Source organism: Caretta caretta, chromosome 18 (assembly GCF_965140235.1).
Source record: "Caretta caretta isolate rCarCar2 chromosome 18, rCarCar1.hap1, whole genome shotgun sequence".
Taxonomy (NCBI): domain Eukaryota; kingdom Metazoa; phylum Chordata; order Testudines; family Cheloniidae; genus Caretta; species Caretta caretta.
In genome coordinates, this window is record NC_134223.1 from 9411527 (window position 1) to 9551734 (window position 140208).

The 140208-nt window shown below is 47.0% G+C and overlaps 7 protein-coding genes and 1 long non-coding RNA gene across 17 annotated transcripts; 4 read left to right on the plus strand and 4 right to left on the minus strand.

Moving 5' to 3' along the window:
* The first annotated feature begins 12847 nt into the window (after positions 1–12847).
* Positions 12848–30708, plus strand: CDA (cytidine deaminase). Of its 6 annotated transcripts, XM_048825150.2 has the most exons (6): positions 12852–12987; positions 13708–13794; positions 18875–19112; positions 24054–24165; positions 26917–26974; positions 29263–30708. In XM_048825150.2, the coding sequence occupies exons 3-6, from the start codon at positions 18917–18919 to the stop codon at positions 29374–29376; spliced, it is 480 nt and encodes a 159-aa protein (XP_048681107.1). In that variant the 5' UTR covers positions 12852–12987; positions 13708–13794; positions 18875–18916; the 3' UTR covers positions 29377–30708. The 6 variants fall into 6 exon arrangements, with proteins under 6 accessions (XP_048681111.1, XP_048681107.1, XP_048681104.1 ...); XM_048825154.2 differs by lacking the exon at positions 18875–19112 and having other exon boundaries at positions 12848–12987; XM_048825147.2 differs by lacking the exon at positions 13708–13794.
* LOC142069559 (uncharacterized) lies at positions 30452–33367 on the minus strand. The gene is made up of 2 exons (XR_012665448.1): positions 33244–33367; positions 30452–31996 (listed from the first exon to the last, which is right to left on the minus strand). It is a non-coding gene; the product is annotated as an uncharacterized LOC142069559 (long non-coding RNA).
* PINK1 (PTEN induced kinase 1) lies at positions 33304–52065 on the plus strand. The gene is made up of 8 exons (XM_048825137.2): positions 33304–33639; positions 38949–39260; positions 40693–40796; positions 43130–43312; positions 44466–44629; positions 47955–48082; positions 49791–50027; positions 50489–52065. The coding sequence occupies exons 1-8, from the start codon at positions 33334–33336 to the stop codon at positions 50747–50749; spliced, it is 1695 nt and encodes a 564-aa protein (XP_048681094.2). The 5' UTR covers positions 33304–33333; the 3' UTR covers positions 50750–52065.
* A 4926-nt stretch (positions 52066–56991) lies between these two features.
* On the plus strand, positions 56992–71315 carry AGMAT (agmatinase (putative)). Its single transcript, XM_048825141.2, has 7 exons — positions 56992–57548; positions 60090–60292; positions 60912–60960; positions 64729–64924; positions 65580–65759; positions 67863–67947; positions 70984–71315. Exons 1-7 carry the CDS (start codon positions 57136–57138, stop codon positions 71055–71057), a joined length of 1200 nt encoding a protein of 399 aa, XP_048681098.1. The 5' UTR covers positions 56992–57135; the 3' UTR covers positions 71058–71315.
* Positions 71316–71982: 667 nt separating this feature from the next.
* On the minus strand, positions 71983–89244 carry DNAJC16 (DnaJ heat shock protein family (Hsp40) member C16). Of its 5 annotated transcripts, none has more exons than XM_048825134.2 (15): positions 89140–89244; positions 87311–87496; positions 85338–85404; positions 84480–84813; positions 83109–83293; positions 81825–81929; positions 81011–81169; positions 80035–80165; positions 79118–79301; positions 77919–78101; positions 77548–77624; positions 76932–77012; positions 76743–76838; positions 75927–76097; positions 71983–75387 (listed from the first exon to the last, which is right to left on the minus strand). In XM_048825134.2, exons 2-15 carry the CDS (start codon positions 87475–87477, stop codon positions 74988–74990), a joined length of 2340 nt encoding a protein of 779 aa, XP_048681091.2. In that variant the 5' UTR covers positions 87478–87496; positions 89140–89244; the 3' UTR covers positions 71983–74987. The 5 variants fall into 5 exon arrangements, with proteins under 5 accessions (XP_048681091.2, XP_048681092.2, XP_074977259.1 ...); XM_048825135.2 differs by lacking the exon at positions 89140–89244 and adding an exon at positions 88299–88817; XM_075121158.1 differs by lacking the exon at positions 87311–87496 and having other exon boundaries at positions 89140–89195.
* A 1883-nt stretch (positions 89245–91127) lies between these two features.
* Positions 91128–105086, plus strand: CASP9 (caspase 9). The gene is made up of 10 exons (XM_048825139.2): positions 91128–91351; positions 92414–92627; positions 94230–94319; positions 95507–95544; positions 97419–97595; positions 98859–98948; positions 100990–101137; positions 101645–101824; positions 102449–102558; positions 104464–105086. Exons 1-10 carry the CDS (start codon positions 91220–91222, stop codon positions 104554–104556), a joined length of 1272 nt encoding a protein of 423 aa, XP_048681096.1. The 5' UTR covers positions 91128–91219; the 3' UTR covers positions 104557–105086.
* A 1763-nt stretch (positions 105087–106849) lies between these two features.
* LOC125624449 (chymotrypsin-like elastase family member 2A) lies at positions 106850–117337 on the minus strand. The gene is made up of 8 exons (XM_048825145.2): positions 117295–117337; positions 116928–117016; positions 115006–115103; positions 112841–112969; positions 109079–109215; positions 108184–108329; positions 107652–107804; positions 106850–106938 (listed from the first exon to the last, which is right to left on the minus strand). The coding sequence occupies exons 1-8, from the start codon at positions 117335–117337 to the stop codon at positions 106921–106923; spliced, it is 813 nt and encodes a 270-aa protein (XP_048681102.1). The 3' UTR covers positions 106850–106920.
* An 8581-nt stretch (positions 117338–125918) lies between these two features.
* LOC142069558 (chymotrypsin-like elastase family member 2A) lies at positions 125919–135033 on the minus strand. The gene is made up of 8 exons (XM_075121159.1): positions 134991–135033; positions 134624–134712; positions 132703–132800; positions 131243–131371; positions 128151–128287; positions 127257–127402; positions 126667–126819; positions 125919–125950 (listed from the first exon to the last, which is right to left on the minus strand). Exons 1-8 carry the CDS (start codon positions 135031–135033, stop codon positions 125933–125935), a joined length of 813 nt encoding a protein of 270 aa, XP_074977260.1. The 3' UTR covers positions 125919–125932.
* Between the last annotated feature and the right edge of the window lie 5175 nt (positions 135034–140208).

Sequence of the window (140208 nt, forward strand, 5' to 3'; positions counted from 1 at the left end):
TGAACCATAGGCCTGTGACCCTTCGTTTGATAAAACAGCCCCAAAGTTATCCTAGATTTGGGGTAATCGCTTGCTTAAGACAGGAGTTGGTACATAACAAGACTAGCCAACCACAGGACTTTTGAACTGATACTAGGCTTGGATAGTTTTGCTTTAGCAACCGTTGATGTGTATGGTAATGAGCTAAAAGGCAATATGTTAACCTGTAGGATAAAGGCATCCCAATATTATGAGGGTGAGGAAGTTAGATATGGACATGGGAGGCTGGGTATCTGAATGAGTATTCATGATAGTCCTCAGGCTCTGTAACAGACCAGGCCACCATGTAAGCAGATGGTGAGCTATCCTCATCGACCCTTCAGTTCTTCATTGTCATCATCTACCACCAACCTTCGGGCATTTGGGTCTGGACCGCTGGACTCATTTGGCATGCCAGGGATGGGGCTGGTCCTTTGTCTCTCACCACCAGATCCCCAAGGAAGGTTGTGAGTATATGAGCACATGTAAGGAATGATACCAAAGATACTGCTGCTATTTGTTTATGTGGTTTGCAGCTTTCTTGTCTTTACTGGTCATGTTACTAAAAGTGGCTAAGGCTTTGCTTAGCCCTCAGTGTGACATGCTTTGCCATGCACCCTGGGTTCCAACAAGATATTGAACTGGTTAGTTTTAATTCTGTTGTATCTGATTCTGGTCCTAGAGTCCTATTAAATTACTATTCATTGGCGACCAATACAATTATAGAATCAGGCTACATCACACACAAAAGGACAACCATCTGTTTCCACTGGCACCCACCAGGGACTTCCAGAAACTAACACCTGTCTTCTCCCATCTCAGCGCAACTCCACTTCTGCAATTGCCTACAGGTCTTTTATAGACTCTCCCGCATCAGCAGCAGGTTCTGTACCTCCCACGGGGCCACCCTTCCTTCTGGCCCATGTATTATCCTACATGATGGCTGTGAGACAGTCACTTCCCCCTTAAACAAATTTGTGCTCTGGAAAGCATGGGGCTGAGCTGTCTGTATTTAGGTCAGCCAGAAATACTCTTCGGGGGCCTTCCTTTGAGCTGAGGAAATGTCTGCAGAGTTGCTCCAATTTTGCAATGTATGAAAGTGGTCTGATGAATTTTTGAGTAGACAGTTTCTCTTTTTTCACTATGTGGATGTTAGGGATCACTAGACAGAACGAATCTATGCACACACGTGCAACTACACATAAATACATGTGCATAGCCATGGATCCTGGAGCGTGGCCCAATACAAAGAGCACAAGTCAGGGGTGAGTGAGTGAAGGTGTCTTATTGCACTCTTTTGATCTCTGTGATGCTCTGTGCAGGGCTGGTCTCTCAGTACCATGTCAGGGCAGCCCGAGGGTTGCTCTAATTTATGTCAGGCTGCGGTGGACACAGAGAGCTGAAAAGAGAGCCCCGGACCAACAGGAAGTAGAGAGATTCTGGCATCATGCACTTTCCTCCAGCCACACCAGCAGCAGGGAAGATGACTCTGCTGTAGCTGGTTAAATTGACTTAATGATCAGAGGGCTCCAGCTCTGTGACACAAAGCAGCTGTGCTGAAGCAGAGGATCTGGACAATATACACAACTACTAGGACCCAGAGAAATGCTCACCATGGTCCACTCAGTCTTATAACACGTGTGTGGCTGTGGAATAAAGATCGGTATCAGGGGATACTTATTGCCAGAGTCAGGCTGCTGGATTTAGGGGGTTGAGCTCCATCATAGGATTCTTCCTTTGAGTTGGAGCTAAGGGGGTGCTTGCTCAGGCCACCCCAGGCCCTTGAAGAATCAGAATCATAAAAATATAGGGCTGGAAGAGACCTCAAGAAGTCATCAAGTCCAGCCCCCTGCATTGAGGCAAGACCAAGTAAACCTAGAACATCCCTGACAGGTGTTTGTCCAACCTGTTCTTAACCTCCAGTGATGGGGATTCCACAACCTCCATTGGAAACTTATTCCATAGCTTAATTATCCTTATAGTTACAAAGATTTTCTTAATATCTAACCTAAATCTCACTTGCGGCAAGCAAAGCCCGTTACTTCTTGCCCTTCCTTCAGTGGACATGGGGAACAATTGATCATTGTCCTTTTTGTAACAGCCCTTCATGAATTTGAAGACTGTTATCAAGTCTCCGCCTCAATCTTCTTTTCTCAAGACTAAACATGCCCAGTTTTTAACCTTTCCTCATCAGTCAGGTTTTCTAAACCCTTTATCATTTTTATTGCTCCCCTTTGGACTCTTTCCAGTTTGTCTACGTCTTTTCTAAAGTGTGGTGCTCACAAACTGGACACAGCGTTCTAGCTCTGGCCTTACCAGTGCTGAGTATAGCGGGATAATTGCCTCCAGTGTCTTTCATATGACACTCCTGTGAATACACCCCACAATGGCATTAGCCTTTTTCTCAGCTGCATCACACTCTCGACACTCGTTCCATTTTTCATCCACTGTAACCCCAGATCCTTTTCAGCACGACTGTCACTTAGCCAGTTCTTCCCCATTTTGTAGCTGTGCATTTGATTTTTCCTTCCTAAGTGCAGTGTTTATCTTCATTTAATTTCATGTTGTTGATTTCAGACCAAGTCTCTGATTTTTCAAGGTCATTTTGAATTCTAATCCTGTCCTCCAAAGGGATTGCAAACCCCTCCCAGCTTGGTGTCCTCTGCAAATTTTCTCAGCATGCTCTCCACTCCATTATCCAAACCATTAATGAAAAGATAGAATAACAGACTCAGCCTTTTCAACGGCAGCTACTTAACTTGAAAAAGGGGAGAGGGACAGAGGTACCTAGGATAAAATGGAAGGCGAAAACCCACAAGCATTACCAAGACAGCTGAGCCACTATCCAGTGGGGTTTGTGATCCCTTCGAAAAAGGGAAGGGGACTAGGAGGCAAGCCTGTGAGAAAACAGCAGCTTTCTACCTTAGTGGCTCCAAGGCAACAGACATCAAAACCAAGAAGCAAAATGATCAGATTCAACCTTGAGAGTGCCCGTGCTTTACTATTCCCCTCACTGCAAGCTGGACTGAAATGCTAAAAAGTCCTGACAAGCAGCCCCCAGCCCCTCCCAGCTCTGTGTGTCTCTGGCTTCAGGTTAATTTAGAAAAAGCTTTTTTATGGCTCTACATTTAAAAAAAAAATCTCAAAGTCACTCAATCAATAATCCTCTCCTTGGCTAAACAAACATGGGGATATCAGTTAGCAGGAGAACTCTGGGTTGTTCAGCGGCCCCTCGTTACAACAGGGGCGATCGATACAAGAGGCACGTAAGTAGTCGCTCCTTTTTATTATTCATACTGGCATTGATTGGCGAGGAGAAAGATGGAATAATTCCCTGGGCAGCGTAGCCCCTCTCACAGGCTGTGCCCGTGACGCACTGCTGAGTGTGAGTTACCGGTCCCCTCTCTGTGCCCAATCCATACAGGATGAGTCCACGGCAGCCCAGCTAGGGAACCTGAGATTTTCAGCTCAAGCTGTAGCAGCTTATGCTTTTAGATCCAGAGGTCCCCAATTCAATTTCTGGTGCGTCAGCCAAGATAGCAGAGGTTACACACCCTTGTCAAATATTTCATGTTCCCATGAGGGATGGAGGAAGCCGTTCAAATCAAACCAGAATCCACCCAAGACTTGGACCACAGCAGCTGATATCCGGCAATGTCGGGAATCTCACAAAAGAGAGACTGTTCCCAGGAGTTTCCCCGCCCGGCCTGTTAGCCAAGGGTCTGTCTGGAGAAACGTCCTCACAGTGGCATCTTCATCTGAACCACTGGCGGTAGTTGGAGGTTCATTCATGGCTCATTCGGGGAGGCAGAGGGGGGAGTGAGTGGCCTGAGCAGAAGTTGGGCCCAAAGCTGCAGTGCACTTTTCAGTCCCTTGCTTGTAATTTCTGATCCCACAGGAGCACGTCCGTGCGAGCTCAGCCAGGGCTTGGGGGAAGTGGAGGCTCCTGCCTGTCAGTCGCGAGGCAATGGCGTTTTCACTGTGGCTTAGTCCTGACCCGAGGCGAGTCTCTGGAGCTGATGCCTCCAGCTCTGGAGCTGACACTACGTTCTCCCCTGGGTAACGCCAGTCAGGAGTACGCACTGTGTTTTGAATGCACCGGGTGAGTTGCTTTTGCATTTCCCTGGATGAGAGGGTGCTCAGGGCAAGCCATGCAGGCATCTCTGAGAGAACAAAGAAGGTCACCTACAAAGCACTCTACCCACGCAGAGGGCTCTCACTCTGGGAGTGTGACAGCTGCCATCTTTGCAGACACTGGGAACTCAACTGGGGATGGCCGAAGCTAAAAGCATGAGCTAATGAGCCAGGCTCTCTAGTTCAGAGCTGAACAGACTCTTCTGTGGATCAGGCTCAGAGGGGGACACGTAACCCACACTGACCAGTGGGTTACGTTCACCCTGGCTGGGAGAGCACCATTCTAGCATGTCACACAGGAGCACCCAGTCCCCTCCCTGCTATATAATACGCAGCAGTCGGCTGGCACTCTCTGAATTCCTCTGCAAGCTCCCTAAAAGGAGTTTCTTTCTGCAGGAAATGTGCCGAGACACAAAGGACAAGCCCATCTCAAAGCAAGGCCGCCGGTCCACTAGCATCCTTTCCTCATCAGGCATTGCAGTGCATTGAATCTCCACCAAGCCCTGTTGCTGCCTGTGAGCTGAGCCACCGGAGGGAGAAGGGAGGAAACTATGAACAAATGGCACAATCAGAACACCAGCAGAAGGTGGCAGCAGGATGGGCGTTCATGACACAGTGAGCAAAGATACTCCAAGAAGGTAAATTCTACAGGGAAACGATACATTGTTCCTTCTAGTGCTAGAAGGTGCTCTCGCATCTCAACTGTATATCAGTAGGCATCGATGTTGGCCAGTGCGAACACTTCTACCGCAGGCTAAGGGGCTCTCCGCATGTAACCCTGTTGCTGCGAAGGGCTGCAGCCCTGGAGCAGAGCATTCCTAGGGAATGCGGGCACAGCTGCAGAAGAAAGGCATCGGATAGGAACACGCCAGTTTTGCCTGGTGGCTACAAAGGGTGAAGTCTGCACTGCAGACCCCCCTGGGGTTCAGAACTGAAGAGAAGAAAGGCGTGGCCAGGTATGGTCATGAAAATGTTAGGGGAGAAGATGTGGGCGCCCAGGGAGGAGTGTGGGGATGAGTCTCGGGGTCCTCGGGGAGAAGAGAACCACCCTCTGAAGACAGGCACTTCTAAAATAGATAATGCTGTTGAAACACCAAGCAGCCTCCCAGTGGTGCAGTATCAGCTTCCTCCTGTGCAGTGACACAGGCTGCTCAGAGACAACAGGGTGTACCTTGGATTCACAACAGGCCTCCTCCCTCAGCCACACGAGCACACCTGGGCTGTCTCACCTTTCAAGTCTGTGACAGTGAGGGAGGTAACCGGTATCTTGTATGCCCCCCTCAGCCACTCACCTGTACACAGGGCCTGTACTGTGTCCAGGTATCCCTCAGCAGGGCAATGAACCCCAGAGGACTGTTTGCTGAGTCACCGGGTGTCATGGAGTTGAGTCTCTCTGGCGGAGGGGACAGAACAATTCTTTGTTAACTGCCTCCCGGGCTGGGAGCCACAGTCCTAGATCCATGAAGGCAGCATCCCCGCGTCCCGTCCCAGGCCTCTACTGTGTGTTCTGTTCAACCACCAGGGAAATCGCAAAAGAAACCCATCTGCCAGAGGAGGGGTCTTAGAGACCCCAGGTGGGTTAGGTCATAGGTTGTATTGGACCCACTTCTGTTGGTGATAGAGACAAGCTGGATCCAATAAAAGATAGGACCTCACCCACCTGGTCTCTCTAATATCCTGGGACCAACAGGGCTATAACAGCGCTGCACATGGGAATTGCTAAGGCAGTTATGGATCCTATTGCCACTTGGACACCGATTCGTAGCTTGGCTCTGTCAATCATGGCTGACAATCCTCCTCTGATAGCCGTTTGTGAAACCAGTTTGGCCTCTCCACCTAGTCCCGACCTGACAAGTATCCACAGGGTCATGGCCCCTTGTTGGCAGCACAGCTGAGAAACCCATGGCTGAATGCACCATGCTGAGGACTGGCCTACTCTCCAAGGTAGGGTGCTGGATTCATCAATACCCTGCATCACAGGCTCCCAGGCTTCCATTGCCCGCATTCCTTCAACCTTTCTGTGTTAAAATGAAAAGCTGACTTTAATGCAACCAGTCCTTAGCCGAAAGGCTTCAGATACCAAGAGGGATCCATGAGCAGCACACAGGATTGACTCTGCTTCCCTCTCATGCCTTGAGGGCGACCCCTCCATGGCAGGGTGGAGGTATGTAAGTGGGGTACAGTGGGAGGAGCTGGTATATGCCAATAATTGTTCCGTGGAGAGAGGTTTCAGACTCCAGGGCTGTCAAGCCAACCTTTCCTGAGTGCTTAAAAAAAGAGGAGGGTCAAGAAGCAATGACCTGCGTCTCTTCTTGGTGTTTTCATTGAATGCTCTTTTCACCACCACTTTTCCAAAGAGTTTATAGCAGTTGGACACAGCTGCCAGTGCCAACACTTACACCCTGATAATGAAGATGGGCCCGTGATTCTCCTTTGGATCCGGAGACGGGCGTCTAGTGCCCCAAAAATCTGGGAATGTTCCGCTCGGACCCGAGGTTTTCATTCAGCCCATTATGACATCTCAGGCACCATTTGCAAATTCTGATTGGACTGGGGAGCAAAGTTTGAGGGTGCTAAAATCTCGGGGTTTGGGTCAGGCCCAGGTCAGCCTGGAAGGCTAGTGAGCCTCTCCTGGGCAATTCAGTAATTCCCCCTAAGGAAGAAAGCAAAAATATAGAAGGAAAGCAAGCTGGACTCAACTATCAGATATATCAAGGAAGTGGGACAGTCGCCAGCATCTGGAAAACGATCTCTTAATTAACAGTGAATTAGACTCCTGCAGTAAGATAAAAGGAAGACAATGTGGCATAATTAAAGAACAAGGAGAGCAATTTGCTTCCCATGCCCCTGTGCACCCCTCCCCAGCAGGGTCCTGCTGCAAATCAGAATCGTTTGCTCCCACTGTCACTTCCATTTGATCCCGGATGTCCTCATGTATCCTGGTCTGCCTGTCACCCACAGGGGCTCTCTGATGCCTGCCCCACCGCCCTGTACTGGGTCAGTCCTTAGCATGCAGCTCCCACCTCCCTCGGCTGCCTGATTTTAGTCATTACATATGATGCTTGACTCTGAGATTAAGGAAACAATCCCCCTGCAACTTTCCTCCTCCTCCTCTGCAATTTGTGTGTCCCGCCCTTTGGAGGCTTCTGTGGCACATTTTAACAAAAAAGCATCCAACATTCGGACCACAGACAGTTAACAAAAAATCTAGACATGGCTTAGCCACATGCCAGACTGAAACTCCCTAGCATGGCTTTCATCTGTAGATCAAAAATCATGGAATCCAAAATACAGTCCCTTAAAAGTTACTCCAGTGCACCATCTAGTGGTTCACTGGGGCTCCTACAGATTCATACCTCATGTATTCCTCTGAATCAGTGTTTCACAACCTTTTTGATACCAGGGACCGGCTTGCTGCCTTCCTAAACTGTGTCAGGGAGATCTCAGGGACTGGCGCCGATCCACAGACCGGTTGTTGAGAAACACTGCTCTAGGCAATAATACGGTGCAGTAGATCCAAAGAACTTAGTGCACTTTCCCAGCCTCACAACACACCTTTTGTGAAGTAGGTAAGTTATTATTATTTATTATTTACTTATTTTTTGTATTGGGATAGCCTCTAGGAGCACCCCACTCCTGGATCAGTGCTAGGCACTGTGAAAACACAGAACAAAACACAGACCCTGCCCCAAGGAGCTTACAATTTTTAACTTTCATGCAATTTTGTCTTATTAACTTCATTTCACAGATGGATGAGAAGCGAGGTTGAGAAACTTGCCCAGGATCTCCCCGTGAGTCACTGGCAGAGCCAGGAATAGAATCCGGAAGCCTTGTCTCCCAGAGCTGTGCCCTGACCACTAGACAACGCTGCCGTCTGCATTAACTGGAATTAATTCATTTAGCCATTTGTATTAACTGGAAATCTTTGGGTATGGTGGCATTCTAGCTTTCAGTATCTTGTGATCAGTGTATTTACATCTGAAAAATTACAAGAAAGCAGAGATATACGTTTTCTAACACAGGTGACCTAAATAGAATATGAAAGTCTAATTACCACGCACCTTTTTTACATTAAATCTATGTGCATTTTAAATTGATGGTGACAGATACTCAGTTCAAAGTAGTTTCCAAAGAGAAAGGGGCTTGTTCTAATTCTGCATGGTATTTTATAGCCCCATGTAGATCCATTCAATATTTTCTACTTATGCAAGATCTCCAGGATGAAATTACCCTAACATATCATCTGTGAGTTCTTACAGATGCTAAGGACCAGACCCTCAGCTGCTGTAAATATGCATAGGCAATTGATTTACACCTCCTGAGGATCTAGTTGTGTGAGTATGAATTATCTGCAGATGTCATTCTTAATAAATAATCTGTGCAATTCATTCTGTGATTTTCAGGCTGGGCAGAATTTTGTGATACTAGATGTTGAGTCTCTGAGTGCATTCCAGACAGGACCTGGCTCTTGAATGTTTAACTGATTCGCAGTTTTGACCCTTGGAATGGGACCTGGATTATTGCATCATAAATTGAGCCAGATTAAAGGATGGTGGGTGTGCAACCTCTAGGTTAGGTGACTCTAGGCTCCAGTTTTGTAAACTACCTTTAAAAAATTCCCCTTTCCTTTTTTTTTCTTTCGCTTGCTGCACAAGAACACAGACAGGATCCTTCCTAGGAGTTTAGAATGCGACATCGCTTCACTGTGGTCCCGTGCTCGCAATGCCACACGTCGCCTGGGGAAGCGCATCAGCTGCCGCTGGGAGTGGTGCAAGGAGCGCCAGGAGCAGGGAGTCCTGGTGCCGCAGATCAGGTCCAACGACAACACCATCGTCGTCCCGCGTGCCAGGGGCATGCTGGAGAGGACCCTGAAGGCAGCCATCCAGTCACTGTACATGGAAACCCTGAAGCGTAAACCGGGCCAGGGTAAAGCCTTCAAACTGACCAGCAAGTGGGACGCCAGCAACCACTTGCCCCCCAGGGGTGGCTTCACCCGTTTTGCCATCTGGCGGTTCATCCACTGTGCCCGGCTCAACTGCGTCCGGCTCAATGGAGCCGTCCGCCACGGGAACTGAGACACGCGTTGCAGGAAGTGCGGCTACTCCAACGAGACCCTGCCCCACGTCCTGTGGAGCTACAAGCCCCACTCCAGAGCCTGGGAGCTGTGCCACAAAGCCATCCAGAACCGCCTGGTGAAAGCCATCGCACTGCACCTGCGGGAGGTCGCTGTGAACTGCGCCATCCCCGGTACTGACAGCCAGCTGCGACCTGATGTGGTAGTCACCGACGAGGCCCAGAAAAAGATCATCCTCGTCGACGTCACAGTCTCCTTTGAGAACAGGACCCCGGCCTTCCACGAAGCCCGAGTTCGTAAGCTGGAAAAATACGCCCCCCCTGGCCGACACCCCGAGAGCGAAGGGCTACGAGGTGCAGATGGACGCCTTGATCGTCGGAGCCCTGGGCGCTTGGGACCCCTGCAACGAGCGTATGCTGCGGACCTGTGGGATCGGTTGACGCTACGCATGGCTCATGCGGCACCTCATGGTCTTGGACACCATCCAATGGTCCAGGGACATCTACATCGAACACATCACCGGCCACCAACAGCACCAGGAGGTGTGAGCCGGTATGACATTGTGCATCAACTACAAGAAAGGGACTGAGAGACTTTTCCCATTGGACCATATGAACTGGAACCATAAACTCACTGAACATTAAATCTCACCAAATGAGGGTAAATCCATCCTCATCATCGTATCCACTCATTATACCCCACACCTGAACATAGCCATTATATGGACAACATACCCCCATATCTCAGTGTCTGTACTTTGACCCGTTAACATTTTACCCCAAATCAGGGATATTGCAGATTATGTATTCCTTACACCACCCAATCCTAAACCAAACTTCGCATCCCTCGATAATCTGTACCTTATTCCCTGATAACCAGAAACTTCTATGCTTAAATTCTGTACCGTTTTCTTTTTATTTTAACATCATCTTAATAAAATTATTAAATCTGCTGCGGAGATGTGCAGCGGCAACATACAGCCCACCAAGGCATGGAACAGAATGGGAGTATATCAGGAAGGTCGGGGGCGTCAATGTTCTCCTATAATCTCTCCTGAAATGACTGAAATGGGGAAGATAAGGTTTTAACCGTTCTCTTCCTCGGCTAATTCCAGCTCTCATGGGCTAAGAAAGTTGGTGATAAAACGTGACTTGAATTTCAGCAGGAAATTAGCTTTTAAAAAGGGGCTTCAGCCGTGGGAAGTGCTGAGCAGCATCCACTGCCTTGGGCAGGAGTGCTCAGGATGTCACAGGACAAGCTCTGCAGTATCAGGCCAGAAACACAACATGGGACTGTATCCCTGAAAGGAGATCTGACCATGCCTCTTGGTGACCCTAGGTCACAGGGTCCTGGTCAGGAGCGGCAGCAGCTCCCTAAAAGTGGGTGGGGGCCACTGGCCCCGCCCCCTTCTGCCTCTTCCCCTGAGGCCCCACTCCTACACCGCTGCTTCGCCCCCAAGACTCTGTTCGCTCCTCTCTGCCTCCTCTCTCCTGTCGCTCGCCTTTTCAGCTGGTGAAAAGTGGGAGAGCTTGGCACCCTGGCCCTCCCTCTTCCAGCACCCCTGGTCCTGGTTCTTCCTTCTCGTGTTTCTCCCGCCCTCTCTCACACACATGCAGAAAGGATCCTGTGGAGCAGGGTATAGTGTGATCCTGGTAGCTCGAAGCAGAACGTCCCAACCTGAGACAAGACACAGTTCGTTGTCATGCAGCAGCAGCTGTGCATGCCCCCCCCCCTCCCCGGGCACTAGGAAGGACAGCAGGATCCACTCCTGTATGAGTAAGAGCATCTTGACACATGTTTTCCTCAGACCATGATTTGTAGTCCTCTTTGGACTATGCCATTCCTCACCGGGAGACTGAATGTGAAGAAATGTCCCACCGGCAATAGGAACACTGGATAGATTTGGCCTAACAGATCCAGCCAGTGACCCACCTAGTCCAGTATCTACCCCTTGGCAGTGACCAATCCCGAAATGCTCCAGAAGGAGGTGAACTGGAAACTTTCCTACAATGCAGTTAGCCCACGGGACCCTCCTGCCCGGCCCCTGAGCTCCTGGCTGGGGAGGCTAGCCCCAGCCCCCGCCCCCCGCTTTTCTCCGGCCGAACCCAGTCTCTGTGCCCCGCGGTGCGTGGCTGGCTCCGGCCAGGCGGCACAGCTGCAGTGCCTCCAGCCACCGGTGCTCCAGGCAGCGCGGTAAGGGGGCAGGGGGGTTGGATAGAGGGCAGGGGAGTACGGGGGGTGGTCAGTGGCTGGGGCTGTGGATAGCGGTTGGGACGGTCAAAGGGCAGAGAACAGGGGGGTTGAATGGGGGCAGGGGTTCCGGGGGCGGTTAGGGAGAAGGGGTGGTTGGATGGGGTAGGGGTCCGGGGGGGCATTCAGGAAGGAGGTGGGGTTGGATGGGGTGGCGGGGGGTAGGGGGACAGGGGGCGGTCAGGGGACAGAGAGCAGGAGGGGTGGATGGGGCAGGAGTCCCTGGTGGGGGGCCCATCAGGGAACAGAGGGGTTGGATGGGGCAGGGGTCCCAGGGGGACTGTCGGGGGGGTTGGATAGGGGGTGGGGGCCGGGGCATGCCTAGCTGTTTGGGGAGGCACAGCCTCCCCTAACCGGCCCTCCACACAATTTCTGAAACCTGATGTGGCCCTCAGGCCAAAAAGTTTGCCCACCCGAGTTAGCCAGTGGTACAATGCTGTGGCTAGAGGGGGAAACGCCTTTCCTGACCCTCAGGTAATCAGCAGAAGCCTTGAAACATGAGATCTGATTCCGTGAGACAGGAATATCTCACCGTCCATGAAAGCAAATGTTATCAATGGCTGTGAAATTATCCAGCCACAGCGTTTGACTTGCTGTGGCATGGAACAGGGTCTATAACTGGCAGTGGGTGACGACAAGTTTCTCCAGCCGTGGGCAATAGCTGGTTAACTGAATGCTCCCAGGAGATGTGTGTCAGCCAAGGCAGGTTGGACACAGCTTCCCGCAGCGTGTGGCAAACCAGTCAGATAGCAGTGTGATGATGGGTGTGCACATCACCCAGGCTCTAAAAGGGTTAATGTGGGAAGCCAGCTGACATACTGGGAGAGGCAGGCTTAACTGAGGGTGAAATTCAGCAGAGAAGGGGCTGGCAGAGGACTATAAACTGAGGAAGTTGACAGCAGAAGAGGGCTGCAGGCAAGGAGAGAGTCTGCAGTCACTCTCCAGGATGAGAGAAAGTCAATAGACCAGCTGGGATCCCAGCCGGAGTAGAGAAGGCTGGCAAGCAACCAAGGGAGACCTAGGGCAGTCACTGGGAGTGAAGCGCGCTGCAGGGGCAAGCCCTGATAAACGGACACAATCCAGACTTCCAGGAGAAAGCCCTGGGCGGTGTTCAGTGGAGGAACAGCAAAAGGGATTCAAGAGGCATGAAAGGCCAAGCTCAAGGAGGGCAGAAGTTGGCCTGGGTTTATTAGGAAATTCCAGGGGAAGTCCCGGAGGGGCTTTTTCACGGAGGGAGGAGGAACTTACTCTGCTCTCATCTGACACACCTGTTCATTTTACCTGTCACTTGGGTTACCCATAATGCTCTTGATCCTGTTGGTTAATTATTACAGGCACTGAGCCCTCAGCTCAGCCCCCTCTACCTGAGCCTGCGTCAGAGTCCGAGCAGTGACTTTCCCATGGTGAAGGACCCTGGTGTTGCACGCAGGGCTCCACGGCCACAGAAGAGCATGTGACAAGGGAGTAAACCCCTGGCATGAGCAGATCTGAAAGAATGCCTAAGGGATCAGGTGAGAGTGAGTTTCTATCAGGGTCGGTCCTGCCGGCTGCAGGACGGAGCCCCTAGTATCCTATAGAGACAAGGTGGGGGAGGTAATATCTTCCATTGGACCAGCTTCTGTTGGCGAGAGACAAGCATTTGAGCTTACAATGTGCATACCCATGTGCACACACCCTTGCGTACAGAGCCTGGTGTTCAGTTGGATTCACTTGCCTGTCCTCCCCAGTCACGGCTCTGACAGGTATGTGCCAGGCACCAGTGGAAACAGAGAGTGCCCCCTGGCCATCTTTCACACCCATGCCGCACCTCTGAGGTACCTGCTTGTCTATTTCTATGTGCTCTCCAGGTACCATGATCCTGAGCCCTGGGCTTCCTAAGTAGCTGCATTTTAAACTGAAAGTGAAGTCTTCATTACAAAGCAGCCCCCCACCATAGGCTGCAGCCAAGATCGGAGCCCTCTTGTGCACAAACACCCAGCAAGGGATTAGAGCTGGTTGGGGAAAAAATTCTGCAGAGAATTTCAATTAAAACAGAAAAAAAAATTGCTTTCATCAAAGCTTTCAGTGGAAAATTTTGACTTTTAATAAAAAATAAAACAATCAGACATTGTTCAGTGTTTGGCCAGGAAATTTTCAATTGTCTGATGAAAAATTTTAAAAAAAATTCTAGGAAAACTGATACTTAGAGTGTAAATTTCTTTTCATCTAAAACTGTAACTCTATCTCCGAAGAGGCAATGTTCTCCCATGGGTACCGCACAACGGTGGGAGCCAGGCTGCTAATCTTGGTGCTGTCTCCGCCTTGCTGCACGACCTTGAGTAAGTCACATCCACACTCTGTTCCATGGTTTTCCCCTCCCACCCCCACCTTTTCTCTCTCTTGTCTATTTAAATGGTACAGTTCTAAGGGCAGAGAGTGTTTTGTTATAGGGCTAGTCGAACATTTTCCATCGAACCCCTTTTCAGTGGAAAATTGGGTTGGGGGTTTGGGCAGCGCCTAGCACCAAGAGGGCTCTGATCCCAGCTGCAGCTGGTAGGCAGCACGGCAATACAACAGATCATAATAACAGCAATAACTGGTTAAAGCTGCATTTTGGAGCTAACTTGCCTTTCCTGGGTTGAGCCTGGGCAAAATGCTATCATTAAAAGTAACCATCCGCTAAATGCCAAGCAGGAGCAGAATGACTGCCTGCTTTCTACGGAACCTTTCAGAGATAACGAGTGCATTTATCATCATGAATCAGAAGTCTCCATGCTTTAATGGGGGGTGGGGGAGGAGAGTAATGTTTAATGGAATAAACAGCAGCTGAAATAGTATGATCAGTACAGTAGCCCTTGTATTAGTTATTTAGATATTCAACTTTGCCTGTAAATCACCGAGGTGGCCTTATTGAGGGACAGTCTAATGAGAGAGAGTTGTTTCCTCATACACAGGGTAAGCTGGCAGAATGATTCAGCAGGAAAACAGCTGCAGTCAGCAAGGTGTCTTCCTCCGGGGTTAGTGTTTATAACCACAAAGTACACAGAAAATTCCCCAGCCTGAGGTTCAACCCAGTCCTATGACCCGACCTTCCCACACTGCCTCCCAAACAGTCAAATTATTCCCCTTCCCCTCACCCTCTATGCACCTTGTCTAGCCACTTATATCAGAGTAGCGAGCACAATGGGATGTCAAATGCCGCCATGCTTGTTCGTAGGGGCCCAGGTAGAGCCCCTGCCCGGCCCCGAGGAATTCATTGAATTGTCAGGGTTATTCATTCGAGGGAGAAGAACCCAAGGTCAGGTCTGTTGCAAAATCTGGTCTGTGGGAGGGAGTCCTTTAAGGTCACAGAAATATTTAACCATAGCATCTTTCAGGGCATGCCTGGCTGAGCACTGCAGTTTTACCAGAAAGCTACACCCATACACTCACTGGTGGCTGCACCAACACTTACCGCCTAAAATACGTAATTAACTTTAGGAAGGACAATTATATATGCACCGATTCACATCCAAATCATTGTAATGTATATTTGTAGGCTTTTCTGGCAGATTCAATAACAAAAATAATGCTGATTTCCCCTTCAGTGCCCCCCCCCCTCACACATCCAGGGCTTAGTAATTCCTGGGGCTTGCTATGAAAAGTGATATTTGTATATTTGTTAATATCAGAGCACACTTAGTAGCTACCTGGCTACTTTTTCACATCATTTTTCACATCATTTTTCACTTTTTCACATCATTTTTCACATCATTTTCACAGATAGCTAGTAAGTCTGCTGTGAAATATTTGCATGTTTGTTAATATCACTTTTCTCAGCAAGCCCCCAGGACCCATTGAGCCCTGGATGGGGGGGGCTGAAGGGAGAGGCAGCAGGGGCCAGAGGCGATGGTGGGATGGATGCGGGGCCAGGGGAGGCAGTGGTGGCCCAGGACAATGGCGGGGATGGATGCAAGGCCAAGACGGCAGCAGGGTTCTGGTGGGGAGGGTGTGTTGGATATAGCTGACAGTTGCTGTGGGAGGCAGCGGGGACCTGGATGGACACAGGGGCAACGGGGATGGGTGATGAGCCCCACTGTTGCATGGCCAGAGCCAGGTGTCTGCTGCCCTGTGGCCAGGGCTGGGGCTCAGTGCCCGCAGCCAGAACCCGGAGCTGGATGCTGGAGCCCAGGAGTGCGTGGCTGGAGTCAGGAGTCAGCGCTCGCCACTGCTGTGTGGCTGGAGTCGGCACTCGCTGCTGCGTGGCCAGGGGTTGGCATCCAGGGTCAGCTCCTGCCATCGCGTGGCAAGAGCCCTGGAACAGAGCAGTCGGTCGGTGCCTGCCACTGCATGGCCGGAACTGGGGACCAGAGGCCGACTAAGCTCTGTGGCCGGAGCCGGGGATCAGCACCTGCTGCCCCGTGGCCAGAGCCAGGGATTGGCACCCAAAGCCTTGTGGTTGGAGCCTGCGGCCGGGGCTGGCGTCGGCGTCTGTGGCCAATGCCTGCCACTGCGCGGCAGGAGCCCGGGACTGGAGCCAGGAGCCAGCACCTGCTGCCACGCAGCCAGAACCAGGGGCTGGAGTCTGAAGCCCTGCAGCTGGAGGCCAGGGCCGCGTGGCCAGAGCCGGGGGGGAGTCAGTACCTGCTGCCCCGCAGCTGGAGCCCGGGGCCGCACAGCCAGGATCCTGAAGTCCCACCACTGCAGCCTGCTGCCCAAACCCCGTCCCCCCAGGGTGCGTCAAGAACTCACCTTGCTCCTGCAACGTTGTGCCCCCCCTCTCTCCAGAGGCAGTGCAGGGGCGCCTCATCCAGGAGCAACAAGGAGGGAGGTGGAGGGGCCAATACTTCGTCCACGCTGGCCACACGTGAGACACGTTGGCCTAGAGTCACAGAGCTGCCGAGCACTCCCTGTGCTTTCAGTAGGAGTTGTGGGTGCTCGGGACGTGTGATAACTGGGCCCTACCAGCCAATTTTTGAGAGCTCGGTGCAGGTAGGGTGACCAGATGTTCCATTTTTAAAGGGATAGTCCTGGTTTTTGGGACTTTTTCTTATATAGGCACCTATTACCCCCCACCCCCTGTTCTTTCACAGTTGCAATCTGGTCACCCTAAGCAGGGGTACATGCTGGCTCCTGAGCACTCTTGAAAACCTTGCCTCAGTTTGGGTACCGAACTCTTGGCAAACGTGCCCTGTCTCTAGGCTTGGCAGAATTTGATTTTTATTTTTTTATCATTTTGATGGATAATATCGAGTATTTTTAAGCATTTTTTTTCCAATTTAAATTTTCACAGTTGTGGGAAATCATGGGGGGGGGAGGGATGTGTCAGATAATAGGGGAGATCAGATATTAATTATTTAATGACCGTAGACCCCGAGATTCAAAAAGTTAAACCTTTATAACCGTTAGACACAATCAGCCAATGTCACGTGTCAAAATATACACATTAAATATGCTGAAATCAAACCCTAATGCGTTCTCAAGCAGCGTTTTTCTTACTTTGCCTATCTGTACATTTTAGATGATTATTGCTGGAAATATTATTTCATTGGTTTGTGTTTTTATGGGGAAATTGACATTTTGACCCAAATGATTAGGGGTCTGGAACACATGAGTTATGAGGAGAGGCTGAGGGAGCTGGGATTGTTTAGCCTGCAGAAGAGAAGAATGAGGGGGGATTTGATAGCTGCTTTCAACTACCTGAAAGGGGGTTCCAAAGAGGATGGCTCTAGACTGTTCTCAATGGTATCAGATGACAGAACGAGGAGTAATGGTCTCAAGTTGCAGTGGGGGAGGTTTAGATTGGATATTAGGAAAAACTTTTTCACTAAGAGGGTGGTGAAACACTGGAATGCGTTACCTAGGGAGGTGGTAGAATCTCCTTCCTTAGAGGTTTTTAAGGTCAGGCTTGACAAAGCCCTGGCTGGGATGATTTAACTGGGAATTGGTCCTGCTTCGAGCAGGGGGTTGGACTAGATGACCTTCTGGGGTCCCTTCCAACCCTGAGATTCTATGATTCTATGATTTACTGACAGATATTGATAAAAATGTAATCTTTCCAAGTCTTCATAGGTGCTGGAACTAGGGGTGCTGCTGCACCCCCTGGCTTGAAGTGGTTTCCATTATATACAGGGTTTACAGTTCGGTTCAATGGCTCTCAGCACCCCCACTATAAAAACTGTTCCAGCCTCCCTGGCCTACCTATCTCTCACCTTCAGCTCGGGTTTGTCACTGAGTGTCTGTAGTCCTTTTTCAGAGGGGTAGCCGTGTTAGTCTGTATCAGCACAAACAACGCAGAATCCTTCTGGCACCTTAGAGACTAACAAATGTATTTGGGCATAAGCTTTCGTGGGCTAAAACCCACCTCATCAAAGTGGATTATAGCCCACAAAAGTTTATGCCCAAATACATTTGTTAGTCTCTAAGGTGCCAGAAGGACTCCGCGTTGTTGTTTCTGTAGTCCTGGTATTTCCTGCAGATTTTCCGCTGCGCCCCCTGAATTTCCTCCCAATGCCAATTCACCTCCTGGCAAAATGCCCCAGGCTGATGCACTGAAAGGAGGGGGGGGGCTGCAGAGCTGGGCATAAAGAGGGCGGCGCTCTCTGACAGCTCTCCAGCGGTTCCACTGGCCGAAAGGCACTTTGAGAACCAGCTCGGACCTCAGAGGGTGGAAGCTGCTTTTGCTCATGCAGAGCCAATCAGAACCAGGCGGCCAGGGCATTGCGGGCTTTAGCCAATCGTGTGGGAAGCCTGTCGCTGTGAGGATGAATGCAGAGCCCTCCAAGCTGGAGCTTGTTGCTTCTTTGTTGCTGCATTGTCATGGGACGGCTCCTTCCCTGAAAGCTCCTTTTCAAGCAGAGAGTCCTACCAAGGGTACATGCTCATCCTCAGCCCCAGCTTGCTCCCACAGAGGTACAGCAGTGGGGAGACAGACTGTCCGGGGTGGAGAAGGACAGCTCCATTGCAGAGAGAGGAGGGAGATCAGGTGCACTGATTTGCTCTGGACCCACCTCATGGAGACAGCGCGCGCACCAGTGCAGAGATACTGGTGAGACCGTAGAGCACGCCTCACAAGCTGCCCATGACTCCACCCTGTCCTCCACACTCTGAGAGGGAGAGTGCAGCCAGGCCTGGGAACGCACCCTCGCACTTAGTGAGAGCTGAGCTGACCGTTAGACTCCTGAGCTAGAGGGATACGCAACACAGGAAAATCACAGAGCCACTGACAGAGGATGAGAGTGAGAGAGTAGAACTGCAACACACACACTCAGGAGGAAGACACATGCAAATCCTCCACTCACTGGCACTCAGAGACACATCCACCACATCCACACTATGAGTCAGTTTGTCACACACACACAGTTACACACATACTTTCTTCAGGAGTGGAGACTGGCACTTCCTCTTGCTCAAACCTGTTTTTCCCCTCACTGGCTGCAGTTGCAAAAAGGAGAAGTCCTGCAGATACCCGTGAGCGTAACCATGGCCCAGGTGCAGTACGACTGTTCCAGGGGGAATCATCCTAACGTCTCCAATTCAACAGCCTCCCCCGTGGGACATGAGCAAATTCAACTCCTGTTGAACGTCTGCAAGGAAGCAAAGAAATCTGCTTACTGTCCATATAGTCACTTCCCAGTGGGAGCAGCGCTACTGACTTGCGATGGGAAGATCTTCTCTGGTAAGTAAGGACCGCGCTTCCCCATACGGTAACACCTCAGCTCCTGAAGAGCTGGGCCCGATGCTCTCCCAGAGATTCAGGTGTCTCTGAAGACGCAGAGGCAGAGGCAGTGGAGTCAGGGCTCCCTGAAAAGGCAGAGACTGTTTGATAGCAGCGTCTGGTTTGTGCCACGAGCAAAATGCTGTACAGCAAACTTGCCCTGTATTCTTCATGTGGTCCTCCTTTGCTTCCCCAAGATGTGGTGCTGGCCTTGTGCAGCTGTAAGCTGGTTTGGATTTGGGCCGTCCTTTCCAAACTGGGTCACAGTTTATAATCCGTCTCTGGTTCTGCTTTCTGTCAATGGCCTGCCTTCCTCCTCCAGCCCTGGACTAGCAAGAGAAACTAAACCGGGAAGCCCCTTGCTTCCATCTTGTTTGTGCCCCTGCCGGGGCCCACAGGCTATGGAAATTACGGCATACTCACCAGCGTTGCCAGCCCTTGAGCTTCTCTTACAAGTCTCACGATGTTTCCAACAGCCCAGCTCCTCAAGACATGAGAGAACCTCAGCTTTCATTTTTGTAATAGTACATTTCTAGCCTTCACGGCTGGAGACAAAAGTTTTTGGAAAAATTGACCCCCAAAGGCTCAAAAACACAGGAAGCAAAGAAAAAGACCCCACATCTACTACTGCTAGAATCTTATGATTTTCAAGCCAATCTGGGGGGCCTGACTCATTATTTTTGTCTGAGTTTCCTGGGACTTTCCCATCTGTCTATATCTGCCCATTTCTTGTCTTATGGAACGTAAGCTTTCAGGAAGGAACCATCTTTTCATTCTGTGTTTGAGCAGCACTTAGTGCGGTGGGGTCCTGGCCTATAACTGGGGCTCCTAACTGCTATTGCAATGCAAAGAGTCATGAGTCTTGAAAGGCTGAGGCTGGCAATCCTGCATATGTCAGGGGTCAGAGCAGATCGCACTGACTATGCCATTCTGCCCTGCCTGCCTGTGCCATATTGCTCTCCCTTGCTGAGCAACAAGAGGCTACTGTCTGATCTCCTGGACTGCATTCAAATCTTTGCTGCAAAACAAGTCAGGGCTGGGAGAGCCTACTGGAGTCACAGCTCCTCTGTGATGCTGGCTAAGCCTGGGCTAGGTTTCCTCTGTGCCTGGGCAAAGTTGAGACATCTGGGCAGGATGGGGATTTCCTCTTAGGATAGTGAACTATGAGGCATCTCTTTGTCATAGTGACAAAAGAGACAATGCTGTGGGGCTGGGAGACATGCCTGATCTTGCCTTGGATGGGGATGGCCCTTGGGGGTTCTTCCCAGGTCCCTGTGCAATCAGAAACTGGGGCCTGTTGAAGGAAAGGGTCAAAAAGAGGTGGGTTTGGAGACTCCAGCACTATCACTTCACTCCCGGGAGAACGAAAAAGAGGGGAGCCAGGAGACTTCACCTCCCTTTCTGACAGGAGCCAGCAGGGCCCAGGGGCAGACCTACCTACTTTTCTGAAGGTTTCATGGTTAGAGCTAAGTGAATAATGAAAAATATGTGTAACACATACACCTTCTGGGTGTGGCGTTTGTCTCACCTCGTGGCACTGAGTCCACTCCGAGTGAGTTCAATGAGTCTGCTCTGCAGCCTTAGCTAAGAGTCAGGTGGCTTTTAGCTCATGCAGTAGAGGCTCATGAACTCAGCTCCAGAGGTCCCAGGTTCGATCCCGCTCATGAACTCAGCTCCAGAGGTCCCAGGTTCGATCCCGCTCATGAACTCAGCTCCAGAGGTCCCATGTTCGATCCCCCCCGTCGACAACCGGGATCTGTTGGCAGTACAGGTGTATTTGCAAATAATTATCCAATGGGAAAAAGTCTGGATATTGTGCCTTCAGTATCCTTTTTCTTCCTGTCATCAGCAAACCTGCAGTGCCTTTACAGCTTACTTTTCAGAGGTGCTAAGCACCTGCGGGGCTCATTGATTTCAGCTGAAGTCGCAGGTGCTCAGCACTTATGCAAATCAAGGGCTCAAGATCGTGCAAACTTTTATGCACATACTGAACTTTACTTGCTTTCTTAAGATTAGGCACGTGCTTAAGTGCTTTGCTGTCTCAGGACCATTTAGTACTTAAAATAACAAACCCTGTATAAAATACCTTGCACCTGCATCCCCATAACAAAGCAGTCATCCAAGGAGGCAATTAAAGAACAGGTTTAATAATTTTATTGAGGTAATGTTGAAATAAGGAACGGTACAGAGTTCAAGCATAGAAGTTTCTGGTTGTCAGGGGATAAGGTTCAGATTATCAAGGGGTGCAAAATTCGATTTAGGAGCAGGTGGAGCAAGGATCACATAATAATCTGCAATCTCCCCGACTGGGGGAAAAGTTTAACCGGTCAGAGTACAGACATCGAGATATGGGGTAAGTTATCCACACAACAGCTATGTTCAGTATGCTGGGTATAGTGAGTGAATACAGGGGTGGGGATGGATCTGCCCTCATTTGGTGGGGTTTAATGTTCAGCGGGTTTACGGTTCCAGTTCATACGGTCTGATGGGGAAGGCCTCTCAGTCTCTTTACTAAAGAAAGACAAAGGCTGAATGGCCAAAACTACTGAAATGCACTTTAACTTTGGGACTCTGGTGAGCTAACCCCATTGAATGCCATTGAAGGGAGGATTCTGCTGATTGCATGAAGAGAGGGAGCTGCTATCACAATTCTGAGTGCTGTTAAAAGTGGTGCTGGTAATTCAGTGGGTGAATTCTTCTGTCTGGGTCAGTCCTATACCCGCCCCCTGTTGTGTTGGTAGCGGAATCCCAGTGCCGGAAGGGCTGTCTTCTGAAGGTCAGAATTCGCTGCAAGCTTAAAGAGCATGACTCCATTGACTTCAATGGAGTTGTGCCAGCTAACACCAATGCTGAATTTGGCCTATAGCCTTAAAAGGTCCTGTCATAAATATAAAGGGAAGGGTAAACACTTTTAAATCCCTCCTGGCCAGAGGAAAAACCCTTTCACCTTTAAAGGGTTAAGAAGCTAACATAACCTCGCTGGCATCTGACCAAAAGGACCAATGAGGAGACAAGATACTTTCAAAGCTGGGGGGAACAAAGGGCTCTCTCTGTCTGTGTTGTCTTTTGCCGGGACCAGAGCAGGAATGCAGGTCAGAACTCCTGTAAAGGGTTAATAAGCAATCTAGTTAGATATGCATTAGATTCTGTTTTGTTTAAATGGCTGATAAAATAAGTTGTGCTGAATAGAATGTATTTTCCTGTTTTTGTAACTTAAGGTTTTGCCTAGAGGGATTCTCTATGTTTTGAATCTGATTACCCTGTAAGGTATTTACCACCCTGATTTTACAGAGGTGATTCTTTTACTTTTTCTTTAATTAAAATTCTTCTTTTAAGAACCTGATTGCTTTTTCATTGTTCTTAAGATCCAAGGGTTTGGGTCTGTGTTCACCTATGCAAATTGGTGAGGATTATTATCAAGCCTTCCCCAGGAAAGGGGGTGTAGGGCTTGGGGGGATTTTGGGGGGGAAGACATTTCCGAGTGGGCTCTTTCCCTGTTATATTTGTTAGACGCTTGGTGGTGGCAGCAATATGGTCCAGGGACAAAAGGTAAAATAGTTTGTACCTTGGGGAAGTTTTAACCTAAGCTGGTAAAAATAAGCTTAGGGGGTTTTTCATGCAGGGCCCCACATCTGTACCCTAGAGTTCAGAGTGGGGAAGGAAACTTGACAGGTCCCATGTCATTAATTATTATTTATTTTAAATATTGATTTATGTTATACTGGTGCAGGGCTGAGCAAACTTTTTGGCTAGAGGGCCACATCTAGGTATGGAAATCGTATGGTGGGCCATGAATGCTCACAAAATTGGGGGTTGAGATGCAGAATGGGGTGAGGGCTCCAGCTGGGGCTGCGGGCTCTGGGATGGGGCCAGAAATTAGGAGTTCAGGCTGTGGGAGGGTGCTCCAGGCTGGGGCAGGAGTGCAGCTGGGGGGTGAGGGCTTTGGCTGAGGGTTTGGGCTCATGGGTGCAGGAGGGTGGGACCGAGGGGTTTGGAGGGCAGGAGGGGGATCAGGGATGGAGCAAGGGGTTGGGGCGCAGGAGGGGGTTGGAGTCAAGGCTCCGGGTGGCGCTTACCTCAAGCAGTTCCCGGGAGCAGCGGCATGTCCCCCATCCAGCTCCTATGCAGAGGCATGGCCAGGCGACTCTGTGCGCTGTCCTATCTGCAGGTGCCGCCCCTGCAGCTCCCATTGGCCCTGTTTGCTGGCCAATGGGAACTGCAGGGGCAGCGCCTGGGGCAGAGGCAGTGCGTGGAGCCCCCTGGCTGCCCATACGCATAGGAGCCGAAGTGGTGACGTGCTACTGCTTCTGGGAGCCATGCAGAGCAAGCCCCCGACCCCACTCCCCAGCAGGAGCTCGAGAGCCAGATTAAAACGTCTGAAGGCCGGATGTGGCCCCTGGGCTGTAGTTTGCCTACCCCTGTACTAGTGCATTTTAAGAGCTAATATAAAAAGCTGCACAAAAGAAGCCATTTGCAGTGTGCTACAAAAAGTATTCTTGGTCCTACAAAACTCAACAATTCGGCTATGTATTTTTGAGGGCCATCTACCGGCACTGTATCCCTTAACTCTGTGTTTACATGTATTCAGATACACAGTGCTCTCATAGCTGGGCATAATTAGGCGGTTTAGCCCATAGGGGTCTGGCCGTTTTGCAGTGGGAGTAATTACATTCTGCCTCCCTAAATCCCATCTGCAATTTCAGCTGGGCACCATGCTCTCCACTTCCCCTCACACTGCTGTGTCATGCGGCTGTGCATATGCCACCCCAGTGCTGGGTGCAGTGATTCCTGTCCGTGACCTTGTAGAGCACTCCTGGATGAAGGGCACTGCATCGGTAGCCGAGATTGTATTTATTGTCAGACAAGTCTGAAAAGTAACAACGTGCTCTGTATTTCCTTTAGGCTGCAATGTAGAAAACGCCTGCTACCCCCTGGGGATATGTGCTGAACGCACCGCCATTCAGAAAGCCGTATCAGAAGGGTACGTGAATTTCAGAGCCATGGCCATTGCTAGGTAAGTCACAGCTCTGAATCATATCCCTTTGAATCATTTCAGAATGTGCTTGGACAGGAAACCTGCTCAACACTTTTCTTCCTCTAATTCTCTACTTCGTGCGCTCTAAACACACAGGCACGTACAGCTCTCGGTGGTGGCAAGAGGTAATTGCCATCCTTTCAAAATGAGCTTTCCCTTTTACCTAATTTTTGCAGCATCAACTTTGAAGACTGGGAGAAAAAAGTGATTAGAGAGTTTTGTTTTGCGAGATTATCATTAAACTACATTGCAACCGCTTTTAAGACTGAGGTCCGGGTCCTGCCAGCCCTTACTCATGCAAAGAGTCCCACAGAAGTGAGTAGGACCATTTGAGGGACCCTGATCCCGCAAACTGATCTGTGCAGGACCTCACAGGACTCAGCGGGGCACAGAGGTCCAGTTTGCACAATCCAGGCCCAAGTGAGCACCCAAGGGAGATGCAAAAATCAGCTGTGGGCCTTTAACTAAAGATTGAATGCAACCATCCCAGAAATCTAGTTGAGACTTTCAAATTGGTCACCTAAAACTGGAGGCTGCTATTTAGTTAGTCCTTACTGTGAGCTTATGTTCTATGATGTGTCTATCGGCTCCTAATTATTGGCTTGATACAGAGCAAGTGAGGAGTTGTTGAGAACATTTTGTCCTAATAGACTAAAAGCAGAAGAGATGTCAAATTATACTACTTGGGAACAATCCATGTCAGTAACCAGAGCCAAGGAATTAATTTTATTCAGAACAAAGGGGCCACATTCATGAAAAAGGATAATGAAGAGAGAGAAATTGTAGGTTTGAATTTTAACAATCACCCAACATCCTCTCTTTGTTTTAGTCTCTCCTTTCAAATGTTCATGAATATTTCTAGGGATAATGAGCAGGTTTCTATATTTATATTAACCTGGTGCTTGCTAAGGAGCAGATCCCTTGTCTACACACAATGATCATCAACACTAGAAATGAGTAAAAGCTATATGGTTATGTAGTTCATCCCGTGCAGAGTTGTTAGCTACGAGGTACTCCTGAGTGCTTTGTCCAGGCTTGTTTTTTAAATGCCTTCCAACACCTCCTTCAAGAGGGTATTTCACATCCTAACAGACTTTGTGGTTAAAAAGCTGATCCTAATATTAATTTGAAATGCACCATTCTTTCACTTCACCCCGTTACTCCTAGTAATATAATCTTATGTCCCCCCATCACCAAATGATTCTTATGCCTTCCTTGATCTTCACACCTTTCAGATACTTGGAGATAGATACACAGGTGTCAGAATCCTAGTAAAGTCCAAACTGATGGGCCAGTGTTTTCCCTATGGGGTTCTCCCAGTAAGGGATGAAAACGGAATAAATACCAGCACAGAATGGCCAGTGTATGCAGAAGAGGATGAGATGCACATAAATAGCAACATCCCCTCTTTCCACGGAAACCTCTGGGGGTTTTGGGAAGACATGACAAGGTCATGGCCAGGGAGAAAGTTGCTGCCCATGTGGTATCAACCCTCCCACCCTCACCCCTCCAAACACACAAATCTGTGGGGATTTACTGCAGGTCCAGTTAGTAAAAGCCTGGAGTGGATTTTCCCAGCCTTGTAATGTTCCCTGCATCTGAACCCTGTGCAGTGTGGAGCCCAGCTCCATAGAACCTCCCTGTGTGCTGTTGTGTAGGGGACTGTATCCTGGAAAGCAGTGATTCTGAAAAGGAGTCATAGTGGACAAGCAACTCAACATGAGTCCCCAGTGTGATGCTGTGACAAAAAGGGCAAATACCATCCTCAGATGTATAACCCGGGGAGTACTGAGTGGGAGGAGAGAGGTGAATGTATCTGAACACGCCATTGGTGAGACCAATACTGGCATACACCATCCAGTTCTGGTGGCCACATTTTAAAAAAATGTTGAAAAATTGGAGAGGGTGCAGAAGAGAGCCACAAAAATTATTTGAGGGCTGGAGAGAATGCCTTACAGAGTGAGCACATTTATTCTTAAGGTAAAAGCACCACAGAGAAACCATAATAAAAACAATAAAACACACACCAAATATAACAGGAGTCACTCATCAGTCTTCTGAGACCCTAGTAAGCCCAAGTATTTCCAACCCTTCCGCCTGGGTGGGGCCCCCTTTTGTCCTGTATATTTGCTGGATCAGTAGGCAAGCACTGTATCAGTTCAAGGGCATCCCTTTATACCAAAAAGTCCTTTCTTTGTATGCTAATCTTTGGAAAACCCAGTTTGAATCAGTATGTGCAAACCACTCCAGGGAGTGGTACCTCACTGATGTTAAAGAACTTCTAGAGAGGGACTTGCCTTAATCACCCCCCCCACACACACACATCCCATCACCAGCACGGTCTTTAGTTCCTGTAGGTGCTCTGATAGCCCTCCCCCATAGAGTACAACACAATCATACATAAACCATTCATAGATCTAATACAATCTGGTCCGCAATGTGTGGGGCTGCATTATCTGTCACAGCTACTGCCCTGGGAGACGTTGGGCAAGTCACTTCACCTCTCTTTTCCTCAGTTTCCCCGTCTGTCACATAGGGACAATGATCTTGACCCTCCTTTGCAAAACACGTTGGGATTTATGGGTAGAAAGAGCAATCAAAGTGCTATTTACTAACGACTGTTTGTTATTATTTGATGCATTAACTACATTATTTATCTGATGCATTAACTGTAGACAGTTTTTCCATCATGAGCTAGACTGACCTCTGCATTCTATTCTCCTTCGATAGCAACACTGAAGATGACTTTATTGTGCCCTGTGGGGCCTGCAGACAAGTAATGAGAGAGGTAAACAACTTTTGCTTTCTTTTTCAACAGCTGAAACTAAACTGCTTTAATTCCCACCCACCTGCCTGGGTGAGAACATTTGTTTCTTTCAGACCCCACAATGCTCACTCTGAAATGTCAGGGGACATAGCTCAAAAGTTTGCAGAGTAAGGAAACATTCTGAGATGTGCAAAATTGTGAGCGTCCCACTTCCTGCACCCCACAGCACCAAACTGGGAATGTAGAGAATGACAAAAGGAGAGGGAAACTCTTGGGTCAGTAAACAAGGGCTTCCAAGTTTGGAAACAATATTAATCCCTTGAGTGCTGACCACAGTGTGTTTTCAAGGGCAGAAACAGAAGGAAAGTTCAGCTCTGGTGTAAGTAGGTGTGGCTTCAATGCAGCTTACACTAGAGCCAGATTTGACCCTACAGCTCACAACTGCATTATTCCAGGACCAAAGCATGAAAAGGGAGCCAAGCTGGAGTGCAAGGGCTCTGTTCAGGTAAAAATGCACGGAAACATGACAGAGATGAGGCAAAGAATCCTTGGCCCCAGCATATACTTTGGGGTTTTCTAGGCACTCAGCTTGTGGATACTGGGGGAAGTATCAGATAAGGACTGGTGCTCCCCTCAAACACAGGGTCTGGGGCATTGCAGAAATCTATTAGCTATGTCACCAAAGCATCCATTCCCTCCACCCCCCTCTGGTTGAGGCCACGTGAACTGCAGAGATGCAGGAGGGGTTCAGAGTTCAGCCTGGGGGCTCCCTGTGTTACATAGTCTGCCAATGCAGCAAGGATGCAACATTTCCATTGCATTTGGGCCCTGTCCATCTGCAGAAGTCAGCTCGAGATTCAGCCTGCAGCATTTAGGGCCATTATTGTAGAATGCTATAGTATTTTGAAACACAGGGCTCTTAGGAGCTCCACAGAGTTCATTTTCTTCATGAAGCTGCTTTTAATGTTTTCAGCATGACTTCAATGGCTAATGTTTAACTGATGGCAGATTCCCTACATGGATAAGCAGCATTATTTCAAAGGTAAAGTTCCCTGAGGGCCTGATCCCGTGTACTTTATGCATCTGAAATTCCCTTTGGAGGTTTAAGCCAGTTTTGGCTCTCCAAGAAATGAAGTATCAGGCTCTAATCTAGCAACTGGTAGAGGCTTTAAAAGGTTGCTCAGAGTTTCATTAATGTGCTTATATTATAAAGGCCTCCAAACTTTGCACCAAGGAAGAGGTTGCTTTAAGAACTTGCCAAGAGCCTAAAGTGGGACAAGTGGTCAGATGTGACCTTCAGGCAGGGAGCTGGAAGGAGGGTTAAGGAGCTCTTGGTGTAAAACACGGCAGAAGGCTCAGGATAGGAACAGGGAGAGAAAGGGGTCTGAATAGGCAAAGTTAATGTTAGGAAAATACAAAAGCATTAAGCAAACAAACAAACCCCAGCAAGAATAAACAAAAAGAAAAAAGGAAGATGGTGAAACAAACCAAACACAAGCCAAATAGCCAAGTGTTAACATGCCGAACAATGGCAAAATCTAATGGGCAATGGGCCAGGTGCCGGCTGCAGTAAAAAAAAAGTTAACAGAATACTCATTTTGATGAAGTGAGCTGTAGCTCACGAAAGCTTATGCTCAAATAAATTGGTTAGTCTCTAAGGTGCCACAGGTACTCCTTTTCTTTTTACTTTAACTGTGTTCACCCCCCACTTTCTGCAAATATTCTAGCAAATGACTCTGTGCAAGACTAGCTATAGGAGTGTGACTCTTTTTATGACTGCATTTTTAGCTTCTGCTCCTGAAGTTCTGGGTGGGTAGATTCCTGAGCCTGTGCAAAGCGGACTCCCCGTAGGTGCAGGGATCAACCCATAAGGAATAATTTGCATGATCATGGCCTTCAACAGTAAGCTCTTCATGGCAGTGACTTTGTGTTATTGCATATCTGTAAAGCGCTGGGCATGCTTTGGCATTGATCCTGCATTTGGATCTACCTGGGCACAAGACACATTTGATCACAGGATCAGGGCCTGTGTGCACTATAAAAATAATATAATAAAAAGATCAGTAATTGCTTCACCCACCCGTGAAATGCAGCCACCTCTGGGTTGAAGTGCAGGACCATCATATGGGACAATGAAACATAAAAAGAATGACCAGCCACTTTGACAGATACCACATTTTTTTAAAACACACATATTGTTTCTTCTTATGGTTTATTTAACTAGTTTTCACTATTGGGTAAATACCAATGAACAATTCACAGTTCTGCACAAGTGTGATTCACAGACAGTTCTCTGACTCTTTTTCTAGTTCAGTAGAGACTGGGACATTTACATGACAAAGCCAGATGGGACCTATATAGTCAAGACTCTTCAAGAGCTCCTGCCCCTGTCATTTGGACCAGAAGATCTGAAGAAGTTCTGAAGAGATCTGCAATGGCAGTAAAGAACCTCTAGACAATCATATGCTTTCTGTCTGCAGGACAAAGATTTATTTCAGATACTTCCCAACTCTGCCTCTTAGGGAATGTTATTCAACTTCTTTAATCCTCAGGGAACTCCAGTGCAAATAATTTCCATTTGTACTAGGCCTGGGGAAGGGGTGGCAAGAACCAGATCTGCCTCACTGTGAATCGGCCAATCCCAAACGTTCACAAGTTCGGTTTAGCAGACATGGCAGTATGATGTCATGGTTAGAGCAGGTTGGAAATTTGTCAACAAAACATTTTGCATGGGAAAACACCCGTTGATCGAAACCATGTGAGCTAGTCACGTGACCACTCTGTTTCTCAGTTTCCTCACCTGGATAATGATGCATTAACCTTTTTTGCAAAGTGATTTGAGACACTTGGATGAGAAATGCTTTTATAGTGCTAAATACTATTCATTAATGCAGTTACTCCAGATTTATACTGGTTTAACTGAGACTGGCCTAAGAGTCTCATATAAGGTCAGAATGTAAGTTCTAATACACTAGAGGGTCCACATTATTCTGAAGCATATTACTCAAATACAATGGGGCACCTTCTCCCCCACATCTTCCTACCTCAAGTTATATGCTGTACACTTCTTTACTAGTGATTAGAGAACAACCAAACTAAAGATTCATTGAGTTCTGGTTGGGATCCAGATCTCATTTTATGCAAACCTCTAAAGTTCCAATGGAGGAGAATTTAACACGGAGTTTTAATTCTGGCCCATCACTACTGTTGATCAAAATTGCACAGATCAATAAATCATACAAATCCAGGAATTCTGTAATGTAAACGAGTTATTTGTAAAGATAAGAAGAAAAACTAAATAAGAGAGAAGAGAAACTAAAGGTTTAATAAATCCAAAGTAGACTATCTTGTTCATATATGAAGCTTTATTATGAAGGTTATTAGTAAGCAACAGCCTATAGTAAACTGGGCAATTTAGATTACGCTGTTTATTGTAACTTAATTTTCAACACTTTGTGAACATCCTCCTCTTAGTTACCCTTAGTTTATTTTTCTTGATTTTATTTGTGTGTGTGTGTGTGTGTGAGAATGGATGGGAAAGGGAACGTAGTGGTGAGAACCAGACAATACCCTAGAAGTTCTGTCTCAAGAGTAATATGATGTTATGACTGTGCTACATTAGGCACAATGAAATTATCTGAAGTGAACAAAAATGGGTTAATTTTTCTAATCATGAAGCACTGTTGGTTATTTATATGTTACTGTAAATGTCCAAACAGAATAAATGTGGTCACTAATTCCACTACTCCATCAAACTGATGTTTTATTACAGAACAGAGCCACACAAAAGTGTGTGGTTTTACTGTGGTTCGTGTGGTTCATGTGTGGTTTTAGTTCCTAGAAGTTTAGCGGTAAAACAGAACGACACAGCATTTAAGCTATATATGCAGTCATACCTCAGGTAACACACAACACTGAGTAACACATAACAGAGTACACATTCAGTATTACCCTCAGTGTAACACTGCATCCGATGAAGTGAGCTGTAGCTCACGAAAGCTTCATGCTCAAATAAATTGGTTAGTCTCTAAGGTGCCACAAGTCCTCCTTTTCTTTTTACACAACAAGAGAGTATACAGCAGTGATCCCTGGTGCAACGACAGCATACAGAGTACACAATCTATACCCAGGGCACCATACTTCATGAAGAGATCCATACCCAGGGCAATACAGAATATGCAGAGTAACACATGGCAGCATGAAGCATACACAGTCCATACGCAGGGCAACATACACCAAGCAGAGTCTGCAATCCACAAAAAGCACAACACAGAGCATGCAGAGTACACATTCAATACCCAGGCCAACACACACCATGCCCAGTACACAATACAACATACAGCTGCCTGTAGCATACACAACTTTACCCAGAGTAACACAGTACACAACCTGTACTCACAGTAACATACACAGCATGCAGAGCAGGGTGGATTTGATTTAAATCAAATTGATTTAAATCACTAGTCAGGAAGACTTGATTTAATCCTGGTTTTCTACCTAAAAGTGCATTCTTGTTGGTTGTTATAACCTTAATACATATTCTTCACAACTCAGAGATAGATGTAGGTTTCATTTTTAGAAGGTACACTCTATACATTTTTAAGCAGTGATTTATTTTGAAAACTTTTCAAATTAGTTTTACAGCTATATCAGAAAATGAATGATTGTTTGGTTATTTCATTTACCAAAGGTAACTGAAGCAGATATTTATGAAGTCATTGGGAGATGAACTATCTCCAATTCAACAGGTTAATCATTAATATTTGAGGGATTTTCTTGCCATGCTGTATTAGGAACAGAACATCACCAGACAGACATTTAAATTGTTTTATTTAACTAAAACAACAACATTAAGTATTCTGGATTTTTTTCTTCAACAGCAAACATATAATATTTTAACAAAACAAGCATATGTCCCTCACTTCTCACATTTATCTCCAGACTTCTTCTTCTCCTTGTCCAGATCTATTCCGTCCCCAACAATCTTCTATTCATTGAACTTTTTGAAACTTTGCACTTTTAGAGAGAGGTAAGGGATTGATTCTGTGTACACAAATTTGCAGAGGGACAATAGGGTTGAGGTCTGTTATTTCTCACATCTATATATTATTTATTTTAAAACATTTTTGCTGTTAACAAGCATGTTACCTTTGGAGACACAAATCCACAGTTTGAGAACTGCAAAACTAAGCATCTCTGATGGTATCTTCTAAACTGAGCACTGAGTCCCATAGAAAGATTAACCTAAATAATCTATACAGAAGCCTGTGGAACCCCATAAAATTGGGTCCCTAATCCATGTACTATTAGAACTCATTTATAAAACTTTTCTTAAACATTACATGAATATATTGTCTCATACTATAGAATTAGAATTTATAATCCCTATTCTATGATGAGATATCTTTGAGCTATAATGTAGCTTAGTTAAAACTATCTTTAGATAGGTTTTTTCCTCAAAAAGCATTTTATCAAAAAAATCTGATTTAAATAAAAAAAAATCATTGATTTTTATCCACCCTGATGCAGAGCACACACCCAAAGCCCAGACTGACACACAGCAAAAGGGCTGACACACACAACCCACACTCAGAGTAACACACACACACTATGCCCGGCACCCAGCCGGTACTCAGAGCGACACACATACCAGGCGCAGCACACAACCCGTACTTAGAATGACACACACACCACGCCCAGCATACACAACCCGTACGCAGAGTGACACACACACACCCCACACCCAGCACACACAACCCGTACGCAGAGTGACACACACACACCCCACACCCAGCACACACAACCCGTACGCAGAGTGACACACACACACCACGCCCAGCATACACAACCCGTACGCAGAGCAACACACACACACCACGCCCAGCATACACGACCCGTACCCAGAGTGACACACACACACACACCACGCCCAACACACACAACCCGTACGCAGTGACACACACACACACCACGCCCAGCATACACAACCCGTACGCAGAGTGACACACACACACCCAACACCCAGCACACACAACCCGTACGCAGTGACACACACACACCCAACACCCAGCACACACAACCCGTACGCAGTGACACACACACACACCACGCCCAGCATACACAACCCGTACGCAGAGTGACACACACACACACACACCACGCCCAACACACACAATCCGTACCCAGTGTGACACACACACCAGCACCCATGCCTGGTCCTACCCGTAGTGACCCCACCCCCCAACACACTCCACGTCTGCCGTGACTGACACACACACACACACACATACCCCAGGCCGGGCGCGTCACAGCGGGCGGGTCCCCGGGTAACCAGGGGCCGGGCCGGGCCTGGGCCGAGGCGGGCGCTGCCGAGCGGGGCCATGGCGCTGCGACAGGCTCTGGGCCGCGGGCTGCAGCTGGGCCGGGGGCTGCTCCTGCGCTGGGGGCCGCCCCGGTTGCCGCCCGCCCCGGCGGCCCGGGGGCTGCTGCCACCGCCGCCGCCCGCCCGCTACCGCTTCCTCCGCGAGTCCGTGTCCGGGCTGGCGGGGCGGCTCCGGCGGCAGCTGCTGCTGCGGGGCCCGCGGGGGGCCCGGGGGCTGAGCCTGGCCTTCGGGCTGGGGCTGGTGCTGCTGGAGCAGGGGCTGGAGGAGCAGAGACAGGCCGCCTCCGCCTGCCGCCACATCCAGGTGCGGCCCCGGCCCCGGGCGGGAGCGGGGCTGAGACCGGCCCGGCCCGGCCCGGCCCGCGAACGGGGGACCCGGGCTGCGTCCTGCTGGGCCCCGACCCCGGGAGCTGCGTCCTCTGGGGAGCGACCCCAGGCTGCCCCCCCCGCTCCCTGAGGGAGTGTTGGGGGACGGGCCGACCCCAAACTGCCCCCCCTTTTTGGGGAGGGGTCGACCCCACTAACACCTCCCCCTTTGGGGGAAGTAGCCGGCCCCAGGACTGTCACCCCACCCCACAGAGGGAGTGTTGGGGGAGGGGCCGATCCCAAACTGCCCCCCCTTTTGGGGGAGGGGACGACCCCACTAACGCCTCCCCCTTTGGGGGAAGTAGCCGGCCCTAGGGCTGTCCCCCCCCCAACCCCCTGAGGGAGTGTTGGGGGAGGGGATGATCCCACTAATGCCCCCTCCTTTTGGGGGAGGGGATGACCCCTTCAAGGCCCCCTGCCCTTTGGGGGAAGTAGCCACCCCCAGGGCTGCCCCCCCATCCCTGGGGTCCTGGAGGGGGACCCAGGTCACAGCCTGGCAAGGTGTGGGGTGACAGGGTCCTAGGGAGCTGCCTGTCACTGTCTGGGGGAGACCCGTTGTGAGGTGCGGGGGGGGGGGGGGCGACCAGGGGACGGTTAGGTCGCAGACACTGTCCTGGCGAGTGGAGGAGCCTGATGCCCCCCACACTGAGCCCTGGGGAGGGTGGGTCCCAGAAAAGAAAATCCCAGTTCGTCCTTTGGGCATCTCCAGTCCAGGGAGACACGGGATCCCGTCTGGGTTGGCGAGGTACCAGTGGCAGAGGAGGAATGTGTTGGGTTTTGGGGGACTAGCCCCATTTGCACAGAAGCATAGTAAGCGGGTGGGGGTCCAAGCAGCAGGGCTAAGGACTGACTTAGCACTGAGATTCCACCCCCCACCCTCCCAGAACGGGTCAGGGTCCCTATATGCTAGGGCATGGGCACGCTGGTGCTGCTGCCCATGCTAGAGAAGTGGAGACTGACAGTCTTGAGGGCTGTCAGACCAGCACCTTTCACCAGCTCTAAATACACTTCTATAAAACCGCCTTTTCTCTCTTTCAGGAGGCTTTTTCCTTTTCCTCTCCTGCTGCCCCCACCCCATCCTCATCCATTGTTTTGTAAAATTGTTCTCCCCCGACTTCTTAAATACTGTACCTTCCCTCCTATTTTATTTTGTGTAAGTTAAATTAATATGAGAGTGTCTACACACAAAGTGGCTTTAATTAAATTGGTTTAACTTCAGAGCTTTAGTGAAACTGTTGAGACTTTATATGTAAACTAGGGCTGTCAAGCAATTAAAAATATTAATCACAATCGTGTGATTAAACAATAATAGAATACCACTTATTTAAATAGTTTTGATGTTTTCTACATTTTCAAATATATTTATTTCAATTACAACACAGAATACAAATTGTACAGTGCTCACTTTATATTTATTTTTATTAAAAATATTTGCACTGTAAAAAACAAAAGAAATAGTATTTTTCAATTCACCTAATAGAAGTACTGTAGTGTAATTTCTTTATCACGCAAGTTGAACTTACAAATGTAGAATTATGTACAAAAAAACCTGCATTCAAAATAAAACAATGTAAAACTTTACAGCTTACAAGTCCACTCAGTCCTACTGCTTATTCAGCCAATTGCTCAGACAAACAAATTTGTTTACTTTTGCAGAAGATAATGCTGCCTGCTTCTTGTTTACAATGTCACCTGAAAGTGAGAACAGGCGTTTGCACGGCACTGTTGTAGCTGGCATCGCAAGGTATTTACATGCCAGATACGCGAAAGATTCACATGTCCCTTGATGCTTCAACCACCATTCCAGAGGACATGCGTTCATGCCGATGATGGGTTCTGCTCAATAACGATCCAAAGCAGTGTGGACCAACAGATGTTCATTTTCATCATCTTAGTCAGATACCACCAGCAGAAGGTTGATTTTCTTTTTTGGTGGTTTGAGTTCTGTAGTTTCTGCATCAGAATGTTGCTCTTTTAAGACTTCTGAAAACATGTTCCACACCTCATCCCTCTCAGGTTTGGGAAGGCATTTCAGATTCTTAAACCTTGGGTTGAGTGTTGTAGCTATCTTTAGAAACTTCACAAGGGTATCAGTCTTCTTTGCATTTTGTCAAATTTGCAGTGAAAGTGTTCTTAAAATGAACAACATGTGCTGAGTCATCATCCAAGACAGCTATAATATGCAAAATATGGTAGAATGTCCATAAAACAGAGCAGGAGACATACAATTCTCCCCCAAGGAGTTCAGTCACAAATTTTATTAATGCTTTTTTTTTTTTTTAATGTGCATCATCAGCATGGAAGCATGTCTTCTAGAACGATAGCCAAAGCATGAAGAGGCATATGAATCTTTAGCGCATCTGGCACATAAATATTTTGTGACACCAGCTACAAAAGTGCCATGCAAATGCCTGTTCTCACTTTCAGGTGACATTGTAAACAAGAAGCAGGCAGTATTATCTTCTGCAAATGTTAACAACCTTGTTTGTCTGAGCAATTGGCTGAACAAAAAGTAGGACTGAGTGGACTTGTAGGCTTTAAAATTTTACATTGTTTTTGAGTGCAGTTACGTAACAAAAAAATACATTTGTAAGTTGCTCTTTCATGATAAAGAGATTGCGCTTCAGTACTTGTGTGAGGTGAATTGAAATACTATTTTTACATAATTTTTACAATTCAAATATTTGTAATAAAAACTAATATAAAGTGAGGATTGTACACTTTTTATTCTGTGTTGTAACTGAAATAGATATATCTGAAAATGTAGAAAAGCATCAAAATATTTAATAAATTTCAGTTTGTATTCTATTAAGAGTTCGATTAATCGTGGTTAATTTTTTTAATTGTGATTAATTTTTTTGAGTTAATCATATGAGTTAACTGCGATTAATCGACAGCCCTAATGTAAACCAGGCCTTGGGCCCTGATATTGTAGTCACATCCATGCATATTGACTCCTGTACTCATGCAGGTCTCATTGCAGGATTGGCGTTTTAGTTTCCTTTCCTTTCTGAGGTGTACTCCTGTCACAAAGTCATTGGGTCTGGTCTATGCCTCCGTCTCCTGGGAGTGACCCCGTTAGTGTAGTGGGCCCCAAGGACCCACACAGTTCCATAGGGGCAGGCCCATGGTCTTCAAGACTAGGCCTTCGGCACCAGTGTTTCCTGCCTTTCTCTCTGGCTCCCTGCAGGGAATCCACCCAACCAGACTTGTGGGAGGCCTGTACTGTGCCACTTTAGGGCCCAGTGCTCTCAGGGAGCATTTACAGAGACACAGGAAGCCTTTCCAATGCCAAGTAACCATTTATTGGTCATCTGGCTACAGAATCTGGAAGTCCTTAGGTTAGCCCAGAGAAATGAAGTTAAACCATATAGTTCACTCTGGTCAAACCAGTGCCATGATGAGCCAGCCAAGCTAGGATGGAGTTCCCCTGGCTCTCTCCCTCTGTTCCCCTTTTGTCTCCCCAGTCTAGGCTCCTGTTTTTCCAGTCAGCTGACACCTTATTCTCCAGCTCAGTTCCTGCCTGCCAGGGTTTCCTCCTGTTAAGTGTTGATTGTTCAGTGGTTGGGGCATCTCTTTGTTTTGTGGGCCCTCTGTTGATTTGGATCAGTTTGAGCCAGTTCTTTAAGGACTATATTCATTCCTCCCAGACAGCAAAGTGGCACACTCATACCTTCTGTCTCTTGTGCTGTTCCAGGAGCTTTGTTAACCCTTTTGCACCCACCGACTACCACTGCCTCACTCAGAGGGACACTGAGGCATGCCTCAGCGTCATAAAAACATTACAGAAAATTCCCACTTCATCACAACTTGTTTCTTCAATATCTTAATTCTTAATTTCTGATCCTGAAGTCCTTTTCCCCTTTTTGTGTCTCTTTCCATCAACCCCCAAACATTTCCCCCTCATTGATTCTTTCTCCTCTAACCAACTATCATTTTCAGCTGCCATGAAAGCTTTAGGGCATTGGCATTCTATTTGCCATTGTTCTTAACTAGGTTTTATTTTTAAACATTTTATTCATTCAGAGAGGGAGGGAAGCACAGTAAAAATCCCTGTTACAGAAGCTGGCCAGATCTTTCTCTGCAGACTTTATTTGCTTATGTTGTAGTTCAGTGGTTCCCAAAGTTGTTCCGCCGCTTGTGCAGGGAAAGCCCCTGACGGGCCGGGCCGATTTGTTTACCTGCCGCGTCTGCAGGTTCAGCCAATCGCGGCTCCCAGTGGCCGCAGTTCGCTGCTCCAGGCCAATGGGAGCTGCTGGAAGCGGCAGCCAGTACATCCCTCGGCCTGCGCCGCCTGGAGCAGCGAACCGGAGCCACTGAGAACCACGATCAGCCGAACCTGTGGACGCGCACTGCTTCCAGCAGCTCCCATTGGCCTGGAGCAACGAACCGCAGCCACTGGGAGTTGTGATCGGCCGAACCTGCGGATGCGGCAGGTAAACAAACCGGCCCGGCCCGCCGGGGCTTTCCCTGCACAAGCAGCGGAAAAAGTTTGGGAACCACTGCTGTAGATGAATAAATGTTTTTCTTTTTCCTCTTCTGAGCAAACACATGTATTTGTCTGTAGTATTGGTTGAAAAACACCTTAAATAAAAACTTGTTGGATAACGATACCCTCAAAACCTTCACAGTGTAGACACAGCCTGTACCTGCAAAGAGCTTTTCTCAGCACAACTTATCAGTTCGGCAAGCAATATGAGTGATGCTGGCAAAAGCAGTTTTTATGCTGGTATAGCTGTGTCTACAGTGGGGCTTTTGCGGACAGAGAAAGTTGCAAAAAATATCACATCCCTAACTGACATTGCTCTGCCAGCAAAAGTTTCTAGTGTGAACCTGGCTATTGTCCCTTCACTTGTAGGGTATGGATAATATTTTACTTACCTTATATTGCTGTGAGGCTTAATATTTATACAGTGCTTTGAGGTCTTCAGATAAAGGGTGCTACAGAAACACAAAGTATTATCTGCTTTATATGCCTATATTCCAATCTGAAGCATGCATATGCAGGATTTGGATGTCGTGAGTTTGTAAATTGGATCCACCATGTGTTTTGTAAGTGCCCAACTGGATTGTAGTTTAACATAATAGAAGATATAAAGCTTTGAAATGACGACTGTGCTGGCCATGTGGTATATATACTTGTATGCACACCCTGGAGCACATACAATAATATAATTTAACATAGCAAAGTAGTTCTCTATTTTTTAAAGTGTGGAATAATTGAGTGATTTTTCACTTTCCTTTCAGACCATATTTATCAGAAAGAACAAGCCACTGAAAGATCCACTGAGCACTTTCCGCTGGCAGGGCTTCAAACTGGAAGAGTACCTTATTGGGCAACCCATTGGGAAAGGGTGCAGTGCTGCGGTATATGAAGCAGCTATTCCTTTGTCTTCTAACTACCAAAGAAGTGAAGACAGCAAGCCTTTAGAAGGGAAGAGTCCAGATGCACAGTGGGATCATGGCTCAGTTATCCACCCTGCAGAAACGAAACCTATACAAACAAACCAGCAAAGAGCTGCTTTCCCATTAGCTATCAAAATGATGTGGAACATTTCGGTAAGGAGTGAGTCTTTAGTCTTCCTGTTTGACACTTGCGAAGTCTGAGTGAAATGTTTACCACAGATGTGTTGAAAGCTCTAATTATTTTGTGCACAATTAGTACATTGGAACAAAGTTGTTGATCTATAGCAATGGAAACACAGATTGTTAATGAACAGTCACTCGGGGAGGTAATTAATGCTCATCAAAAATCTTCCTATGGGAGTCAGCATCAGCATGACATCTGTGTGTCACTGCTGGTTTGTCTATTGTGTCTTGACAATATTGACAGTATTTTCTGGGAAAAAATTATTTTGTTTAATATTAAGAGAAACTTGGAGAAATGTTAAGAACTAGCAGGAAATGGAAAAATACTGCTAAAGAAGTTTGAGGAATCACTTGCTTTTAGAGATACTCAAGGATAAAACTTAGATGTCCATTTGCTGGGGACATTTTAGGTATGAAACCAGTAATGCTTCGTGGAAGCTGGATAGCTAAATTACCCACTGGAGGCCCCGCACAATTAGGTGGGTGGACCAGATCTCTTTTCATAAGTTTCTTCCAGCCCAAATGATTCTGTGATCAGCCATATCCCGAAGTAACTATCCCAGAGATTCTCCATGGAAAATTCACTGTACCCATCCCAGTCTGAACATGAGGACATAGGCACCGAGTTTCTAATCTGCTGGGGTGCTCCCCCTGGCTCCGCCCAGGCCCCTCCCCCACTCTACCCCTTCCCCCAATGCCCCACACCGGCCATGCTTCTTCCCACCCCCGCTCCTCCCCCACCCCGCCTCTTCCCCGCCCAGTTCCGCCCCTTCCCCCGAGCGCACTGTGCCCTTGCTCCTGCCCCCTCCCTCCAGCGCCTGCTGCAAAACAGCTGATCTGTGGCAGGCAGTAGGCACAGGAAGGGAGGGGGAGGCGCTGATCAGCGGGGCCCACCAGCAGGCAGGAGGCTCTGGGGAGGAAGAGAGGCATTGATGGGGGGCTGCCAGTGGGTACTAAACATCCACCATTTTTTTCCCATGGGTGCTCCAGGGCTGGAGCACTCACAGAGTCGCCGCCTATGCATGAGGAGTCTTCCAAACTAGTGATCCCTTAAATCTGTTGGGATTCATAGATTTTCTTTTTTAAACCCAGAATGGACCATTATGATCATCTATTCTGACCTCCAGCATAACAAAGGCCATAGAATTTCACTCAGTAATTCCTGAATCAAACCTGTATCTTGTAGCTGAGCTTGGAAATATTTTTTAGAAAGACATCTAGTTTTATTCTGAAAATTTCAAATGATGAGGAACCCACTACACCTGCGCTGTTAAAAATTACCCCTTATTTCTAGCCTGCATTTACTGAGCTTCAGAGTTATCTGTTTCCAGTGTTGGTATTTAGATTGGATGATTTTAAAGCTCAGGTTTGAATACAACGTTCTATGTAACTGCTGTTGTAGGCTGGTTCTTCAAGTGAAGCTATCCTCAGCACCATGAGACAGGAGCTCGTTCCAGCGAGTGGTTCTGCCTTGTCTGGGGAATACGGAGCTGTTGCTTGCCACAGGTATGTTTTATTAGTAGATGCTTTTTTTGGTCCTTAAAGGTGATCAGAGAGCCTTTATTAGCATGTTTTAAGAACACAAGTTTATTATAAGAATCTGTGAAGCCCATAAATTTCAGATACAAAAAATTGGAAAATCAACTCCCCCTTTCACATGTCTATCAAGACCTGAATTCAGGGGGCTGTGTTTCCCTGCAATAGCTATTGCCATCATTAAAATCCCCCCAGAAGATGGAACAGTACTGATACATTCAGGATCTGAGGTACCTTTCATCCAAATCCCAATGTGGCTTACGCATTTTACTCATTGTACTTGTATATTTGTACAATATGTGTGGAAATCACTTCATCAGACCTCTGAAATTCAGTGGTGGTTTAGAGTACACAGGCATACCACAGAGTATCTAAATAGAGGAAGTTAAGAGAAAAACTGCATCCACTTGATGCTACGTAGGGGATTTAATCACTCAGTCTGGACCTTGGCCAGAATACTGGGGCTGACTCTTCTACACTTGCCAAAAAAAGAAAAAGGGCCATGGAATTATTAGTGACCACAAGTGGTCAGGACCTCTGTTGTACATTTCAACTAAATGATGGCACCTCCGGAAGTACTGGGAACCCTAAACACAGTTTTGGAGAATTAGTTCATAGGGATTTGGAGGAGAGAATAGCACCATAACTGTTTGTTCTTTGTACAGCGCCTAGCATAATCGGTTCTGGCCTGTGATTGGGGCTCCTAGGTGCTGTGGTAGTACAAGTAATTAATAACAACAACAACATGTCAATGGAGTTTACTCAAAACCGACCAGAAACAAAAGTGAAAATGGCTTACTCTGTTTTCACATACTGAGCGAAGAGAAAAGTAAATAAATACAGGAAAGTAAATTAGAATTTTAAAATTCTTTCACATTTTGTCATCTAAGAGGTGAACACAGAAAAGGGTTGTTTTGGTTTTTTTTAAATCGGTGTCCTTTTAAAAAAGACCCTTTTTTTTTTTCCAGTTTAAACAATGTAATCCAGAATCCAGATCATCGGTTTTAAATTTCAAATACACCTCTGCTGCCAGTACAAATAGATAATAAACACTGCTAGGTATATAGCTAGCCTAGGAGTGTAACAGACAAACCAGACAGATATTTTGCATTCAGGGGATGAGAGAAAAGAGAGGTCTGTTTTGCTCTAGATACATGTGTGTAACTCTCATTCATTTTAATGGGCACTTACTGTGTACATCAAAGCATAGATTTCCTGGTTTGGTATCCCCTTGATCTTGATCTGCTTCTAGTAATAAATTCATTTTTTTTCAAAGCCAGTCCTAGTTTTCTCCTTAATCTTATTGAGAGTCAGGTCTCTTTCACTAACTCTACTCCTCTGTTAATAATTTAGAACACTAGCACTTAAAGGGTTATTTTGGAGGCTTAAGGGCTTATTTTGGATTAAAATAAAGGGTTACATTTTGCTTTTAATGATTCTCAGTGGGGCTTATTTTCTAATGTAGGCAACTGTTGGCTCATGTTCAGCAATCAAATTTGTGGAAAATTCTGTTTTCTCAATGCAGTTCTTTTTTTTAATAGCCGATAAAACAAATGTTTTGAATGCCCTCTTATGGTGTAACATTAAACTGCACCTTGCAGAAAATAGAGGTTGGCTGTTTTGGGTTATTAGAGCAAGGGGATCTAACACATTTGGTGGAAAGAGCCAAATTGTAGTTTTAATTATGGTCAGTGGGTCAGATCTATAAAGCCAGAGTCCATTGACTACCCTTGATCTGCTGGGGATTGCCCGCTAATAACAATAGGAGTGGGGATTTGCAAGAAGTCTGAGTCATGCAGGCATATGCTGGTGTCTGTATGGAGCGCTGTTTAGCTCAATGGGACTCAATATAGGCAATGAGTCTACTTTGTGGATCCCTATTGAAGTCAGTGGGATTTCATGTGAGTGCAGGAACCTGCCTGTATGGATTAGTTTGTAGGACTGGGGGCTTGGTTAGGAAAGTTATCTGTTGAACGATTGTTAGACTTGTTTGTAAACTTGTGGTATCCAGAGCGTTTCATGTTTGAGAGTGGTTGAGTATTTTTTATAGACACTTTTAAGGTACATCTTGTTTTAAACTGCACTTTCTAACCTCAATTTTAACTTGCCAACATTGTTTGTTTTAGAATGAGTGAGTTTATAAACTGCTTTGGGATCCTTTAGGAGGAAAAGTGCTGTATTAATGAAAAATAAGATTTTAGTAAGAATAACAAAAATGAAAGTGTCCGTAATTCACCATCCTACTGTAGCTGTTGGGTTTTAATTTCTTTGTCTGATGTGATTCACAAATTATGTTGAAACAGGAGACCTGTTTTTGGGAAGAAGAGGTTGGAACCTCATCCGAATATAATCCAGGTGATCCGAGCTTTTACATCCTCAGTTCCTCTGCTACCTGGAGCATATGTGGACTATCCAGATGTTCTCCCGTTAAGTCTGAACCCCCGTGGGATCGGTCACAGCCGCACGCTCTTCTTAGTGATGAAGAAGTAGGTAGAGATGAGCTTTGCAAAGTACTCAGATTTCTAGTGTGGCTGTGCTGCGAGGCTCTGTATTCTGCAGCTGCCAGATAGGCAACACAAGGCCTTGTGAAGTCTTGGTCTGGTTCATTGCCATGGATCAAAGAACACTTTAAGAAATATCCTGTGATCTTTCCCCAGTTCCTGAGGCTTTAAATCTTGTCAAACAATGAAGGCTAGTTACTCTTTTAAATAATTAATTTAATTAACTCATTTTAGAAACTTCAAACACTTTCCCAATTTTCAGATATTCTGGTTCTCTAACCCTACCTACTCAGCTGTACACGAAGGCAAAATTAAGGCAAAAGTGACTCATCAGGACCCAGTAACTCTGGGTTTTCTCTTTCTTTCTGATCAGCTGTTGCTTTTCAGTTGAGACACAAGCATTGGGTTCCAAATTATCTCTCCATTTTTTTATAAAACACTTTGTAGGGGGATATCTCCATTTCCCCCACTTTTTGCTATTTTGACCAACCTGGCTCCAGAAAAACTCTTCCTTCTCTGAATCATGTCCCTTCCCACCAAGACTGTCTATTCTGTAATAACACACTTCCCTCTCTTTCCTTCAGAATACAAAGGAGGACACAGAAGAACCCTTTGTAAATAAAATACCTAAGAAATCTCATTGTACAACACCCTGTGAGCCTCCTACTTTTAGAGAGGATGCTTTTATTTCCAGTTCTAGAAGTATGGAAGCCCTGATGGAGGTCCCAGATTTGAGATAGCATGCCATGTGCCAAAACATTAGCAGATGTTTTTGTGTACTGGGGATGAGGGGGGATTGGGGTTGATTAAGGAATTTGGGATGGTTAGAGAGATGTTAGTAAATGTAACAATGAAGTATCTCTAAGCAGATGCCACTAATGTTGAACTGAATATTTGCTTTATAGTGGTAGAATACTGAATTAAATATTGGGGGGGGGGGATAGCTAAGTGGTTTGAGCTGTGGCCTGCTAAACCCAGGGTTGTGAGTTCAATCCTTGAGGGGGCCATTTAGGGATCTGGGGCAAAAATTGGGGATTGGTCCTGCTTTTGAGCAGGGGGTTGGACTAGATGACCTCCTGATGTCCCTTCCAACCCTGATAGTCTATGATTCTATGATTGTCTTTCTCAATCTGTCTAGTTATCCATGCACCCTGCGCCAGTACTTGAGCGAGAGGAATTCAGATGCCCACCTCAGCACCTTGATGATCTTACAGTTACTGGAAGGCGTGGATCATCTTGTTCGTCATGGAATAGCACACAGAGATTTAAAATCTGACAATATCCTGGTTGAATTTGATTCTGGTATGTAGCTTGCTGAGTCCAGCTGGAGATGAATAGAGAGTTTACAAAAGTAATTTGACTTGTATTGGGACTTGGGCTACTAAGTCACTTAAACAACAAGGAGTCCAGTGGCACCTTAAAGACTAACAGATTTATTTGAACATAATCTTTCGTGGATAAAAACCCCACTTCTTCAGATGTATGGAGTGAAAATTACAGATGCAAACATAAATAAACTGACACATGAAGAGAAGGGAGTTACCTCACAAGTGGAGAACCAGTGTTGACAGGGCCAATTCGATCAGGGTGGATATAGTCCACTCCCAACAATAGATGAGGAGGTGTCAATTCCAGGACAGGCAAGGCTGCTTTTATAATGAGCCAGCCACTCCCCGTCGCTATTCAAGCCCAAATTAATGGTGTTAAATTTGCAAATGAATTTTAGTTCCGCTGTTTCTCTTTGAAGTCTGTTTCTGAAGGTTTTTTTTCAAGTATAGCTACTTTCAAAACTGTTATAGAATGTCCAGGAAGATTGAAGTGTTCTCCCACTGACTTTTGTATGTTACCATTCCTGATGTCCGATTTGTGTCCATTATTCTTTTATGTAGGGACTGTCCGGTTTGGCCAATTTACATGGCAGAGGGGGATTGCTGGCACATGATGGCATATATAACATTAGTAGACGTGCAGGTGAATGAGCCTCTGATGGTGTGGCTGATGTGGTTGGGTCCTCTGATGGTGTCGCCAGAGTAGATATGGGGACAGAGTAGGCAACGAGGTTTGCTACAGGGATTGGTTTCTGGATTAGTGTTTCTGTGGTGTGGTGTGTAGTTGCTGGTGAGTATTTGCTTCAGGTTGGGGGGCTGTCTGTAATCGAGAACTGGCCTGCCTCCCAAGGTCTGAGAGAGTAAGGGATCGTTTTCCAGGATAGGTTGCAGATCGTTGATAAACACACTTTGTCAGTATATTTATGTCTGCATATGTAATTTTCACTCCATGCATCTGAAGAAGTGGGGTTTTTACCCATGAAAGCTTATGCTCAAATCTGTTAGTCTTTAAGGTGCCACTGGACTCTTTGTTGTTTTTTGGATACAGACTAACATAGCTATCCCCTGATATAAGTCACTTAGGTTATGTCTACACTACCGTGGTAAGTCAACCTAAGTTACACAACTCTAGCTATGTGAATAACGTAGCTGGAGTCGACGTAGCTGAGGTCGACTTACTGTGGTGTCTATACTGCACTGGGTCGACAGGAGACACTCTCCCATCGACTTACCTTACTCCTCTCGTTCCTGGTGGAGTACCAGGGTTGACCGGAGAGCGCTCTGCTGTTGATTTAGCAGGTCTTCACTAGACCCGCTAAATTGACTCCCAGTGCATCGGTCACCGGAGTGTCGATCCTGCGGTAGTGTAGACGTAGCCTTAGGTTATGTCTCTATTACCCGCTGCGTCGGTGGGCAGCGATTGATCCAGCGGAGGTCGATTTATCACATCTAGACTAGATGCGATAAATCAACCTCCAAGCGCTCTCCCGTTGACTCCTGTATTCCGCCGCCGCAAGAGGCGCAGGTGGAGTCGACGGGGGAGCGGCAGCAGTCGACTCACTGCAGTGAGTCCACCACAGTGAGTAGGTCTACGTATGTCAACTTCAGCTACGTTATTCACGTAGCTGAAGTTGCATAACTTAGATCGATCCCCCCCATGTAGACCAGGCCTTAGATGCTTTTGAAAATCACATCCACGGTGTTTAATGGGGAAGGAAGTGAGCCTAGATGTTACAGCCTTTGTTTAGGGGAGTTGAGACTCCTAGGTTCTGTTCTTGGCTCTACCACATGCTGCTGTTGTGACAGCTGGGAAAGTCACTTAGCGTCTCTGTGCCTCAGTTTCCCCATCAGTAAAATGGAGATAATGATTCGCAGCCTCACAGGGGTGTTGTGGTGTTTGTTCAGTGTCTGTTACATGCTTGGAGATCATCAGATGAAAGGTGCTATGGAAGGACAAAGCACTGTTAACAAGATATGTTGCAAAAATTACTAAGTGAATGACTGCTTAAACAGAGAGCAAAGGGGCATGCACTAGCCTGTACTACAACATTTATGACGCAAAAGCTTCATGTCCATGGTCTCTGTCATTGTAACTTGCCAGGCAATTTCTAAAATCCCACAGCAGAGATAGGTTAGTGATATTGTACCTTCGGATCATTAGCTGAGACCAGAGGGAACAGCATTTTGTTGGTTTGCTGTCACTCTCTTTAACTGAAATTTTAATTACCTGAGCACTGTTTCAGTGTGACCGAGGTTCAGACGAACAGGGAACAATAGGAAGTGCCTAGATCTGTGTAATTAAAAATCCTGCTGTAGAAGATTTTTAGAGGTCCTACTAACATAGGTTTCGTTTTCTTGAAGCCTTGTTTGAGCTATACCGAATGCAGATGGTAATGATTAAAACTTCAGTCTCTGAAAATCAATTATTCTCTTTTGCAATGTTTGACTTGGCATCAGCAGAGTAACCATTAACTAGCTCAAACATTTGCCAGCTCCCTGACTCTGTACCAAAGATTCCTTCCATCCCTGATTAATTCTTAACCTTGTGTATCTTCTCTGAAGTCAGAGTGGGACTCAGTCAGACCTGGCACATCAGTCTGTTTTCTCTTATCACTCAGCAGCAGCTCTAATTCTTACACTGCATTTTATATCTAGGAATATGCTTCCGTTCTGCCCATCTCTGCTGTACATTGGTACTGTACCTCACTCGCTGGGTGTCCAAGTTACGATGGAAGCTGTTTAAATGAACACGAGTGTTTTCCTCCATGCAACCTCAGAAACTGCTGATGCGTTACCTAGGGAGGTGGTAGAATCTCCTTCCTTAGAGGTTTTTAAGGTCAGGCTTGACGAAGCCCTGGCTGGGATGATTTAACTGGGAATTGGTCCTGCTTCGAGCAGGGGGTTGGACTAGATGACCTTCAGGGGTCCCTTCCAACCCTGAGATTCTATGATTCTATGAAACTGAAAGTACTGTGTGTGTGGAGCGTGAGTCCCAGACTGCTGAATTTGGGAGAATCACTGAGGTGTCTGAGAAACCTCTGGATGGATAACTGATTCTTTATACAGAGAAATGGGCAAACCTTTTACTTTACAAATGTCCCCAGTGTTCTAACTTTTAATACTGAAGAGAGGAGATGCAGAAATGGTCTGCAGTAATATAGATTCCTGTAAGGAATGAGACTGCTTGTGCTGATTAATAGTCAGTTTTCTGATATGATGTGTGGTATCTAATATGGCCAAGTATTGTACACTGCACATCTCAATTGGGTGCTGACTTTGTTAACCTGTGATGTTTACAGCTGGCTGTCCCTGGCTGGTGATCACAGATTTTGGTTGCTGTTTGGCAGATGAAAATATTGGCTTGAGTTTGCCTTTCACCAGCTGGTATGTGGATCGGGGAGGCAATGGCTGTCTTATGGCACCTGAGGTAATTTCTCATGTGTATGAGTCTCAGTAAGTAATTATAGCCTGTATTAGGTAGTTACATATGTGTAGTGCTGTTGGAAGTGTAGGATCCAGTAAAGTCCATTAACATAGATAGGAGCAGGATTAGGTCCAAAGTAATGGATTTGGGGAACACCAAACCTTCCCCTTTGCTCTATATACCCCCCCACCACAAGACGAGAAATTCGAATGCCGTTCAAACACGTCCATCTTAGTCAACACTTGGTAAAAGCCTCTTCATTATTGGTTATCTTGCCATTTTTGCCTAGTACTGTGCCCACTAATTTGCTATGTTGGCTGCTGCAGATTGTTGTGGGTGTGGCATTGTTTGTCTAGTTTATCTCCCCACAGAACTTCCTGCCATGGATTGCCATCTCCAATAGCATTGCTTAGAGGATTCATGGTCTGGTTGATTGGCACTACCATGTGGTTAAATGTCTCTGATAAGAACATCAGAATGACCACACTGGGTCAGACCAATGGTCCATCTAGCCCAGTATCCTGTCTTCCGATAGTGGCCAGTGCCAGGTGCCCCAGAGGGAATGAACAGAACAGGAATCCTCAAGTGATCCATCCACTGTCGCCCATTCCCAGCTTCTGGCACACAGAGGCTAGGGACACCATCCCTGCCCATCCTGGCTAATAGCCATTGATGGACCTAATCTCCATGAACTTACCTAGTTCTTGTTTGAACCCTGTTATAGTCTTGGCCTTCACAACATCCTCTGGCAAGGAATTCCACAGGTTGACTGTGCGTTATATGAAAAAAATACTTCCTTTTGTTTGTTTTAAACCTGCTGCCTATTAATTTCATTTGGTGGCCCCTAGTTCTTGTGTTATGAGAAGGAGTAAATAACACTTCCTTATTTACTTTCTCCACACCAGTCATGATTTTATAGACCTCGATCATATCCCCCGCTTAGTCGTCTCTTTTCCGAGATGAAAAGTCCCACTCCTATTATTCTCTCCTCATACAACAGCCGTTCCATACTCCTAATCATTTTTGTTGCGCTTTTCTGAACCTTTTCCATGTCCCATATATCTTTTTTGAGATGGGGCAACCACATCTGCTGTTGAATTCATCACGAGAACACCATTACAGAGCTCCGCGCTGGGCAATCTCCCGCTGGTATCTTGAGCAACTGAAAATGGGAAAAAAAAATCAGTGTTACAAGGTGGTAGTTGATCTTACGCATAAAAGTAAGAAATTCCAAATTTGGCTGCCTTCCATTCGTATGCCCTCTTCTGCTTAGCTTTTCCAAGGGTCTCAGGACAGTGAGTTCTCCTACACAGCATCTGTGTAGCAATTCTTGCATTGTTATCAAACTAGTAGTCATTCCTCTGCATCCTTTGGGTGGTGGTGAAATTAATTGTGTTTCCTTTCCCTCCCCCGTTACCAGTAGTCGTAACATATGGTAAGGGATCCCTTGCCTGGCACTGGTATACTGGGCAGAAATACTTCTGGCTTTCATGCGGTGTGAAATGGAACACATGGTTCCTTTATAAGGCCACTATCTGGAGTCCCTCTTCAGCTGCCCAAGTAATATACCTCTATAAATACTAAGCTGGGTGCAAGCTTTAGTCAGAAGTAAGAACTGAGTTGATGAATAGAAGATTTATCAGAAGGTTAAACAAACTTGTGCTGTGTATTTCTACCTTCCCATATATTTCCTGTGGTCTTTCTGATGCAGGTGGTCACAGCAATACCTGGTCCAGGTGTCCTGATTGACTACAGTAAAGCAGACGCATGGGCCGTTGGAGCGATAGCGTATGAAATCCTTGGACTGTGTAATCCTTTCTATGGCCAAGGAAGGTACTCTCTGGAAAGTAGAAGCTACCAAGAAGACCAGCTCCCAGCATTGCCAGATACTGTGCCCTTCGATGTGAAGCAGGTGGTAAAGATGCTACTTCAGCGGGATCCCAACAAGGTGAGAGACCTTGCAGCTGTTGGCATGAGTGGGGTTTTAACAGGGTGTCACTTGCGTAGCAGTCACTTTCCTGAGAGTATTGTGTTAGACTATACAGCGCCTAGCACAATGGGGTCCTTGACCATGACTAGGGCTCCTAAGCGCTGTGTTGGTGGTAATAATAGAAAACTATGATAGGACTTTGATGAAAGTGTGATGCAATATAAAGATCTTGGTACCTGACACTTCTTTGCGTATTGCAGTGAAGTTATATTGTAAAAGGGTGGCATTTAATGGAACTTGATTGAACTGGGAGCTCAAGTATAGTAGCCTGACAGCAACAGCCCCACAAAGCCTTTCAACTAGAAGTGAATGTTCGGTGAGATGAGAAGATGCTTGGGAGCATTTCAACAGTATACATCTTATGTGTCAGTTCTAACACCTTTGTCGTTCAGCTGATCTTCTTTCACTTCTCGTTTCAGAGACTGTCTGCTCGAGTTGCAGCTAATGTGCTCCACTTAAGCCTCTGGGGTGAAAATATTCTAGTCCCAAAGAGACTGAAACTAGACAAGATGATTGGCTGGCTTCTTCACCAATCTGCTGCCACTTTACTGATGGATGGACTGGTGGACAGAAACAGGGTAGAAACTAAGATGAAGACGTGCTTCTTGGCAAATCTGGAGTACGAAGATCTTTGGGAGGCAGCATTTTTACTGCTCTCTTGGAGAAACCATTCTGCCTGAAGGGTACAATTCTGTGTGTGGCCCTGCAGTAGATAAATGGCATTTACTAAAAGCACTTGGGAATCTGTCTAATACTTCTGTCTCTCTGGAAGCCTAAAATACTTTAAGGAAAAATATCTGCGGGCCTGGTGTATGTGTTAATGTAAGAGGTTGAGTTTACCTACAGAAAGAATTAGTATACAGAGGGTTGTTGTCTTCCCTGTAGAGAAAACAACATTGAATTGTTATGAGATTTGGTATGATTTGGAAAGTGTTTGAAGGCTATCTGGTCAGCTTCATTCACACCAAGAATTTAGATTTACTGCTTGAAGCAAATTCCTGTACAAAAGGGTTTATGCACTGAGGGAAGTATAACACAGCTGCTCTTTACAGAAGAGCATTACAGTTGCACTTTTGTGAATCATACTGATTTTCTGTTCGAACTATAAAGGAAGTTGAACTGATGGAACAAAATGAAATCTTTGTTTTCTTAAATTTGAAACCAGCATCATTCTTATTAAAATAATATTCCTCTGAAGCCATAGATACATTTTATAAAATGACAGCCAAGAGCATCATGATTGAGCTGTTTATCTGTGAGGAGTTCTGTCAGGAGCTGTGGGGTAGGTTATAAAATGCACAGCCAAAGTACTTATCTAATTATATGTAAAATGCCATAGAGGCACTCAATACAGAACAAGTAATTTCTGTTTTCTGATTGATTTGCTATAACAACATTTTTATCCCTTTGAGGGCTCTCCTCAACTCTAATATCCAAATCTGAATTTCACAAGCCAGGCTTGCAGTGTTAGAAGGTTCCCTGCATGAGCTGAACTGGAATACCAAATCCAGATATCCCCAGGCTTTTGAGAAGTTTGGATTCAGATCTTGATCTGAACTAAGCAACTGAGTCACATCTCTGATCACAGCAGGTCAGTACTTGGACCATTGAGATAGTCATGTGGCCTTTTAGACTGTGTAGATCTAGTTCTTCTAACCAGATCTAAAATTCCTTCCAGGGACATGCTACTATTTCAGTGTGCCAGGCTCAGAGAGAATTGCATCATGGTTGAAAGAGTGGTGAAAAGAGGTCATGGGGTTAATGGCTCTTTCCGTAGTTATGCTTGACTATGTTCCTTATTATATATACCTGGTTTTCTGTTTCCCTACTAGGGCTTATTCTGTGGTTGTAAGGAAAACACTAATTTTTAACCAGCAGCAAGTGTTGTAGTGAAAATATCATGAGACTTTAGAGCTGCGTACTGTGGGTGTTTGCAAAAGTTAGTTCATTTTCCTCTGCACAATAAAGTGGTGACTGTGCTGTTACAATGAATGAATCCACGGATGCTGGTTTTGTCTCTGTTCACAGGACTTAATGCCATAGTGACCTGTGGGTTAATTCATATTGGGTCTTGGCCTTTCAGATTTACTCTTCTGTTGCATGCTAAATATTTGTTTGGATGTGGTCCTGAAAGCATCGTCAGCTCCTTCCAGTCCAGCCCTCAAGGCTCAGTTTATTCTCATACTCCACCACTAAGGATAACCATTAAGTCTAGTTTTTCAAAGAACATCTGGGAAACAAACCAAGCACCAGGATTGTTCAACATATTCACGGAAGTTCTGAACATTTTCTTGGTCCCTTATATCCTTATTTCAAGGAGATCGTTAGAACTGGGCAGTGAGACACTGTGTGTCAGTGACTCACTACACAGGAACAAGCTGCCCATGTAGCATGGGTCTCGTAAGTCGTTTGCAATGCTTTTAAAAATGTTTGATTTCAGGCCTCTTCTCCATTCACTTGTAAAATATAATGGAAATATCAATTGCAAATTTGTATTGCACTGGAGTAAATCTGCTTATAGAAATTGGCACCATTCATTTTATGGTGCCAATTTCTGAGTCACTGAGATATGTGCTTTCATAGCTAACATACCAGAAAGTGTATCAGCTGACTAACATAACCAGCCACCTAATTTGAATCTTTATAGGTGCCATACAACAATACCGAAATGGTCCCACACAGAAGGACCCACAAAAGGCAAAGGATCTGGGAAGATTCAGGAAAATCAAAGTAAATTCTAGCCCTGGAAAAAACAGTTACCTCAAAACCCTGATAAGTTAATGGTGTTTTGAGCACAAATTGCCATCAGCAACAATCCCATAACTTGGTAGAGTTCAGTCTAATTGTTTGTGGATGGCAGCACCTACAGGTGCTATCTGTAAATGGGAAGTGGGGGTGGGCTTTATCCCTCGCTGAAAGGATCTTGGAAAAATTCACTGCACAGTTATGTAGACCATGGCTGTTTACTACGGATTCTACCCTATACTTAGGGTAGGGCTCTGCTTCAGCAACATACTATCCATGTTGACAGGATGTTTCTAGCCACGCCCACTGCCAGTTATCAGGACCATGATAGATCTGAGGTTTTATGCAGTTTGGCTTTTGAGGCCCTTCGTCTTTTTTTTCATTTATTTTTTGCTTCAAAGTATGGATTATGGCCTGTGTTCCAAGCAGGAGGTGCTTCCTGAAACATCCCATTCTGCGCTCCCCAAGGGTGGGGTGCTAGCAGCTCCGACAACCTGCAAGATAAGAGCGGGGAACTAGAGAAATCTTATCAATGTTTCCATGATAAATGAGGATAGTGAAACAGTAACTAATTTTCCTGAATATAAGCCTGGGTTGGATCTCTCCCCCGCCCCACTGCTCTGTGTTCTGTAACACCCTGTAGAAGATCTGAGGGCTAGTAACCTCAGGCGAGGCACTGCTGATAGTAGGTGCATAACCGCTGCTGAGTTGAAATCTCTGGTTGATGCTGAGATTTCAGCTTGCAGGGAGGGGTAAACGCTGTCACTTTTCTGTTAGCTTTCAACCCCAGCAGTGAATTCTCAGCTTCTCTTTTATGAAAAGGGGTTAATTGGGACATGGGACACAGCATTCATTAATTTTCACTTGAACTAGAGAACTGAGGCTGCCATCTGCATTTATTTGCGTGAAGAGGTATTGTCAGAAGTTCTACCCTGGAACCAGATTGCTTTACACATGTGACTGCCCCTCCTGTCTCTAAGAAGCTCCAGTCTGCAGAACAGTAGGGAGTGGAGTTAGAAACCTTGCATTTGCCAAGCAGATCAGACCACTGATCCATCTAAGCCAGTATCCTGCTTTTCACTGTGACCTCATGCTTCAGTGGAAAGTGAAGAAAAACCCATTGTGCACATAGCTAGTTGTGTAAGGGACTCTTGAACTCTGCAGGCAGTCAGCTGGCATCCTGAAGTAGCAAGTTTTCAAAATGCATTTGTTACTTACAGATGCACCTAAGTATGCCAGGTGATTATTAGGGCAGGGACCAGCTGTGAGACACAATGGGCTAAGAGAAGACAAAACCAAAAGGAGCAGAGGACCAGGAAGCAGAGGTCATTGAGAAATTAAATACACATTCCTAGAAGAGACAAAGGGAAAGATATGTCTGGTGCTTTGATATAGACAGCGAAAAGAGGTGTGTTGATACTCCACCGATTAGGGCAGGAAGGGCAGACACTTCCACCAACTACCACCCAAGCACATCCTTGTCTAACCAACCTCTCCACGTCGCATCCCTCTTAATATTTTCATCCATCTTGACTCAAGGCATTTTGGACTGCTGTAGTCAATACATCTCACAGCTTCCTTGCATCATCTGAGTCAAGCCTGCTTGGTATGAAACACAGGAGAGCCTCGGATATTCAATCTGGTTTGATCTTGTTCAGTCCAGTGGCCAAAATTAGAGTTGGCAGGAGGACAGCAATTCTGTTTCACACTACCTTTTGAGGTTTTTGTGAAAATTGAATTACGTTGATGTCTGTTTTCAGGTTGAAATGCGAGCTTTTTGATTTGGGAAGATAAGGGATGATACTAAACTGGGAGGAGTGGTAGAGATGCTGGAGGGGAGGGATAGGATACAGAAGGACCTAGACAAATTGGAGGATTGGGCCAAAAGAAATCTGATGAGGTTCAATAAGGATAAGTGCAGGGTCCTGCACTTAGGATGGAAGAATCCAATGCACCGCTACAGACTAGGGATCGAATGGCTAGGCAGCAGTTCTGCGGAAAAGGACCTAGGGGTGACAGTGGACGAGAAGCTGGATATGAGTCAGCAGTGTGCCCTTGTTGCCAAGAAGGCCAATGGCATTTTGGGATGTATAAGTAGGGGCATAGCGAGCAGATCGAGGGACGTGATCGTTCCCCTCTATTCGACATTGGTGAGGCCTCATCTGGAGTACTGTGTCCAGTTTTGGGCCCCACACTACAAGAAGGATGTGGATAAATTGGAGAGAGTCCAGCGAAGGGCAACAAAAATGATTAGGGGTCTAGAACACATGACTTATGAGGAGAGGCTGAGGGAGCTGGGATTGTTTAGCCTGCAGAAGAGAAGAATGAGGGGGGATTTGATAGCTGCTTTCAACTACCTGAAAGGGGGTTCCAAAGAGGATGGCTCTAGACTGTTCTCAATGGTAGCAGATGACAGAACGAGGAGTAATGGTCTCAAGTTGCAGTGGGGGAGGTTTAGATTGGATATTAGGAAAAACTTTTTCACTAAGAGGGTGGTGAAACACTGGAATGCGTTACCTAGGGAGGTGGTAGAATCTCCTTCCTTAGAGGTTTTTAAGGTCAGGCTTGACAAAGCCCTGGCTGGTATGATTTAACTGGGAATTGGTCCTGCTTCGAGCAGGGGGTTGGACTAGATGACCTTCTGGGGTCCCTTCCAACCCTGATATTCTATGATTCTATGATTCTAAGGGTGAGATGTGGGAGGTGATCCAGGTACAATCTCTGCTCGGCTTGATTCAGAGCAGAGATTTTCATCCCAGATGACTCTGAATGAGGCAGAGTAGGGACTTGAACCTGGGTCTTTAACATCCCAGGTCAGCAGTCTTGTCACCAGGGAACAGAGCACATGTGTATTCTTGCATGCACACAAAATAGTCTCGCTGAAAATTTCCTCAAAACTGATCTGTCTCCATGAAATTTTTTCAGTTTTGCTGAAATTTCAGTTTGTTGAAAATGTTCCAACTATCTCTAGCCAAGATTAATATAGTTTTTTTTAAAAGGTTGCAGGTTCCTGCTTGCTAAAAATGGGAAAGCTGGGGCTTGTGAAGCAAAGAAATGCTGAGTGTCCATCATCAGAATGTATTTAACCACTGGAAGCTTTTGGTCACAGCTGGATTTTGGCAGAGAGTTTGCCATTTTCTGATATACACTGACAGTGTTCACAGCTGCACTGTTACAAGGAGTTGCCATTTCTTGGGCTTCCTACTATGAGAGTTCATATCACTTGGGTATTAATCGAAAATGTGATAAAACTCTAGGATTGTATTACTTCCAACCCAAAGTCTTTTATGATGACTAAGGCCTACGCTTCCCTGGGGACTTACCCTGAGTCCAGTCATCAGTGGCTGGTTGCCGGTATAGTTACCAGTGCATCTCCCCTAGAAAAGGAAAGCTGCCATTTGTACTGATACAGCTGACTTTGCTCTAAGTGCTACAGCCGCATACTGGGACTCTGTGTGTACATGCTTGGGGTTTGCACTAGGCCAGCTGGGCATCTGGAGCTGGAACTGGGGCAAATCCGCAGAACTCCCTTGGAGAATTGTCTGTGGAGACCTAATAGGCAAGGCTCATGCTGAAATCACATGGTCCTCAAGAAAGTGGAAAGTCAGAGGGTGAGATGTGAAGAAAAAGTTCTTCTCTTTTCCCTAAACCTTTGCTACGACACCTGACCCCTTTAAACAGCTGCTGCATTCCCCGTCAGTGTGTATTGCAGCAGGGCAGTGAAGACAACTTGAAATTCTAGTGGTAAATTTTGCAAAGGATCCCTTCGACTAACAGGCAAAGGTAGCTCAGGCAGTTCTGCAGTGAGGCCTGTGGCTTCCTTTTCCTTTAATCATATGGAGGTGCGGCCCGCAGGGACTACAGGCTGCTTGATTTAAATGAACATGTTGCAAGCTGGAACCTGGCCACGTCAGATCACGGCAATAATGCTCCATGCGGCACAAATTCAAATTGCTCCGGCCATTTGGCTGAGTAGACTCTGGGGTCCCTGACACGGCATCTGACAATCCCAGAGGAGGAAAAGACTCCATTTCCCAGAATGCAAGGTGGGAGGAAACGGGGGGGGGGGCAGGGGGAGTGGGAATGGATTATGGGGAAAGGGTAGGAGTTTAAAGCTGCTGTATCTCTGCTATTGGCCTGGAGGAACAGAGGGAGATGTGGATCTCGGTGTTGCACTTTGAACCTGCCAGGGGGAAGGGAATGAGGGGGGTGACATGAGTGCTGTCTGTCTCTGCTACCCAGCCACTCTCTGCTTTGAACCTGAAGGGCCAGCTCTGGGTGTCTGCTGTGCTGGGGAAGGAGGGCTAAGCAGGGGGTGCAGATGGAGGCCCTCTTTCTGCGAGGCAGCCAGCTGCTCTGGAGAACGCTCTGCAAGGAGCGACTCTGCCTTCGGAAGTTCTCGGCAACTTTCCTGGCAGCCAAGCTCCAGCCACCTTTGCTGAGCAGCCCCAGAGCTAGCCCGTGTGTGTGGGCCACAGCTCACCCCGCTGCAGCTGGCTCCCTGCCTGGCTTCCATCGTGGGGGCTTGGAGCACCTGCTCGCTGGGCATGGTGCCCCTCGCCGCTTTCTCGCTGGTTCTAGCTTCAATATGCCTCCCAGTGCTCAATTCGTAGCCAGGCCCGTGGGGGTCTGCTCCATGATGAAGCTGCCCGTTCAGACTTCACCAGAGGGACTAGATGCTGCTTTTGTTGGGGTGCCCCTTGACACGGGAACCTCCAACCGTCCTGGTGCAAGGTAAGGGGCAGCTATTAGGCTAAGAGCTGAGGAGGGGGAAGCCACAACCTATGAGATAGGGGCTATTCAAGAAAAATCCCAGGGGAGTCAGTGCTGATGAAAGATTGGGACCGCCTGCCTGGTAGCATGCAGGCCTCTTGTTATTCCAGGGAACAGATATGGCAGAATGCAAGGTTTCCCGTACTGCCCTGCCAGTCTGCCTCGGGCACGTCCTGCAGGGACCAAGAAAAAGCGGGAGAGGGTGGTTTGCTCTTGGTACCCATTCAGTCCTGTTCGGGCTGCTAATGAAGGTGCCAGTTGTCAGAGTGGTTCTGTAATGTGACAGTCAGGGTCCAGACACCCCAGAACAAGGGTCTGAACCCCAAAGAATTTGCAGTTGAATCAACCGACTGAATATAATATTATTGTACTATAAAAGCACATTGAGTCAAGTCTTTTATGAAAACTGGTGACATGCTGGTCGTGAATATCAGCGTGATGTATGTATGGGTGGTGCATAGAGTTATGTATGGGTGCTGAAAATATGTTCCTATAATATATTGTGGAGAGAGTTGATAAACCAACTTGCCTGAGACAAAGGAATGGGGATTTACCTGTCTAGGTCAGAGGTGGGCAAACTTTTTGGGCCGAGGGCCACATCTGGACCGGGAAATTGCATGTAGGGCCATGAATGTAGGGCTGGGGCAGGGGGTTGGGGTGTGGGAGGGAGTGCGGGGTGTGGGAGGGGGTGCGGTGTGCAGGAGGGGCTCAGGGCAGGGGGTTGAGGTGCGGCAGGGGGCTCAGGGGGCTGGCGTGCAGAAGGGGTGTGGGGTGTGGCAGGAGGCTCAGGGCAGGGGGTTGGGGTGCAGGAGGGGTGCGGCAGGGGGGATTGAGGAAGGGGGGGGTTGGGGTGCAGGAGGGGTGCGGGCTCCAGCCTGGCACCACTTACCTTGAGCTGCTCCGGGTGGCAGCAGGGCTATGGCAGGCTCCCTACCTGCCCTAGCGAGATGCCGCTCCCGGAAGCAGCCGGCACCACGTCCCTCGGCCCCGGGGAATGGGGGGGCAAAGGGCTTCGCGTGCTGCCCTCGTCTGTGGGTACCTCCCCTGAAGCTCCCGTTGGCCACGGTTCTCTGTTCCTTGCCGATGGGAGCTGTGGGGGGCGGTGTCTGCAGGTGAGGGCAGCGCGCGGAGCCCTCTGCCCCCACTCCTCCCAGGGGCTGCAGGAACGTGGTGCTGGCCACTTATTGGAGAGGCGCAGGGCTGGCAAGCCCACGGGACGGATTCGAAGCCCTGACGGGCCAGATCTGGCCTGCGGCCCATAGTTTGCCACCCCTGGTTTAGATCAACTTCTATAAGCCAAAGGACAATGAAAGTACATTTATATATGAGGTAAACACAGCAATCAAGCTAACAAACAGCAGCATATTGGGGACAGAGTCTGCACTCCTAGGAAGTCTTCCCGGCTCCTGATCCAAAGACAATGGACTTTGGCAAAGATAAAGTACAGCAAAAAGACATTCTAGTTATCCATCACTTATGGGAACACTGAGACTGTGCATTCCTCTTACCTAAACGGCTGGAGTTGCGGGGAATTTGATTGAGTGAGTAACCTGCTTAGGCGAAGTTTATAACTTGCTAAAAATAATCCTTAGTCACTAGAAAGCATGTTTGGTTTGTAACCATACCAGTCTGTTTTCCTCTGGCTTAGTATCATTTACATCTAGGTTCTTTATTAATAAACTTATTCTTAGTTTTACTATAAACCATCTCCGTTAGGGTGACCAGATAGCAGGTGCGAAAAATCGGGATACTTTTTTTTTTTGGGGGGGGGGGGGGATAGTTGCGCATCTAAGACAAAGCCCCTAATATGGCGACATCTGGTCACCCTAATCTCAGTGCTGTTATGTTGAAGTAAATGGGAGTCTTCAGCTAATCTAACAGGTTAATGAGTACATTGTCTCTGTGGAGACAGCAAACCTAATAGTGTCTGTGAGTGTCCATTGAGCGTGACTGGATGCTGCAGGGAGACGCCCATTTCAGGCTTTCCGGTTGTGAGCATAGCCTAAGCACTTCAGCAGATGGATCATGTGTGGCTCCAGTCAGAGACTTTCTTGTAAATCTGGTGTGACTGGCAAAGAGTTTCAAAAGCACCTGACAATTTAGACACTTTAAAGGGAGCGGAGGTTGAAAAGGTGGGTGTTCAGCATATCTGAAAAGCAGGCCCCTGAAAATCTTCTCAGGTTGGCCACCCAGAATCAGAGTCACATGTGAAAATCTTTGCATGCACTCTCGATTTGCAGTAAGCTCTCTGCCTGGATCTACAGATGACCTGTCTGTTGAAACCATTCGGCCATACTCATTATGCATCTGATGTAGACTATCACAACCACAATATAGTCCCACTTGAAACATTTGCCGCAATGGTCTTTCCAGCCTTCAACTCCTAAGTGTCTAGGAGGAGTGTGTGCCCAACCAGCCATGTGTTCAGAATCCCCGGTTTCTATACAAGTTTCGTCCTCGAACCATCCCAGATAACGAAGTGTGGGATTCTTTCCCTTCCAGGTTCGGCCCTCGCCATATTCGAGCGGAGTCGGGCATGGTGAGAATGTATAACCCCAGCACTGGGGCAGCACCTTTCCATTCCCTCATGGTTGCTGACATTGGTGATGTGAATGTGAACCTCTACAACCTGCAGGACAGCTGCAGGCAAATCCGAGAAGCCTATCAGAAGATTGTGGCAGCTGGCTGCATTCCCCTCACGATGGGTAAGGAACCCAGGGCTGGGCCCAATCTCATGCTTTGCTGTTAAAACACCAGAAAGTGGGCACCTGGAAGAATAGCAGGATCCATTAAAGCCACCTCCCCCTTCTGCCCCATACACTGCAATGGATACAGACTAATTTATTAACAGGGTCTTGAGAGTGCAACAGAGCTCCTCTCTCCTCCCTGCTGAGATAATTCAGTCTCCTGCAGCTGCTCCCAGACCTTTGCTGCTGCTGGTTCAGCTCTGGGGCTGGGGGAGAGGCACCTCTCCCCCAGCCTGCTGCGGCGAGAGAGGGCTGTATATCCGGGATCTGCATTCAGAAGCTGGCCTTGAGTCCCAGCTGCAGCAAGAGAGTGACAGCCAGCTGGATTTTTGAGAGCTTTTGAAAAGAGAAGCTGCCCCTTTTTATACTATCTGCCACCAATTAAAGCTGCAGGGAAGGTAGTTAGATGAATAAAGGCTGTTGCTTCGAAAGGATGAGCTCTCTCTTTGTGAAGTGCGGATGTGTTCCCCTATGAGAGGAGTGGTGCAATATGAATGTAGCTTGCTATGACTGGAAAATATATCTGGTCAGTGCTGGCCTGTTCTTATTACATAGCATGTTCTCTGTCCCGTTGCAGGTGGTGATCACACAATAACATACCCGATCCTGCAGGCAGTGGCAGAAAAGTAAGTTTAAAGTCTTTTCTCAAGACTAAACATGCCCAATTTTTGGTCACTTTTCCTCATAGGTCAGACTTCCTAACCCTTTTATCATTTTGGTTGCTCTCCTCTGGACTCTCTCCAATTCATCCATATCTTTCTTAAAGTGTGGTGCCGAGACCTGGACACAATACCCCAGCAGAGGCCTCATTATTGCTGTGTGTAGTGGGGCAATTTACCTCCCTTGTCTTACCTACAACACTCCCGTTTATACACCCCAGAATGTTGTTAGCCTTTTTCGCCACAGCATCACATTGTTGGCTTATAATCAACTTATGATCTACTATAACCCCCACACCCTTTTCAGCAGTCTGACCACCTCCCAGTTATTCTCCATTTTGTAGTTGTGCGTTTGATTTTTCCTTCCTCGTGTACTGCATTGCGCTTGTCCTTATTTAATTTCATCTTGTTGATTTCATACCAATTCTCTGATTTGTCAAAATTGTTTTGAATTCTCATACCGTCCTCCAAAGTGCTAGCGACCCCCTCACGGCTTGGTGTCATCTGCAGTGTTTAGAACATCCTCTCCATTCCGTTAGCCAAGTCATTGATGAAAATGTTGAATAGCACTGAACTCAGGCTAGACCCCTACGGGACCCCACCAGATGTGGCCTCCCAATTTGACAGCATACCTTTGATAAATACTCTTTGAGTACGGTCTTCAACCAGTTTTGCACCCACCTTAAAGTAATTTCATCTAGACTACATTTTGCTAGTTTGCTTATGAGACTGTTATGTGGGACTGTGTCCAAAGCCATACTGAAATCTAGACACATCATGTCTACAGCTTCCCCCCCGTCAACTAGACCAGTAACCCTGTTGAAAAAGAAATTTGGTGGGGTTGGCATGATTTCTTCTTGATGAATCCCTTGTGGCTATTCTTTATAACCCTAGTATCCTGTAGGTGCTTACAAATTGATTACTTAATAATATATTCCAGATTCTTTCATCTATTGAAGTTAGGCTGACTGGTCTATAATTCCCCGGGTCCTCTTTGTTCCCCTTTTTAAAGATCATTACAATGTTTGCTTTTCTCCAGTCCTCTGGGACCTTACTTGCCCTCCCTGGGTTCTCAAACATAATCATGAACAGTTCTGAGATTTCCCCAGCTAGTTCCTTAAGTACCCTGAAATGAATTTCATCAGGCTCTGCTGACTTGAATACATCTAATTTAAAGAAATATTCTTTAACTTGTTCTTTCTCTATTTTGGCTTGCATTCCTTCCTTCTTGTTCTTAACATTAATTGTGTTAAGTATTGGGTCACAATTTATCTTTTTAGTGAAGACTGTAGTATTCAGGCATTACACAGCTCAGCCTTCTTAATGTCGTCAGTTATTAGCTCTCCCTCTCTGCTAAATGGAGGACCTACACTTTCCTTTGTGTCTCTAATCCTACTCATGTATTATAGAACCTCTTCTTATTGCCTTTTATGTCGCTTGGTAGGTGTAACTCATTTTGTGCCCATCTTTCTGATTTTGTCCCTACATGCTTGTGCTATTCTTTTATACTCATCATCAGCAATTTGTCCATGTTTCCACATTTTTGTAGGCTTCCTTTTTAATTTTCAGGTCATTAAAGAGCTTCTGGTCATTAAAGAGCTTCTGATGGAGCCGTCTTAGCTTCCTACTGTTCTTCTTATCTTTCCAATGGCTCCTCAGACATTTGGGGTTCCAGGGTTCGTGTAATCAGACAGGGTTGGAGAGTCATGTGAGGGATAAAGTCGGGCTGCAGCAGTATCTGTCAATCAATAGCTAGATGCTGGCAATCTTCCTGTTTGCTCCTCTCACTTACTCAGAGCTTGTTTGTGCTGATCCCAGCTGGCATCTTGTGTCTGCACTCAGTCTCTGGCTATCTTTGCCCTAGAGTTAATTGGTGCGCTCATGTGCTTATTGCCTTCCTGCTGAATAGAAAGATGCCTTCTCAGAGGTCTGAAGCCATAGGAATCTAGGGTGGGAAGAAGACCTTGACAAATCAATTGTATGATCTGTTTGGCATCTAGATCTCTATCATTGTGAAGAATCCAAGATTTTATGCTGAAGGATTGAACAAGGTCAGAACTACTTGTTGTTAGAGAGCTTATTCCTTCACTCTCCCACTTCCCTGGTCCTTCTCGCATGAACAGAGAGCAACAATACCCGAAGTCCGAAGGTGCAAACAATTCAATGTTTATTGGGGTGAACTTCCAGCAAGCTTAAATACAAGTTCCTTTTTCCTTATTTTCGAATCACAACTTACTTCCTGTTTGCCCCTAATTTATACAGTAATATTCTTAGCTATACCTTAACCAATCATTCTACTGAAATTTAACTAACCAATCCTAACATATTGTAACATGATTAGCTAACCAATTATATCCCACCACCTTAATTAGTTTACACCCAGCAAAATTAATTATACAGCAGACAGAAACAATCACAGAACCAGACAGAGACCATGCCAATAAACAATAGCAAAGTGGGAACTATAATGACAAAACAATACAGAAGTGAGGATTTCACATCCCAGCTATTGATAAGTGAGTTCTTGCCAGACAGGATGCTATCAAACTAAGTTTCCTTTTACATTTTCTAGGCACTTCCCTTTCTCTGGAGGTGATAGGAATACAACCCTGTCCTGATAGTGCCTGACAGCCCAATAGCACCTTATTTCAATGTGACTAGTTTGGAATGTGAGGATGTGACTGTTCGCTTCCTAGCTTATGGCTGCTTCTGCTGCTTAGCCGAAGGCCTTAGCCTAAGAACAGGGCCTCAGACTGTCGCAGTAAGAGAAGGCCCTTACACCAGCAGACAGTGATTTTGATTCTTTCTTTTATACCTCTAGAACTAGCCAAGTGATAAGAATACACCTAAATTCTTAAAGTACAGGCCTTTGCAGACAGGCCTGAATATCTATATCCTAACACTTGTGACAAAGTTCCTCCTCTGCCTTGGTGGGGCCTTTTTGGCAGATTTGCTCCCCTCAGAGGTTCACGGCAGCCCTCAGTTTGGCCACTTCTGCTAGAGGCGCTAACCTCATCGCCAGCCAGCGTGGGGGAAACTTCTCCACCATCTCTGTTGTCCCACCTAGGGGGTCAGGGACAGGCCAGATCCCTTTCCAAATTAGACCTTCCCTTCTGGTGTTGCTCACAGCCCAGGTCAACTCCTCCTGTGTCCGATCGGGAGTTGGGGGGAACCCGGGCCCACCCTCTACTCCGGGTTCCAGCCCAGGGCCCTGTGGATAGCAGCTGTCTAAGTCTCCTGTATCCGCTGTGTGACAGCTACAACTCCCTGTGCTACTTCCCCACGGCCTCCCCCCAGCACCTTCTTTATCCTCACCGCAGGATCTTCCTCCTGAAGCCTGATCATGCTTGTACTCCTCAGTCCTCCAGCAGCATGCCTTCTCGCTCCTTTTATGCCCCCCCCCAACTGATGGGAGGTCCTTGTTAAAAACCAGGTGTCCTGATTAATCTGCCTGCCATAATTGATTCTAGTAAGTTCTTAATTGGCTCCAGGTGTCTTAATTGGTTCTAGCAGGTTCCTGATTGCTCTAGGGCAGCCCCTGCTCTGGTTACTCAGGGAACCGAAAACTAGTCATCCTGTGGCCAGTATATTTGCCTTCGACCGGACTTCTGTACCCCACTGGTTTCGATCTGTCACATACTGTAAGCACCTGTGTTAACCAAAGCATCCACACAAATGCATGTGAGCATGGGGCTGGAGCTAAGGCCATGTTTGTGCCTGCCCTGTCCCAATTAGGCATGGTCCCGTGGGACTGGTGCACGTGGATGCTCACACCGACACAGGAGACACAGCGCTGGGGGAGAAGATCTACCATGGGACGCCATTCCGACGCTGCGTGGACGAGGGGCTCCTGGACTGCAAACGCGTGGTTCAGATCGGAATCAGAGGCTCCTCCTACACCCCGGATCCCTACAAATACTGCTGGGACCAGGTAGCGTATACTGCTGCCAAAACCTTCTCTACTCTCCGCCGGGCCCAGCCTGTGCAGTCAGGGCCAAAATGGCCATTGATTTCAGTGCTGGGAATAACAATATGTCCTGAGACGGCTGCTGAGAGGCTTGCTGAGTGTGTGTGATGTGAGATCCTCAGACAAAAGGTGCAAGATGATATTGTTCATTAACTGATGCCGTGGCATGGAACACTTCTCCCATTCCAGTCCCTGCAACTAAGACACTTAGAGCAGGACAAAAGCCACCCGCTGCCATTCTTTTCATTTATTGTCCCTCTCTCCTCCTTTTGCACCAGATGGCAAGGGAATGGCACCCCCGCTCCCTCATTGCTCTCCTGTCTGTGCTGTTTCCAGCAGCATATGCCCTGAACAGCTTACCTGTGGGAAAAGCGCTACTTGCCAGGGCAGGCGGAGACCATAGTCTGTCCTACGTGGGGGCATAGTGGAAGAGGGAGCAAATGCGAGACCACAGACTGGCTGGAAGCACCATTGTGATCTGCAGAAGACACTTGCTTTGGCCAGTTAGAGCTGTTTGCATAAACATTACACTGGACCACTGCTCTCTCCACCCGTTTCCTTTCCCCAGCAGCGTGTTTCAAGCAGGTGAAGCCAACCTTTCTTCTCCTTCCTCCACCAGGGTTTCCGTGTCGTCCTGGCTGAAGACTGCTGGCTGAAGTCATTGGTACCACTGATGGGGGAGGTGAGAAAGCAGATGGGAGCCAAGCCCATTTACATCAGCTTTGATATTGATGGATTGGACCCTGCATATGCCCCTGGCACAGGGACACCTGAAATTGCTGGTCTCACACCTGCTCAGGTAAGGAGATGCTCAGACTTTATTTCTGAATGTGCAGAGTGGATGCAGGGAAAACCTGGCTCCCTTTAAAGGAAGTCCAAGGGCTTACACTGTCCGCTCCTAGAAATCATAGAATATCAGGATTGGAAGGGACCTCAGGAGGTCCTCTAGTCCAAGCCCCTGCTCAAAGCAGGACCAAGCCCCAATTTTTGCCCCAAATCCCTAAATGGCCCCCTCGAGGATTGAACTCACAACCCTGAGTTTAGCAGGCCAATGCTCAAACCACTGAGCTATCCCTCCCCCCTAAGCTGGACACACTTTCTCCTTTCCCAGACACACAGCTTGGGATCTCATTCCCCTTGTCCCAGCACACAGGGCAGTTCACAGACAACTGCCTGGAGATCAGGGTAGCTCCCTCCATAGGCAAGTCAATACCCCTGACAGACACAGGCACATTTCCTTCACTGTCACACTTCTCCACCCAGCTAACAGGTAAGGTCCAGGGACACTCATCTTCCGCTCTCCTCGCCTTCCCACCCTGCTGCCTAGACACAGCCATCAGCTCACAAGGCTGCCTAGGCTCATCCAAACTTTCCTTACCAAGCACCTTGCCACTCCCAACAGATCCCCTGCCCTGCCTGCGTTTCCCCGCACTCAGGTGGGGTCTCAGCTCCCACTGTGCTCAGCGCTGCCCTTGCTGTCCCAGTGGGGCAGGCAGCGAGCTCGCTGCTTTCCTCACTGCATCAGAGCCAGCGTGAGCCCCCTCTCCGGTGTGCAAGGGGGGCGGGGAGCCCCAGGGGTCTGGTTACAGGCAGGCAGTAGCCTGAACCTAGCAGGTCCTCCCCCCTGCCAGCCAGGTCATCTGCATTTTCACTGACCATTTCCCTCTCCACCGATTGGTTCCCTGATTCAAATTCACACCCTGGGCAGTTACAGGAGCAGGGCCTGGATCCTGTCCCAAGGAGGCACAGTCACCCCACAACAGGGTCTCGCAGCTGGTATCCTGGAGCCCCACCCCTCCTGTGTCTGCACAGGGATCTGGGCCATAGGCAGGGCGAGGGGCTTCATCCCTGGGACCCTCACCCAGCTCACGCAGCCCCTCAGCATCTGAGGCTGCACCACCCAGGGCCTGACACCAGTTCTCTCTGTCCCAGGATCTCGCCACCCCAGGAATGTCTCCCCATTGACCACACCTTCTGCTCCCACTGGAGGTCCGAGGGGCCTGGCCCCAGGAGACTCCACACAGACAGATAGGTTGGGCTCAGGAGTGGGAGCCTGTCCACCTCCCCACCCATCTGGCTGACGGAGTCTATGGCCTTGGGACCCAGCAAGGGAGCTAGACACCGGGGCTTTTCCACAGGGTCCCCCTGGTTCAAATCTCCAGCCTGCTCAAAGGCAGTGAGGTGGGCATCCACATCTCCCCCTCGCCCCTTAACCAGGGGCAGCAATTTAGACTCGAGGTTCCCTGCGGAACTGGCACCCCGGGGTCTATCCCCACTCACCCCTGGGAGGTCCCCTAGGCCTCTCCGCTCCACCACCGCCAGTTCATGCTGCTGCTGCTTCTGCAGCTCTTTCTTGGACTCTCGCTGTCTCTCACAGTCCTCTTGCTCTCTCGGACTCAGCTCCAATCCCGTCCGTCTCCGATCCCCCGATGGGGAACCCGATCGTGAAGACCCTCGTCTGGTCGGGGACAGGAGTCTTGGGGATGAATCTAAGGGTCAAGGAACTAAATGGGATTTAGAAGTCTTTAAACAAGAAACTTGGCAGAGCGGGAACTGAAATCATTGAGAATTCCTATTGTGTCCTGCCTATAATCTAGAGAGAGATTGGAAGTTACCCTTCTAGTATAGGAAAAGCCACTGCTAAGGGAGATTGAGCTGATATACAGTTTGATGGTGTCTCAGTATTTATACATCTAATCCTCTGCTTTCCGCTCACTCCGGATCAATATGTAACAAACAAAGAGCACTAGGTTACAGCAGTGATCTTGGACTGTATCTTCTCTGATTTCATGTCAGCTGTGTTTAAAAACGAAAACACCCCCTCGGCTATTTAAATATATAGAGTGTTTTCAAAGTTAACAATTTGGGTACCTAGTAACTAGCCCTTTCTTACCTTCCCTAGGCTTTGGAGATCATTCGTGGGTGCCAAGGACTGAATATAGTGGGATGTGACCTTGTTGAAGTTGCACCAATCTATGATGCTTCTGGTGAGTCACAGGAAATATTTGGGACAATAAAGCAAACTTAGAGAACTGCTGCATACCATGTTTGTCAGTAATAGATTGGGTCCTGTTTAGCTGTGGGCACTGGACGCTGTCTAGAGTTCAAAACAAAAAGACAGATATTTGGTCCTGGACAGTTTGAGCATCCCTAGAGAACATAGTGATGGCTGTTGGAAATACTTATAGTCAGGTTTCAGAGTAACAGCCGTGTTAGTCTGTATTCGCAAAAAGAAAAGGAGGACTTGTGGCACCTTAGAGACTAACCAATTTATTTGAGCATAAGCTTTCGTGAGCTACAAAAAAGCTTATGCTCAAATAAATTGGTTAGTCTCTAAGGTGCCAAAAGTCCTCCTTTTCTTTTTACTTATAGTCAGCTATTCCTACTCTGTGTATTACCGACAATTCAAACAGCATGTTGCATGAGAATATTTAAGAAAATGCAGAGTAGTCTTTAGAAATCTAGCAACAGCGATTTCAGGGTATGCTAGAGTGTGTGACCACCAGGATGTCGGGGACAAATAGTGCTGTGTAAACAGGAGAGGCCACAGCTCTTGTATAACCAAGATATGGATTCCTCAGCGTTAGTCAAAACTCAGCTCAGTACTCTAAACAGCTGGAAGGTAAGAAGCACTTGTGAATGAACTGCTGTGTTTGTGTAAATCTGTACTTCCATTCTGCAGTTCTGTAGCCCCTTCAGTGCAAGCACCTCAACCACTAATGATCTGATCCACTTGGTCCCCTTGTCGCTCCCTTTTCAGATGGAGGAAACTGAGCTACAGGGAGGTGACAGGACCTGTCACAGCTCACTCACCAAACTTGCTGGTGGAGGCAATAAATAAAAGCCAGTTTTCTGGACTCAAAGTCCAGTGCTTTAACCACTAAGCAATCCTTCCTCTGTACTGCTGTGGCAGCCAGGTAAATGCAAAGAGACATCGGTCCCGCCCTTGGTGACAGAGGCGACTCCATGCTTCAACAGCAAAAAAGAAAAAACAATATTTAAAACTAATTTAATTTAGAAAAACCAGTATTGGAACCTGTTATGTTCAGAAACTGTGGTAGGCAAAGCGCACCCTGTAATAAGATGATGGCTGTATTAGGTTCATGTCCTGCCAAAGGCACACTTTTTAGCAGAACACTCTGCGAATGGAATTGACTTTGTCATATGTATATACACGCAGCCGGGCTCATGCAGGGAGAGAAGTGCTTGCTTTAAGAAACACCAAAAAAAAACCCAAAAACCCAAACACTGTGTCTGGTTCCTGGAGATCTGTAGAGACTATAACAACACTGGACAGTCCTGTCCCGGGGCCACTCTGCCTTTGGATTGATTTCAGTGTGAGTTATACACATAAAGGGACAGACCTGGGCTTTGGCCACACCGGCACTTCACAGTGCTGCAACTTTCTCGCTCAGGGAGGTGAAAAAACATCCCCCTGAGCGCAGCAAGTTACAGCGCCATAAAGCTAATCCCCTTGTGGAGGTGGAGTACCAGGAGAGCTCTCTCCCAGCGTGGGCGCGTGACCACACTCGCTTCCGCGGCAGCGCTTTGAAGTTTCGAGTGTAGCCCTGCCCCTGGAGTCTTAGGTTGCATTTATGCTGGCAAAAGTCAGCTGGTCACGATGGGTGTAGCTCCCACAGTGTAGCAATGGTTGTGATGCACTCTCTGTATAGAGTGTGAAGATAGTGTAACTGGAATATGCTTCATGCAGAAGGTCTCTTGTAAGGTATCATTACAAAGCTTATAATCCACTGAGTGTGGTCATCCTAGTTGTATAAATGTATCACTCTTGTATCAGAAACTAGAAATATGAAATATAACTCTGAGGGCCTATTGTAGTTATGCAAATGGGCCATGAATGGTGGCTTGGAATCTTGATGGCTCCCATCGACCAGGACAATTGACTGTGGATGGCTGTTTGCAGGCAGGCCTTCCTGTGAGTCAGGCTGGGAGGAAAGGCGGCTTGGGGTCTCACAGGACATGTGACTATGTCACCTGAACTGGAATCCATCAGTGTTTTTCCACTGAGAAGGAGGGGTGGGAACCCAGAGGGACAAAGGATTCCCTGATGCAAAAGATACATAAGTGGGTGGAAGAGAACAAGGGCGGCAGCCATCGTGAGGAATCTCCTAGCTACCACCTGAGCTGGAACAAGGGCTGTACCCGGGGAAAGGATTGTGCCCAGACTAGGAAGGTGTCCAGTTCCAGTCTGTGAAAGAATCTTATTGAAGCATCTAAGGGTGAGATTTTATCTGTATTCAGTTTTTAGTACTGTACTAGACGTAGACTGGCGTGTTTTATTTTATTTTGCTTGGTAATTCACTTTGTTCGGTCTGTTACTACTTGGAACCACTTAAATCCAATTTTCTGTATTTAATAAAATCACTATTTACTTATTAATTAGTCTTGGCACACCAGGTGGCAGCTCCCAGGGGGTTTCTGTGATCCAACCCGTCACAATGGCGAGTGAACATACGGACAGGACCAAGTGTGTTCTCTTCCCTTGTACAATGGGAAAGACTACAGCTTTCCACCAAGGCGCTCACTAGGGAAGTAGCACCAGCTGTGAATCGGGGCAGGCGCTGTAGATACAGCCTTAGTGTACTGTGCAAATGAAACTTGTGTGACTAAGAATTAAGTTACTTGTGTATTGTTTCAGCTGTTGGCTATCAGTTACTCTAATTTATTTCCTGGGGTTGGGGTAGAGATTCCATTTGAAGACAAGAAGGCAGTTTGGTAGAACTAAAGCATTCAGCATAACTACATTGGTAGTTTACCAGCACAGACAGCTTTTCACTAGTGTATGGCTTTTAAGCAGCCGGTCTCAGTCAGGCAAGTGAATTTGTGTAGGAGCACGTCATTGATTTGAATGAGCCTCTGCCAACATGGAGTCAATTACAGGCTGGGGCCTAGATATCGGAGGAAGAGTTGGAAAATAACCCTTTGTTCGTGTAGTAATGACTTTCTGACTGACCCTTTAATTGGAAGCCATTGGATAGTCATGGTTTTTTCTTTGTTTGTAGGTAACACAGCCCTCATGGGAGCAAATCTGCTGTTTGAAATGCTGTGCGCACTCCCACGAGTCAAAACGATTTAAAGCCGTGTAGGGCGGGCTCCAGCTGAGGCAAATCAAGTCACGACCGCTCTCTCTTCACCTACAAGATGAGTTTAATATTCACAGCCTTTCCACACAAGTACTTTGACATAATATGAATGAAGAAAAAAGCCTGAATGGAACAACTCAGTCAGATTTTGCTTTTAATTTCCACCTTCCCTCACCTCTGCAGTTAGAGAAGGGGCGAGGGAAAGCTAAGCTTTGTGGTAGAGAATAAAAGCCATTCCTCATCAGACAAAATCATTTCATGCTCCTTGTATGCTATAAGCAGCGGCTAGAATAGATGCTGGAATTGCGGGGGGAAGGCTTAATGTTCATGTTGCTGTAGTAATATGGCTTAGCAGCATATGGGTCCAGTGATGGCAGCTGGAATTCTTTCAATATCAAAACTGGCGGCTATGATCTAAAATGTGGGGGTCTTTTGGAAGTGCCTAGTAAAGACTTTTTTCCACTAAACATAAACCTAGGAGGAGAGCAATATACAGACATCATGTAACATCCTGGCTCCCTTCCAAGGGCATGGAATAGAAGAGAAGTTCTTCTGGCTGCTTTATGCAGTGGATCCAAACTGACACTAGCTCCAAGCCCTACCTTAGGAGAGGACTTATGCCAAGGCACTGTGTTCTCCCTCGCAGTGATGGGATGTTTCTAAACCCTCTTTATGCATGATTTTCCCACGGCCCATAGCTGTCAGCCTTCAGGAGGGCAATAGGAACATTGACTAAAATACAGGGCAGCTTTTGGAAACAGTTGTCCTTGGTTAAGCAGCCCTGTTGCCTGAGTGGAGATAACTAGCCCATTGCATTTGCTAAATCACAAGGAGTTAACAGCTATCGAACTTTTGCAATTAACTCACGTACGCCACAACGCACTGTCAGTTTGTCAATTAAAATGCAAGGCCACCTCATCGTCTCACATTAAAATAGTTTATTTCAGTTGCGAATCTGTAATAATCTTAAAACAAAATGACATTATCAGTGCCTGTTCACAAATACAAAAACAAAAATTAAAAAAAGACATTTGCCAAATAAATTATTCCCCTCTCCCCCCCCCCAAGAGTATCAAAAGTGCAAAATATTTACCTGCTTTTCAATCCAATCTCCCAGGCTGCATTATTATATTAGTTCCTGGCAAGCTTTTACTGACCACATATATGTCAGCCATCGCTGCGAAGCTGCTGTGTACCACACCCAGTTAAGGGGAAAGGGCAGGTACAGTATTTGAACTCTAGGCTACGTTTCCCTGTGTTGTAACGATGTTTCGCTTCAGTTTCTGGGAGTTATACGTTTAAAAAGCTTATATTTAGGTTTGGAAAGCATCTGGAAAAGGGTGGAGGGAAAGCAGAGACATTCAATTCCAAGCAGCAGAGAGGTCCTGTGACTGGTCTTCTGCCCCAGATGAATAATGGATATCAGAGCAGTGCTACCCTTGCTGAACAGATGAATTCAGAACAGTTGGGGTGTGCCTGAGCCCATGAAAGCGTCACGTCTCCCTAAAAATACAATGCACTAATAGTAAATCATGTACTTTTACAAATGAGCTGGTTTGACCTCCTGCAACTTTGTTCTACATTCACTTTTATCCGTAACTGAATGGAATCTGTAGCACCCACAGTTGGCTATTTCCTGAGGGTGTATTACTGCGAATGGTCTCTCCACAAGACCCACATCAATAGGCGTTTATACACAGAGTAAGAGTCACCCCTCTGTAGAGAACAAACACAAGGCCTACATACCACTGGAGCCTCAATATAGGGTTTAAGTAATGCCTATAGCCTTTTCCTGGGTCCTTAGACAGGGGGGATTTCTTCTACATAGCACACTTGGGCCCTTAGTTTAAAGCCCTAAAGTTTGACACTGGTTTCTGACTAGCAGAAGAGATAGTAACAGCCAGCTTTTGTAAATTATCCTTCTAGGCCTAACCCACTCCTGGAGACATTGTTCTGCTGTGTTTAGCGTATCAAAAATTTTCTTTTTAAATTTGGATTTTTTTCTGCAGTGTGTCCAACTCTGAGGTTTACAGCACTGTGTTAAACCATGCAAGACCCAAAAGGCAGAACTGGCTACCAACACAAGAAAATAACCAGGCTATTTCATTACCCAAGGCAACTAAAGCACCGGCTTCAACAGAAACAGCATAAAGAGTGAAAAGTCAGTCTGCTGCTTCAGGTTAGTTTAGGGTCAGTCTAATGCATGGGGGTTTTCAGCATTTTATTGCTGCATCTCTCCTCAGAAGAAAAATCCTCTTCTTCCCTCTCACACCCTGTGCTTCGTAATCAAAAGGGTTCACGCTGGAGTTAGGACTTTACAGATTAAACTCCATTGGTTTAAGTAACATAGGGAAGGTCGGTTGAGTCCAATATTTTAACCTGACAGTACCCTTATATACAAGAGCATTATGATTATTGTTCAAGTGCTCTTTCCTTAGTTGAAGCACGGAGGGTAGTGAGGTTTTTAAGTAAACCCCCATGCTTGTAGGAGTGCTTTACAGTAAGGTTCAGAATGCTACTCAGGAGTTAATCTCAATCTGAATGAGAGGAAAACTCATGCAGAATTTGGCCATCATGTACCATAACGTGATCCATTCACGTGGAAGCCTCAGATTCCTATCCAGGTCACTTTGGAGAAGTTTATTAAGTTTACAGCAAGCATCAGATAAAGTGACTGTGTCCACACGGATTAACAGAGAGAAAAAAGGAAGTAGCAGTGTCACAAGATTACAGTTCCCTGCTTTGAAAAGAAACCTTTCCCATTTACCTTAACGTTCAGGTAGCAGCAAGAGACCATTTCTTTGTTGACTACTTGTCACTAACAAAAAGCCAGCTCCCTGGGCAAGCCAAATGGCTGGTAGGAGAGCCCATTTGATATACTTAAGTACAGTAACTCCACAGCCTAGAACCATTCCAGTTTTACACTGAACCATAGGTTGACAAGAAGGAAAAAAAAAGGCAACCAGTATGTTCAGAAACCTTTGAGCTGAGGATAAAAACAAAGTGAGAGAAGCTGAAACTACGCATCTTGTAAACGTCTATCTACAGCCAAACTAGTTCCATATGTAACAAATGATCTGATGACAGCATTTGTTGGGCAACATAGTTCAAAAATACAGTCATTAAAGAATTAAGTTCCTTGATACAAAGAAGTGTCGATATTGTACTAGAGATGTACCATTGTTGTTTGAAAGGCGTCCAAGTTGATTCACTAGCAGGTATTGAAGTTTTCTTTTACATGTCTACTGGCTCATAGCAGCTTATGCCTACAATCTGAGGACGTGGGTAAAGTTATGGCTCTAAGAAGACAGTCTAAAAATCGACAGAAGCAAAAAGGCATCTGAAAAACAATGTACATTTAAATGGCTCAACATCTTTACAGTATTTACTGTAACCACACTCCTAAATCACTCACCGCAGGGAAAGCTGATAAATAAAGAATGCTTGGTATGAGGCCTTTCAGAGTTTCAGAGGCTGGGGAGATTCTATAGGGTCTTCCCAGTATCACACCATGCACTATGGGCTAAGCATTGGGAAGGGGACCTGACCTATGTAACAAGTTCATTGTGTTCAGTCCAAACTGAGTCACCGTTGCGAAGAACTCACAGGTTTTCTTCAACTGAGAACAAACAAGAGACCGGACAGAGGCGATGCGGTGAGCAGGACATAAAAGGGAAATAGACTGGGTTTTGTCTTAGATAGTACAGCATTCAAATACAAGAACAATTTGGTACAGAGGACTTCAGTATGTTTCATCTTTCACTCCTAGGTCAAAGATGAAGGAAGATACTTCTACTCACTGGGCCTAGGAGAGTTCATCTAAAACCTACTGTCCATTTGTCATGACTGTTTATTCCTGGAAAGAATTGTCCATGGTTGTCATCTTAAAAAGTTTGTAGTGTTAGAATCTCTTTTAAATCCCTTCAGTCTAATGCAGGCCAGGATGGAATATAGAACCTTTGTAAGGAACCTTCTAAGAGACGTTCCATCCATAAGGACAACTTGCTTAATTTGTTTTTAACTTGTTTGGATCCTGGACTGCAGGAGGATTTTCCTCGGGCGTCTCCTGTGTGTAGCAAGGGGTCATAATCCTCACAGGACCCCATGGTTCCCCCTTCATCCCCTGATCTGTGAGGCTTGAAGAGGCAGAAGTATTTCTTGTGGCCATTTAGAGCTAGGACGTAACCGGTGTAGTCGCGCTCCAGGAAATGTTTATCGTATTGATTTGGAATGGGGGCAGCATCCTGGGCAAATTCTAACAAATACTCCAGCCATTCTCTATGCTTATCGAGACTCAGGAAGGAGAAATGAAGACAGCTGCTCCTGCAGAAGAAGTGAGAGGGAGACAATTTAGACTGTGTTCCAATTCAGACCAGACACCACACAGGAAACATCAAAGTTAGAAACTGAAGGAGGGTTGGAGTAATTTATTTTTTGCGCACACTCTTTTGACTGACTTACAGCCCTGGAAAGTGAGGCCCTGTATTTGTCCGAACACAGGCACAGCATAAGTGGCAGTAGATAGACCTGGAGGGGAGAGTTCAGGCTCCATGGCCCATCCAGTCCTTGGCCTCTCCGCTGAGATCACCAGTTGCACTAGTGGCAGAGCGGAGGACATCCATCCATTACAAAGGGGACTGAGCCCACCAACCCATTTAATGCTGGCTATCAAACGACTACCCATTTAAGCCCTTCACAGGTGCAAGCACCCACATGAAGCTGAAGATGTTCTTGGGAGCAAGCATGCAAGCATACACGTGACGAAGCAATGCAACAATACACACCCCAAGCCTATTCACTGCACAACACTACACAGACCATTAAGACCATAGCAGAAGCCCAACGAGGAACTCCGTACATACCCTGTGAATGTGTAGACTTCCAGGGCAAACTTCTGAAGCAGGCTGGTTTTGGTGGGGTTGGAAAGGATCAGAACCACATTCATGTGACCTGGCCTCAGGCGCACCAGATTACTAGTATAGGTAACATCTGTTAGCTCAGTCACTTCAACAAAGCCCTTTTTGGGAATCCTGCTGGGCAGAGAGAATGACTCAAGTGAAAAAGGAGCAAAGGACAGTAAATGCTAAAGGTTAAGGATTAGATGCTGTTTGGCAAATCATTGTCTTTTCTCCTTCATCACTCCACAAAGCATTTGTCTAAGGGCAAACACATGGGTTTCTAAGTGACTGTATGGCGGGAGAAGGATAGCTTTTAAATGTAGGAGACGGAGAGAGTTGGGTGGATGGAAAGAAGTTGACTGTATAGCCACTAGTCTGTTGCTAGTTCAAAGAACTTAGCAGTGGCTCCCTTGTATGACGGGTTTCAGTCACAGCTCAGGTAACAGCTACTTTCCAGTTCTCTACCTCGAAGGGACTTTTGGTCCCAAATATTCAATTTGTTGCTTTCCACGGATTGGCCGATAGCTGTGCCCATTCAACCATGCACGCTTTATATCAGCTACACCAAACTGACCCATGCGCTGCTGTTCACATGCTGCCTTTCAGTCACACCAGCTCCATTACTTCCCTACTACCTACCCACTGCCCTTCCCCAACCTGCCCTCTCTGCCTGGGGGAAAGGCAGTAGGAGCAAGACTATGCCCCACCAAGCCTCTTGAGCAGGAAAGTGGAGGTGCAGAGAAGGCCTGACTAGTGCTGGAAGGAGTTAGCAGGAGAAACCTGTTCTCTTTGCTGAAGGCCGTGTCATTCTTTTCATTCTTTTCATTGGGTTCTTCTTTCTGGGGGAGAGGAGAGTCTCTCTCGTCGCTCGAGTCACTGCAAAGGAGCATTTTAAAATAGGGTAAGTTTCAACTGAGATGCTGAAATCTGGTCTGTAAGGCTCCAACAGATGGTCTGGTAGGTACTCACCTGAAAGCCTGAACGATAACAGTACCAAAGAGAATGAAGAGGGCTGAGAAGATCAGGGACAGAAGTGGCATCATTTCCCGCCTAAGAGAAAAGGTTTGCAGTTAGTTCCGAGTTCCTACAGTCAACCTCTGCCTCAGGTTTTCAGCTTCCTTCCACCCCAGATAATAGCATATAATTTTCCTTGAACTGATTGTCTCCTGGTTGAAGGGCTTTAATGGAAGCTCTCTCATCATTCCTATCTCCTAATGAAAAGCCAGGAGACAAACAGAAGAATGTTTTTAAAATACCCTAAATGCTAATGAAAACCAGCACAGCAAGACAGCCAAGCCAGGACTATTGCCAAGAGGAGCAGTGTGTTTTCAGTAGCACAAAATCCAGGGGCAGACCTCAGCTTCACAGCTCAACCAGCTACCCAGAAGATGAGGCAGAAGTCAAGCTTCACTGTCCCACAGTTCCTCTCCTCTCTCCAAGAGAAGATATATATGCCTCCTTCTGTCCCTGTCAGATACCTCCATATCTTGATACGCTTTTGAATTTATGCTCAGGCAAGACAGAGGGCTATTACATCTATACAAAAAATAAGAGCTATATTGATATTTTAAATGGGATTCCATACCAGTTATTATGAAATACGCTATCCCAGACGTCTGAGACATACTCTATTGCAGAGTAGAGCCATCGGAGAAAGAACACCTGTAAAGATACAACAGGTCAGTGAGAAGGTGGCTGCTCTTCCCCCACGTGTGAAGAAACACATCAACTATGTCACTATCCCCTCTGCACCCCTTGTCCAAACCAGCTCAACTACCTCAGAGAACAGGGGCTGCCCCCTGAAGCTGATGAGTACACAGTGAAAGAGTCTTGCCTCTCCAATACTCAAACCTCTAGGCACAATTCCCATCACTGACCACAGCAGTGCAGTCTTAGAGTTAACTAGAACCAACTAACATAGGTTCGTTATGTCTCTACAAAGCTGAGAATACTTACAGGAGCAAGTTCATCATTCAAGTCTGGGAGGACAGTGTCTGAAGAGAGAAGACCAGGGTCTGTTCTTAACTGAGCCAGAAGATCCAAAAGCATGAAGTTATCCTCTTCGCTGCCCTTCCAGGCATCTTCCAAGATTTTATAGACCACTCTTCCTACATTATTGCGCCTTTCCAAGATGGCCACCTGGACAAATCAACATCACCACAAGCTTCAGGGAACAAGATACCAACTCGGAAGAAAGACTTGATGTGTCAAATGAGAATTCAGCACGAGGATCCAGATTAAAAACAGCTATTTCAGTTAATCTCTCACAACACCCATGTCAAAGAGTGGGCACAACAGCGGGATGGGAACAAGTATTAAAATACGCCACATGTTCCATAATACCCAACAGGAATAGAGATGAACAGCACGTGTTCTCTAAACCCCAGCTCCTGTTCTTCGGAAGCGTAACACTTATTTTGCATAGTGTTTTCCCTACACACTGCATTCCACATCACATTAGAGTTAGCCAGAAGAACAGTAATTAAGAAGCATAGGCAAGGAGGAAAAAGAGGGATATTTTCTCAGCAGAGATGTGAAATAAAACAGTGGATTTGGTGGTGAGACATAGGAAGGTCATTCCAAATAGGAGGAGCTGCAGAGGACAAAGCTCTCACATGAAGACTGGAGTGACAGAGTGAAATGACAGAACGGAACAGTGCTAAATAAGTAGGAGTAGTTTGGGAAGGAGTAGAGAGAGACAAGGTCCATCCATGAGACTGGCAGGAGCAAGTTCATCGAGGGGTTTAACATCAAAGAGGACAATTTTGAACTGGACAGTGAAATGAACAGCGACAGTGGAATCATGAGAATGGAAGATGATGAGGTTACACTTTGTACATGTCAGAAGGCAGGCAGTCCTGTTCTGCACATGCTTGAGTCTAGAGAGCTGAGATCAGGGCTGAGATCAGGACAGATCAAAAAGAAGAGAATTGCAATACACAAGACAATGAAGATCTGACCTGAAGCAGAGCATACCACCATGCAATACAAGAGGATTTGTCAGAAGTAGAAGGCCTGATCCCATAATATTTCAAAGAAGCAGCAGCAATGTTCTCTCCCCCCGCAACATTTTTGAGTTTGGGGTGAAAAAGTGTAAAGTTCAGAGAAAGAGAGACTGAATTACACATTAGGCAGAAGGAAAATGTGACACTCACAGCAGATTTCCCCCAATATTTCTCATCATCCATCAGCAAGGCATGGGCAAAGTCTCGCTGACGGTCGTTGTAGATATGCACAAACCTCACGGTGTCTTTCGTGTTTGCCAGAGCAAAGGCCACAAATGCCTCATAGGTCCTAGCAAACTTGTCACCCTCGCCAGTAAGTAAAACCACACAGTACCTAGACAACACAATGAAATGGAGGATTCACAGCAGGCCTGGAGACACAAAGGAATAACAAACCCAGCCTGCCAGCTAGAACGGACCCTGACGAGCCAGAGAGACACTTCATCGTGTCTATCTTCTTATACACTCTATTGCTCAATGTTCCTATCTCAGTCCTTCCCATCTTCTATGTTCCTGTCCCCGCAGAGTTACTGCAAGGTATTCTATTCCATAATACAAGAAAAAGGGATAGTGAACAGAACTGAAAAGTGGCACGTTTGAAACTGATAAAAGGAAGCTCTTTCACACACACAATTAGCTTCTGGGACTCATTGCCACGGGACAGAGGCCAAGATCTTAGCAGGATTCAAAAATAGATTAGACATTTAGATGTGTAAGAAGAACATCCAAAGTTCTAATACTAAATATAGAGAGACCCCCCCTCAACACTTCTGAAGGCATATAGACCTAATCTTGAATTATTAGGCGTGTGGAGGAAACTCCCCTGGGGGCAGGTTGTCCCATCACTGCCACTGAAGGGCGTCTTGGGCATCCCTGTGAAGCATTTGGCACTGGTCACTGATGGTGACAGGATACTGGACTACATGAACCACTGCTCTGATCCCGTCTAGCAATTTCTGTTCTTCCAATGGGCCCCCCCAGACAGTTAAACGAGAGGTCGCCTGTAAGCAGCCACCAGGAGTAGCTGTGCATGAGGATAGGAGGATCTCCATTGCAGCGAGCCTTACTTCCGCTGACGGTGAGACTTCTTCACAGGACACAGCTCATGAAACAGTTTTTGGTTGGTGAGCCTGGCTGCCAGAAGGAACTTGTTCTGGGAAAGGAAGTCATCAATGAGCTGCTTTTTCATCTCTCGTGCCTAGAAAGGACAAAGCAAACAGAAGATCAGCATTGTTCAGCTAAACCAGAAGGATATTCAGCTCTCAAGGAACATGAATGCTCTAGTGTTAAAGGGTCACCATGATGAAGGTCAACAAGATGTTTTACACAATGGAAGAGATGTTTGGGAGATGTTTGGGAGATGGCCACTCATGACTGCCCCTGGAGAAGGAGAATTAAACAGCTGTTGGAGCTGAGGGGAAAAAAAAAAAAAAAAAAAAATCAGAGCATCCAGTAATATTAAAATCCCAACTGTCAGAAAGCGCAACAGTGACCGAAGGCTTCTGATGACCCAGCATTTTACTGGGGTGTACCTGCACAAGAACAAAGGTTTGGGCATATCCCATATGCAGCCTTTCACTATTAATTCACTTTCTCTGTGAAACCTCTAAGTCTCATGGACTAGTCTGTTTAAGGAATTCCTCAGAGCCAAGGGTTCTTCCAAGGAGACTAACGATATCTGACAAAGCTGAATTAATTAAGAGCTGCCCACTCTCTGTACAGTCACTGCTCCACTGAAACCCAAAGACCTGCCCTCCTCCCATCAGCTTAGCTACAAAACTATGTTCCAATGAAAACCAAAACTATCACCAGTTATCCTCCAAGTTAAGATCCTTGTTGAAACCTACAGAGCTCCCTCGCTCCCTGACATTCGTTCAAGACATCCTTCTGAAGCTCGAATTTCTGCTCCCATCCAACCCAGAGTTGGTTTGAAATGCTCCACTGACCAACTTCTGATGTAAGAAACAGGCCAGAAGAGCAGTTACTATATTTTTTACTTAAAACCCAGACAGACAGACAAAGACGCAGACCACGAAGTGATACCTGAATAACATCGGCAGGCTTATCAACGTGTTCCTTGAAGATCATCATGGTGGGGGTGTAGACATTGATGTTATATTGTCTGGACAACTCTTCAGTCCCTCTGAGTCCAACATACACGTATCCAAAGGACAAATAATCTCTGTATGCAAAAGCAGTGAGCTAGAGGGAAACAGAGGTCCAGTGCATGTTTACATTGCAGATCACGCTTTGATTCTTCCCCAGTACAGCTTATGGTGATTATTTCCCCATAGCCTCCGCAGCACTGTTAAGTCTACAACACTCACCATTGTAACAGCCAAATGACACGCAACGTCAGCCCATTCCCTTTACTAGGCTTATTACACAGTTAGCTTCTTCCTCATGACAGAGGAAGGTTGGCGGGATCCATAGCTTTATTTTACAATTTAACATTCTATATCTTGCCAGATGTTTCTTTAGCAACTCATCGTCCTCAAACTAGATGCGGTGCCCAAATGGCCTGGATCATTAACTATTTGTGGTGGGAAAGGAATGATGACTTCTCCCCTTGCCCCCAACCCCACCCATGCCCTTACTCCCACTAGAGATCTGTCTATGGCAAGAAAAGTAAGTTCTACTCATATTCAGATGTTTAAAATAGTTAGCAGAAGCAGGTCACCTGACCATGCAGTCTCCAAATAACACACATGAAATTGCTGGGTGTTCAGGGTGGATAATGCTACTTAGAAGAACCATCCAGCCTGTGCCTACACCGAGATCCCATTCTCTGCTAAGACAGGTGGATTTACAAAGCTATCCAAATGCCAGAGATAACACACAAACACAAGTACATTACCTTGTATAACAATGGCACTACTGGCATATGATCAAACAGGAGGACATGGGGTTTATTTTCTTTCTTCCAGTTTGACAGGAATCGGACATAATTTTTATCTGTAATCTTAAATGTAAAACAGACAGTTAGTTTCAACCTCAATACATTCAGAAAACTAAAGTTCAATAAGGTTAAATGGCTGCATTAGAATTGGGTCCTAAAAAGATGCCAAAATGTCATGGGTTTTTTTTTTTTGGTAAAGGACAATTGTGCCCATACATCTTTTCCGCTAAGGCGATTTTTGCAAAACCAGGATTTTTACACTAACCGTTCTCTCTGCTTTTGCTGATCTTTCCTGACTTGATGTCATAAATTCTGAGTGGCATCACAATCATTTCCACAGCAACTAACTGGTGGTCATTACTGAGGATTATGACTTCAGATGGGGAATAAGCAAAAAGGGCAGAGTAGAAGTCAAACAATATGTTTATTTTAAAATGACTCTAGTGATAAAAAAAACTCTGTCTTCCAAAAGGGCTTAGTGCGCTCAACTCCCATTTAAAGGCCTGATTTAAAGCCTGCTGAAGTCAACAGAATGATACCCTATTCACTTCAGTAGGCTTTATGTCAGGCCTAAATATCAGCAGGAGTTGAGAATACAGAAAATCTTGCAAGAGGTACTTATCATTTTGCAGAAGTGGGCAAGGGGAGGGGAAGAGACATACAGTGATAGTCTCTAACGTCACGTCCACACCGGAGCACCATTTTGGAACCTGGACATGGCTATCCTCCAAGCAGAGTTCAAACACGAATCCTTAATATAGTTGTGACTATCTCTGGTGTAGTCCCAGACAGTGTCAAATTGGCACCCGTGTGGTTACGAGCCCTAAAGTGAGCCACGTGTATGATCAAATGCTTACCATGAAGCACTGCAGTTAACCCTGAAGGACGGGAGTTATGGTAAGTGGGGTATCATCAGTGAGGGGGAGTGTCCTGCTGCCAGCTCTGGCACCTATCTCACCATGCACACGGAACGATGGAGAAAAATTCCATCTTGTGCGTGAATGTAGTGTTTCCTTCAAAACTGCCTCCAGCATTCATAGCTATAACGACTTCACTCATCCAAACCGCCATTCTCCCTTGATTAAGGCCATTGCAAATAGCTTCAGAAACTTCTGACACCCCCAAGACAAAGGTCACATCAGAGACTGACTCCTTCAGATGATGTGTCAGAGACAACAAAAAGATCCAAGTGCTTAGCACACATTACCAGAATCTGAACACGCTGATCTCCCTGTCACGTACCTTCTCGATGAGGTTCCCTGGAAGAAGGCTCTCCACAAACTGCTGCAGGTTTTCTCGAATGACCGCATTGTGGAAGAAGGATATTTTCCCATTAATGAGTCCCAGAATGGAGGGTGTGCTGTGTGCTCCCAGGTGATGTGCGAGGCGTCTCTCATATCCAGCATGGACAACTCCAATTCCCACTCCTGAAAAAGGAGGGCAATCCGAAAAGAGGGTTACCTTGACATGGTGGGTGAATGACCCAAACTCCCCTAAAGGGAATCAGCACTAAGGTGGCTTCTGTTACCAAGCACACCGAGAGGATTAGTTATTCAGCTGGTACTACATAGTGTTTCCCTTTTTCACATTCCATGGAGAGTTGTATTACTCTGCTCTCAGGAAGAAGTAACAATGGCTCCATCTCCTCCTTACTCTTCTGCCTAAAGGTTCTCTCTTCAGCATGTTAAAACCCCAAGGAAAAAAATCACATTAAATATACAGTGCAGCAACTTCTGGTCCCTGCACTCTTATTTTGGATTCTGTGTTCTCTGTGACCGACTATCTCTGGTTATGTAGATGACCCATACGGGGGACAGGAATTTTCATCCTGAGCAAGAATATTGTAAGTACTTAACTGGAATACAAGTGTATATATTGCCAGTGTTCCCTGATTTTTATTTTGGGTGCCAAAATTTTCTCCCATCCTGCTGTGTCCTGCAGGATAGTGGCCTTGACTCTGGTCAAGTATGGGCTGGCTCACAGCCCCCTCTGGACTCCAGATTGCATCTCAGTACCATTCCTGGTATATATCAAAGGGCAATGTAATGTTTATATTGCAGGCCAGAACATAGTAGTCCCTGACCATGCAACACTCCTTGGTGCTATTTAGAGTGATGCAGGCACTAGGAATGGTTTAATCATACTGCAGCAGAAAAGGAGACAATCACTGAATTTAGAGATGGAAGAGACTCCCCAGACTGCATCCAGTCCATCCTCTGCCAGGGAAGGATTTCCTAATGCCTTGTCTCGTCAAGTTGCAGCTATCTCCAGGGATGGGGCTTTCACCAGCTCCCTTCAGAGACTGACCCAGCCCTACAGATCTAAAGTGTTTCTTCATGTTTTAAACCTCAATTTTTCCTGTCTCAGTTTCATTGATGAGGACTGGTGTTGAAAAGAAAGATCAATGCCCCTCCACTTACACTGGAAAACAACAGAAATAAAGCTATTCACACCACACTGATAAACCACAAAGGAACTCCGTGGCTGAATTCACATTCAAACACAACCCCCAAAAGTTGAAGTCAGTTGCCGTGGCCTAGGATGGAAAGCTTTAAGAAAGCCTCTTTCTGAAAACACGTTGCATCTTGAGTTTTTAAAATTTGCTTCTCTTACCCAGCACCTCTAGCTCCTGAACAACCTCCTTCCACACAGGCTCAATGTGGATACAACTGAAGCACCAGTCCGAGGTTATTTTAATGAGGTAGGGCTTTTTGAAACTGTCCGGTACAATCTCGTTCACGTAGTGCGAAAAATGCAGCAAGTACTTCTCATCGGAGGAGTCTCGTCGCTCCGAGTTAAAGGGGAAGTGGAAAAAGGATTCATCAAAGTAAAAGCTTTCGTGGAAGTGATGGAACTGGCGGTGCTGCTGCTGCTGAGGGTACCCCTGGTTCTCACCCACGTCTCCGTAACGATCAAAGTTTGATCTCTTTTCCTCATTGGAGAGGATCTGTCAATCACAGAGTTAAGAAGGGTTGAAAAGAAAGAAAACCTGGCTCATGTTGAGAGGGAACTGGAAGGATGACAATTCCCCTTCTTAAAATGATTGAATAGCCATAAGGAGCAGACACACTGGGAAGAGGACATAGATGCTGAAACTAGGGCTGCAGCACCCCCTGACTTAGAGTGGTTTCCATTATATACAGGGTTTCCAGTTTAGTTCAATGCTCTCAGCACCCCCACTATAAAAAAAATGTTCCAGCACCCCTGGAAGAAGAATTTCTTTTGCTGAATGTCTACCCAGTTGAGCTCCAAGAAAGGGAACTGTCATGTCTTCTCCAGGGGCTGGTTTTTGTCAAGAAAACCCAGACAAAGATTCCACCACCCTACTCTTCCATACACAGAGCTGAGAAATTGTTCCATGTAGATATAACTGGAAAATAGTAAAGGCTACTTGTAAAGGATGAACAGCAATTTCCAGGCTCTAACATACATCCTGAAAGCAGCACAAAGTTACCAAACAGTGTTGAATACCTCATAGGCCTTGCTAATTTGTATAAACTTATCTTCTGCTCCTGGGTCCTTGTTTTTGTCAGGGTGCCTACAATGCAAAAAATAAAGAAAATGGATTTTGTCCTTTAGAAAGCATCAGCAATTTATCACAGGGAGTCACAGCAAGCCACAAGTGTTTTCAGCTTCAATTTAATACTCATACTAAGCGGGATACATAGACATTAATGCCATTTATTGGTATCCACTTCTTAATCCACTTGATGCAGATTTATGGCAAAAGTCTATTTCTCCTACCCAGGCTGAACCACATAAAGAATTTCAACAGGATTTGAGTGGTGTATGTAAAAGCATTTTCTCGGTTTTGAATTTTATTTCATAAATAAATGGTCCAAGTGGAGCTAAAAAGTTGATTTAACAGCAGGCAGTAAATTCCTTCAGCAACAATCCTACCAATTTCAAAGATACACGCTTTAGCCGCTGCTCTCTATATATTAGGCAGAGCAGCTACTTGGTACATCTGCAATTCTATTCTGCATGTTAATAGTTTTTCATGATAGCATTAGACCACAACCTTAATGCCTAGGTTCTATGAGACCCCAGAAGCTATCAGATTCTGTAGTTCAGATAACCATGTTTTTCCAGATGCTTTACATCAGCTCTTCTCTTCAGTGTATGAAACAGGTCTTAATCTATGGTCATAATTTGGTTTAGCTTAATTCACTTCCTCTTTTAGGAATCTTGAAAATTTGACTTAAAAAAAGCTCAATGACTAGAAGTTGGCCGTGATCAATTTTTTATATATATAATAATAGATTTACTCAGTTGAGCTACTGGATGTGAGGAGCAGACGTAAACTGTTAGAGAAATTAACTAGTGACTGTGATCCTGTTGCAATTCCTACAACAACCCTAAAGATATAGTACAGAAGTTATTAAAAGACATTTGTTTCTTAAATGTCTGCCCTTGTTGACTCTTCCAATATGGTATATTTTGTAATGTACAAGATGGAGAGGGGAAAAAGTTTCATATTAGATCCTCCAGAGTCTGATATCCAGAGAACTGGATGAACCGGAAGTTCGTACCATCAGAAAATATTACAGCATGTGCAGTGTGTACAAACAGCTAAAATTTAGGGCCAGATCCTGCCGTTCTTATTGTCAACCTGTGAATAAAAACGAGGAGTCTGGTGGCACCTTGAAGACAAACAGATTTATTTGGGCACAAGCTTTCGTGGGTAAAAAACCCACTTCTTTATTCACCCATGAAAGCTTATGCCCAAAGAAATCCGTTAGTCTTTAAGGTGCCACCAGACTCCTTGTAGTTTTTGTGGATACAGACTAACATGACTATCCCTCTGATACTTAGTACCTGTGAACAGTCCCACTGAAGTCGACAGGTCATTTGTGTAAGTGATGTGGGATCAAGACTCTCATCACATACACAGAACATAGTGTATAACCAGCCTTTTACTTAGAATACACATGCAAACAAGATAGCTAAACATTATAGGTCCAATTCTACAAACCTCTTCTTGAGTAGTACTTACTCACAAAAGAAGAGCCACTGAATTCAATGGGACTACTCATGAAAATAAGTACTTCTCACTTTCAGGCTGCATAATTGGGCCCTTTATTAGGAAACAGTGTTCCTTCTCTCTCTCTCCTTTTTTTTTTTTAAAAAGGTTTCTCCCTGACCAGCAGATACATTTACTTAAGAACAGTAGGCCAGCTCCTCAGCTGAAATATATCAGTGTAGTTCTATTGTGGATTTAAGTTGATTTATACCAGCTGAAGTGCTGGCTCGCTATTCAGAATATGGTTTTATTCAACATGGTAAGAGCAAGTATGGGAAAATGGTTATTGTACAATTTTGAATGTCTTTGTTTTTATTTTGTAGATGATGGTTTCTCTCACAAATATTTGGTGCATTGGTGAAAATAGCTGACTCTATCTTGTAGAAACCATTTAATATACAACATATTTTAATCCACCTACCATTCCCGGGCGAGCTTCTTATAAGCCTTTTTAATGTCAGCCTGGCTGGATGTCCTGCTAACCCCAAGGATTCTGTATGGGTCAAAATCCACTGCAGACAAAATTTGCAGGACCAAGACCAGAACCAGGACCACAACCAACGAGATGCTTAACTTTTTCAGTTCCATTTCTCTTCCTTTAGGCAACCTGGACAGGAGAGTTTCCATATGCATAAGACAGAAGTACAAAACTAGGGATTGGTGCAAAATCCAGGAACCCCTATATTTAGTCCTGGACCACTGGCAAAAGATCTGAAAAACCAAAGGTCCCATCTCTTTCAAACAACCAGGACTAGCATTCATGTCTTATACTACTAAAAAGGTAAGATTTGTTAGAGAGTCTGTTCCAGCCCTTGCATTTCATGAAATATCACATCGTTCTAGTTATCATCATTTTGCTTCACCTGCAGTTCAACATTTTAGTAGCTTCTATCTTGAGAATTCTAGAGCAAGAGACCTGTGCTTTACACCTACTAGCAGTTCGCTACCAGTTTTCAGATATTAAAAAAGCAATAAACTGTAGCTGTTTCTGCCATTCCATCATCTATTCATTTATCAAGACGAGCAGATACTTAAGGGACCAGTACAATTTTCAAAATCCTAGTACTAGACTAGCAATCAGAAACCAAAGAACTCTGATGGCTGACAGTTACATGAGACCATGTTAGCTGAAGGGACAATGCCACCCTCAACTCTAGTCAGTACCAAAAAAGTGAGCTAGAATATTTTCAGCTACTACATCTGCCCCTCAGCCCCCACTGTTGTGTTTTTAAAACTGTATTTTCCAAAAATTGTTTCTCTCTCCTGTTCACGTATAAGATCCACAGAATCACCTCCTTCAAATAAATGCACAATGACAACCAAGTTGACTACTTAAAATGCTGCCAACCACACAATTCAATAAAATGAAAGAATACAAAAAAACATTTTTAATAATCTGACACAGTTACCTTGAGCACTACTTGCCATAGTTAAGTGAAACCATTTCTTACAGCTGGGGTGAGATTTCTAAACAGATAATGTAAATAAATTTATTCACAGATGTTATTTATAACAGATTAGTAACAGTTTTTCCACTGTTTACGCTCTTCGCTTAGATTCTGCATAGTTCACAGCTTGGGCAATGGAAATCAATGCAGTCAGTTTTGCCATCAGGTTCTCAGAGCTGCAAGCTTTGGTCTCCAGCCACTCTCTGGCAGGGGGCGTTTATTTGTTTAAAGAGAAATCCTAGCACTGGACATTTAAAAGTTAAAAACAACCCTCAAAAAAATCTCAAGAAATATGTCTCAGGTTTTATAAAACCGTATTGTTATGAGCTGTCAATGTGGGGGCAGGTGCGATCGGACCGAGCAGCCCTTTCAGCCACAGCTGCTGACAACTCGGGCTACCCCGGGCAGGGGGAAGGGAAAGGAGCCAAGGGACCCGGAAGAGGGCACCCCAGCCGTCTCGGCACCCCCTGACACTGGGGGAGGGGAGCGCCCAGAGCTTCCCAACGCTGCTCCCCGCAGGGCCCCGCCAGCACCCCCCGCTGCCCGCATCCCCGCAGCTGCCTCCCACTTTACCCCAGGTCGCCTCCCACCAGGCAGCTCTGGGCTCGCCCCAGCCGGGCGCCCCGACCGTCGCCCCCGCTGCCCCTGGCCAGGCCCCGGGCGGCGCTCGGAGCGCGAGCCCCGGAGCGGGCGGGACGGTCCGCGGGCAGGGTCAGCCCTAGATCACATGGCGAAGCCCCTTAAAGGGCCAGCGCCCACCCCGGGCCGGGACCCCATGGTGGGGGGGGGGCCCGATACCCACCCTGCGCTCGGGGCACCCGGTCCCCGCTTCCGGCTTCGCGGCCCCGCCTCTCGCCGTCACCATAGAGACGGCGCACTGCTCTCTTCCGCTCTGCTCCATCCGGTCATAGAGAGGAGACACGGATCATAGAGCAGCGCGGGGCTCCGAGGGCTAGCGAGTACCATTCTGCAGAGCATGACGGGATACAAGCGGAGAAGGCGGAGGTGGGGGATATCCTGTAACCAACCCCCTTTTATGTCGAGGCAGGAGTATCATGACGAGATGTCATGGTGAAGTATTGGCCCATGTCACAGCACCGTGACCTGGGGCGTGATGGCGTGTCATGGTGTCAGCCTATGCCACCATGGCGCTGCATCATACTGTGACGTCATGTCTTGGTGTCAGCTTACGTCACCGTGGCGCCGCGTCACCATGTGACGTCATGTCATGGTGTCAGCCCATGTCACGGTGGCGCTGCATCATAATGTGACGTCATGTCTTGGTGTCAACCCATGTCACCGTGGTGCCGCGTCATCATGTGACGTCATGTCATGGTGTCAGTCCATGTCACGGTGGCGCTGCATCATAATGTGACGTCATGTCTTGGTGTCAGCCCACGTCACAGTGGCGCCGCGTCATCATGTGACGTCATGTCATGGTGTCAGTCCATGTCACGGTGGCGCTGCATCATAATGTGACGTCATGTCTTGGTGTCAGCCCACGTCACAGTGGCGCCGCGTCATCATGTGACGTCATGTCATTGCAGGGGGGCTGGAACAATTTTTATCGTGGGGGTGCTGAGAGCTATTGAAGTAAACTGGAAACCCTGTGTGTAATGGAAACCACTTCAAGCCAGCGGGTGCAAGAGAGAGCACCCCCCGTAAACCTAGTTCCAGCACCAATGTGCCCTGGTGTCAGCCCAGGTCACCATGGTGCTGCTGTGTCACGACATGACGTTGCGTCGTGCTGTCAGCCCACGTCACCGTGGTGCTGCGTCACCCTGTGGCTTCTTGGCCTCACAATATGGTTTTTTCTCTCCCTCTCCCCTGCTCCTCTCTTGGTGGTAACTGAATTAGCATGATTGACCCCCTAGATGTATAAAATGCCAACCCTAGTCAAAATAGCCTAAGTTGCTTAGCTTCCACGCAAACATGTAAAGCTATTAGCAACCTCAAAGACCACACACACTGGGGTCCCAATTCTGCCTATTGTCCAGATTGTACCGGTGTAAAGCCACAGGTTTCAGCAGAGTAACTCCAAATTCACACCAAGGTGCGAGTAAAGTTTCCATCTGTGCATGGAACTTGTTCTTCCATGCAGGAATGACTGCACTGGGACAGACTCATGGTCCATCGAGTCTGGTATCTTGACCCATGCCAGCTGCTTGCATAGAGGATGTGGGCACACAATATACTGCTGTTAGCTGTGCAGTGCTGCCTGACGGGGGAGAATGTAAATGTCTTTCAAGGGGGAGCATATAAAACCAGTATTGACAGAGATAGGGGAAAGGCTACAGGATGCCATAGAAAGGTGCAGCAGGGGCTTATAGAATCATAGAATCTCAGGGCTGGAAGGGACCTCAGGAGGTCATCTAGTCCAACCCCCTGCTCAAAGCAGGACCCCTCCCCAATGTTTGCCCCAGATCCCTAAATGGCCCCCTCAAGGATTGAACTCACAACCCTGGGTTTAGCAGGCCAATGCTCAAACCACTGAGCTATCTCTCCCCCCCCCCCCGGAGCTTCTGAACCCCTAGAAAGAAAGAAGGGCGATTCTTTCGGGGCCCTGTGCACGGTGCTGTACAGCGAGAAAGGGAAGGGGTCGTGAAGGGAGCTGGTGTCAAAGCGGCAGGACGCGCACACGCCGCCGGGGCTCCGCAGGGGACGGTGTTACACCGCCCTACACCTGAGGAGGACCAGGGCGGGCGCTACGGGCGACGGGAGCCAGAGGGGAGGCCCCTATAGGAGGAGCGGCCTCGGGGAAGGGCGGGTCCTAGAGTCGCTTCCGAAGGGGGCCGGGCCGAGCCGAGAGGGGTTCCCGGAAGCGGGCGGAGCGTCTCGCCTGTCTCCTGGCCGCGGCTCGCTCCCCCGCAGCCCACCCCAGGATGGAGGAGGCTCAGCGGCTGCTGCTGCAGCGGAGCCGCCTGCGCCTGGTGCGGGAGCTGCAGGTGGCCCCGCTCTGGGACCTGCTGCTGCACAAGGGCGTCTTCACCCAGGACATGATCGAGGAGATCCAGGTGCCCCGCCCCCGGCCCCGGGGCTGCATCTGGGGTGGGAGCTTCCGGCGGTACCGGCCCCCCACCGCTGCCGCCCTGCCCTCGCTGTACCCCGCCCCCCTCCCCATCCCTGCTCAGCCCCCCCTTGCCCAGGCTCCTTCCCCATGCCCCCCGGGGTAATTGCATTTTAGCGCCCCCCCATGGCTAGAGACTGCAGTGCAGAGGGCAGGGCAATGCCCCCGCCACAAGACCCAGCCCCCCTGGGGTTCGCACGACCCTCTTAGGCTTGCTGGGGAACTTCTCCACTATCTCCCGCAAGGAACCCGGCAGCCGCTAGATGCCATTATCAGGCCGCTGAGCTGCCGCCGGGGACCGTCTGCCCGGCTGTAAACGGCTGAACTTTCACAGCCAGGGGCAAATCGACAGTTGTGGGGAGTTCCCTGCATTTCTGATCGAGCCGTTCAGGGTTATTGCAGGGGCCGAGGTCGCAGAGCGGCTGTGAATTTAAGTTTTATGACTGTGAGCTGGAAGGACCACCTTGGAATTAAAGTGGCATAACCCTAACTGTGGGGGTAAACAAGCCAAGAGAAGCTTTAAAGGCTGGGCGTTAGTTTGTACAAAACCAAACCAAAACCAACAAAGGTATAATACAGTAGAACTTGCCCTATCATGTGGGAGGCAGTATTGTCTAGTGGTGGGAGTGGAGGACTGTGGATCAGGTGACTTGGGTTTTATACCTCACTCTACCAGTAACTTGCTGTTTGACCTAGGGCAGTTCCTCTGTGCCTCAGTTTCCCTACCTATGATAGTATCTGGGCCTTAAAAAATTCACTGGGCCTCTACTAGACAGAGCCATGAATTTGCCAGCCAGAGGCTGATGTGAAAGATGGGAGGGTCATCAATGAGTTACCTGGCTACAGGCTAAAAAGACAACACCCTGATCAGTTTATGTTCTGTTCACATCTGGAAAATCCCCCGTCCTTTCTTGTACTCATCATCATGCTGTTTATGAATTGCTGGACTGTAGACATGCTGTGCCCACTGGATGCTAATGCTTTCTGTCTTGGTTTTGCTCCCCTATAGAGAGCAGGCACTCGAAGAGACCAAGCCAGGCAGTTGGTTACAGACCTTCAGACGCGAGGAAGACACGCTTTTCCTGCATTCGTCTCAAGCTTGCGAGAAACTGGACAGAATGACCTTGCCACTTTGCTGAGTGAAGGGGACAAATTCCCACAGTTGCGTCCGGTTGATCTAAAACCAGTTGAAATTGGCTTACGTGGTGGAAAGGGTGATACGTGTAAGTATCAGTGGTGGTGCTGTTTTCGTGATAGACGGCAAAATTGGATACAGCAGTTGTAAACCCTGTTGCTGAGGAGGTACAGGAGGCTGGCTAACAGCTTGTGAAATCTGATAGACCGGATGTCTCCAGAATCATTGATTGTATAGATTATTCCACACAGCCACTGGGAAAATATAATGCTATCCAATACCACTGAAAACTTTTAATTGGCAGCAATCTCCTAGTGCTGTGCTAATAACTTTAGAACGGCTGGGTTTTTTTGCAGGTAACCTCAGTGGTGTCTCAAATCTGACCTCTGAGGACACAAACATTTCTCTTTTTTATTGGCGAGAGAGTGTGATCCAGTGATTAGAGAAGGGACTGGACACTGGCAGATCTGAATTCCATTCCTAGCTCTGTGTCTTACTTGCTGTGGGATTTGGGTCAGATCACAATTCCTCCATCTGTAAAATGGGGGTAAAACCTCCTTACCTGTTAAAGGAATTCTGAGTTTTAATTATTGTAAAGCTAAAGTGTGCTAAGATTCTTGGATGGAAGGGACTATACAGCATAGTATATTTTATTTGCATTTGATGTGTAACTTGTCTACCTGTCCTGTTTTTACCTTATATAGTCATATTTCTTTCTTTATTATTCCAAGGACTTGTCTACCCTTTAAAATGCTACAGTGGCGTAGCTGTAGGGCTTCAGTGTAGACACCACTGTATTGACGGGAGGGGTTCTCCCTGGAGCATAGGTAGTCCACCCCTCTGAGAGGCGATAGCTAGGTCGACGGAAGAATTCTTCCATCAGCCTAGCGCTGTCTATACAGGGACTTAGGTCGGCTTAACTATGCCGCTCGGGGGTGTGGATTTTACACGCCCCTGAGTGACGTAGTTATGCCAACCTACTTTTCTAGTGTAGACCAGACCTTACAGAGAGAGTTCTATACATATTACACATTTTTTTTACCAAAAATGTAAAGGCAGGATCCCTGCCCTGACAAATGTCTGCTCTCAGTCAGACAAGTCTGATACACATGTTGCAAAGACATTTGGTGCTGAGAAGATCAGCACAGTAAGTCCTTGAGAAAGGCAAAGGGTTTGAAGCAGGAGAGAGAGGAGTCTTGGGAGGTCATCCTGAGAATAAGTGGTGGCAGGAAAGAAGAGGCAAAACTGAAACTGGGAGCGGGAGGAGGGATGCAAAGATCACATAGGACAGAGGACATGAAGGAGTGAGAATTTAGGGTGGGATTTAGGTAGGCGTGGAGTAGAGAGAAGTCTTTTTATGAAGGCTTGGCCTTTTCAGGATGCTTTAATTATTTGGGTGGGGTGGGGAAAGAGGGAGAGGTTGCTATTTCTAAGAGCACGACCCAGGAAGAAAGGGGCAGGTGCCCTCCGTGTGATGGTGAGAACAGGTTTTGCTGTGTGTTCGCAATTCCCCACCACTATTGAGTCTGGTTCTAGCAGCAGGGCAAGAGGCTCCGTTACCTGCAATCAGCAGTGTTCCATCCGGATCCTCCGGAGAGAGGCCTGCTCTCTGCTTCGTATGCTTTTCTCTCTTGCAAAAGTCTATCAGAAGGGCAGTAATGCATGGCCCAGATGTCTTATACCTTTACAGATGGGAAGGCTCATGAATATATTCCTACCCCAATCCAAGCCGTGACTGAGAGATGCCAAGTGTCAACATGTCCCAGCGTAGCAGCTCCGGGTAAGCAGTCTCCGCTAGCCAATTCTTGGTCTAAATCCTTCATTCCATCTCCTCTCTCCCCATACCTCATGTAGGTCCCTTCGGCCCATCTTCCTCTGGGAGCCTCAGCGTGGCCCACATATTGTGCCAATCCGCCTTCTGGATGGAGCATCCTCTGGAGCAGTGGTTCTCCACCTGCGGCCCAATCAGTACAGAGCTGCAGCCCATGTGACATCCTCAGGGCCATACAGGGAGTATTGGATGCAGCCCACCTAGGGTTCTTGCTTCCCACAATGGTAAAGAGATTGAGAACCACTGCTCTGGAGTGTATCAGTGCCACTCCATAACTCCACTGGAGGCATTCCCTCTACCCTGCTCTTCCCTCTCCCTGTGCCCTTTTGCCACAGGCTGGCTGATCATGCTGTCTACACACTGCATCCATTCCCTGCTAGTCCAGGCATCTCTCCTGAGTAATGATGATTTTCTCTCTGTGCGCAGTGACTAGCAGCCACTTGCAGCCATTTCCCTCTGTGAAGCGGGTATCTCTGTGTACCATTACTTGTATCAAATCCATAGTATTTGTACACATTTCTGGCTAGTGTCTGAGAGCCATTAAAAGCACCCAGAGAAGAAAATATCAAGACTAAAACCAAGGCTCTGTCATAAAGGATCCATCCATCGAAGGTGGGAGGGATGCAGCCCCAAGTGTACTGTGCCATGTAATTGTTGATTTAAGATGGAATGTAATCAATCTGAACAACTAGACGCTGTCAAAAGGAAAGCTACTTTGAGTTGTAACACTGATTGTTCCAGAGACTTTTATAGGCTAGGTTAGGTTGCCTGCTGCTTAGGAGAGGAGAGAAGGTATTTGGGATGGAAAGGCTATGAGATGATTTCCCATCTAATTCTGTTGTGACAAATGAAGCTCAAATTCACAACTTTCTGGCCAATACTCTTTGACAGGCAATGTCCAAATCCATGATAAATGAACCCCCAGAACTTCACTCCCAACATCTGCAGTCCGATTATGCATGTAAAGGAACAATGTTTCTTTCCGGTGTGTCACCGGGGGCGAGGAGGAGTTCAGGTGTCAAAGCACTGGAAATATTTGCATTAATATGAATCCCATTAAGCAGGGACCCAACCTCTAACGAATGTGAGGTAGGTGGCGGAGCTGTATGTCATTTCTCTCTCATCACGTGTTGTAGGTTCTGCTGCAGAGAAATCCAGGAGGAACTCAGATATGGTTAGTTTCCTGCTTCTACGTATAGTGTTTTTACTCGTTTCTTACTTGAACGACCTTCCTTTTTCTCCCCTGTCCCACCCACGTTGCATCCCGTTTTCAAAAGTCAAAGGAATTTAGGCTCTTAAGACTCCAAATTATAAAGGTATTTAGGTGCCTAAAGGTGAAGCAGGTGTATAGTGTAATTTTCAAAAGCGTCTATTCAGGTGGGGTGCCTAAGTTCCATTGAAAGTCTATGGGAGTTAGGTGTCTATCTCACTATGGTATTGTTGTAAATCTCGCTGGGCACCTGCTGTTATTTTCAAGTCCCTAAATACCTTTGTAAGGTTTTGTCTATGCTAGAAAGGATTTGCTGGCATACCGGGCAAAATAATTTTTTTTGCCAGTATAATTTATACCAGTTCCCCAAACGAAATAAGCAGCAAAAGGACATTTTTGCTGGAATAACTGCGTCTGCTCTAGGGGTTGTGCTAGCCCTAAAGCAGTCAGTTATGGGTGTGATTGTCCCTCCTCCCCTCAACCAACAGAGATATGCTGGCAAAACTTTTAAGTGCCTAGCAGGTCTAAATCTGGCCCTTAGTGCCAAAGTTAATGGGATTTGGGTGCTTTTGAAAATTTTTGCCTGCAGCTGGTAATTTACATTGTGCTTCTTTACAGTTTTTTGAATCAAACTGTTCTGTGTTATTTAAAAGATCATTTAAATAATTATTAGCAAATGTGACTTTGATGTCCAGGTGTCAGATGCAGCATCCGAGTGAGTCCTGCTGCTTGGACTGGGTCAGTTCAATTCAGATTAGAACAATTGTCACACCACACTCACTCTTCTAATTACATTAAATACAACATAAATCTGACCAATAACATATAGTCAAATATTTTTCCCTAAGTAATTATCATCAAGACAACTAATAATTACCTAGCGCAACACTTAAAGTGTGCTGCATTTGTAGAGTGGGTATTTTGTTTTTGTAATTATAGTGTGAAATATACTAATAAAAAAACCCCCACTAACTAAAATGCACTGCACACATTCGTGCAGCATGACCGTTACAAGTTAAGCTAGTGTCGTGAATACAGACCTGCATGTTTAGGAAAGTGGAGGCCAAATTCATCCCTGATGTAAGTCAATGGACGGGAGTTTGACCCTGTATCCATTTCAGTCAAGACCCTGATTCTGCTGATCCCATTGACTTCAGTGGGACTCTGCATGAATGAAGTAAAGCTGGATGTGTGACATTATCCCAGCTGCTTGTGTTCACTCGTATAGGGAGCAATTTTCCCTCTAATTTTTTACATCCATATGCGGAATGAATTTTGTTATGTGCACCAATATGGAGGTGATGTGTGGTATGGGTGTGGCCGAGGGATGAGGGGTTAGGGCAGAGGGTTGGGATGGGGATGGGTGAGGGCTCTGGCTGGGGGTTGCTGGCTCTGGGATGGGGCTGGGGATGAGGTGTTTGGGGTGCGGGTTTCCCCAGGGCTGCAGCGGGGAGAGAGGACCCTCTCTCGCTGCAGCAGCCCAGGACGGGGGCAGAGGCGCCTATCCCCAGCCGCGGGAGCTCCGGGTCCGGGGCCAAGGGAGAGGCATCTCTCCTGGCCGCGGCAGCTCTGGGGCCAGGGGAGAGATGCCTTTCCCCACCTGCACGGATGTGGCCGCACAGCCTAGAGGGAACTTAAATAGGGAGCATGGATTCCATTATCCATCTGTCATCCTGGGCAAACAATAAATTGAGTTTTCAGAAGCAATAAAATGTGGTTCATGAAAGCTGCATTGTCAGTTCTGAGCTGCATCCCACTGGATTAGCCGACAGACACACTGAATAAAATGAGGTTGAATTTAGTTTGTCTGACTGCTCCCCTGTGGGTATGTATGCCAGGTTTATGTTCTGAAAGCTAACCCGTGTGGTTACTGCCTCATCATCAACAACGTCCGTTTCACCGAAGAGTCTGACCTGTCTTCTCGAGAGGGCTCCAACGTAGACTGTGAGAAACTGGAGAAGCGCTTCAAGTCACTGCACTTTGACGTCCTGGTTCAACGAGATCTCAAAGCTCAGGTAAAGGTGGAAGCATTTGGCAAGAGCCGAGGGGCTAAGAGGCTATGCTGCAGGTGAAGGTGTGGTAGCGGGGGTGGGCATACCTGTGCCAGCTTCAATCTCACTAGGACAGGTAACAGTCGTCGTTCAGACATGGCCGCACAGGCTAACTGCCTGAGGACAAGCCCATCCGAGAGCCTACATACGTTCTGGGGTGGCTAGCCCTCACTGAAGTCCATGGTGCCACATCTACACTGCTACTGTTACCCGTGCTAGCTAGATTAAAGCTGGTATGAGTCTACCTACCCGTGCGACAATCCCACCTTCGCTTGCAGTGTAGATGTACCCTAAAAGTGTTGCTAGAGGGTGACAACATGTGCTTCGATAGTAAAAGCACATAACCCTCCAACCCCAAACTTGAGTGTTCGAAGAGACAGCGAAAGCACTGTTTTCAAATCATCTTGTCTTTTGCAGTTATAGTAACAGATGAAAAAGGAGCCCCATGTTCTGGGCTCTCTGGGCTGAGTTTTTATTCCTGAACATGATTTATAAGTAATTGTCTGTGGATGTATTTATTTGATAGTTCTGACCGGGATTCTCCCTGACTGGCGTACCCAGGGGCTTGATTTTCTGTTTGTTCTTGAATGATATAATAGTTGATATTAAGCAGGGCATTCAATCTCCTGGCATACAAACGAGTCTGATTATTTTTAAATCTGAGGCGGAGCATTGGTGTGTGTGCGTGCGCGCGCACATCAAATGCACTGCCTTCCATTTGTGCTGTGTTTGGAAGAAACACAGAAATGGGGGTGTCCTTTAAAACAGCAAAGTAAATCTCTTCATTTAAATGGCAAATGTTAAGTAGCAGTAGATTGCAATCACCCTGAGCTTGTTCCATCTGAGAAGTGGTTCAGTGTCCCAGACGAAGAAAATAGGGTGACTCTCCGTGTGGACACTTGTCAGGGTAATAAAATTGTCATCCTGCTTGGCACTGAGTTTAACAGCCTTGCTGGCAAAAGAGAGGGCAAGGACTGACTGGGCCGTGGAGCAAGCAATGGGTCTGTTCTCCTCCACAACAGCAGTGTCCGCAGATCAGCATTGAGCAGCACGGGGAAGCTGGTCTGTGCTCTTGGGTGAGCCAGTCTCCAGGGAGCACACTCTGACCCCTTTCAGCAGCATGACATTGACATGGGATTGCTAAGGGGCAGGATTGAAGGTAGCAGTTGCTAAACTGGCAACGGAAAAATGGGATCATTGAATGCTGACCTTTGCAAATGTGTATAGGAAATTGCCAGGGAGTTGCAGCACCTGGCGAGGCGGGACCACAGCGCTCTGGACTGCTGCCTGGTAGTGATCCTTTCCCATGGCTGTCAGGTAGGAGGATCGGCACTCTCGTGCATATCTCCCCATGATTGGGGGAGAAGCATGCTCCTGAAAAGTGTGTGTGGATTGCCACCATGCCCTGGGCATCAACATGGTGACTGGTTTCTGCTCCCTCCTGTCCTGATCTTATCCTGCCGACATAGGCCATTAGGGCCTCTCCTTTCCAGGTATCGTACTATGTAGGGGGGGGTTGCCCGGGGAAAGGATCTTCTAACTGCAGTGCTGAACTAATCATGGTGGGGGTTGCCCCATTACCATGCGCGATGGGGCCTCCCTTGATGGTAGGCTCGGTGATTTGCTTTATAGCTATAAAATGTGGTGAGGTGTTTTCTCAGGTGGGTGACAGATGCTATATCAAACACAAACTCTTTCCTACTTTAATCTGACCTTGCTGCTAATTCCCCTTCCTGGGCATCCTGTGCCCCTTATAAAAAGAAAAGGAGTACTAGTGGCACCTTAGAGACTAACCAATTTATTTGAGCATAAGCTTTCGTGAGCTACAGCTCACTTCATCGGGTGCATTCAGTGGAAAATACAGTGAGGAGATTTATATACACACAGAACATGAAACTGGGTGTTATACACACTGTAAGGAGAGTGATCACTTAAAATGAGCTATTACCAGCAGGAGAGCGCGGGGTGGGGTCTAACCTTCCTGGGACATGGGGTGTGTTCCGAGTTTATGGTGGATGAAACAGCGAGGGGAGCCTGCTGCTAGACAATGTTTTGTGTGGAATAATTCTACATCCGCCAGGGGAGCGTCCATGGATCAATGCGGGGGGCGGCGGGTGTATAATCTGGTTTGAGTCTACCTACCTGTGTTACAATCACACCTTCGCTTGCAGTGTAGATGTACCCTAAAAGTGTTGGAATGAATGAATGTAGTAGGAATGAATCCCTGGATTACAACAGCGCCTAGCTAGAGGAAATGTGGTGAAATTACAGAAAGAGGAAAATTTAGGGTGGCTGTTAAGCAAATATTCAGATTAGCCTATGGGGCAGTGGGTAAATTAAAGCTGACAAATCCCAGGTTTTGGGGGAGAAGTGGGGGCCATTGGAAGATCAGGGGCATGGGTTTCTGGAATTTAGACTATTTAAAGTAACACATGGGTTTTCTCTCTCCTTAACTCATATCCCAAATCCTCCTAAATATCGGAGCATCAGATTCATCCCAGCATCCATATGCAAGGAAAGACTTTTAAAATGGGGGTTGTTTATACTAGAGCAGTGGTTCCCAAACTGGGGTTTGTGAACCCCTAGGGGTTCGCGAAATGTTACAGGGGGTTCGCAGGAAAAAATTCCCTAATGGTGGACAGAGCTGTCCCTAGGGATCCCAGGCAGCACCGGGCCAGCAGCCTGGAGCCCCTGGACTTCCAAGAGCTAAGCAGATCAAATCAAGCATATCTAACATACTGAGGAGATTTAAACTTTAAGACTCCTTATAAGAAATGGAAAGGGAGGTGGATATTTTTTGCTGTTTTTAAAATTAAATAGGCAGCTAATATTGTTTTAAAAATTATTATGAAGAACAAGTTTAAACTTTGTTGTAACGTGCGTTGTTTGCCTGGACTGCTCAAGACCTGAATGCTTGTGTAGGAGGAACAATTTGAGTTGGCTTCTTAAATATCTTCATGCTGTTTCACATCTGACACTCCTTGATGAAACGTAGGAGCCTTGTCTTATAACAGGCTTATTCAAAGTGATACAAGCTACAAAAGTGAGATCTTGGAAGAGTGTTGCTGTTTTCATATTGTAATAAAAATATTGTAATGATAAATAATAATTAATAATAAATAGTGTGTAATAAGCATGTCATAAAATGTCATATATTTCCAAGATCACTGCTTTTATAATTTACACTCAGGTAGAGGAGAAAATCCCTGGAAATATTCATTTTTTGGAGGGGGTTCGCGAGACTTGCCATTTTAGTGAAAGGGGGTTCACAGGTAGTTAAAGTTTGGGAACCACTGGGCTAGAGAAAAGGTTGGCCTCTTGCCTTTGTGTTAACAGCCAGCGGATTTTGCTCTTTCAGACCAGCCATATTCAATTTCCTGGGGGCATTTACGGCACGGATGGAAAGCTCATTCCAGTCGAAAAGATTGTGAACTTCTTCAATGGGTCCCATTGCCCAAGCTTGAGAGGAAAACCCAAACTCTTCTTTATTCAAGCCTGTGGCGGAGGTGAATATTGGCTTGAGTTCTGTGAGTGCTTTGCCTTCGGGGCTCCTTCAGGAGGAGAAGCAGTCGTACGGCCGCTTGCTTGTGCATAGGCACTTGGGGTGTAATAATTCTCTGTCATCTCTTTCTTTTGCTGCTCTTATTCCCTTTTCTCAGGCTGTCTTCTCTTGCTCTCTGCCCCATATTCTTAAAGCTGAGGCAATGCACTGATTGGCTACAGAGAGTGAGGTTTCTAAAGACTGAGCCGTTAGAAGCACTTCAGAGCCGGAGGTGCGTTCCACTGCAATGGAGCTCTGAGCAGAAGACTCCTGTATGGAGTCTGCCACAGCTGATTGTTTCGGTTCTCTGCCTTTGGCTCAGAGCATCTCGCTGGCGTGAATGGACTCTGTGCTTGAGTGAATTGCAGGTGGCTCCTTTGTTAAAGGACCGTGTTTGCTAAGGGGTGGGAGGGAACCACTGCATATTAGTTACGTATGTGACGGAGAAGGGTTTTCTGGTTGCCTCTTGCAGAGCAGAAAGACCGAGGATTTGAGGTGGATTCTGATTCACCTGTAAACCAACCTCGTGGAGGTTCCGTAGAGTCGGATGCAACTCCCTTTCAGATCCAGCCCGGTAACTTGGATGAGCCAGATGCAGTAGCCAGCTTACCCACTCCCAGTGACATCTTCGTGTCCTATTCAACTTTTCCAGGTGAGACAACATAAGTCAAGCACTGGCAGTGGATAGAGCACTGGCCTGGGATTCAGAGGACATGGGTTCTATACCTGGCTCTGCCACTGACCTGCTGGGTGACCTTGGACAAGTCACTTCCCTGCCCTCTGCCTCAGCTTCCCCAGCTGTAGAATGGGGTTAATGATACTGATCCCCTTTGTAAAACGCTTTCAGCTCTATGGATGAGAAGTGCAAAGCGAGAGAGAGGGCTTATTATATATTCTTACTTTTCCTCTTTCGAAGTCTTAAAGAACCTATTCTTTGGTGAGTAATAACACCCTGCATTTATCATCTGAGGATCTCAGTCCTTGGCAAACATTAATTGAGACCCTCACCTGCATGAGGCAAGCAATTATGATCCCCATTTTAGACGGAAGAAACGGAGGCACAGAAAGGTTTTGACTTGCCCCAGGTCTCCCAGTGAGTCTGTAGCACTGGCCTCGCTCCCTCACGAAGAGTCTGAATGTTCTAATGCTGGATTTGGAAGAAATTATCCATAGGGTGGAATTTCTACCCCTCCGGGCATGTCCCTATGGAGTTAGGAAGGAAAGAAAGGACTGCTTGTAGGGAATGAGTTCCTTACTTTCCCTGTGTTCTCCTAAGGTTTTGTCTCCTGGCGGGATACCCAGACTGGCTCGTGGTACGTCGAAACACTGGACAGTGTATTGGAACAATACGCTCCTACTGAAGACCTGCTCTGCATGCTAGTGAGGGTAAATGTTCCTGTTTCTGACTCTCTTGCGGAATGTAGGCATTTGGTTTTGCATTTAGTCAGGCGTTAGACACTTAGGCCTCCATTTTCAATAGTGACTAGTGATTTTGGGGTGCTTCAGTTTTGGGGGGCCCAACAAGAGATGCCTTGAAAAAGCCTGATTTTCCAAAAGGGCTAAGCACCTGCCCTCTGAGAATCAGGCCTCAATCAGGTGTCGCACCCAAAATCACAAGTCACTTTTGAAAATATAGGCCTTAATCTTTGCCTCACGGCCTGCCCTCACCCTGCCTCAGAGCAAAGTACCATCTGTCCGTCCTGTCACAAAAAGGCAAACTGTCAGAGCCAGCAGCAGGTAGTGTGTTGAGATAATCTCCTACTTGGACATAAAATAGCAAGACATGGTTGTGTTTGTAATGGTCAGAGTTCTCCGTATTGATCTTAGCTTTTTGCTTTTACTCTCTCTCTCTGCTGCTGTGGTGAGCTTTTGATTTTTCTCCTGGAACGTCCTGTTGTATGGATAACCCCACCGGATGCTTGTGTTACTGTTATTTTTTTATCCTGACTTGTAAGTGATGTAATTGCATCTTAATTTATGTGCATGAAATGTAAATGTGTATGTTAATGAGCCGGTAAGTTTGAGTATATACTAATTTAGGATTCTCAGAAATAACTCTCCCATATTGTGAATGACGGGCACAGTGTTTCAGAAATAATTCAGTGAAAATCCGAACCTCTCAAACTAACTTTTAAGGGTACTCGTACCATGCTGCAGCCCTCATACACTGCAATGAAATAGCACAAAAGCCCATTTTGTCACTATCAAATGGGCCACTGTGTTTACTCAGCAATGCCCAACAATTAGGGTGACCAGATGTCCCAATTTTATAGGGACAGTCCCGATTTTTGGGGCTTTTTCTTATATAGTCACCTATTACCCCCCACCCCGTCCCAATTTTTCACACTTGCAATCTGGTCACCCTACCAACAATAATCATAATCATTCACTTACCAGAAATTGTGTACTGGGCATACACCTACAACTCAGATAGTGGAGAGGTGGTTGTTTTGTCCATTCAAGACTAGGCAACTGACGTTCCAATTTTCAGAATTCCAGCTGGTCTTTTGCGTAACCCGTGTGTAAAGAAACATCCTACATTGTCTTCAAAACGGGAAAGAAAAATTGTTCTCACAATCTCCTGGACCTAATTCTGCTCCGGTAGAAATCAGTGGCACAACTCCTGTTGATTTCAATTTGCTGAGGATCAGGCCCTCCAATTCTAAAGTGGTCAAACCGCTTTCAGTTGGGAAAGTGAATGCTTTGAAATCGTTCAGTCCCAGTGCAGGATTCTTGGGGAGGTGATGGGGAGTCCTAGCAAATACGGAAGGGGAAGAGGGATAATAGACCTTTCTGTTTTGAAAGAAACTGCATGGAAGTGTCGCCACAAAAGAAATGACTAATCTCTTGTGAGCAAAGGAAAGGTTATTTCTGATTCATACAAAGAGCTGTCTGTGTGGACTGGGCAGCGGGGGGTGGGTATTGACTGCTCTCAGGCAGCCTTCAGAGATTAGCATCTGATGAGGAGCACAGGGGTGATGGAGTGGCTCTGAAGTGTCTTAGAGGCAAAGACCTACAGTACAGTACAGAGGTTTGACACAAGATCTGCTCTGGAACTCTTTATCTTGCCCTGCACTTTTCCAGAGTTGTCTTAATTCTGCCAGCAAACCCTCCCCACCCTCACCTTATAAATGTTAAACCTACCCACTGCCTTTCCTCCCCCTTTCCTAATATATACAGCTCTCCTCACTGCACCCATGGTTATCTGTGCGTTTCTAGTGCTGGGAAAAGCTACGTTCCAACACACTCAACCAGCAAACTAGCCAACTCCTTGGTTTTTCTCTTTCCCAGGTGGCTCATGCTGTGTCTGCTAAAGGAAAGTACAAGCAGATGCCGGGCACTTTTAACTTCCTCCGTAAGCAATTCTTCTTCATGAGCGACTAAAGTTGTGGCGGGGAGGTCTCCGCCATATGCCCGGGTTGTCTCCACGAGGCCGGAAGAGATTCTGCACCTGATCATTACTGCTCCGAACCAATGCTCCTCTTTGCCTTCGTCTTTTCATGGATTCATTTTTCCTTGGAAGCTTAATGTGTTCATGCGTTCGTTACTGTGAAATAGACGTCACACCTCCTGCCTGGTCAGATCAGGACTGGTCGCTTCCTAATCTCAAACATTTAAGACCGACAACAAGGACTCAAGGGAAGAGTCCGGCCCTTCATTAGGAGGTTGCAGCCTTGGACTCTGTATCTCTGCTATCCAGAGGGCCGTGCTGGTGGCCATTTTAGGCCCCACTCTAACTACGATTACGGTGCCCTCTACCAGGAGGCTGGGTGAAGTGTCAGCATTTTGTAATTACCTTTGTATTTAAACTCTTTGAATCAAAAATGCCCCTGAATCAAAAGCCAGTGTTTGGGGATGGGGAATTGTTTTACAACATCTGTTGCCCTTTTGTATTAAAGACCCCACTCTTTCTATACAGTTCGTCTTGCTCTTTTATTCTCTTGTCTCCAGCTAGCCTGGCGTTCTCTGACTTCTCTCTTACGGCTAGGCATCTCCCAGCGTCCGGGGGAATAAAAGCATGATGATTTTAGCAAAAAAATATTTTGATGGCTCTTTAAGAACTCTCCCACTAATGAATTATCACAACCGTCCACGCTTACCAGGAACACCAGAGTAGCTTAGACCAGCTGCAGCTAGTCTGTGATGCTTAATGGCCGATTCTCCCTCTAAATAAAATCAGGAGTGTGATTCCTTTGGTTGCTGTTTGAAGACACAAATTACATTATTTCCCCCTGCAGCTGACTCACTTGGGTGCTGGTCTTATGTACGAGTCTGATTGGCTTTACTTTAGAAACACGGTGTGCCTGGCACCTGCACTGTTAATGCTCCTCCGGGGAGAGGGAAGCAGAAGACTTATCTGTGGGAAATGGAGCTGGGGGGCCCTGTCATGTGTCACAGGGAGCTGCAGCTAAGCAACACACGCCTTCTGGACAAGTGATATGGCAGGGCTAAGGTTGGTGAGGGACTCTGCACGAGAGGGGAGAATCTGGAGCGCTGCGGTTTGCTACCGTACATTCCCTTTGCTGTGCTGAAACGTGGTCTCTCGAAATCCAAGTAAGTTACTGCTACTGTAAGCGCTTATTGTCCTTTGCCCCCTTCCTTTGCACCCTTGCAGCTTCCCTTAGCCAGTTGGCTTTGAGTCGGAACGTTCCCCAGGCCATGGCTCATCCTGATCCTTGCTCACATGTGCAGGACTGAATTGACCAATTGTCTGTCTTCGGTTTTGCTCCTTTCTGGAGCATCAGAGCTCCTTTGTTAGGATCATTTGACTAAAGGCAATGGGAATGTAGGTGGCCCTCAGTCCTTCCAGGCTGTTTCTGTTCGGTAGTTCCCGGCTCTGAAAGCTCAAGGCAGACGGGGTAAATTTATGGCCTTTCCCTAATTCTTTCGAAGTGGGTTAAATTTTATAGTGGTAGAAAAATGAACACTGGCTTGTGTTTTCCCCTCTGCAGGTGCGCATGAAACTCCAGTTGGTATGAGATTTATGGGCTGCTGGGGAGAGAGAAGCACCATGGGCTCCATTCCCCTTAAAAGGGTAAAAATGTATCATCAGAAATTATCCTCCGTCTTTAAAAGCCTCCCTGATATTTCAAAGTGGCTTTCAGGTGGTTCCCTGCTCTACGGCATGTTCTTCAGCCAGCGGCCGCTCCAGGATCATTTCCAATAGCCAGACATAACCCAACGAATAACGGCATCAAACCACTGAATAGGGGAACGGCCAGGAGCTCTGCATTGTGTATTTTGAGAGCATTGCCAGGTTCTTGGGATTTATAGTTCTTATTCCCCCGTGCTCAGGTGAAAGGCAAAGGGAGAGTTGGCAGCTGGAAACTAGTATGGGAATGTGGCATTAGAAGGGAGTGTGGGGACACCAGGGTGACAACACACATTTCTCATGTCAACCACTGTGGAAGGAGATGGCTCTGGGTGAGCGCCCGCCCCCCGTCCTGTTCCCCCATTCTTGTGTCTTGCTTCTTATTCCACTTTCGGTCACAATGGGGTTTATCTAATGGAAGAAAATACTCCATTGCATAACGCCCTACCACCGTGTCATATGCTTCATCCTAAACCCTCCCTTTCCCCGAGGCACAGGCTTTACATGTCCGTTGCAAACAAATGTTGGTTATTTATTATACACAGATTCCTTCAGTACCTCAGATTGGAATTTCATGAGTATGACTTTATTTCAAGTAGCAAAATTGCTTCCCCTCCCCCAGCACAGGGTTAGTCTGTTGTCCATGGCTCTTCAGGTTAGTTGTTTGCCATAACCTGCAGAAAGTGTAAAACACAATGTGTGAGGGGGAAATCAAACCAGAAAACTAAGGAAATCTGTAAACAGGGCCACCCAAACGCTACAAATTGTCCCTTTAAATACATAAACCAGTCCTACAACCCTCTCTCTTCCTAAGGATTTAAGACAGGTGATTTGGCTTCTGTGTCATCCTTTATGTGAAGTGTGCATTTATAGTTAATAAATATTTGATAAGAACATTATAGCCATGAGCGATATGTGTTCCTGATCATCAGAGTAATAGATGACAGCTAATTAAGTTGTTGGACATCAATTACCATTTATTAAAACTCTATAAAATATACCCTTAATATACAACATGACAGATTTATTCCAAAACATCTGAACTTTGGTTAGAAATGAAGATCATTTGGATAGTTGCATTCAACCGGAAGACACCTCACCTTTGCTGCAGGAACTAATTCTCTAGAAACAAGACAACGTTCTCTCTTGTTGTGGGATTGTCTACATGGTGAAGTTATTATGGAATAAGTTAGGGGGTGAATTTAAAGTGCACTAACTATTCCGGGGTAAGTGTGTGTGCATGGGAAGCTACTGCTGGCCAGCGTATCCATATGGACAAACCCTCAGTCTTGAACTGTTTTGCAGGTGTTTTGTTTTACCCCAAATGACCATTTAGAAGTTCACAGCAGAGTTTGTTCTTGCTCAGCAACAGACACTAGACCCTTACCGTAGCGATCCAGTTGTTGAAAGCCGAGACCCGAGTGAAGACGGAGGGTTTGCGGTAATAATTACAGCCTAGTGCGGAGCCAAAGCTGACTATGCCATGAACTTCCCACTTGCCATCAGCACCTCTGCAGTTCAGTGGGCCACCAGAGTCCCCCTGCAAAGAAGGAGAGGCACAGTCATTGAACGGGTCTCATATAATTAGAGATGGGACATGGGAGAAAGGCAGGAGTGTGAATGAAATGAATATAGGTTCTGTCTTATGAGAAGGCTCCCAGCTGCCATGTTGAGGCCCAACAAGTAGGGGGAGTTTGGATCCAGGGGTTTGGTGTGGATCCTTCTTGCACGTGAGGGTATAGAAATGTGTTTATTAAATAGTCCTTCAACACGTTAATTGCTATCAACCTCTACGAAGGGGTTTCAAAGCCCGTCTAGAATGGGTAGATCCTAGTACCCTGCCTCATCTTCAGAGTCCCTTCCCATAATGCAGAACTTTCTAACGCCATTCCCATAAATGCCAAGTTCTCCGGACTCACGTTGCAGCTGGAGATCACTCCGTCGCCGCCTGCACAGACCATGGTGTGTTTCACTGTGCTACCCCACCAGCTAGGCAGGGAACAGGTGGCGTAAACAATCACGGGCAAAGGCCCTTGCTGCAGTTTATCTGGCAAAGCACCGTTTGCTGGAAGGGAACAGAAACAAGGGAGTAGCATTAGCTCCTGGCAGTGAAGAAACAGCAAAATAACGTATCCAGGTACAAGAGTCAACAGGGATTCCAAGCACAGAGGGGTTGCAGAATCCAGTCCTTAGCGTATCCCTCCTTCAGAAAAGTGTCTGAACTAGATGGATAATCCTCGTCCATTTTAACAATGGCTCTCTGCCTATATCACATGGGAAATCAGCTGGTGGCCGAGCACTTTAACATTCACATATCAACACCCTACTGGCGGTAGCGTCAGCGAACAGGTCAAGGTATGAATAGGCCAGGATCCCTGCTCTGTGCTCTCACCTCTCTAGGTGATGCATCCTGGTCAGGATTGAAGCACGAGGCTGTTGCCTGCATTGTACCCGTTCTCTGCACAGGGGCTTCCCTGTTCCAGGCTGGCTGTCCCACTCTAACATTCACTTCTTTAAAGTGGTTTTTCAACTCTTCCATGAGCACTAGCAGCCCCAGCAGCCTTCAAACCACTCTCACTTGGGTTACAATTGCACCTCGAGGCCTCAGCTGGGGTCCTGACAAAAGCTGAACATTCTGCAAGGAAAATGCAGAAACATCTCTAGTGCAGGAGTGGCGCCAGACCCTGGTCAGCTCTCTCTTTGAATTGAGGGCTGAGGGGGACCAGAAAAAAGAACCTTATTCCAGTCAATCCCAAAGGAGATGTTAACACAGACGGACTTAGTGTTACCACTGAGAACTGTATTAACACTTACTGTACAGCCTTCCCCATCCAGTTACGTAGCAGATGACGCCAGAGGCCAGGAGACTGTTTGCCGGAGGGAGGCAGGCCGGCTGGATTTGATTGCTCAGAGCAACGCTCTGGGAGAGTTTGATCAAAGCGATGTCGTTGCTGTGTTCAGAAGCCGGGGTTGAGGAGGGAGCGTGCACAGAGGGAGAGTGGAAGAAAACACAGACCCATTAATATGTAGCATTTATAGAGTGCTCCGCCTATTCGAAAGAGGGGCCCTGCCTTTAGGGGGAGGAGGAGGGAAGGAACATCCTCAGGGCATGGCAGGGGGGTCCTACCCCTTGGTGTTGCCCATAACAGACACTAACACATGCCTCGGTGCCCATAGGCCCTGGTGGAGCACCTTGATTTTCCTTCCTCATGGCCCAAAAGCCGTGTGGAAATCCAGGTCCCAGCATCTCCAGCTCCTCTGCCCACATAGGGCTCAGTTTGAGAGGCTTGGCCTGTCTCTGTCAAGCTTTGGGGTAAACTCAGCCTGTGACTATGAGAGCTTCTGGAGAATATATGGAGAGCCTCCTGGAACTTCAGGCTCGTCAAGGCTTGTCAAGCACTCGTTTCTGTTCAGCTCCCTGTGGTGGGTGGGCATCTCCCCAGGGAGGTGCCCATGCTGTTACCGACTCATCCTTCTACTCAGAGACTCCCAGGAAATGGCCTTTCAGCCAGAGGCTTCCTTGTCAGGCTGGGGTTCTCTCGGGGCCGGGGGAGTGAGACTTTTGTCTTTGTCTTGGAACCCCCCAAATGGATAAAAGAAAAAGGGCTATATGGCTTTTAGCTTATGCAGTAGAGGCTCATGCATTTAGCTCCAGACATCCCAGGTTCGATCCTGCCCGCTGACGACTGGGGTCTGTCAGTGTTACACAAGCAGTTTTTGAAGGGAGGGATAGCTCAGTGGTTTGAGCATTGGCCTGTTAAACCCAGGGTTGTGAGTTCAATCCTTGAGGGGGCCATTTAGGGATCTGGGGCAAAAATTGGGGCTTGGTCCTGCTTTGAGCAGGGGGTTGGACTAGATGACCTCCTGAGGTCCCTTCTAACCCTGATATTCTACAATTCTATGAATTCAAGAGACATAACTCTTTCTCTTCCAGTCAGTGCTGCACATACTGCATCTCAAACACATGCCTTAATGCCACCTGGCCCTGTTGGAGCACCAGGACTTTCCTTGTGTGTGGCCTGTGAGGTTTGTGTTTCAGTTTATTGCTGAGTCAGCATCCAAACGTACAAGGGCTCATCTGTGGTCCGTGAGCATCAATGATTCCATAACTGATATTTGTTTTTCTTTTTACCACTCGGGGTTTGCCAAAACCCTTCCCTCACAGCAGGGCAGTGTTCTGTACCTTTCCTCTCCAGATGGGGCAGCATTTAAGTAATTTTTCAAGCCTTCCCGAGCCTCAATAAACATCATGGTATTGTGCCCTGTAACTGCTAGACTGAGGTGTAATAAACCAGTGGAATCTAAAAGTGTTGGCTGCAGTTGGACATAGTCTGGCTCTGTTTAATGGTGTTCAGCCCTACATTTGGCAGATGACATAATGTAGCAAGTTTCTTAACTGCTTGGTGTTCAGGCCTCTAAGGGAGGCGGCTTGACCCTCGGCAGTTATCATAAGAGCACAATGCCATTCTATTGATGCCTGGTACGCTCACACTTGAATACTGCGTGCAGTTCTGGTCACCCCATCTCAAAACAGATATAGTAGAATTGGAAAAGGCACAGAAGGTCAATAACAATCATTAGGGGTATGGAACAGCTTCTGTATGAGGAGAGATTAAGAAGGCTGGGACTTTTCAGCTTGGAAAAGAAGCGACGAAGAGGGGATATGACTGAGGTCTGTGAAATCATGACTGGTGTGGAGAATGTGTTATTTACTCCTTCATGTGACACAAGAACCAGGGCTCAATAATAGGCAGCAAGTTTAAAACAAACATAAGGAAATACTTCTTCATACAACACAGTCAGGGGATGTTGTGAAGGTCAAAACTATAATGGGGTTCAAAAAACAACTAGATAAGTTCCTGGAGGACAGGTCCGTCGATGGCTATTAGCTAAGATGGTCAGGGATGCAGCCCTGTGCTCTGGGTGTCCCTAAGCCTCTGACTGTCATTCGATGATTGCCCTGTTGTGTTCATTCCCCCTGAGGCATCTGGCATTGGCCACTATCAGAAGACAGGTTTCAGAGGAACAGCCGTGTTAGTCTGTATTTGCAAAAAGAAAAGGAGTACTTGTGGCACCTTAGAGACTAACCAATTTAAAAATTTCATGCAGTTGATAGATTTCCACTCCATACGGCTAAATGCAGTGCCTTGCATAATGACAGGTTTCAGAGGAACAGCCGTGTTAGTCTGTATTTGCAAAAAGAAAAGGAGTACTTGTGGCACCTTAGAGACTAACCAATTTAAAAATTTCATGCAGTTGATAGATTTCCACTCCATACGGCTAAATGCAGTGCCTTGCATAATGACAGGTTTCAGAGGAACAGCCGTGTTAGTCTGTATTTGCAAAAAGAAAAGGAGTACTTGTGGCACCTTAGAGACTAACCAATTTAAAAATTTCATGCAGTTGATAGATTTCCACTCCATATGGCTGTTCCTCTGAAACCTGTCATTATGCAAGGCACTGCATTTAGCCGTATGGAGTGGAAATCTATCAACTGCATGAAATTTTTAAATTGGTTAGTCTCTAAGGTGCCACAAGTACTCCTTTTCTTTTTGCAAATACAGACTAACACGGCTGTTCCTCTGAAACCTGTCATTATGCAAGGCACTGCATTTAGCCGTATGGAGTGGAAATCTATCAACTGCATGAAATTTTTAAATTGGTTAGTCTCTAAGGTGCCACAAGTACTCCTTTTCTTTTATCAGAAGACAAGATATTAGACTAGATGGACCATTGGTCTGAGGCAGTATGGCCATTCTGACGTCCTAGTTCTTGTACTACTGCCTTGGGGAGCTGGGCTTGGCCACATACTCGGGGATGAAACGCGTAGAAAGTTGGAAACGGAGCTGATTCACGGGGCTAATGCACTAGGACTTCAACAGAACCAAGGAGTCCTTCAGCAACGTGGCCTCAATCCAAGTTACTAATAATACTTTGCACTTCTAGTAGCACCTTTCATCTGAAGCTTTCAAAGGACTTTACATACATTAAACATATGTATGAAATGAACCTCTCCACACACCTGTCTCTTCACCCACTGCTAAGATGCAGGAGACGCTGTTGGGTCAAGCAAGGCAGCTGTTAAGCAATAAACAACTGTGCTATGCAGCCATTGAACTGAATTCAGTTGCAATAGGTGGAATTTGGTTTGGACACGGGGGTTAATTCACCTGTACTCTTACGAAAGCTGCTGTGGACTCTTTAATAGCCACAAGTGGTCAGCAGCTCAGGTGAATGTGTCTGAAAGTTTCGGAGATAGTGGAGGCTGAAGGCATCACTTAACTATTGGGGAGGTGGCTCCTGCACTGGCATCTGTCCCTTTGGGGGTGATGGGCATCTGCTCGCTGAGCCAGGCACGCCCATCCTCCATAATGTGACAAGGGTTTGAACTGTGGAAAGGTTTCACCACTCCCCACATCCAGTCACCCAGTATTTTGGAATCATCAGACTGAGCCTATGCTGTAACAACTGGCTCCAAATTTGGAGCTGCCCACCGTGTAGGGGTGTTTGGACCGAGAGGCCTTGGTTTAGGGCCCTATCGCTAATACTTTTTATAAATAGCTGCTATTAACTTACCCATTTGAAACACGGTTTGGGTTCCAGCCTTCATGGACAATGATTTTTTCTGGACTGGCTGCAATTGATCCTTGTTCAGTAGCCTTTAGGTTGAATTTGCCAAGAAACACTCGATAGGTCCGAGAAGAACTGGGGAGGAAAAGGAACAGGGAGAGATAAGAACATAGGAATGGCCATACTGGGTCAGACCAAAGGTCCATCCAGCCCAGTATCCTGTCTACCAACAGTGGCCAATGCCAGGTGCCCCAGAGGGAGTGAACCTAACAGGTAATGATCAAATGATCTCTCTCCTGCCATCCATCTCCACCCTCTGACAAACAGAGGCTAGGGACACCATTCCTTACCCATCCTGGCTAATAGCCATTAATGGACTTAACCTCCATGAATTTATCCAGTTCTCTTTTAAACCCTGTTATAGTCCTAGCCTTCACAACCTCCTCAGGCAAGGAGTTCCACAGGTTGACTGTGCGCTGAGTGAAGAAAAACTTCCTTTTATTTGTTTTAAACCTACTGCCCATTAATTTCATTTGGTGGCCCCTAGTTCTTATATTATGGGAACAAGTAAATAATTTTTCCTTATTCACTTTCTCCACACCACTCATGATTTTATAGACCTCTATCATATCCCCCCTGAGTCTCCTCTTTTCCAAATTGAAAAGTCCTATCCTCTTTAATCACACCTCATATGGGACCCGTTCCAAACCCCTAATCATTTTAGTTGCCCTTTTCTGAATCTTTTCTAATGCCAGTATATCTTTTTTGAGCTGAGGGGACCACATCTGTACGCAGTATTCAAGATGTGGGCGTACCATGGATTTATATAAGGGCAATAAAATATTCTCCATCTTATTCTCTATCCCCTTCTTAATGATTCCGAACATCCCGTTTGCTTTTTTGACTGCTGCTGCACACTGCGTGGACGTCTTCAGAGAACTATCCATGATCTTTCTCCTGATTAGTTGTAGCTAAATTAGCCCCCATCATATTCTATGTATAGTTGGGGTTATTTTTTCCAATGTGCATTGCTTTACATTTATCCACATTAAATTTCATTTCCCATTTTGTTGCCCAATCACTTAGTTTTGTGAGAGCTTTTTGAAGTTCTTCACAGTTTACTTTGGTCTTAACTAGCTTGATGCTTAGGTGTGTAGCTCCCTGCTTCCTGCACAGTTACACGCTTCTTTGGGAAGGGCGGCCAAATGCAGCCTAGGGGTCTCCAGTGGGAACCCTCTGAGAACTGCAGGGGCCAGCATGCATTGATCTACATTAACAGCCGTTGGTTTAGGATGGAGCATTGCATGCTGGAACCTATAGTCACTAGAGGCTGCATCTCCACACGCTCCTCTGCCTCCTGCCAAGATTCCCGCTAAACATGGGCCCCAGCTGATCTTCGAGCTTGAGGCTGCCATTTCCTGGCACATCTGAGCAATTCTGAAGGCCTCTCTGGTAGTGTGACAATGTCTATTACGAAAGCATCTCCACTGGTAGAGAGGTGTGTGGAAGAGTATTGTGCACCCTGGCCATCTGACCTCACACACAGCCCGCCCGGGAGGGCTCATATCTGCTCTGACGATGCTTTCCGTGACTGGAGTGGTAGTAACCAGCCGCAGTGCATGTGTGTACGGGAAACAGGCCTGTACTGCAGAACTGGGTAGGGCAGCTGGCCTTGACCGAGGCATTTAAGGTGATGAAGTCAAAGCTGATCACGCCCCTCATTTTTACAGCATCCCATAATCTGAGAACAAGAAGCTCTCACTGAAATTGATGGCAGGTGACTTTAAATCCAAAGGGAATATTTCCTCATGGAAGTGGGTGCGCTAGTTAACCTATGGAACTCACTGCTACATGTGCTTGTAAAGAGAACACGGCTGATTTTAAAAGGGGCTGGACAATTTAATACCTAATATGTATTGTTATACATGCAAAAATAAAGTCAACAGTGCAGGGCATGGCACAAGCAGGGGAAGAGGAAGGAAGTTTTCCCCTTCCAGTGAATCATCAGGTAGGGGCCACAGCCAGAGACACGATCTAGACGTGATAAACTTTTTAGAGGGGGAGAGCCTGTGATTAATATGCTTTGGCTTTCTCTTTTCCTCAGAGCATTTACAGCTTTCTGCACGTTGACTTAAAAGAAATGATTGTCCAGGCTTTGGCAGCTAACATACCTGATACAGTGAGCAGCTGTCATGACCCAGTTGGGTGCAATGAGGGTTCCCCCACAGGTGTGATACCAGTTACCACTGGAACTGTATTGCAGGGAGACCTAGGAACGATATGGTAAGAATGCTACTCTCTGATCGACTTCTCCTTCTGTTGCGAAGGTGAAAAGCTGAGCACCCAAGTGCTCCATGTCCAGATCACTCTCTTGTGAAAAGGTTTTTTTCCAAAGTTTCATTTCACCGTTGCTTTCCCAAAGCCATTTACTAAGCATGGGCCAAACAGAGGGTTGTATTTGCTACAGAAGAAATGGGTTCATGAAAGACCTCTTTGTCACTCTATGTAGAAATAGGGCCCTGTTGGTGGTTTGGGGGTTTTGTTTTTTAAATATTTCACTGGGTTTAGTGGGCCTGTGGCCTGATCATGGAAATGGAATCTAGGGAAATAGGGATCTGTGAACTCCTGAGTTGTCGCTTTTGTTCTGCCTTTGACTCATTGTGTGACCATGGGTAGGTTGCTCAGCTTCTCTGCCACAATTGCCCAAATATGCCATGAGGATTGTATCAACCGTACAGGGGTGTCATTTATTAACCTTTCAACAGGTGAAGAGCTAAATAAGTGCAATTTTTAAATGTATTCTAGGAGTTAAATAGTCCCTATTTTGAGACACCGGTTACTTGACAAGCAGGGCTCTGCGGACCTAGCAAAATATAATGACATCGATCTCCTATTCCTCCAGAGCTTTCATCCTGATGGATCCGAGCAGGCTTTGACACTTAGCTGACCTGTCAGCTGCAGACGGGAATCGCTTCGCTCCCCAGTTAGTTCTTGAAAAGAGCACAGTAACGCTGCACTACCATCTGGGATGTTGTGATTAATAGTAGTCATTAATTGGTAACTCGTCTTTAGCACACTCCGTACAAGTAGCAAATGAATCCCGACACGCGCCCTGGGGATGAGGATCAGAAACGGAGGTGCCGTGTCCCAAAATAGCATGTCAGGATCATTTCCCAGCATGCTCCTTCTTTGCTATTTCTTGACAAGCTTATCAAAGGGCTCGTCACATGGCTCTGGGCGCAAAGAGAGCCCGTTCCCACACCCACTGAAGCCAGGGAGAGTTCCTCCTCCTCACTGATTTCAATGGGAGCTGGATTGGGTGCTAAGTGACTTGCTTAGGGGCAGGGAGTGAGTCTGTGGCACAGCTGGGGATAGAACTCAGTTCTCACACCTCTTCTTGCACCTTAAGCACAAGGCCAGTTGGCGTTGTAGTGTGTCCCATTTAGAATACAGCCATGATACACCTACACGGTCTCTCACTTTGTTGCTTCTGTAGGCTCAGCTCACACACCCACCAGGGGTCCTTAAGTTGCATTCCCCATTCTACCCCCTAAGCTCCTTGTGTGCTGCCCTCCCCTCCCCCTCACGTCAGGGACATATGTAAATAATCCCGCTTGTATAATTTCTGAAATTATTTCTTTTCTTTCCATGTGGGAGCAAAGTCCTTCAGGGGATCAAAACCTTCTGCTCCATTGGGATGCTGGGCAGGGCTGAGATCTGGGGCGTGTTGTTACACTGGAAGGGGTCAATGGCTGCCATCAACCACTTCCCTGATCTATGTCTATTATGATAGACCCAGCTCCAGCTGCTGGGTCTGCTAACCAGATGCCGGGGGCTCCAGGTGTCCTCCACTTTTCTGCCTTCTCGTTTTCCAATTTTCACTAAACTCAGTAGGGCTCTGACCACTGATGCCTAGAACGTTCCCTGGAAGTTTGGAATTGATCGGATACCGTGTTCAAAAGTTATCGCCTATCAGACAGGGAAATGCCATCAACGCGCGTGCAGGCTGAGCAAAGCAAGGCCCAACGTAATGGGAAGGCAAGCTGGCTCAAGGTATCCTGGAGTGGGCTAAGGAAACCCGGGAATCACTAACCTGCCAGGGCCAGCTGAATGGTCTTGCATCGTCTCCTCCAACCACTCTGTTCAAGAGAGGTGGGTAGGCGGGATTCCCACAACTGAGGGCTGCAAGAGACACAAGATGGGGTCCGCTTTAGAAATCAGAACAGACCAAGCCACCAACCAAAACCGACCTGATCTTTGTGTAACACATGTTTGAACTTAGGGGACCGATCTGGCGCCCTTTCTATCACCACAGAGGTTTCTAAGCCATAGTCTATTCTCACCCTTACACTGCACCCATTACTCTGATAGGTGCTGGTCAGCGTCAGGACCACAGGATCAAGCTCTAAATCTGCAATTGGTAAAACAGATGAAATCCTACGTCTAGGCGGGATACATACCCCCAGTGGCCAGCGTCAGGGTAGCGAACAGGATACGGATCATGGTGCCCTGTAGCTGTGTCAGGAGCAGTGCCTCTTCTGAGCCCCCTTATATGTCCGTAGCGCTTATCTCTGGCAGATAGGGCCTGGAGCAGGGGGCGTGTGGCTCAGTTGCCAGTGGGAAGATTTCGCACCTGTGGGACATTTTCCTGTGTGTGCACATGCTAAAAAAAGATGGACCTTGAGATTCTGGCTTCAGCTCTGCCTTGTCTGGGGAGTGCTGCGTGAGCTGGATTTTGTTTGTTGCAGCTGTTCGCTCTCCCGCTACCTCGAGTCCTGGTCACAAATATGTGGATGGAAGGGAAAATTACCTGAATTTGGGGTGGGGGGGGAAGGCGGTAAATCTCCCTCCAGCAATTCTTGGGGAACCCTTATGATGTGGCACTCCATATGCTCTATGGAAATATGCATATATCCACTCCCAGTCTTTATTCAAGCCTAAGTGTAAGCAGTGTCAGGATGAGCTCCACCCTGACATCTGGTGGTGAGGTGTGGCAAGTTGTGGAAAAGAACTTCAGGGGCCGAGCTCATTTGCATAGGCACACCCACCCCGCCTAGAATGAGGCCATAGCTGCCCAAATGGTCACTTTGGCTGCTGTGGGATCCCCAGTGTCTCTGTTATTGGGGCAGGAAGAATAAATTGTTATTACCCTGATTATGGGAACTGTGCTTGGAACTGTTCTTGGCCTTTTGTTATGATGGAGGGACTCACCATCAACTAAGTAGCACTCGCTAGGCAAGGGTCATGGGTTCCAAAACTCTGTGAATTGAGAGAGGCTGGGGACAAGTATTAATGCTTGGTGGCATGGGCCCCTTACCTGCTAATTGCACTTTCTCCTGTATCTACTGTGGAATATCAGAGCTAATTTTGATTTCATTAGGAGTCTAATTGCAGGCTGCTGAGCTCACTTTGGGCTAATGGTGCACTAGCACTGAGGCTCCCCTACTACAAGCTGAATTCACCAAAGAGCTGAACTGACTAAGAGTTGAAATCACTGAGTGTTGTGTTAAGTAGTGGGGGAGCCTGAAGTTATATTGTGGAGCAGTTTGCGGGAGGGCTAGAGTGCCTTGTGGACAGGCTGGTGGAGCAGTTCATAGGATGGCGGGAGCTGCTGATGGGACACGGAGCAGTTCGTGGACCGGCTGGTGGAGCAGTTCATGGGACGGCGGGAGCTGCTGGTGGGCCGCTGAGCGGAGCTGAGCAAAGCAGTTCGTGGGGCGGCTGGTGGAGCGGAGCGGAGGCCTATGGAGCTGTGGGGCGGTCAGCTTCAGATCATGTAAGGTGCCTTTTACCCCCGCCCCCATCTCCACCCAGGTTGGGAGGTAAAGCTCTCCAGATAAACTTTTGAACTCTGGGGCTGTCCTGACCAGGGACAGAGACTTTTGGTCATTGGACTTTTGGGACTTTGGGTGATTTGGGGTTGCTGGACTCAAGAACCAAAGGGAAAGGGCATGCCCCAATTTGCTTGGGGTGGGTTTTTTGCTCATGGGTTGTGTTATGAATCCTGTTGGTGGTGTTTCCCCAACATAATGCCACATTGTTTCTCTCTGTTATTAAAAGGCTTTTTGCTACACTCAGACTAGGTGCTTGCGAGAGGGGAAGTATTGCCTCTTGGAGGCGCCCAGCGGGGGTGGTATATATTTGTCCCAGGTCACTGGGTGGGGGCTTGAGCCGGTTTACATTGTGTTATTGGAATGGATCCCCTAGATATTGAACCCAGCCCTTGTTGCTGCCAACTCTGACGGGCAGAAGGGTTACATAAGTTACAGTTTGCAAATGAATTCTAATTCAGCAGTCTCTTGTTGGAGTCTGTTTTTGAAGTTTTTTTGTTGAAGAATTGCAACTTTTAGGTCTGTAATCGAGTGACCAGAGAGATTGAAGTGTTCTCCGACTGGTTTTTGAATGTTATAATTCTTGACATCTGATTTGTGTCCATTTATTCTTTTACGTAGAGACTGTCCAGTTTGCCCAAGGTACATGGCAGGGGGGCATTGCTGGCACATGATGGCATATATCACATTGGTAGATGTGCAGGTGAACGAGCCTCTGATAGTGTGGCTGATGTGATTAGGCCTTTTGATGGTGTCCCCTGAATAGGTATGTGGACACAGTTGGCAATGGGCTTTGTTGCAAGGATAGGTTCCTGGGTTAGTGGTTCTGTGGTGTGGTGTGTGGTTACTGGTGAGTATTTGCTTCAGGTTGGGGGGCTGTCTGTATGCAAGGACTGGCCTGTCTCCCAAGATCTGTGACAGTGATGGGTCGTCCTTCAGGATAGGTTGTAGATCCTTGATGATGTGTTGATGATGCATTGGAGGGGTTTTAGTTGGGGGCTGAAGGTGATGGCTAGTGGCGTTCTGTTATTTTCTTTGTTGGGCCTGTACTGTAGTACGTGACTTCTGGGTACTCTTCTGGCTCTGTCAATCTGTTTCTTCACTTCAGCAGGTGGGTATTGTAGTTGTAAGAATGCTTGATAGAGATCTTGTAGGTGTTTGTCTCTGTCTGAGGGGTTGAAGCAAATGAGATTGTATCGTAGAGTTTGGCTGTAGACAATGGATCGTGTGGTGTGATCACTTTTATTAATTTCCCCAGAGTAAGTGATTAATACCTGGGCCAGTAAACAACCATGCATATCTCTCTATCAGTGTTACAGAGGGGAGACAATTTATGAATTTGCCCTCTATAAGCTTTATACAGAGTAAAATGGATTTGTTTGGGGTTTGGAACACATTGGGAACTGGGTGTCTGGGTGCTGGAGACAGGTAACCTGCTCAGCTGTTTTCAGTTAAGTCTGCAGCTTTTGGGGCATTTGTGTTGCAGCAGGCTAGCGTGTCTGGCTCAACAAAGTAGGGTTCTAGAGTCCCAAGCTGGTACGGAAAATGGGCTCAGAGGTAATTTCAGCACATCAGGTGACAGTCCCAAGGGATCTCTGTGACCGAACCTGTCATACCCCTAGTCCACAAGGTCCTCCAGGAGCCTCTGGTGTTGCAATGGAAGGATCAGGCTCAGGGCAAAGCCACCAGGGCCTGGGTTTGAGGGTTAGGTAAGGGGGAACATGCGTGAATACGGACATTTGGGCACGTGGCCAAAGGGGCAAAGGTGTGGGTTGGGCCTGCATTGAAGGGACGGGCATCGGAATATTATTAGACCCTTGCCTAAGTTGCCTTTTTTCAGGGGGTGAGATGGGAAGAACAGTGGGCACTTGGGAGCAATAATTATAGCCCCCACCCCAAAAAATATAAAGACCCAAAGACAGCCCTGGTAAAGCTCTTCCTGATGGAAACTCACCAGGCTGCTACGTATGGGTCCCACCACATTGGGCCGTGTGAGGTTTAGGCTTTCCTTGGTCTGGGTAGACTCCAGCACTGTCTCTTTCTTTTGGCATCTCTGGCATGGTCCCATGGCACAGGCTGTTTGTCTGTTTCCCCATCATGGCAATGGGACATCAGGGGCTAGCTGCCCTAGGCCCCCCCAGAATAAGTGCTGGCTCCACAAAGACACCCCAGTTGCTCAAGCATTCCCTGGCCCAGGTCTCCCACCTTTGTGAGCTCTCTGGTTTACACTTCCCAGTTGATGCACACACTACACAGGCTTTGCAAAAGGGGAATCCTAAACCAATTCCTCTTTACTTCAGGCAGCACAAAAGATAGACAGATCCAGACATAATAATAAACACATCTGCACCTTTTTCCCCTTCTCAGTGTCCTCACCACTCTGGAGCATTCTTTGGGCTTAGGTCAGAGTTCTTTAGGGTGTCCAGGATCTCCCTCCTGCAAGTCATAGCTTCTCCTTCAACTCATGGAGTTTGTCAAACTTCCTTTGACCATGGCTGGTTGTACAGTATAAAAAGGTCCTCTCAGCTAGGAAAGTAACCTTCGTTGTTCCTTTCTCTTGACACAAGCTTCCTTTTATCTCTCTGCCCGGCCCAGGCTCTGTGTTTGTAAAGGGCTGTACCCTCACCTCCTCTTTGTTCTCACTCCAAACCCCTTCCCTGCAGACACACTTGGTCAAACTGGTTTCCCTAGACTTCAGCCATCCCATTGTCTTAAGGTGCTCCAATATGTATGGGAGCAATTCATGTTAATGACTCTCCATTGTCCCTGGACTGGGAGAGCCATGCTACCAGGCCTGAGAGCATATATTCCCACACCCACTGAGGCATTCAGTGGTACAGCAATTTCATAAAATCATCCAGAATTCATATGTTCTACATAGATTCTCCAATTTTCCACACTTTACATAAAGAACTATTATTATTAATAATTGAAAACAAATAAAAATATAACCCTTCTGCCATTTGGAGTGGCAGCAAGAAGGGCCAGATTCAATATCTAGGGGGGTTCCTTTTCAACAATATAACCAGAACCGGCTTGATCCCCCACCCAGTAACCTGGGAAAATTTCAGTCTACCCTCTGGGCACCTCTAAGAGGCATTTCTTCCCCTCTTACAAGCACAGAGACTGACGTAGAAAGAGTGTGGGGTAAAAGCCACCATGCTCCCTCCACTGCTCACCACCCCCACCTCTCTTCTGTAACCTCTGCCAGTCAGACGCTTAGTGACTTTCAGCTCTGGGCAGAATACGATCCTACCACAAGGGATTTCAGCTCTCAGTCATTGTCAGCTCTGGGCAGACACACTGTCCCACTGTGCCGTTGCACTCCATGTGCTTTATGAAATATGCTTATGAATGTGAATATGATGTAACTGGAATATGCTTCATGCAAAAGGTCTCTTGTAAAGTAGCATTACAAATCTTATCATCTACTGCGTGTGCTCCTCCTGTTTGTTTGCATGGACTAGTTCTAGGGCTGGAGTTAGGAGAATAAGATACAAACTTGTGTTACTGATGTAAACATACTAAGTGGAAGCCATTAAGGGTGCTTCAAAATCAATGACCTGTGAATGGCTCTTGTGGCGGGTTCGGTCACAGAGACCCCCCCCTTGGGACTGTCACCTGATGTGCTGAGACTGCCTCTGAGCTCGTTTTCTCCTGCCAGTTTGGGCCTCCAGAACCTGCCTTGTTGAGCCAGACATGCTGCAAACACAGACCCAGCGTCTGGGCCACTCCCCCAAAGCTGAAAACATCTTAGCAAGTGCTCCTGTCTCCAGCACCCACACACCCAGCTCCCAATGGGATCCAAACCTCAAATAAATCAATTTTACTCTGTATAAAGCTTATACAGGGTAAACTCATACATTGTTTGCCCTCTATAACACTGATAGAGAGATGTGCACAGCTGTTTGCTCCCCCAGGGATTAATTACTTACTCTGGGTTAATTAATAAGCAAAAGGGATTTTATTAAATATACAAAGTAGGATTTAAGTGGTTCCAAGTAATAACAGAACAAAGTAAGTTACCAAGCAAAATAAAACAAAACACGCAAGTCTAAGTCTAATACAGTAGGAAACTGAATACAGGTAAATCTCACCCTCAGAGATGTTCCAATATGCTTCTTTCTCAAACTGGACTCCTTCCTAGTCTGGGCCCAATCCTTTTCAGACCAATGTTGTAGATTATCATGCAAACCCCCATAGTTACTGTCCTTTGGTCCAGTTTCTTTAAGGCATCTCTTTGGGGTGGAGAGACCATCTCTTGAGCTAGCTGAAGACAAAATGGAGAGGCTTCCAGGGCCTTTCATATTCTCTCTCTTGTGGGCGGAAACCCCTTTGTTCTTCTGTGCAAAATCACAGCAACAAGATGGACTTTGTAGCCAGCTGGACAAGACACATGTCCATGAATGATTCAGCTTTTTGCAGGCTGACACCATTGTTTACATGTTAGTTTGAATGTTCCCAGGAAAGCTCAGATGTGGATTGGCGTCTCCCAAAGTCCATTGTCAGTTAAGTGTTTCTTGATTGGGTACTTACTCAGAATAGGCCTTTCTCAAGAAGTTGACCAAATGCTTCACTGAGGCTACTTAGACTCAAACACATTGAGCTACAAGTACAGAGCCAATATTCATAACTTCAAATACAAAAATGATACACACATACAGACAGTATAATCATAACTAGCAAATTACAACCTTTCCATACACATCTTACTTGACCTTCTTTGTACAAGATTTGGTGCAACTATTGGACCTTGGTTGCAACAATGATCTATATGGTCACAGTTCATGTCAGTAACGTCACAGCTCTGTTGCAAACCAGCCTCTCTACATGTGGGAAGAATGGAGGCACATGATTCCACATGATGCTGGAATCCATTTTAAATTTTTCCATTTAGAAGGAGGGGGTGGGGACCCAGAGAGACAAAAGATTCCCTCCTTGTGCCAAAGCAATAAAAGAGGGTGGAGCAGGACAAAGAGGCTGCCAGTCATGAGAAAGCCCCTGCTTACCACCTGAGATGTCTGCTGGAATTAACAAGCACTGTACCGGGGAAAGGATCGGGCCCAGACTAGGAAGGAGTCTAGTTTGTGAAAGAAGCTTATTGGAACATCTCTGCGGGTGAGAGATTACCAGTCATCAGTTTCTTAATGTATTAGGCTTAGACTTGCATATTTTTGCTTTATTTTGCTTGGTGACTTACTTTGTTCTGTCTGTTATTGCTTGGAACCACTTAAATCCTATGTTGTATACTTAATAACATCACTTTTGTTTACTAATGAACCCAGAGTAAATGATTAATACCTGGGGGAGCAAACAACTGTGCACATCTCTCTATGAGCGTTATAGAAGGCGGACAATTTTTCAGTTTACCCTGTATAAGCTTTATACAGAGTAAAACGGATTTATTTGAGGTTTGGATCCCATTGGGAACTGGGTGTTGGAGAGGTAACCTGCTGAGCTGTTTTTGGTTAAAGTCTGCAGCTTTGGGGGTCTGTGTGGGAGTCTGTATTGCAGCAGGCTAGCGTGTCTGGCTCAACAAGGCAGGGTTCTGGAACCCTGGCAGGGAAAATGGGCTCAGATGTAATTTCAGCACATCAGGTGACAGGCCCAAGGGGATCTCGGTCATTGACCCCGTCACAACTGATTTTAAGCTCTGATTGAGTATTTAAAATAACAAAGAGGTTCTTATTTAGCTCTAGTCTTTGAACAGTGGGGAGAAACAGGCTAAACCAGTTTGGGGAGAGCCCTTGGAAACGGTTTGCAGTCTTCTGACTTAGATATCTGTCTCCACCCCTCTTACTTTCTCAGGGCTCTGGCATTCATGCTCCTGGCTTAGCGAGGTTCTTTCAACTGAGTGTGACTCCCTCATTTAGGACAGGTTAAGCACAGTCCCGCTTCCCTGTATTCTTACAATTATTACAACATTGGTAATCATATTTCACTACCCCTGCATTCAGTATTAAGGTGATTTGTAACCCAACACCAGCCAAAGTTGATCACTTTGACACCGCTCTGTCTGCTGAATATCTAAGCAGAGCAGGAGCAAACTGTATTTACATAAACACAACCAAAGTCTCTCCCCCTCCAAGCTAGCTGCCAAGGGAGCATTCATTCAGACCCTGCTTACAAATATGGCACCTTTCATCCATCTGGCTTTGAGTCGGAACTTTTCCCAGGCCATAGCTCATCCTGATTCTTGCTCACGTGTGCAGGACTGAATTGACCAATTGTCTGGCTTCGGTTTTGCTCCTTTCTGGAGCATCAGAGCTTCTTTGTTAGGATCATTTGACTACAGGCAATGGGGATGTAGGTGGCCCTCAGTCCTTCCAGGCTGTTTCTAATGGGTAGTTCCTGGCTCTGAAAGCTCAAGGCAGAGAGGGTGAATTTATGGCCTTTCACTAACTCTTTCCAAATCGGTTAAATTTTATAGTGGTAGAAAAATGAACACTGGCTTGTGTTTCTCCTCTGCAGGTGCGCATGGAACTCCTGTTGCTATGAGATTTATGGGCTGCTGGGAAGAGATAAGCATCATGGGCTCCATTCCCCTTAAAAAGGTTAAACTGTATCATCAGAAATTATCCTCCGTCTCAAAAAGCCTAACTGACATTTCAAAGTGGCTTTCAGGTGGTTCCTTGTTCTATGGCATGCAATTCAGCCAGTGGCCGCTCCAGGAACACATCCAACGGTCGGCCATAACACAATGAGTAAAGGCATCAAATCACTGAAAGGGGAAGTGCTGGGAGCTCTGCATTGCGTATTTTGGGTTCCCATCAAGAGCATTGCCAGGTTCTTGGGATTTATAGTTCTTATCATTCCCCCATGCTCAGGTGTGAGGCAAAGGGAGAGTTGGCAGCTGGAGCCTAGTACAGGAATGTGGCGTTAGAAGGGAGTGTGGGGACACCAGGGTGACAACACACATTCCTCATGTCAACCACTGTGGAAGGAGATGGCTCTGGGTGAGTCCCAACCACCATTCTTGTGTCGTGCTTCATATTCCACTTCCATTCACGTTGGGTTTTATCTAATGGAAGAAAATGCTCCATTGCATAACGCCCTGCCACCGTGTCATATGCTTCCATCCTAAACCCTCCGTTTCCCTGAGGCACAGGCTACGCATGTCTGTTGCAAACAAACGTTGGTTATTTATTATACACAGATTCCTTCAGCACCTCAGATTGGAATTTCATGATTACAACCTTATTTCAAGCAGCAAAATAGCTTCCCTTCCCCCAGCACAGGGTTAGTCTGTTGTCCACGGCTCTTCAGGTTAGTTGTTTGCCATAACCTGCAGAAAGTGTAAAACAAAATGGGGAGGGAGCAATCAGACCAGAAAACAAAGGAAATCTGTGAACAGGGACATCCAGACTCTCCAAATTGTCCCTTTAAATACATAAACCAGTCCTACAACCCTCTCTCTTCCTAAGGATTTAAGACAGGTGATTTGGCTTCTGTGTCATCCTTTACATTAAGGGTTCATTTATAGTTAATAAATATTTGATAAGAACATTATAGCCAGGAGCAGTATGTGTTACTGATTATCATAATAATAGATGATAGATAATTAAGTTGGTGGACAGCAATTAACATTTATTAAAATTCTACAAATATAGCCTTAATATAAAATTGTGACAGATTTATTCCAAAACGTCTGAACTTTGGTTAGAAATGAAGATCATTTGGATAGTTGCATTCAACCGGAAGACACCTCACCTTCGCTGCAGGAACTAATTCTCTAGAAACAAGACAACGTTCTCTCTTGTTGTGTTAAGGGATTGTCTACGTGGGGACGTTACAATGGAATAAGTTAGGGGGTGAATTTAAAGTGCACTAGCTATTACAGGGTATCCACATTGGAAGCTACTGCTGGCCTATGTACCCAAATGGACAAACCCTCGGTCTTGAACTGTTTTGCGGGTGTTTTGTTTTGTTTTACCCCGAATGACCATTTAGAAGTTCACAGCAGAGTTTGTTCTTGCTCAGCAACAGACACTAGACCCTTACCGTAGCGATCCAGTTGTTGAAAGCCGAGACCCGAGTGAAGACGGAGGGTTTGCGGTAATAATTACAGCCTAGTGCGGAGCCAAAGCTGACTATGCCATGAACTTCCCACTTGCCGTCAGCACCTCTGCAGTTCAGTGGGCCACCAGAGTCCCCCTGCAAGGAAGGAGAGGCACAGTCATTGAACGCAAGATTGGAAAAATCCACATCTTTCTATGGTGCATGAGAAGAGAAGTCATTGACAGGGGTCTCGTATAATTGGAGATGGGACATGGGAGAAAGGCAGGAGTGTGAATGAAATGAATATAGGTTTTGTCTTATGAGATGGCTCCCAGCTGCCATGTTCAGGTCCAACATGCAGGTGGTGTTTGGATTCAGGGGTTAGTGGTGGGTCCCTCTTGTAGGTGGGGGTATAGAAATGTGTTTATTAAATAGTCCTTCAACACGTTAATTGCTATCAACCTCTACGAAGGGGTTTCAACGCCCGTCTAGAATGGGTAGATCCTAGTACCCTGCCTCATCTTCAGAGTCCCTTCCTATAATGGAGAACTCTCTAAAGCCATGCCCATAAATGCCAAGTTCTCCGGACTCACGTTGCAGCTGGAGATCACTCCGTCGCCGCCTGCACAGACCATGGTGTGTTTCACTGTGCTACCCCACCAGCTAGGCAGGGAACAGGTGGCGTAATCCACCACAGCCAATGGCCCTTGCTGCAATTTATTTGGGAAAGGACCATTTGCTGGAAAGGAAGAGAAACAAGGGAGTAGCATTAGCTCCTGGCAGTCAAGAAACAGCAAATGACACATCCAGGTACAAGAGTCAACAGGGACTCCAAGCACAGAGGGGTTGCAGAATCCAGTCCTTAGCACATCCCTCCTTCAGAAAAGTGTCTGAACTAGATGGATAATCCTCGTCCATTTTAACAATGGCTCTCTGCCTATATCACATGGGAAATCAGCTGGTGGCCGAGCACTTTAACATTCACATATCAACACCCTACTGGCGGTAGCGTCAGCGAACAGGTCAAGGTATGAATAGGCCAGGATCCCTGCTCTGTGCTCTCACCTCTCTAGGTGATGCATCCTGGTCAGGATTGAAGCACGAGGCTGTTGCCTGCATTGTACCCGTTCTCTGCACAGGGGCTTCCCTGTTCCAGGCTGGCTGTCCCACTCTAACATTCACTTCCTTAAAGTGGCTTTTCAACGCTTCCATGAGCACTAGCAGCCCCAGCAGCCTTCAAACCACTCTCACTTGGGTTACAATTGCACCTCGAGGCCTCAGCTGGGGTCCTGACAAAAGCTGAACATTCTGCAAGGAAAATGCAGAAACATCTCTAGTGCAGGAGTGGCGCCAGACCCCGGTCAGCTCTCTCTTTGAATTGAGGGCTGAGGGGGACCAGAAAAAAGAACCTTATTCCAGTCAATCCCAAAGGAGATGTTAACACAGACGGACTTAGTGTTACCACTGAGAACTGTATTAACACTTACTGTACAGCCTTCCCCATCCAGTTACGTAGCAGATGACGCCAGAGGCCAGGAGACTGTTTGCCGGAGGGAGGCAGGCCGGCTGGATTTGATTGCTCAGAGCAACGCTCTGGGAGAGTTTGATCAAAGCGATGTCGTTGCTGTGTTCAGAAGCCGGGGTTGAGGAGGGAGCATGCACAGAGGGAGAGTGGAAGAAAACACAGACCCATGAATACGTAGCATTTATAGAGTGCTCCGCCTATTCGAAAGAGGGGCCCTGCCTTTAGCGGGAGGAGGAGGGAAGGAACGTCCTCAGGGCTTGGCAGAGGGGTCCCACCCCTTGGTGTTGCCCGTAACACACACTAACACATGCCTCGGTGCCCATAGGCCCTGGTGGAGCACCTTGATTTTCCTTCCCCATGGCCCAAAAGCCGTGTGGAAATCCAGGCACCAGCATCTGCAGCTCCTCTGCCCACATAGGGCTCAGTTTGAGAGGCTTGACCTGTCTCTGTCAAGCTTTGGCGTAACCTCAGCCTGTGACTATGAGAGCTTCTGGAGAATACATGGAGAGCCTCCAAGAGCCTCAGGTTTATCAAGGTTCCCTGATTTAAAGCACTCGTTTCTGTTCAGCTCCCTGTGGTGGGTGGGCATCTCCATAAGGAGGTGCCCATGCTGTTACCGACTCATCCTTCTACTCAGAGACTCCCAGAAACTGGCCTTTCAGCCAGAGGCTTCCTCGTCAGGCTGGGGCAGGTGTTCTGTCGGGGCCGGGGGAGTGAGACCTTTGGGTTCAAGAGGCATACCCGCTCCTCCTCCAGTCAGTGCGGCCTGTAGTCCATTTCAAACTCATGCCTTAATGCCCCCCGGCCCTGTTGGGGCACCAGGAGTTGTGTGAGGTAAGTGAGGCCTGTGAGGTCTTTATGTTTCCGTTCATTCCCAAGTCAGCATCCAAACATACAAGGGCTCGTCTGTTGTGCGTGAGCACCAATGATTCCAGGATAGTTATTTGTATTTCTTTTTAACACTAGGGGTTTGCCAAATCCCTTCCCTTCCCATCACCCTCACAGCAGGGCAGTGTGCTGTGCCTTTCCTCTCCAAACGGGGCAGCATCTAAGTAACTTTTCAAGCCTTCCTGAGCCTCAATAAACATCATGATATTGTGCCCTGTAACTGCTAGACTGAGGTGTAATAAACCAGTGGAATCTAAAAGTGTCGGCTGCAGTTGGACATAGTCTGGCTCTGTTTAATGGTGTTCAGCCCTACATTTGGTAGATAACATAATATAGTAAGTTTCTTAACTGCTTGGTGTTCAGGCCTCTAAGGGAGGCGGCTTGACCCTCGGCAGTTATCATAAGAGCACAATGCCATTCTATTGATGCCTGGTACGCCCACACTTGAATACTGCGTGCAGTTCTGGTCACCCCATCTCAAAACAGATATAGTAGAATTGGAAAAGGCACAGAAGGTCAATAACAATCATTAGGGGTATGGAACAGCTTCTGTATGAGGAGAGATTAAGAAGGCTGGGACCTTTCAGCTTGGAAAAGAAGCAACAAAGAGGGGATATGACTGAGGTCTGTGAAATCATGACTGGTGTGGAGAATATGTTATTTACTCCTTCATGTAACACAAGAACCAGGGCTCATTAATAGGCAGCAAGTTTAAAACAAACATAAGGAAATACTTCTTCATACAACACAGTCAGGGGATGTTGTGAAGGTCAAAACTATAATGGGGTTCAAAAAACAACTAGATAAGTTCCTGGAGGACAGGTCCGTTGATGGCTATTAGCTAAGATGGTCAGGGATGCAGCCCTGTGCTCTGGGTGTCCCTAAGCCTCTGACTGTCACTCGATGATTGCCCTGTTGTGTTCATTCCCCCTGAGGCATCTGGCATTGGCCACTATCAGAAGACAAGATATTAGACTAGATGGACCATTGGTCTGAGGCAGTATGGCCATTCTGACGTCCTAGTTCTTGTACTACTGCCTTGGGGAGCTGGGCTTGGCCACATACTCGGGGATGAAACGCGTAGAAAGTTGGAAACGGAGCTGATTCACGGAACTAATGCACTGGGACTTCAGCAGAACCAAGGAGTCCTTCAGCAACGTGGCCTCAATCCAAGTTACTAATAATACTTTACATACATTAATTGAACCTCTCCACACACCTGTCTGGTGAGAGCTCCCCTCACCCACTGCTAAGATGCAGGAGACACTGTTGGGTCGAGCAAGGCAGCTGTTAAGCAATGCACAGCTGTGCCACGGAGCAGTTTAGAGGCGTTGAATTGAATTCAGTTGCAACACCTGGAATCTGACTAGGACACTGGGGTTAATTCACTTGGACTCTTACAGAAATTGCTGTGGACTCTTCAATAGCCACAAGTGGTCAGCAGCTCAGGTGAGTGTGTCCAGAAAGTTTCGGAGATAGTGGAGGCTGAAGGCATCACTTAATTGTTAGGGAGGTGGCTCCTGCACTGGCATCTGTCTCTCTGCGGGTCATGGGCATCTGATCGCTGAGCCAGACCTCCATCCTCCATAATGGGACAAGGGTTTGAACTGGGGAAAGGGTTCACCGCTCCCCACATCCAGTCTCCTGGTATTTTGGAATAATCAGTATGAGCCTATGCCGGTGTTCCCCAAACTTTTTACCTCGCACCCCCCCCCCCTTACGCCAGTCTGCACCCCCCCTCTCCCCCAGGCTGGAAACAGGGCCACAGCTCTGGGTGGGGGGGATGCGGACGGGGTAAGGGGGCCAAAGTTGGAGGCCTGAGCGGGGCTGGGGCTGGGAGCGGAGCCTCAGCTGGGGGCCTAGGATGACTGCCGGGGCCCCAGGTGTGGGGCTGGGAGTGGGGCCCTGGGCATGGGGCCAACAGTTGGGGCTGGGGCCAGGAGAGGAGAGGAGCTGGGTGGCGGTCCCTCCCCACCCCTCATGGGGGGGGGCTGGCCCAGGCCCCAGCTGCGGCCCCCCCCCAGAATGGTCCTTCACCCACAGTTTGGGGACCTCTGGCCTATGCTGTAATAACTGGCTCCAGATTTGGAGCTGCCCACTGTGCAGGGGTGTTTGGTTTGGGGCCCTATCTCTCATACTTTGTACCAATAGCTTCTATCAACTTACCCGTCTGCGACATTGTCTTCGTTCCAGCCTTTATGGACAATGATTTTTTGTGGACTGATGGCAGTCGATCCTTCTTCAGCAACATTTAGGTCAAATTTGCCAAGAAACACTAGATAGGTCTGAGAAGAGCTGGGGAGGAAAAGGAACAGGGAGACGTGCTTAGCTGTGTAACTTCTGGCTTGCTGTGCAGTCACACACCTCTTTGGGAAGGGTGGCCAAATGCAGCCTAGGGGTCTCCAGTGGGAACCCTCTGAGAACTGCAGGGGCCAGCATGCATTGATCTACATTAACAGCCGTTGGTTTAGGACGGAGCATTGCATGCTGGAACCTATAGTCACTAGAGGCTGCATCTCCACACGCTCCTCTGCCTCCTGCCAAGATTCCCGCTAAACATGGGCCCCAGCTGATCTTCGAGCTTGAGGCTGCCATTTCCTGGCACATCTGAGCAATTCTGAAGGCCTCTCTGGTAGTGTGACAATGTCTATTACGAAAGCATCTCCACTGGTAGAGAGGTGTGTGGAAGAGTATTGTGCACCCTGGCCATCTGACCTCACACACAGCCCGCTCGGGAGGGCTCATATCTGCTCTGATGATGCTTTCCGTGACTGGAGTGGTAGTAACCAGCCGCAGTGCATGTGTGTACGGGAAACAGGCCTGTACTGCGGGGCTGGGTAGGGCAGCTGGCCTTGACCGAGGCATTTAAGGTGATGAAGTCAAAGCTGATCACGCCCCTCATTTTTACAGCATCCCATAATCTGAGAACAAGAAGCTCTCACTGAAATTGATGGCAGGTGACTTTAAACCCAAAGGGACGATTTCCTCATGGAAATGGGTGCGCTAGTTAACCTATGGAACTCACTGCTACATGTGCTTGTAAAGAGAACATGGCTGATTTTAAAAGGGGCTGGACAATTTAATACCTAATATGTATTGTTATACATGCAAAAATAAAGTCAACAGTGCAGGGCATGGCACAGGCAGGGGACGAGGAAGGAAGTTTTCCCCTTCCAGTGACTCATCAGGTAGGGGCCACTGCCAGAGACATGATCTAGATGTTGTTACCTTTTTGGTGGGGGAGACACTGTTAGGTCGAGCAAGGCAGCTGTTAAGAAACGCACAGCTGTGCCACGGAGCAATTTAGAGGCGTTGAATTGAATTCAGTTGCAATAGCTGGAATTTGGCTCGGACACTGGGGTTAATTCACTTGGACTCTTACAGAAACTGCTGTGGACTCTTCAATAGCCACAAGTGGTCAGCAGCTCAGGTGAATGTGTCTGAAAGTTTCGGAGATAGTGGAGGCTGAAGGAATCACTTAACTACTGGAGGAGGTGGCTCCTGCACTGGTATCTGTCCCTTTTGTTATTAATATGCTTTGGCTTTCTCTTTCTCGCAGAGCATTTACAGCTTTCTGCACGTTGACTTAAAAGAAATGATTGTCCAGGCTTCGGCAGCTAATGTACCTGATGCAATGAGCAGCTGTCAGGACCCAGTTGGGTGCAATGAGGGTTCCCCCACAGTTGTGATACCAGCCACCATTGGCACTGAATGTCACGGAGACCTAGGAACGATACGGTAAGAATGCTACTCACTGATCAACCTCTCCTTCTGTTGGGAAGGTGAAAAGCTGAGCACCCAAGTGCTCCGTGTCTAGATCACTCGCTTGTGAAAAGGCTTTTTTCCAAAGTTTCATTCACTGTTGCTTTCCCAAAGCTATTTACTAAGCACGGGCCAAACAGAGGGTTGTATTTGCTACAGAAGAAATGGATTCATGAAAGACCTCTTTGTCACTCTGTGCAGAAATAGGTCCCTGTAAGTGGTTTGGGGCTTTTGTTTTTTAAATATTTCACTGGGTTTAGTGGGCCTGTGGCCTGATCATGGAAATGGAATCTAGGGAAATAGGGATCCGGGAACTCCCGCATTGTCGGTTCGGTTCTGCCTTTGACTCATTGTGTGACCATGGGTAGGTTGCTCAACTTCTCTGCCACAGTTGCCCAAATATGCCATGGGGATTGTATCAATGGTACAGGGGTGTCATTTATTAACCTTTCGACAGGTGAAGAGCTAAATAAGTGCAATTTTTAAATGTATTCTAGGAGTTAAATAGTCCCTATTTTGAGACACCGGTTACTTGACAAGCAGGGCTCTGCGGACCTAGCAAAATATAATGACATCGATCTCCTATTCCTCCAGAGCTTTCATCCTGATGGATCCGAGCAGGCTTTGACACTTAGCTGACCTGTCAGCTGCAGACGGGAATCGCTTCGCTCCCCAGTTAGTTCTTGAAAAGAGCACAGTAACGCTGCACTACCATCTGGGATGTTGTGATTAATAGTAGTCATTAATTGGTAACTCGTCTTTAGCACACTCCGTACAAGTAGCAAATGAATCCCGACACGCGCCCTGGGGATGAGGATCAGAAACGGAGGTGCCGTGTCCCAAAATAGCATGTCAGGATCATTTCCCAGCATGCTCCTTCTTTGCTATTTCTTGACAAGCTTATCAAAGGGCTCGTCACATGGCTCTGGGCGCAAAGAGAGCCCGTTCCCACACCCACTGAAGCCAGGGAGAGTTCCTCCTCCTCACTGATTTCAATGGGAGCTGGATTGGGTGCTAAGTGACTTGCTTAGGGGCAGGGAGTGAGTCTGTGGCACAGCTGGGGATAGAACTCAGTTCTCACACCTCTTCTTGCACCTTAAGCACAAGGCCAGTTGGCGTTGTAGTGTGTCCCATTTAGAATACAGCCATGATACACCTACACGGTCTCTCACTTTGTTGCTTCTGTAGGCTCAGCTCACACACCCACCAGGGGTCCTTAAGTTGCATTCCCCATTCTACCCCCTAAGCTCCTTGTGTGCTGCCCTCCCCTCCCCCTCACGTCAGGGACATATGTAAATAATCCCGCTTGTATAATTTCTGAAATTATTTCTTTTCTTTCCATGTGGGAGCAAAGTCCTTCAGGGGATCAAAACCTTCTGCTCCATTGGGATGCTGGGCAGGGCTGAGATCTGGGGCGTGTTGTTACACTGGAAGGGGTCAATGGCTGCCATCAACCACTTCCCTGATCTACGTCTATTATGATAGACCCAGCTCCAGCTGCTGGGTCTGCTAACCAGATGCCGGGGGCTCCAGGTGTCCTCCACTTTTCTGCCTTCTCGTTTTCCAATTTTCACTAAACTCAGTAGGGCTCTGACCACTGATGCCTAGAACGTTCCCTGGAAGTTTGGAATTGATCGGATACCGTGTTCAAAAGTTATCGCCTATCAGACAGGGAAATGCCATCAACGCGCGTGCAGGCTGAGCAAAGCAAGGCCCAACGTAATGGGAAGGCAAGCTGGCTCAAGGTATCCTGGAGTGGGCTAAGGAAACCCGGGAATCACTAACCTGCCAGGGCCAGCTGAATGGTCTTGCATCGTCTCCTCCAACCACTCTGTTCAAGAGAGGTGGGTAGGCGGGATTCCCACAACTGAGGGCTGCAAGAGACACAAGATGGGGTCCGCTTTAGAAATCAGAACAGACCAAGCCACCAACCAAAACCGACCTGATCTTTGTGTAACACATGTTTGAACTTAGGGGACCGATCTGGCGCCCTTTCTATCACCACAGAGGTTTCTAAGCCATAGTCTATTCTCACCCTTACACTGCACCCATTACTCTGATAGGTGCTGGTCAGCGTCAGGACCACAGGATCAAGCTCTAAATCTGCAATTGGTAAAACAGATGAAATCCTACGTCTAGGCGGGATACATACCCCCAGTGGCCAGCGTCAGGGTAGCGAACAGGATACGGATCATGGTGCCCTGTAGCTGTGTCAGGAGCAGTGCCTCTTCTGAGCCCCCTTATATGTCCGTAGCGCTTATCTCTGGCAGATAGGGCCTGGAGCAGGGGGCGTGTGGCTCAGTTGCCAGTGGGAAGATTTCGCACCTGTGGGACATTTTCCTGTGTGTGCACATGCTAAAAAAAGATGGACCTTGAGATTCTGGCTTCAGCTCTGCCTTGTCTGGGGAGTGCTGCGTGAGCTGGATTTTGTTTGTTGCAGCTGTTCGCTCTCCCGCTACCTCGAGTCCTGGTCACAAATATGTGGATGGAAGGGAAAATTACCTGAATTTGGGGTGGGGGGGGAAGGCGGTAAATCTCCCTCCAGCAATTCTTGGGGAACCCTTATGATGTGGCACTCCATATGCTCTATGGAAATATGCATATATCCACTCCCAGTCTTTATTCAAGCCTAAGTGTAAGCAGTGTCAGGATGAGCTCCACCCTGACATCTGGTGGTGAGGTGTGGCAAGTTGTGGAAAAGAACTTCAGGGGCCGAGCTCATTTGCATAGGCACACCCACCCCGCCTAGAATGAGGCCATAGCTGCCCAAATGGTCACTTTGGCTGCTGTGGGATCCCCAGTGTCTCTGTTATTGGGGCAGGAAGAATAAATTGTTATTACCCTGATTATGGGAACTGTGCTTGGAACTGTTCTTGGCCTTTTGTTATGATGGAGGGACTCACCATCAACTAAGTAGCACTCGCTAGGCAAGGGTCATGGGTTCCAAAACTCTGTGAATTGAGAGAGGCTGGGGACAAGTGTTAATGCTTGGTGGCATGGGCCCCTTACCTGCTAATTGCACTTTCTCCTGTATCTACTGTGGAATATCAGAGCTAATTTTGATTTCATTAGGAGTCTAATTGCAGGCTGCTGAGCTCACTTTGGGCTAATGGTGCACTAGCACTGAGGCTCCCCTACTACAAGCTGAATTCACCAAAGAGCTGAACTGACTAAGAGTTGAAATCACTGAGTGTTGTGTTAAGTAGTGGGGGAGCCTGAAGTTATATTGTGGAGCAGTTTGCGGGAGGGCTAGAGTGCCTTGTGGACAGGCTGGTGGAGCAGTTCATAGGATGGCGGGAGCTGCTGGTGGGACACGGAGCAGTTCGTGGACCGGCTGGTGGAGCAGTTCATGGGACGGCGGGAGCTGCTGGTGGGCCGCTGAGCGGAGCTGAGCAAAGCAGTTCGTGGGGCGGCTGGTGGAGCGGAGCGGAGGCCTATGGAGCTGTGGGGCGGTCAGCTTCAGATCATGTAAGGTGCCTTTTACCCCCGCCCCCATCTCCACCCAGGTTGGGAGGTAAAGCTCTCCAGATAAACTTTTGAACTCTGGGGCTGTCCTGACCAGGGACAGAGACTTTTGGTCATTGGACTTTTGGGACTTTGGGTGATTTGGGGTTGCTGGACTCAAGAACCAAAGGGAAAGGGCATGCCCCAATTTGCTTGGGGTGGGTTTTTTGCTCATGGGTTGTGTTATGAATCCTGTTGGTGGTGTTTCCCCAACATAATGCCACATTGTTTCTCTCTGTTATTAAAAGGCTTTTTGCTACACTCAGACTAGGTGCTTGCGAGAGGGGAAGTATTGCCTCTTGGAGGCGCCCAGCGGGGGTGGTATATATTTGTCCCAGGTCACTGGGTGGGGGCTTGAGCCGGTTTACATTGTGTTATTGGAATGGATCCCCTAGATATTGAACCCAGCCCTTGTTGCTGCCAACTCTGACGGGCAGAAGGGTTACATAAGTTACAGTTTGCAAATGAATTCTAATTCAGCAGTCTCTTGTTGGAGTCTGTTTTTGAAGTTTTTTTGTTGAAGAATTGCAACTTTTAGGTCTGTAATCGAGTGACCAGAGAGATTGAAGTGTTCTCCGACTGGTTTTTGAATGTTATAATTCTTGACATCTGATTTGTGTCCATTTATTCTTTTACGTAGAGACTGTCCAGTTTGCCCAAGGTACATGGCAGGGGGGCATTGCTGGCACATGATGGCATATATCACATTGGTAGATGTGCAGGTGAACGAGCCTCTGATAGTGTGGCTGATGTGATTAGGCCTTTTGATGGTGTCCCCTGAATAGGTATGTGGACACAGTTGGCAATGGGCTTTGTTGCAAGGATAGGTTCCTGGGTTAGTGGTTCTGTGGTGTGGTGTGTGGTTACTGGTGAGTATTTGCTTCAGGTTGGGGGGCTGTCTGTAGGCAAGGACTGGCCTGTCTCCCAAGATCTGTGACAGTGATGGGTCGTCCTTCAGGATAGGTTGTAGATCCTTGATGATGTGTTGATGATGCATTGGAGGGGTTTTAGTTGGGGGCTGAAGGTGATGGCTAGTGGCGTTCTGTTATTTTCTTTGTTGGGCCTGTACTGTAGTACGTGACTTCTGGGTACTCTTCTGGCTCTGTCAATCTGTTTCTTCACTTCAGCAGGTGGGTATTGTAGTTGTAAGAATGCTTGATAGAGATCTTGTAGGTGTTTGTCTCTGTCTGAGGGGTTGAAGCAAATGAGATTGTATCGTAGAGTTTGGCTGTAGACAATGGATCGTGTGGTGTGATCACTTTTATTAATTTCCCCAGAGTAAGTGATTAATACCTGGGCCAGTAAACAACCATGCATATCTCTCTATCAGTGTTACAGAGGGGAGACAATTTATGAATTTGCCCTCTATAAGCTTTATACAGAGTAAAATGGATTTGTTTGGGGTTTGGAACACATTGGGAACTGGGTGTCTGGGTGCTGGAGACAGGTAACCTGCTCAGCTGTTTTCAGTTAAGTCTGCAGCTTTTGGGGCATTTGTGTTGCAGCAGGCTAGCGTGTCTGGCTCAACAAAGTAGGGTTCTAGAGTCCCAAGCTGGTACGGAAAATGGGCTCAGAGGTAATTTCAGCACATCAGGTGACAGTCCCAAGGGATCTCTGTGACCGAACCTGTCATACCCCTAGTCCACAAGGTCCTCCAGGAGCCTCTGGTGTTGCAATGGAAGGATCAGGCTCAGGGCAAAGCCACCAGGGCCTGGGTTTGAGGGTTAGGTAAGGGGGAACATGCGTGAATACGGACATTTGGGCACGTGGCCAAAGGGGCAAAGGTGTGGGTTGGGCCTGCATTGAAGGGACGGGCATCGGAATATTATTAGACCCTTGCCTAAGTTGCCTTTTTTCAGGGGGTGAGATGGGAAGAACAGTGGGCACTTGGGAGCAATAATTATAGCCCCCACCCCAAAAAATATAAAGACCCAAAGACAGCCCTGGTAAAGCTCTTCCTGATGGAAACTCACCAGGCTGCTACGTATGGGTCCCACCACATTGGGCCGTGTGAGGTTTAGGCTTTCCTTGGTCTGGGTAGACTCCAGCACTGTCTCTTTCTTTTGGCATCTCTGGCATGGTCCCATGGCACAGGCTGTTTGTCTGTTTCCCCATCATGGCAATGGGACATCAGGGGCTAGCTGCCCTAGGCCCCCCCAGAATAAGTGCTGGCTCCACAAAGACACCCCAGTTGCTCAAGCATTCCCTGGCCCAGGTCTCCCACCTTTGTGAGCTCTCTGGTTTACACTTCCCAGTTGATGCACACACTACACAGGCTTTGCAAAAGGGGAATCCTAAACCAATTCCTCTTTACTTCAGGCAGCACAAAAGATAGACAGATCCAGACATAATAATAAACACATCTGCACCTTTTTCCCCTTCTCAGTGTCCTCACCACTCTGGAGCATTCTTTGGGCTTAGGTCAGAGTTCTTTAGGGTGTCCAGGATCTCCCTCCTGCAAGTCATAGCTTCTCCTTCAACTCATGGAGTTTGTCAAACTTCCTTTGACCATGGCTGGTTGTACAGTATAAAAAGGTCCTCTCAGCTAGGAAAGTAACCTTCGTTGTTCCTTTCTCTTGACACAAGCTTCCTTTTATCTCTCTGCCCGGCCCAGGCTCTGTGTTTGTAAAGGGCTGTACCCTCACCTCCTCTTTGTTCTCACTCCAAACCCCTTCCCTGCAGACACACTTGGTCAAACTGGTTTCCCTAGACTTCAGCCATCCCATTGTCTTAAGGTGCTCCAATATGTATGGGAGCAATTCATGTTAATGACTCTCCATTGTCCCTGGACTGGGAGAGCCATGCTACCAGGCCTGAGAGCATATATTCCCACACCCACTGAGGCATTCAGTGGTACAGCAATTTCATAAAATCATCCAGAATTCATATGTTCTACATAGATTCTCCAATTTTCCACACTTTACATAAAGAACTATTATTATTAATAATTGAAAACAAATAAAAATATAACCCTTCTGCCATTTGGAGTGGCAGCAAGAAGGGCCAGATTCAATATCTAGGGGGGTTCCTTTTCAACAATATAACCAGAACCGGCTTGATCCCCCACCCAGTAACCTGGGAAAATTTCAGTCTACCCTCTGGGCACCTCTAAGAGGCATTTCTTCCCCTCTTACAAGCACAGAGACTGACGTAGAAAGAGTGTGGGGTAAAAGCCACCATGCTCCCTCCACTGCTCACCACCCCCACCTCTCTTCTGTAACCTCTGCCAGTCAGACGCTTAGTGACTTTCAGCTCTGGGCAGAATACGATCCTACCACAAGGGATTTCAGCTCTCAGTCATTGTCAGCTCTGGGCAGACACACTGTCCCACTGTGCCGTTGCACTCCATGTGCTTTATGAAATATGCTTATGAATGTGAATATGATGTAACTGGAATATGCTTCATGCAAAAGGTCTCTTGTAAAGTAGCATTACAAATCTTATCATCTACTGCGTGTGCTCCTCCTGTTTGTTTGCATGGACTAGTTCTAGGGCTGGAGTTAGGAGAATAAGATACAAACTTGTGTTACTGATGTAAACATACTAAGTGGAAGCCATTAAGGGTGCTTCAAAATCAATGACCTGTGAATGGCTCTTGTGGCGGGTTCGGTCACAGAGACCCCCCCCTTGGGACTGTCACCTGATGTGCTGAGACTGCCTCTGAGCTCGTTTTCTCCTGCCAGTTTGGGCCTCCAGAACCTGCCTTGTTGAGCCAGACATGCTGCAAACACAGACCCAGCGTCTGGGCCACTCCCCCAAAGCTGAAAACATCTTAGCAAGTGCTCCTGTCTCCAGCACCCACACACCCAGCTCCCAATGGGATCCAAACCTCAAATAAATCAATTTTACTCTGTATAAAGCTTATA

What these genes read in the sequence shown, in the direction of transcription:
- PINK1 (XM_048825137.2), top strand. Translation starts at nt 33,334, where the DNA reads ATGGCGCTGCGACAGGCTCTGGGCCGCGGGCTGCAGCTGGGCCGGGGG. An exon ending in GGAGCTGTTGCTTGCCACAG is followed by an intron (nt 40,797 to 43,129) that starts GTATGTTTTATT and finishes ATGTTGAAACAG; the next exon opens with GAGACCTGTTTTTGGGAAGA. An exon ending in CTCTTCTTAGTGATGAAGAA is followed by an intron (nt 43,313 to 44,465) that starts GTAGGTAGAGAT and finishes CAATCTGTCTAG; the next exon opens with TTATCCATGCACCCTGCGCC.
- LOC125624449 (XM_048825145.2), bottom strand. Translation starts at nt 117,337, where the DNA reads ATGATCCGTATCCTGTTCGCTACCCTGACGCTGGCCACTGGGG. An exon ending in CCTGACGCTGGCCACTGGGG is followed by an intron (nt 117,017 to 117,294) that starts GTATGTATCCCG and finishes TGTCTCTTGCAG; the next exon opens with CCCTCAGTTGTGGGAATCCC. An exon ending in TGGATGGGGAAGGCTGTACA is followed by an intron (nt 108,330 to 109,078) that starts GTAAGTGTTAAT and finishes GTTCCCTTCCAG; the next exon opens with CAAACGGTGCTTTGCCAGAT.
- CDA (XM_048825146.2), top strand. Translation starts at nt 18,770, where the DNA reads ATGAGTCAGTTTGTCACACACACACAGTTACACACATACTTTCTTCAG. An exon ending in CGATGGGAAGATCTTCTCTG is followed by an intron (nt 19,113 to 24,053) that starts GTAAGTAAGGAC and finishes TATTTCCTTTAG; the next exon opens with GCTGCAATGTAGAAAACGCC. An exon ending in GCAGACAAGTAATGAGAGAG is followed by an intron (nt 26,975 to 29,262) that starts GTAAACAACTTT and finishes CTCTTTTTCTAG; the next exon opens with TTCAGTAGAGACTGGGACAT.
- LOC142069558 (XM_075121159.1), bottom strand. Translation starts at nt 135,033, where the DNA reads ATGATCCGTATCCTGTTCGCTACCCTGACGCTGGCCACTGGGG. An exon ending in ACAGCTGCTCATTGCATCAG is followed by an intron (nt 131,372 to 132,702) that starts GTACATTAGCTG and finishes TTTCCTCCCCAG; the next exon opens with CTCTTCTCAGACCTATCTAG. An exon ending in TGGATGGGGAAGGCTGTACA is followed by an intron (nt 127,403 to 128,150) that starts GTAAGTGTTAAT and finishes CTTCCTTTCCAG; the next exon opens with CAAATGGTCCTTTCCCAAAT.
- AGMAT (XM_048825141.2), top strand. Translation starts at nt 57,136, where the DNA reads ATGGAGGCCCTCTTTCTGCGAGGCAGCCAGCTGCTCTGGAGAACGCTC. An exon ending in TCCAACCGTCCTGGTGCAAG is followed by an intron (nt 57,549 to 60,089) that starts GTAAGGGGCAGC and finishes TTTCCCTTCCAG; the next exon opens with GTTCGGCCCTCGCCATATTC. An exon ending in CTGCAGGCAGTGGCAGAAAA is followed by an intron (nt 60,961 to 64,728) that starts GTAAGTTTAAAG and finishes TGTCCCAATTAG; the next exon opens with GCATGGTCCCGTGGGACTGG.
- CASP9 (XM_048825139.2), top strand. Translation starts at nt 91,220, where the DNA reads ATGGAGGAGGCTCAGCGGCTGCTGCTGCAGCGGAGCCGCCTGCGCCTG. An exon ending in TGGTGGAAAGGGTGATACGT is followed by an intron (nt 92,628 to 94,229) that starts GTAAGTATCAGT and finishes ATACCTTTACAG; the next exon opens with ATGGGAAGGCTCATGAATAT. An exon ending in TCCTTTCCCATGGCTGTCAG is followed by an intron (nt 98,949 to 100,989) that starts GTAGGAGGATCG and finishes TTGCTCTTTCAG; the next exon opens with ACCAGCCATATTCAATTTCC.
- DNAJC16 (XM_075121157.1), bottom strand. Translation starts at nt 87,651, where the DNA reads ATGAATGCTAGTCCTGGTTGTTTGAAAGAGATGGGACCTTTGGTTTTT. An exon ending in TCAGGAGCTAGAGGTGCTGG is followed by an intron (nt 83,294 to 84,479) that starts GTAAGAGAAGCA and finishes CTCCTTTTTCAG; the next exon opens with GAGTGGGAATTGGAGTTGTC. An exon ending in GCCTTCAGCAAAGAGAACAG is followed by an intron (nt 76,098 to 76,742) that starts GTTTCTCCTGCT and finishes CTCTCTGCCCAG; the next exon opens with CAGGATTCCCAAAAAGGGCT.